Source organism: Solanum verrucosum, unplaced genomic scaffold (assembly GCF_900185275.1).
Source record: "Solanum verrucosum unplaced genomic scaffold, falcon-dt-bn FXZP01000060.1, whole genome shotgun sequence".
In the NCBI taxonomy this organism is placed as follows: Eukaryota; Viridiplantae; Streptophyta; class Magnoliopsida; order Solanales; family Solanaceae; genus Solanum; species Solanum verrucosum.
Genome location: NW_026020129.1, coordinates 2334218 through 2478396, shown reverse-complemented (window position 1 = coordinate 2478396; position 144179 = coordinate 2334218). Strand labels below are relative to the sequence as shown.

At 31.7% G+C, this 144179-nt stretch overlaps 13 protein-coding genes, 1 non-coding gene and 1 pseudogene across 16 annotated transcripts; 8 read left to right on the top strand and 7 right to left on the bottom strand.

Moving 5' to 3' along the window:
- The first annotated feature begins 12034 nt into the window (after positions 1-12034).
- LOC125826339 (uncharacterized) lies at positions 12035-12652 on the top strand. The gene has a single exon (XM_049505648.1). The coding sequence runs from the start codon at positions 12035-12037 to the stop codon at positions 12650-12652; it is 618 nt and encodes a 205-aa protein (XP_049361605.1).
- Positions 12653-25453: 12801 nt separating this feature from the next.
- Positions 25454-27497, top strand: LOC125826338 (cytochrome P450 71D11-like). The gene is made up of 3 exons (XM_049505647.1): positions 25454-25956; positions 26336-26742; positions 26880-27497. Exons 1-3 carry the CDS (start codon positions 25482-25484, stop codon positions 27495-27497), a joined length of 1500 nt encoding a protein of 499 aa, XP_049361604.1. The 5' UTR covers positions 25454-25481.
- A 378-nt stretch (positions 27498-27875) lies between these two features.
- On the bottom strand, positions 27876-35258 carry LOC125826347 (uncharacterized). The gene is made up of 12 exons (XM_049505654.1): positions 35094-35258; positions 34904-35000; positions 33462-33537; positions 32927-33023; positions 31579-31681; positions 31192-31325; positions 30296-30473; positions 29795-29949; positions 29414-29623; positions 28793-29140; positions 28593-28719; positions 27876-28382 (listed from the first exon to the last, which is right to left on the bottom strand). Exons 1-12 carry the CDS (start codon positions 35217-35219, stop codon positions 28231-28233), a joined length of 1803 nt encoding a protein of 600 aa, XP_049361611.1. The 5' UTR covers positions 35220-35258; the 3' UTR covers positions 27876-28230.
- A 5670-nt stretch (positions 35259-40928) lies between these two features.
- LOC125826583 (uncharacterized) lies at positions 40929-44347 on the top strand. The gene is made up of 3 exons (XM_049505935.1): positions 40929-41344; positions 42557-42736; positions 43730-44347. Exons 1-3 carry the CDS (start codon positions 41102-41104, stop codon positions 44345-44347), a joined length of 1041 nt encoding a protein of 346 aa, XP_049361892.1. The 5' UTR covers positions 40929-41101.
- Positions 44348-46918: 2571 nt separating this feature from the next.
- On the bottom strand, positions 46919-47863 carry LOC125826337 (zinc finger BED domain-containing protein RICESLEEPER 1-like; annotated as a pseudogene).
- Positions 47864-69885: 22022 nt separating this feature from the next.
- TRNAK-CUU (transfer RNA lysine (anticodon CUU)) lies at positions 69886-69958 on the bottom strand. The gene has a single exon. It is a non-coding gene; the product is annotated as a tRNA-Lys (tRNA).
- A 6975-nt stretch (positions 69959-76933) lies between these two features.
- Positions 76934-83743, top strand: LOC125827023 (rop guanine nucleotide exchange factor 14-like). The gene is made up of 8 exons (XM_049506381.1): positions 76934-77166; positions 78401-78561; positions 80981-81367; positions 81539-81693; positions 81779-81853; positions 81949-82218; positions 82314-82661; positions 83188-83743. The coding sequence occupies exons 2-8, from the start codon at positions 78486-78488 to the stop codon at positions 83566-83568; spliced, it is 1692 nt and encodes a 563-aa protein (XP_049362338.1). The 5' UTR covers positions 76934-77166; positions 78401-78485; the 3' UTR covers positions 83569-83743.
- Positions 83744-87061: 3318 nt separating this feature from the next.
- LOC125826336 (transcription factor bHLH52-like) lies at positions 87062-88215 on the top strand. Its single transcript, XM_049505646.1, has 2 exons — positions 87062-87841; positions 88042-88215. The coding sequence occupies exons 1-2, from the start codon at positions 87062-87064 to the stop codon at positions 88213-88215; spliced, it is 954 nt and encodes a 317-aa protein (XP_049361603.1).
- Positions 88216-92503: 4288 nt separating this feature from the next.
- LOC125827013 (uncharacterized) lies at positions 92504-98742 on the bottom strand. The gene is made up of 9 exons (XM_049506371.1): positions 98340-98742; positions 98040-98243; positions 97570-97627; positions 97429-97491; positions 95537-95606; positions 93889-94004; positions 93350-93439; positions 93130-93261; positions 92504-92860 (listed from the first exon to the last, which is right to left on the bottom strand). Exons 1-9 carry the CDS (start codon positions 98696-98698, stop codon positions 92726-92728), a joined length of 1227 nt encoding a protein of 408 aa, XP_049362328.1. The 5' UTR covers positions 98699-98742; the 3' UTR covers positions 92504-92725.
- Positions 98743-104614: 5872 nt separating this feature from the next.
- LOC125826335 (transcription factor bHLH53-like) lies at positions 104615-105652 on the top strand. The gene is made up of 2 exons (XM_049505645.1): positions 104615-105388; positions 105470-105652. Exons 1-2 carry the CDS (start codon positions 104615-104617, stop codon positions 105650-105652), a joined length of 957 nt encoding a protein of 318 aa, XP_049361602.1.
- Positions 105653-107011: 1359 nt separating this feature from the next.
- Positions 107012-109615, top strand: LOC125827020 (60S ribosomal protein L7-3-like). The gene is made up of 7 exons (XM_049506377.1): positions 107012-107143; positions 107942-108126; positions 108210-108307; positions 108391-108448; positions 108949-109028; positions 109116-109218; positions 109308-109615. Exons 2-7 carry the CDS (start codon positions 107944-107946, stop codon positions 109521-109523), a joined length of 738 nt encoding a protein of 245 aa, XP_049362334.1. The 5' UTR covers positions 107012-107143; positions 107942-107943; the 3' UTR covers positions 109524-109615.
- Positions 109616-112118: 2503 nt separating this feature from the next.
- LOC125827005 (uncharacterized) lies at positions 112119-120465 on the bottom strand. 2 transcript variants are annotated; one of them, XM_049506362.1, is made up of 6 exons: positions 120162-120465; positions 118720-119778; positions 118202-118396; positions 117966-118120; positions 116274-116384; positions 112119-112393 (listed from the first exon to the last, which is right to left on the bottom strand). In XM_049506362.1, exons 1-6 carry the CDS (start codon positions 120330-120332, stop codon positions 112348-112350), a joined length of 1737 nt encoding a protein of 578 aa, XP_049362319.1. In that variant the 5' UTR covers positions 120333-120465; the 3' UTR covers positions 112119-112347. The 2 variants fall into 2 exon arrangements, with proteins under 2 accessions (XP_049362319.1, XP_049362320.1); XM_049506363.1 differs by having other exon boundaries at positions 117966-118099.
- A 3055-nt stretch (positions 120466-123520) lies between these two features.
- Positions 123521-127443, top strand: LOC125827021 (uncharacterized). Of its 2 annotated transcripts, XM_049506379.1 has the most exons (6): positions 123521-123582; positions 123799-123872; positions 123966-124035; positions 125015-125124; positions 125656-125770; positions 127191-127443. In XM_049506379.1, exons 2-6 carry the CDS (start codon positions 123812-123814, stop codon positions 127273-127275), a joined length of 441 nt encoding a protein of 146 aa, XP_049362336.1. In that variant the 5' UTR covers positions 123521-123582; positions 123799-123811; the 3' UTR covers positions 127276-127443. The 2 variants fall into 2 exon arrangements, with proteins under 2 accessions (XP_049362336.1, XP_049362337.1); XM_049506380.1 differs by lacking the exon at positions 123966-124035 and having other exon boundaries at positions 125020-125124.
- Positions 127444-127570: 127 nt separating this feature from the next.
- LOC125826334 (pectin acetylesterase 8-like) lies at positions 127571-132468 on the bottom strand. Its single transcript, XM_049505643.1, has 12 exons — positions 132340-132468; positions 131894-131976; positions 131101-131230; positions 130519-130598; positions 130324-130410; positions 129295-129419; positions 129096-129156; positions 128952-129005; positions 128446-128523; positions 128229-128334; positions 127835-127980; positions 127571-127663 (listed from the first exon to the last, which is right to left on the bottom strand). The coding sequence occupies exons 1-12, from the start codon at positions 132446-132448 to the stop codon at positions 127571-127573; spliced, it is 1152 nt and encodes a 383-aa protein (XP_049361600.1). The 5' UTR covers positions 132449-132468.
- A 3061-nt stretch (positions 132469-135529) lies between these two features.
- LOC125826333 (pectin acetylesterase 8-like) lies at positions 135530-137787 on the bottom strand. Its single transcript, XM_049505642.1, has 12 exons — positions 137658-137787; positions 137491-137573; positions 137276-137405; positions 137113-137192; positions 136945-137031; positions 136705-136829; positions 136568-136628; positions 136420-136473; positions 136223-136300; positions 136013-136118; positions 135755-135900; positions 135530-135622 (listed from the first exon to the last, which is right to left on the bottom strand). The coding sequence occupies exons 1-12, from the start codon at positions 137785-137787 to the stop codon at positions 135530-135532; spliced, it is 1173 nt and encodes a 390-aa protein (XP_049361599.1).
- Between the last annotated feature and the right edge of the window lie 6392 nt (positions 137788-144179).

Genomic DNA, 144179 nt, shown 5'->3' with positions numbered 1-144179 from the left:
ATATGCACTAACAGTTGCACAAGAGATTTCTGAAAGAGTTGAACCTTATTCATATTCAGAGGCAATCACTAGTTCTAATTCATCTCAGTGGTTGATAGCAATGCAAGAAGAAATTGAAAGTCTGCATAAGAATAGGACATGGGATTTATGTGAGCTTCCTAAAGGTCGTCATGCACAAAGCTGCAAATGAATCTACAAACAAAAAGATGAAATTCACAGGGTTGAAGATTCAAGATGGAAAGCTCGTTTAGTTGTCCAAGGCTTTGCTCAAAAGGAAGGTATTGATTTTAATGAAATTTTCTCTCCAGTAGTCGTCATTCTTCCATCAAAGTACTTCTTGCCTTTGTTGCACTATTTGATTTGAAATCGAAGCAATTAGATGTTAAAACAACTTTTCTACATGAAGAATTAGAGGAAGAAATTTATATGATGCAACCCAAGGGTTTTGTTGTTTTTGGGAATGAACAATGTGTTTGTTATTTGAAAAGGTCCTTGTATGGACGTAAACAAGCACCTAGGCAGTGGTATAAGTGATTTGATGCTTTTATGGTTAGTTAAGGCTACACCAGAAGTCAATATGATAATTGTGTGTACTTTCAACGATCTTCAAATGGTTTATTTATTTGCTTGTTATTATATGTGGATGACATGTTGATTGCTTCAAAAGACATGTCTTTGATCAACAAGTTAAAGTCTCAACTTAGTAATGAGTTTGAGATGAAAAACCTTGGTGCAGCAAAGAAGATTCTGGGAATGGAGATTCATAGAGAACGACAAGCTGGAAAGTTTTACTTGTCTCAGAAAAAATACACTGAGAAGATCCTTGACAAGTTCAACATGAGTAAGAACAAGCATGTCTCAACTCCTCTAACAGCTCACTTCAAGATATCTTTTGAATTTTGTCTGAAAACAGATGAAGAACTTGAAATGATGTCTAACATTCCCTACTCTGGTGCAGTTGGTAGTCTTATGGATGCCATGGTTTGCACTAGACCCGATCTTACATATGCAGTGAGTATGGTGAGTCGGTATATGCACAATCCTGGCAAGTATCATTGGGATGTGGTGAAATGGATTTTTTGATATTTTAAAGGTACAATTAATCATGGCTTAGTTTTTGACAGGAACAATGAGATATCTAATGATGTTGTTGGGTTTGTTGATTCTAATTACGGTGGTGATCTTGATAGGCGCAGATCTCTGTCCGGATATATCTTCACTATATGTTCGGGTTCTATCAGTTGGAAAACATTTTTGCAATCCATTGTTTCTCTATCCACCACAGAAGCGGAATATGTTGCAGCTACTGAAGTCTGAAGGTGTGAAGGAGGCTACATGGTTGCGTGGTCTTATTCTTGAGCTTGGTGCCACAAGATACTACTGTTGTGTTTTTAGATAGTCAGAGTGCAATACATCTAACAAAAAATGATGCATATCATTCCAAGACTAAGCATATTAGTGTGAAATATCATTATATCAAAGACACAATGACTAAGAGAGAGATTGTAGTCAAGAAAGTTCACACTACAGAGAATCCTGCATATATGCTTACTAAGCCACTTCCCATTGCTAAGTTCAAACATTTTTTGAACTTAGCTGGTGTTTACAACACTTGATTGCCCTTCAGGGATTTTATGGTAATGACGAGCATCTACTAAATTTGAGCCAAGGTGGAGATTGTTAGAGCTGCCTCAATTTCTTTTTCCCGCTGATTTTGCCTACTCATGTCAACATGTTTCAGCTTGTCTTAAGACTTCCGCAATTTCAGGAAAGCTGAACAGATCATGGGATTATGGTGCAATAAATGGGCACCAGTTTTCACTGAAAGTGGAATCTATTTTTCTAGACATTTTCTATTTCTTTGTGCCAGATAGTGGGGCCTATGTTTTCTGAGCATTTTCTATTTTTGTGGCTGAAAAACAAAAAGAATTGAGTTGTCTTTTTTCTTTTCCTCATTTTGAGTTCTGGAGAACTTGGAATTGTACTCTACCTTCAACATAGTGAATTTGCTTGTCATTACCCGTGGTTTTTTCCCGACTTGGATTTTCCACGTTACATTGTGTGTCATTAATTGTGTTTTCAAATTCCTTTCTCGATTATTCACATTTGTCTTGTTTTTTATACATTTAATTCCTAACACATGTAAATATGGACCTCATGACAAATATACAAAATTTTAAAAGATCCCCTTCTTAATTTATCATTGAGATACATCTGACATGATAAATAATTTTTTTTTTACCATATAAATTTGAATCCCACAAATTAAATTTTGTATTTTTTAATCGGCTCGCCCAGTATAAATTCGACTTATAGCCACATTGCTTCAATTTTCAATTTCTACACTTTGAGCCACTGTTCGTAGAAGATTATTTATTCATTTTTGAATTAAAGTGATCATTATATATTGGTTACTTTAGTTAGATACTCCAGTACATATATGTTGATTCAAATAAACGAGTAATAATGTATACGCCAAAATACAAGTAATAATGTGCAACCCTCATGCGATTTATACAATTTCATTGCATATATTCGCTAGCTAGTTGTAATGTGTATACTGATATTGGATCTCTTATGAATTTGAATTTCATATCCAAAATTTGATAATAAAAAAAGAACGGGAGTACTAATAAGCGGGACAAAATGTTTTTTTTTATATTTATTTATTGGGTCCATGTAATTTATATGGCATAAAAAGTTATTTATTTTGCTATGTCAAATTTATTTTAATGATAAACATAGTTGGATGATTTTTTTGTAGATAAATATCGGGCCGATTTTTTTAGTAAACAAATTAAGAACCGTATTTACACCAAAATAGCCATACTTTTTTTTCATTCATATAGCAATAATTTTTTTTTCAAAAGTAGAATTTAAATAAATAAAAAAAAGATTTCCAAATCAGCCACGCTTATCACTATTACCATAAATTTCTCCAATTATTTTACCTTCCTTATTTATTCAAATTTGTTATATATTATCTTCCAATAGAGGTTTCCTATCAAAACAAAACTCCCCTTCTCTGATAAGAACAACTATCGAAAAATGAATACCAATAATTTTTCAATTCTAATTCAACGCAACGGACGATGGGACTCATCAGGTAATTGTATAAAATAGTTCGTATGGTGTTTTATTACATGGTTATATATGATTTATCACAAATATCTATTTTGTACTTTTTCAAAGTTATTCGTTTGGTTTAGTTTGTCTATTTTGGTGAAACTGAATTCATCTATTTTGGTTTATGTTCTGGATCCTTGAAATTTTGGTTTAATTACAATAACTACATATGATTTGGTTGTAAACTGAAGTGTCAATTTTTTTTTATATTAAAGTTTAGGTTTCATATGATTTGGTTCGAAAGTATGTTACATTATTGTTCGTATTATAGTTATTAAGTTGGTGTATATAATATAATAATTAGAAAAAAGGTTCATATGTTGATTGGTGATATCCTAATAAAATATAAAATTGAAAATTTTGGATTGGTATGTGATCTGGTACATATGATGGTATATTTGTTGCTACGAACTGACACCAAACTAATAGCCTAATGTATGTATCAATTTGAAAAATTGGATTGGTATGTGATCTGGTACATATGATGGTATATATGTTGCTACGAACTGACACCAAGCTAATAGCATGATGTATGTGTTGGTGTATTTATTGGTCCAATTTATATTGGTGTATTAGACATATGTTGTTAATGAGTATTTTTGTTATTTGCCACCAATTTTTTTTGAATTTTGACTAACAAATATTTGTAATGTCGCAGGAAAGTATCTGAATTTCAAGATTGAAAGAGTGATATGATGTAGACACCAATTACCAAGACTTGATTAATACTACTGCTTCTCAATTAGGTGTGAACACAATCGTTTTTGAGTTGGAACTCAAATATGTTGTGACTGATCCCGTTCCCACCATTGAAGATTCATAGTTTTGAAAAAATCACCAAAGAATCAACTTTAGATACACCAAAGTGTTTTATGTATATTTGAGTATATATTGGTGAATAAGACTTTGCAATGGTTAAATTGAACTTTGTATATGAATTTTTGTGGTAATTATATTAATAATATCTTCAATTATTTACAAATCGTACTAAAACACTTATGACATACAACATGATGAAACTCTTTATAGTCATGCAATTGTTGCTATCGGATACAATAACAAACATGGTGAAAACTATTGTTCAACCTATTACAGTAATAAAGATTTTCAAAATATTTATGCAATATCTATTGATATATAGATTTCAACATGATGAAATTCCTTATAGTCATGCAATTGTTGCTATCGGATACAATAACAAACATGGTGAAAACTATTTTCCAGCCTATTACAGTAATAAAGATTTTCAAAATATTTATGCAATATCTATTGGTATATAGTAGTATATTTAAAAGGTATAAAATAGTAATAATTATTGGTATAAAATAGTATATTTATATATAGTAGTAAAATAATTATTGGTAAAATGATGGTTATATAATTGATATATTTAAAAGGTATAAAATAGTAATAATTATTGGTAAATGATGATTATATAATTGGTATGTATGTATGTTTATATATTACATGGTTGCATATTTGGTGAAACTATGATGCAGTTATAATTGTGAAAACACTATGCATACTTGATGAAACCTACATGTTTTTTACCTAGATGAAAAAATGCTAAAAATGTGAGAGAAGGCTTCCATTAATAATATCATTTGATTGAATAAAAAATTAAGAGAGAGAAAATCAATATATAGAAAAACAAAGTAACATAAAAGAGTAAAATTGTGGTTGAAAAAGTCAAAAAAATAAACAATAATTATCAATCCCATAAAATTAGCACTTAACCTCCCCTAAAAAAGGTAATAGATACGGATACCAAATATATTTTTAACAAATAAAAATTTAAATATTTTGTTATGTTTGTAATTAAAAACTTAGTTTTGAAAATAAAAAAGTGTATATGTATATATTGTTAACTAAAGTTTTAAATAGTATATTCTTGTAATTTTCCCTAAATATCTTAAGTTGAGTGATTTTATTGATATAAAACAAAGTTCAATGACGTTGCTAGATAATTTCTCATAGTTTAATCACCTTTTAAGATATTAACTTCATACTTTATGCATGTCTTATAAGTCGTATATGACTTTTTTATTTCATTAATAATATATATTTATTCAAAATGTTATATGATCTCTTTATGTAATAGCTATGAAGTAAACGTTTGGATTTTTATTAAGATTGCTCTCGATGTATGAAATTATGATTAGTCAAATAACTTTTAAGGATAGACTTTCCGTTTTATTCCAGCCACAAAACATAATGATAATTAAAGTGTCACTAATCAACATTGAAATCTTTTCTGTAGTTTATTTAACAGATTTTGTCTTATACATAAAACAAAAAAAAAAACTCTAGCATGGAGATAGGAATTTTTTAATTTTATTTTCACTTGTAACAAGTTATCTTAAATGTTTTAAATAGTATACTCATTTTTATTTAATCTTCAGATCTAGGTATTAACGAGCTATTTTACTTTCAGCCCTTTGTCTGATTTAGTTAGTTCTTAGTCCAAAAAGAAAAGAAAATAAATCAAACCTAGCTAATTCACTTGTCTTTACTCGTATTTTATAAATTTTAATTTAATTTTTACCTACAATATATATGAGCTTTTGACAAACACTTAACTCAATTATTGATGTTTTTCTGGATTAAAATCCTAGAAACAAATTCATGTCACCCATAAATCAAGCGATTAATATCTTAATAGTTGGACCGTGTTACAATTTTTGTGGCAGATAAATTTGGCTTTTGGTATTGGTGGTGGAAATTGAAGTTATTACTTTTATTCGTTTTATTTTGCTTTTGTCTTGGTGTAAGTTTGGATGGAGAACTAGTTGATGTACGTATGTAACGTTCGAAGCAATGGAAACAAATTTAAGTTCTTGTAAATAATATTCTAGCTGAATAAATGCATTCACACGAATTTTCTACATAAACTTTTGATCACATTAATTTTTAATTTTTCCACATTGGAGAAAATGATATTATCCTAATTACTAAGAATAGGTACTCGGATAAGCAGACAAAATTAATTATAATTTTTAATTACGTTTAAAGGAATTGGATCGAGTCACCCATGTGGGTCAATTCAGATCCATGTGAGAAGAAAATAGACATATATTATATATTAATAAATGTCATGAAAAATCACAACTATTTAAATAGTTGTGTCCCTTAGCTATAGAATTATAAAAGAGTTCTCACATGAGAAACCAACGTATCTTTTCATTCTCTACAACTTCAAAAGAACAGACACATCTTTTGCTTCTTCTCTTTCTCCCTTAGTCAATTCCAATAATGCTCGTGTAAAGATTCTTTGAAGGATTCTTCTCCAAAAAGTGTTGGAACGAACAACTATAACATGTACAATTTTAGACTATAACTTTATATGTTGTAAGTCATATTTATATACATGTAATTGCACTTTCTTACTAATAAAACAATATTGAATGATAGTACAATCAAGTGGAATATAGTATAGGCTACTAATAGAATTTAGACTAGTTTTTTTTTTAAGGTTTAATTAACCGAGAGATTTTGCCTTATAATAGAAAAACATCTCATTTTTTTCTCACTTATAACAAGCTATCTTAAAATTTCCCCCCTCTAATGAAAATTACTTGGATTGCTACCTTTTAATAAATAATTACTGATTTTAGTGATATTTTTTACTTATTATCATTTATAGTAATACATTGCAAAATCTGCAATATGTATTAAAAGTGAATTACGTATGCAATATATATGTATTATAACTGTCTTTTAAAAATATATTATGTTTGTTTGGTAAGAAATTGACACATTGTATTATAAGTGTATTAAAATGTGTGATAAATGTATTATCCATCAATAAAACTTGAATTATATGTGAATAATAAAAATATTTTTTGTAATATGTATTAAAACTGTATTATAAATGTATTAAAAATGATTAAGCGGAAAAAAAATGTTATTGCTATAAATGGTACATATTTTTTAAATATAGTATATTTATGTAAGTTTCCCCTCTTTTTAAATAGTATACTGATCATCTTTAATCTTCAGATCTTGGCATCAACGAGCTATTTAACTTTTTGTCTGCTTTTATTAGCTAGTTTGTTCTTAGTCCAAAAAGAAAAGGAAAATCAAACCTAATTCACTTGTCTTTAATCATCTTTTATAAAATTTAAATTAAATTTTATCCCATACGAGCTCTTCGACAAACACTCAAATTAATTATTGAGGCATTTTTTGGGTTAAATCCTACAAACGAATTTATCACGAATCAAGTGAATAATATCTTAGTAGTTGATCTGCATAACAATTTTTGTGGCAGTAAATTTGGCTTTTGGTGGTGGAAATTGAAGTACTCCCTCTGTCCCAATTTATGTGACACATATTATTTTTCGAGAGTTAAACGGTGTACGTTTGATTGAAAATTTGCGTATGAAATTATGATTTTTAAAAAATGAAATGTATATATTTGTAAACTACGTAAAAAGTACTATACGTCATAATAATTGACAATCTAAAATATTTAAAAGATATATGAAACATTTATGATCAAATATAGACTTATTTAAATCTCGAAATTCGAAATTAATCACATAAATTGAAACTGAGAGAGTATTACTTTTATTTGTTTTATTTTCTTTGTCTTGGTGTAAGTATGGATGGAGAACTAGTTGATGGTACGTATGTAACTTTCGAAGTAATAGAAACAAATTTGATTTGTAAATGATATTCTAGCTGAGTCAATGCATGCACAAGAATTTTCTACCTAAACTTTGTCAAATTTTTAATTTTTTCCACTGTGAAGAAAATGATGTTATCCTAATAATATTCTCTTCTACCTAAACTTTGTCAAATTTTTATTTTTTTCCACCGTGGAGAAAATGATGTTATCCTAATAATATTCTCTTTGAGAAATGTTGTATCTTGACTCCCTCCATTCAATAATAGTTGTTCATTATATTATTTTGAAATGTCTAATAATACTTGTTCATTTTATAAAATTAATGGATAACTTTATATTTAGTTACTTATTTATCATTATCATTAATTATAGTCATCTCTTTATTATAGTTTTCAAGACAATGTATTTATTATATTCAAAGGGTGATATAGTAAATTTACCTTCTATCTATAGATTCTTAGGAAGGGTGCAAAGTCAATAGAATAGTAGACGCGTATTGTTAAACAGAAGGAATAGAAGAAAACTGAAAATTATCTGTGTGTCTCGATACTAATTTCTCCGGTCCAAAATAATTGATGGATATGCTTGGACACAAGAAAATAAATGTTACCCTCTATCCCATATTACATGGATACTTTTTATTTTACAAGATAATTAAAAGATCACCACTAGTTGATTAAATTTACTATTTAGCTCTTTATTTATATTAATTAGCTTCTTCAAAAAAGAAATTTTTAAATTTTCAAAATTTGTTTAAACGTCTTAAGGCTTAAGGGTAAAATGGGAAAATTTTGACTAATTCTATCTTGATTTAGTAAGTGATCAAGTCGTATGGAACAAATATTTTTGATAAAACGCCAATCTAATATGGGACGGAGAAAAATAACTAAAATATCCTTGATTATGATATTTTTTTCTTTTTAGGTTGATATGCATACATCATTAAATTTGTTGATTTCGGAAAATATCAAGGACAACTTTAACAGAGAATAATACGCTACTTTCTTAATTTTGTAAAACACTAATCAACTTTTAGAGACTAAAATATCAATATTCAAATTTTGAAAATTGAACTCCATTAAATTATTCAATTAACTCAATATGTAACGATCGGGTTCCGTCGTTATAGAAAAGCCAACGGGAAAAAATTTTGGGTCGGAAAACTTTTTCGTAGTAACTTGAAATTTCCCAACCTAGTTCAGATTTGGACGAAATTGGAGTATGTGAGGTCTAGGGAAATCTGGTAGCAATTGGGTGATCTAATTATGAATTTGATCACATGAGTAGATACATAAGACGTTAAGGAATCCGTACGACTTTACGGAATTGAATTCGGGCGAGTAGAACTCCCAGAATTGATCTTGGCGTGAACGATAGTTTCTAAATGTCGTTGGTCGAGGGTGTGTTGTGAAATGGGGTCTTGGAATTATTAAAATAGCTCACTGGTTTCGAGCAAGCCGCTGGGACGGAATTTCTGCCACCAAGGCGGGGATGCTGTAGCGGGGTGGGTGCCGCCGTGGCGGGCCAGACGCGACTTAAAGTAGTAAATAAACCCCAAAAATGTTTTATTCTGTAATTTTCAAATTTGAGAGCTAAGGAACTAACCCAGGTCTTTTCTTGACAGTTTTCCACCATATTTGAGGCTAAAGGTAAGATTTTAACTCCCTGAATCCGTTTTTCGATCCATAGAACGTAATCTAATGTGTAATTATCGATGGGGGAGGATTTTGATCTGGAATTTATGATGGAAACAGCCCTAATTGGGAGATTGGGATCATGGGTATGATATAGGATTGTTAGTAATCCGGATAATTAGTGATTGTTTATTGATTCCCGTATTATATTGATTGTTTATAGACCAATAGCAAGCGGCACGAATTCGGAAAGGGAAGGATCAAGTTTCCTAGGGTTTCAAAGCTTGTTTCGAGGTAGGTGATAGTTGTGATTCTATGATTGTGTGATGTATGTTTATTTTTGCTTCATTATGATACATGTATGTATGTGAATGTTGCATTATTGATCACATTAATTGTAAACGAGATATATGAATGATGAATGTCATGAATCATTACTTGATTGTATGATTATGAGAATGTACTTTGTGATTGTGATGGTGGCTTGTTGAATTGATCGGGTGTTGCGTTTCGACACACTAACTTGGATCGGTTGCCACGTTCTGGCATAATTATGAGATTGGTTGTCAAGTTTCGGCATAATCATTGAATCGGGTACCACGTTCCGGTATGCTAACTGTTTGGATTTGGGTTCCATGAGAGGACCAATTATTTGATATAATTGTGTATCTTGAGAAATGTAAAATTGTATCTTGTTCGTAAGTGTTGATAATCTTGTATATGTTCGATATATGCATGTGATTATATTGTTGTATTGACATATGTATGTTGCACTTAGTGGGATAGCTGCATGATCCTACCAGTACATTGTGGTTGTGTACTGATATTGCACTTGCTCTTTCTTTGTTAAGTACAGTGCATCTTCAGGCAGCTATTGATAGACCTCTCTTAGAAGATCAGTGATCGTTCTATTAGTTCGAAGCTGATATGAGATGTTAGTTCGAAGTTGATATGAAGTTTTGATGATTTAATAAACTTATCGATCTAACAAGGAACCAGATCCTTGTTATTGGGCCTGCTGACAGGAAAATAAATGAATAACTCAGTGTGAAGAATATTTGTGTGTAATTATCCAAAAGGGGGAAAATGTTATATTCTAGGTGTTTTGATGATCCTCACAAATGCATGGACCTAGTCCCTGGCAGAGTGCTCTCGTCCAGATACAAATGGAGTACAGATGTAAAGCTGTCATGTCAGGTGGTAGGTGAAAGTGCGGTGTCTTACACTAATAGGAAGAGTGAACGAGATTGTATGCTTCAGTGTCTCACAAATGCAGGGACCTGATCCCAGGCAGAGTTCTCTCGTCCAGATCTATAATGAGGTACAACTGTAAAGATGTCGTGTTAGAGGTTGGTGAGGCGTCAGCATACTACACCAATCAGAATGGACGAGGGTGTTTGTCCAATGGGTAATAACTATTTATGGTTGATATTTTCTACATGACAAACACCATATTAAATTCATTCATCCTAAGAAGAAAGTCAGCCAGCAAGCCTTTTCAAGAACCCACAAAAATGTTTGCAAGCGACCTGGTCCCTGCAAGACTGCGATATGAAAAGGTGACAAGACAGCCGTTAGAAAAGTTGTCACCTCTGATGTGGTAGGTGAGCAACTTTTCTAAACAGTAGGTTATCAGCCAATAGGAGTGTTCCAACGAGTTTGTGTTGATTTATATCATCTCTTTCCAAAATACACAAACTCAAGACTTGGCAAAACAAAAACTTGGATTTTCTCTGAAAATTCATAAGCTTTAAAAGAAGGCCATCTTCAAGGAAGAACAATACTCATGCTCAACAAAGGGACCTGATAGAGTGCTGAAGTGTCTTTGTTGAGTTTGAGTTTGAGTTTTGTTAGTTTTTGCAACTTGAAAATTCTCAAGAACACTTGCAAAGACTCACTTTTAAGAAGTATTCTCCGGCAAGCACAACAAGGACCTGATCAAGCTGCAAGTATCAGAGTGTGTCTTAGGAGCTATACTTCCATGCATATATTGTAAATATGTTCCTAGTTTATAAAGGATTCAGATATTTGTTTCGGTTTTTAAAAGCCTAGATCAATTGAGTTTAACTGGTTTAGTGGGCAGCATTGTTTTGCTGCTTAGTCAAATTCTAAATCATCTAGGAGCTAATTGATTTAGTAGGCGGTATCCGCTTAGCAAAGTCTAAGTTATCTAGGGGTGATAGCTTAGTGGGCAGTGTTGTATCTGTTTTGGCTCGTCTAAGTGATAGGAGGTATTGCTTAGTGTGGAGATTAGCAAGCTAATCTCATTTTGTAAACTGACTTTTACTTTTGCTTGGAGAAGATTAGTGGAAGCAGTTTGAAAAGTCATGTGTGACAGGTCGTGGTTTTACCCCCTTGAGCAAGGAGGTTTTCACGTAAAATCATTGTGCCTGATTTACTTTGTGTTATTCATTTTCTGCACTTTATTCTATTGGGGATCTGGTCCCAAGAACACTGGTGAACACATACATTCCAACAATTGGTATTAGAGCTTGGGCTCTCTATTTGGTTTACACCATGAGAGAGATTCCTGAAGGAAATGACGATACCATTGAGCATGCAAAAAAGTCAGTCTCCCACAAGACCTCCTTTTCTTGATGGTCAATTCTATAAACATTGAAAGATTCGGATGAGAGACTATCTCATGGCTGAGGACATTGAAGTATGGGACGTCATATGTAAAGGTCCTTATGTGCCAACTATGGAGGTTAAAGATGGAGAGGTCACAAGAGTCATTCCCAAAACTCGACAACAGTATAATGACTCTGACACACCATTAGTCCAGAAAAATCATAAAGCAAGGAAGCTACTGATGTGTGGCCTTAGTGTAAATGAATACGATCTGATCTCATCTTGTGAATCAACCAAGGAAATCTGGGATCTATTGAGAAAAACTTATGAGGGCACTAAGGAAATAAGGAAATCTAAGCTAGATCTATTTATCACTCATTTTAAAGGTTTCACAATGAAAGAAGGTGAACTCATTCATGAAATGCGCACTAGATTCTCCACAATTACAGATGAGCTCATGTTCCTTGAAGAACCAATCTCTGTTGTCAAGCAAGTCTCTAAGATACTAGAAATTCTTCCTAGATCTTGGACAAATGATTTTGTGATTGAAAATGAGACAAGAGAACCTGATGTAATGACGATGTATCCACTATTTGAGCATCTTCAAGTTCATGAGATGCACAGAAAATGGAGGGGTCTCTTTCTCAAGGGAAAAGACAAGAGGACAGATCTGATTGATGAGGCCGATTAGAAGAAAGAAAATCATGACAAGGCTACCAGCTCAAGTGAAGTGTGTGGCAAGTGCAATCTACCAGGTCACTCCATTGGAAGCTGTCCTGTAATGACCCGGACCCAAAATGTCTTTCTTTTTATTATTTTGAATAGTCATTTAACTATAGTTAATTAATTTGCGGGTAATTTATTTATTATTAATAATAATGGGCCAAGTCTGAAATATTTAAATAGATTAGTAGGAATCATTACTTTTAATACATAATTAATTTTAAAAAGAAAAGAAAGAGGTGGAAGAAAACTGACATAAACATGCGACTAAAAATAAGAAGCTGGAAAAAAAATGGGGGAATACTCTGCCGCCGTCGCATAGCAATACCTTGAGGTAATCATTTTCAAATTGTTATATGTTGTAGATGATTAGCTAATTCCTAATTAACGGAGGATCATAGTAGCATTTTTTTTATTATTATTATTGGAGGGATAAAGTGTAGCCTCAATATTGAATTCAAATCATATATGTTGTTCGTGATTTAAGAAAAATAATTTGCAGGGTTATAAGTGATTGAATAATGATTAGTTAATAATTATATGGTGATTACGTGATATGTTATTAGTTAGCTTTGGAGAAGTTAATGTTAATGCATCCTTTGGCAGTATGTCAATTTCAGTGGAATATCAATATGGCATCAATGATCAATAGTTTTTGAGTAATTGTTGGACGGTGAGTGCAACTAATCATTGGTAATCCTTGGTCAAACTAAAGTGATTACAGGAAAGGTGTATGGGTGTAAATTCTACGTAGTTGTTACTATTTGATGGGTTAAGTTCATCGTAGAAATACTTTTTATAGGTATGATCTAGTTCTCGATTTTTATAAATGGGGTGAATGTAATTGAATTATGGGTGCACTATTGTATAATATAAATACCATTAGATTTATGATATTTGGAGGATATTAGACTTAACCCTAGGCTTGAAACTTAAGAACTTGATTTGAGGTTTGGGGTGAGTTTTTGGGTCTAGGCTAAACCTATGGTAATATGGGTGTTGTTAGTTTTGAAATCTTATTGTTATTATGTACTTGAATATATTGCATTGATTTGGAAGCTCAATGAAAAGGGAAGGCTCAAGTCTCGGAGTGATTGTTCGGTTATTTGAGGGAAGTGAATTTCTAAACCTTTGTTAAGTGTGTGGAATTCGTGTATTTCCTTGCAATATGTGTTTAGGGTAATGAGACTTGGTGATGGGTTGACTTGTCCACATTGATTAATTCTAATAATGAAAAAGGGGTAATAAAAGGCAATGTGATTAATTATTTGTGTGTGATGTATTGAGAATTGTTGGTGATGGGCATTGGTACGAGTACCGATGTTATAAAGAGAAAAGTTTATTACTATAGAATGCGGATTGTAATCCGAGAATGCCAAAGCATATGGGCATTAGCTGATATATTATTGACTTGATTTATTATGTGTGATTGTGTTCTTTATTAAACCCGTATACTGGTGATAACTGAGGTGATTACATATCATATTGATATTTGATTGAGATGCATCATCCCTTTTATTGAAACCATATTCTGCATATGCATTGACATGAGATTGAGTATAAGTTGAGCACGTGGAGATCGTCCGTGCTGGGGATGGTGAGATGTTAAGATAATAATTTGGGCACGTGGAGATCGTCCGTGCGAAATTTGTTTGATTTATGATAGTGCGTTGAGATCGTCCGCACAGACACGTGAAGATCGTATGTGTCGGTATATGGACCTCGGGAGTCCCCCATGGGTCATGAACTCTCGATGTATTTCCGAGGAGTATCATGTATATACAGTTGAGAGAGTACTTGGTATTTTGAGGCATATCATTTCATGGTGTCACATTGCATTGCATCCCATGACATCATTCATTCTTGATGATTATGTATTTTATTTGTGATTGAAAAGTACTTGATATTTGATTACCTCTATTTGATGAACTTGATCTTGTGTGTTGCTGATATTTGTGAGTGCCTTTTTGTGGAAGTTGTGATTGATGAATATTGAGTTTGTTGTTGAGGATATGTAATTTGTTAAAGTGATTGTTGTTGAGTTGGGTGCTATGTAACTGTGAACTATTAGGTTGGGCTGGTTTTATGCAGGTTGTAGTTGTGAAGGTTCCATTGGTGTGTAAGGAGTACCCGTATTCTATCCCCTTAGCTTGTGTCTAGAAGTTTACTTGTTGAGTACCGTGTGGTTTGGTACTCACCCCTTGCTACTACATTTTTTTGTAGGTTACTACCCTGGAATTTTGTGATATTTTCTTTTCTCCTTGTCTGAGGCTTCTTGTGGAGGTTTGTGAGGTAGTTGCTTTTCATTTCAGCGGACCTTCTTTCTCATTAACTATGATCTTGTTCTATTCTAGAAACAATGTCATTGAACTTGTATTTTCCTTCAATTTTTTTATAACACATTAGAGGCTTGTACACGTGACAACCAAATTTTTGGGGTATTGTTAAGTTGATTATAAAAATTTCCACATTTTATTGTAAGGGTTGAGTTTTAGGCTAACTTGTCTTGGTGGGATAAGACGAGTGCCATCACGTCCATTTTTGGGTCGTGACATGTCCAATGCACAAAGCTGACCACATAGAATTTGTCAAGATTGAAGAAGGTAAAAACAAAGAAAGGGACCAGGTCCGTGACAAGCTAAGCAGAAGAGAAGCCTTTTTTCAGGCAGTGAAGAAGGATGTGGTTGCATGGGAAAATTCCTCAAGTGATTCAGATGATTCTGAGCACTCTAATAATGCTTTCATTGGAAAGTCAAATGAGGAGGATGCTGATGAAAAGGTAACTATATCATATTTCAAGCAAAACTTGAATACCTTTTCTACCAGTAAATTGAGAACGCTAGCGGTTGTATTACTTGATGTGATAAGTAAGCTAACCATTGAGGATGATCTCGTGAACAATAGCCTAGACATCTCTAAAAATGGAAAAATTGTTTTAGTTGCCCAAATGTCTGATATTGAAAATCAAATGGTAGTTATACAAGCTGAAAATCTAGAACTGAAGGAAAAGATAAAGGGGGTAACTACTACAGTTTTTAAAGGAAAAAACGAGGCAAGCAGCTTGCAGTTAGAGCTTGAAAATAAGTTGAATACTGCTGAAATGAAAATGATGAAATTGGCTTTGGAAAGAAATCTTGAGTTGGAAAGGGACATGATCCGTGTAAAAGAGGAACTTGAAAAATCCCTCAAATAGACCAATTCCTCTAAGATCCTTACAAATCTAATTGGTCAAGGAAACAACAATAGAAGAGGGTTGAGCTATAAGAAGATAGATCCCCCATACAATCCTCACATCAAATCTGTTTCTAATGATGATAATCTATTGTGCGTGCATTGTGGTCGAGATGGACATCTTAAAAAGGATTGTCCTGTTCTGGAAAAATATGGAGAAAGTTCGTCAAACTATTCCCAACAGAGAAATAGAATGAAGAAGGGACTTGGTCCTGCTTCAGGGATCAAGTTGAAGAAAATCAATTTGCCTTACTGGACAAAAGATTTTCTTATCACTCTGTTATCTACTTACTGGAAACTCTGTCTCAAATGGGTTCCCAAGGCTAACAAGTGATTTGTTATGCAAGTGAGAAGAAGTAGTAACAGTCAGTGGTGGTTCATGAATTGCAGATGCTCAAAGCACGTGACTGGGTAAATTGAAAACTTCCTCTCTCTCAAGGCACTTCAATGTGGAGGTGTCTCTTCTGGCAATGGCAAGAAATGGTACATTCTTAGTGTAGACGGGGGTTGAAAATCTGTGGAATACTCCATTGAAGTTGTGTACTATCTTAATGGTTGGAGTACAATCTTTCAAGTGTTTTACAGATTTGTGATGAACAAAAATGAAGTCAAGTTCTTATCATACAAATGTGTGGTCACAAACTTGCTCTCTCCGGGTGATGATCTTCAAAAAAAAAAGATGCAAGCACATGTATATTGCTGATCTGAATATTGCTTATAGTGACAATTTCACTTGCCTTAGTGCTCAAGGTGAGAATGTTGAGGGATGACACAGAGACGTGTTCATGTGAGTGCCTCTTTGCTACACAAACTTGTGTCAGGGGACCTGGTCCTCAGTCTGCACAAAATGATATTTGCAGATGACAAAGGTTGTGACAATGGTGTTAAAGAGAAGTATATCAGACCATTCTTCAGATGGAATATGCAGGTTTTCAATCTTTCAAAGAACTTTCGGCTGAAGTGGTGAATAATAAATGTTTTATGACCGAAATGATGATATTGAGAAGTATAATCTCAATGATGTTGAAAGAGTATTTGTGGGATACTCTTCCTCCAGCAAAGCTTATCGGGTGTATAAAAAATGTGTGCATTGAAAAAGATGTTCATGTGATTTTTGATGAATCTTGAAGAATTGAAACGTAAGTTTCAAAACAAAGAAGATTCTGATATAGAAGAGCTGTTTTAGATTCAGAGAGATAATCTAAACAATGAGCTTGTTGAAGAACATCCTCTTCATGAATCCAGCAATCTAAAAGAAGTTGATGCAGATTATGAACCTGATGAGGGACCCGGTCCTGTAGACAGTGTTGTATAAAGATGGTGCAGTTAAAACTCATAATGTGAATTCTGAAGGTGAGAATGAAGAAGTTGATCAAGCTCAGTTTGAAAGAAGCAAAGTATGACACTCGATTCCCAACAAGCTAATAAATTGTCCAAATTCCTCTTCAACAATGGCTTTAAGAGAGGTAAAATTGACAAAACCCTCTCTTTTAAGTCACAACGAAGGGAGCTGCTGATTATTCAAGTATATCAATGATGTCATTTTTGGATAAACCTTTTGAATTGTTGTGTGAAGAGTTCACCACATTCATGGGTAGTGAATTCTAAATGAGCACGATGGGAGATTTTTTCTTAGAGCTACAGATTCAGCACACCTCGAAAGGTACCCTCGGTTATCCAGAAAAGCACATCAATGAGCTCTGCTCAAATGGCTTAACATACTTGAAGTCAAGACGATGATTTTGAGGGGTAATGTCATCATGAAGCTTTGTAAGATAGAAGATCAAGTGGCTGACATCTTCACTGAAGCTCTAAGCAAGGACCAGTTGTATACTCTCATAAGAGCTTAGCTACAGAGAAGAAGATAGCACAGCGTTTAGGGTAATTGATGTCTGATCAAAGACAGGGACCTGGTACCAGTTCAGAGAAGCTACTGAAAAAGTTTCAATGTTATGGATGCCTAGACAATTCATACTCTCATGGGCACTAACTTGAAGCTGGATGTTCTACATAAAAAACACCATATTAAATTCATTCATCTTAAGAAGGAAGTCAACCAGCAAGCTTTTTCAAGAACCCACAAAGAAGTTTGCAAGCAACATGGTCCCTGCAAGACTGCAATATGAAAAGGTGACAAGACAACCGTTAGAAAAGTTGCCACCTCTGATGTGGTAGGTGAGCAACTTTTCTAAACAGTAGGCTTTCAGCCAATAGGAGTGTTTCAACGAGTTTGTGTTGATTTATATCATCTTTTTCCAAAATACACAAACTCAAGACTTGGCAAAACAAAAACTTGGATTTTCTCTGAAAATTCATAAGCTTTAAAAGAAGGTCATCTTCAAGGAAAAACAATACTCATGCTCAACAAAAGGACCTAATAGAGTGCTGAAGCGTCTTTATTGAGTTTGAATTTTGTTAGTGTTTGCAACTTGAAAATTCTCAAGAACACTTGTAAAGACTCATTTTCAAGAAGTATTCTCCGGCAAGCACAACGAGGACCTGATCAAGCTGCAAGCATCAGAGTGTGTCTTAGGAGTTATACTTTTGTGCATATATTGTAAATTTGTTCCTAGTTTATAAATGATTCAGTTATTTGTTTCGGTTTCTAAAAGCCTAGACCAATTGAGTTTAACTGGTTTAGTGGGCAGCATTGTTTTGCTGCTTAGTCAAATCTAAGTCATCTAGGAGCTAGTTGATTTAGTGGGCGGTGTGGTATCCGCTTAGCAAAGTCTAAGTTATCTAGGGGTGATAGCTTAGTGGGCAGTATTGTATCTGCTTTGGGTCGTCTAAGTGATAGGAGGTATTGCTTAGTGTGGAGATTAGCAGGCTAATCTCATTTTGTAAACTGGCTTTTAATTTTGCTTGGAGAAGATTAGTGGAAGCAGTTTGAAAATTCATGTGTGACAGGTCGTGGTTTTACTCCCTTGAGCAAGGAGGTTTCCACGTAAACTCATTGTGCCTGATTTACTTTTTGTTATTCATTTTCTGCACTTTATTCTGTCGGGGACCTGGTCCCAAGAACACTGGTGGACGCGTACATTCCAACACGTTCGAATGCAAGGGTGAGCCAGTTCTTCCGGGCTGCTATGAGTTCTCTTTCATCTGTGTCCACCATTTCAGACTTAGACTATTGCATTAGGATTTCTTATGTTTAGTATGGGGTTGTACCCCTTCTTGTTTAGACTTATGGTTGAACTTTAGATGTTTTGGTACATTGTCTTTCAGGTTCTAGGTGTATTTTCCGCATTGTTTAGTCGTTAGATCTTTTGGAAGTTTATGGGAACTTCAGTCTTTAGCTATTTAACATGCTTCCGTAACTTAAATGCTTTAATTTTTGGTATAATTGCTTGGTTTGGGTTGTAGTAGTGGTTCTCCCACCGGGAAGTTAGTGTGGGTGCCAATCACGACAATCTAGGTCATGACCAATATTAGGCGGCTAAACTCTAAAGCATTATGTTTTATTATACTTGGGGAGAAATCAAAATAAAAAATAAAACAACTAAATTGAAACAGATGATATACTCAGTACTCATGTTAACTAAAGAGGTTATAACCAGCAAAAATTAAAGAGGCTAATTAAGCAAATGAGATTAATCTATAATGCATGATTTTTGAGTTATCTACTTTTAATTTAATTATAATAAAAAAAGGACTTTAACTTTGACATCAGTCAATTCATATATGGCGCATAAATTCATGCACAATATATACAGTTATTAAGTATATTTTTCTTTTATATGTTATTTAATATTTTTTTCCGTCACTTAGATTTAAACTCATAGAAATTATTGTGCCACTATATAGTCAAGCAGCTACATTTGACAGTAGTTGTAATGCGACTCATGAAGCAATATTTCTGACGAGAAAATTCTCAAAAAATGGAGCATGACAACAAAATAGTATAACTTTCAAAGTAATGCAAGTATAGGTCCTTCATCGATGGCTACTCTTCTACGGAGGTGACAAGTACTACTAGCTCGAAATATGGACTATTAGTAATATTTTAGAAAATAAATTTCTAATGATTTTATTTCACAACAAAATAGTGACAACTGAAAGAAGGACGTTAATGAATATCCTCCTAAGTTATAATATGTGGTTAAAAAAGATGTTTGATTAGTAGCCAAATGGAATTGACTTATGATCCCATAATTCCTAGGCATTTATTTTATTTTAGTATACAAAATTAAAAGATATATAAAATTGACACGTAAGGGCAAAAATGGAAAATTATATTTTATATTTGTTATTTTCAAAATAATACCATGATTTATATATTCAAGTGTTGAGAAAAACAATATATATATATATATATATATATATATATATATATATATATATATATATATATATATATATATATATGCAAATTCTCTTAATTTTAATACATAATACAAGATGAATTGAAAATTGGAAGAGATGGTATATTTATGTACACAAGAATAAAATATCTACCTATATCACATACTTCTAACACAAGATGAAAGCAAATAGATAGATGGACCCTTTCATACTTTAATCATAGTTTTCGAGTTCAATTTTCTTTTAAAAAAATAGGAAGTATTTTCTTTTTCCTTTTAATTGGTTTTTCTCTAAGCAAATTTAAATTAATTGAGGCTTGAAAGTGAATAGTCAATATCATGACATTAACGTGCGGTTCATAAGCATCTATTAAATAAGTAATTCACTTAAAATATATTTTTTTCATTTATTTTAATTATAAATATCAGCATTAATTAATTATATATAAGTATTAGTTACTTATTTCCCAAATTATTTTACAAGATCTAATACTAAACATCAATCCATATGAATATCATGGTAAAATATTCACATCAATTATTACTTTTAATAGATATGCAAAGTCATTAGTGGACAAGTAAAAATGAATGAAATGAATATATTTTGAATGAACATCAATTACAGTATATCATCCGCAAATTAAACAATTTATATGACTGACTTTCCTTTTTAATCAATCTAAAAAAGAAAGACACATTTCCATATTTAGTAACAATTTAACTTTTAAATGTTCATTTTACCCTTAAAGAAATGATTAATCGTACAAACATCTATGACTTATTTTAGACCACAAATTTCAAAAGTCTTCTTTTCCTTTCTTAAACTCTATATCAAGTCAAACTACCTCACATAAATTAGGAAGGATATAGTACTTCTAAATTGGTCCCGAAACAGAGACTGGTGCAAATTTCAAAACCAAAAATGTTCTCATTTTATTTGAAATTTTTGAAGTTGAAGTTGAGTTTAAAGGCAGAATACATAAATGTGCCCTTTAATTTGGCTCTACTTGTCATGTATGTCCTCCAACTTTAGGTGTGCACAAGTAGGCACTTAAACTATTCAAAAATCGAACAAATAGACACACACGTCAAATGTGGCATTCTACGTGGCAATTCGCTTCCTACATGGCATCATATGTGTATATCCCACATCGGATACATGTGCCTACTTGTTCAACTTTATACAAGTTTAAGTGTCTACTTGTGCATACCCAAAGTTGAAGGGCATAGATGACATGTAGAGCCAAATTAAAGGGCACATTTATATATTATGTCGAGTTTTTGAAAATTTCTATTCATTTAACATTTTTTAAGTTTAGCTTATCACACAGGTAAGTGAAAATATATTTGATCACTTTTTCAAATACCGTATAGTTGTAAAAAATCGAAAAACTGAAAAAAAACTGAAAGAACATGTCACGCCCCGAGCCTACACACTAGGCGGGACTGGCACTCGAAGACCATTGCTAGCCCCAAGCAAACCCTTGGCCTGGCTTACTTAACTCAGCGAAAGACAATATTCATATCTATAACGATCAATGAACTTAACTGAACTGCATAATGAAATAACTGAGAATGTTTAAAGGTTAAACATTCAACTTGGCCAAAAGTGGCAACCCAAGTCTTGACAATAAATGATAATGAAAAGACTCAAAGGACTAACATTTGACTGTCTATGAAGCCTTTAATAACAACTGAGATGGATGTTGGGACAGACCCCACAACATCCTAATAAACTAAACTAGATAGCAATGAAATGGATCCTCTAGAAAGCAAGGAGGCTCACCAAAGGACTCTGAACTACTCACTGGATCAACGATGCGTCGGAATGTCGATCCTAGTTACATGTGTCTGCATCATAAGACGATGCAAGCCAACTGGCATCAGTACATTGAATGTACGAGTATGCGAGTTGAAATGCTAAAACAACATAGGCTTGAAAGGGAACCTGAAAGAAACATTTACCTTGGCTCTTCTCAACTCACGAATACTTAACTAAACTCATTTAATTATAAAGAAGTTTAAAACAAGTGGAATATAAATAAAAACTGTTGAAAACATGTTGTCAATTCATAATCATAATATCATAAAAAGACAAACCATGCTCCCTCTTAAAGTCCACTTGTGCAACGCATGAATAAAGTCTCATACCCTCATTCACACTACGCAGAACCCCTTGAAGAACCATGCAACTACTGCTGTGGGAGTTTCTCTAACCGACAACCATCACTTAAGAACTATAGTGATAATACAACACTTTACCTCACGCTGCCGAGGCCCATCCTATACATTGTCGTTATATAGGAAGCTAACTCACTAAGTGGATCCACTAGTCTATGTGAAAAGGATTCATCTAAAAAGTATGACCCTTTTCTACCCATGATGGCTACATGGTTTATGGAGACTTGAGTTAATATGAACTCACATCCCCATATCGGTGCTCAATACTACTCCCAAAAATATACTTAGTTCTTTATGTTAAAAAAAACATACTTCTTCTGTGATTTGAGATTAGTGCTCAAAAACTTAACTCAAAGGCTATCTTGGAAATCTCAATTTCCCTGTTTGCTTCATTTAGAAAGCTATTTCTCTTTTCTGAAAACTAGCCCGAAGGCTCTTTGAAAATCTCAGTTTCCGTTCTTATTTAAATGTGAAAACATTTCAAATCTCTTTGGGAATACTTAGTCCTCATATACTTTTGAAGAAATGAACTTCGATTCTTTACTCTTTGCTTAACTTGAACTTTAAGTCTTAAAACAAAGTTAAAACATTTATAAAAGACTTTTGAAAACTTTGAAGGACTTCCCTTAACTTGACTCTTGACTTCTCTTGACTTTGATCCTAACTTTTCTTAAGTTGGATTATGGATTCAAGGTTCATGATCTCATGTTTATGGATGATTTCATGATGTTTAGATGTACCTTATAGTGTTGAAATCAACTAGAAAACGTAGGTACATCATGACTAAGGAACACATACAAAAAGGTGGGGAACGAATGGGGAAAACTAGCGTCCCTTGCGCTCTGAGGGGCGTGGGGTGCCAGCCCTCAAAGTTCAGAGAACTTTCTGTAGCGCTCTAGCTGGCGCGACGCACCAGAGGCCAAAGTTTAGAGGAACTTTTGTGGCTCTCTGGCAGGCGCGGCACCCCAAGCCCTTGCCCAGAAAACTCTGATTTTTCTCCTTCGTTTTTCATCTCTAAACCCTCTAAAATTCAATGGTTCTTTCCCTAAACACTTAGAATCATTTATACCCTCAATATGCAATGGATTCAACATGAAATTTCACCCAGAAACACGAATCAAATCAACAAGAGACTTCAACAACACAACCATCAAGAACTCAACGAATTTTCAACAATGTTCTTCAAAAACTCACTTTCTTTGCATTCAAATAACCTAAATTCGTTGTATTGAAACAAGATTGGCGTGTGGGTGAACTAACCCAACACTATGTGATCTCACATACCTTGTAGGGATCCCCCCCCACCCCGACGAAATCCACAAGCGAAGCTCCAAGAAATCGACGAATCTTGAACGTTCTTCTTCTTTCTCCTCTTCTTTTCTCTTCTCTCAAAACCCTAACCCTTTTTCCAAAAGCGTAAACTAATCTAATTCAGTTTAGGCCCCTAATTAATTACAAAAAAAAAAATGAACTAAAATAAAAGGGTAAGGAAAAGACCAAACTACCCTTTAAAAATCAGGATTGGACTTTTCTTATTCCAACAGCCCTACTTTCAAAGGGCCTAATTCACTCATACGAACTTGGATTTGTGCAAACTCGACGGCGTTGGAAAGATCATTCCAAGAGATTTTCTACCATATCTAGAAGTACCTCTAAATCATCTTGAGCTAGAAGTTATGGCCGTTTGAAGTTGATCAAAAACTCATTTTTTCCTAACTTAACCAAAATTCCAGATTTTCGTTCTTTCCAAAAATGACTATTTCCAATTATAAGCTTCTTCCTAGTTATTTCAAATTGCGAGATGTTACAGGACCGACTAAAACCGAAACCGAAAAAACTGACTTTATGTGGTTTGATTTGGTTTTTAGATTTAATAAACCGACATAATTGGTTCAGGGTTTTTTTAATGAAAAACCAAACCAAACCGACCTATGTACACCCCTAGTTGGGAAGTTCAGGCCAGCCTCCAAAAAGTGAGTAATAAATTAAAATCAAATACTACTAAATAAAAATGATTTAATCGAACTATTCTTTCTATTAATATTTTCTTAAGAGATGTGTAAAGAAAAACATGACAAATAGAATAGATCGAAAAAAGTATTATGCAATCAAGTACCTAGGCTTTTGTTGTTCTAAACTCATTCTCGTAAGATCTCTATCCTCTAATATTATGCAATGCAAGTACCTATGGCTTATGTTGTTCTAAACTCATTCTTATAAGATCTCTATCCTCTAATAATGACTAACCTTATTCAATTTTGATATGATCAAAGTTAGACTTTCCAAAATCATTTCATTATCTAGATATTTCTTCAATATTGATATGATTTAGTTTTTTTTTATTAAGAAAATTAATATATGTCATGTATAAAAGTTACAAATAGAAGTTAGAACATGATATCATGCATATTTTTATGAGACTTGATGAAAAAATTCTAGATATTTTTACTGTTAAACAAGAGGTGATTTTTTAAAAAAATATATGAAATACGGTAATAATAGAGATCTATCATATTAAAGTGTAAAATAATGTGAAGCAAAGACAAAATACTTAAATCACTCTAGTAGAAAAAATAATTAAACTGCATAAGCAGAAAGATATCAATCGAAATGACACTCAAAAACCGAAATTATTAAGATTAAATATTCAATAAGAGAAATTCAAATCATATAATAGGAAAAGTATCAAATATCTTATAGTGTTTTAGTTAGTATTTGGGATATTAAAATTAATTTAACTTCAATAAAAATAACATAATAAATTTCAAAGTTTGGACTAAGTTGCATTGCAAGTACTGTCACAAGTGGCTGCTTGACTATTTATATTAGGGTAATGTTAAATGGCTAAAAAAAATTGGTCAGAAATTTAAAAAGTATATAATATTCTTTTTATTTTAAAATAAATTGATCTATATTAGATAGTGCATTAGATAACAACTTATCTTTATTATTACAACTTTTTTATTATTCCGCCAATTACCCTAAGATAATACATATACATATATATACATCTACTACTTATATATATGACCATAGTTTTGAAGAAACCACTCCACATAAAAAGAAGTTGTCTACTATGCAAAAATGGAGTCTATTACAATTTATTTCTTTGCTTCTCTACTTTTCATAATTGTTATTCTCAAAATAAGAAGTAGCCATGCTGCTTCTTCTTCTTCTTCAAAGCTTCCTCCAGGACCATGGAAACTACCTATTATTGGAAACTTACATCAATTAGCAGCTGGTGGCCCTTTAGTCCACAAAGTCCTTAGAGACTTTTCTAAAAAACATGGACCAATAATGCACTTGCAACTTGGACATGTCTCTACTATACTTGTTTCCACACCTGAAACTGCAAAACAAGTGATGCAAACTCATGACATAGTCTTTGCATCAAGGTTTCAGCCTCTTGCTGCTAAGATTATTTCTTATGATTCCGCCAACATAGGATTCGCTCCATATGGTGATTACTGGAGACAGATGCGTAAAATATGTGTACTTGATCTTCTAAGCACCAAGCGCGTTCAGTCCTTCCGGTCTCTTAGAGAAGAAGAATTCTCAGGTTATAAGTTGATTCAAAATTTTAAATTAATGATTTCAAATTATGCTTATATAACTATAGAAAACAAGCAAACTTTTGACGAAATTGTAAAATTCACTTGTTTTTTTGTATTTCCTCTTCTTTTTTTTTAAATGAAATAGAGAAAGGAGATTACAAGGTGAGGAATCGAACCTTAAGGTAAAAGTTCAAGTAGTTAACCAACTGAGCTACTAAGATCCCTCCATTCGCTCTGTTTTAACTGAAGTGTCTAACATTCTTTTTTAGTCTGTTTCAAAAATAATATGGAGTATCTCTTTCTATGTTTGGTAATTCTCTAATCCAACACTCTACGGGTTCACTTGAACTTACTCTTGACATTCTAGATCCGCCTCCGTCTCAGGTCTTGCTAGATTCTTGGCTAGCCATGCTGGATCCCCTGTTAATTTGACTCAATTGCTACATTCTACTATGTTGGCTTTCACTTCTAGGGCCGCAGTTGGGAAAAAGTTCAAAAACCAAGAGAGGTTTATATCTATATTATGTGAACTTCTTAAAGTTGGGACTGGCTTTAATATTGCTGATTTTTACCCTTCAATCAAGTGGCTTCAACATATAACTGGTCTTAGGTCAAAATTGGAGAAGCTTCATCATGAAGTAGATAGGCTACTTGATGAGATTATAGATGATCATATTGTTGTTAACAACAACACCACAAGTATGCATGAGGACCTGGTGGATGTCCTTTTAAGAGTACAAAATGACGGAAATTATGAAATAACTCGAAAAAATATTAAAGCAGTGATCTTGGTTAGTTCACTCTACTCTGATACTCTTCTCATTTTAGTCAGTTCCAAAAAGAATGACATACTTTTATATCTAGAAGCTATATGAACTTCTCAATTTATGACATGTTCATATATTCATACGATGTACACATGTAACAGGACATGTTTGCAGCGGGAACAGATTCTTCAGCAACAACTGTTGATTGGACAATGGCAGAAATGCTCAAGAACCCAAGTGTCTTAGAGAAAGCACAAGAAGAAGTCAGGAGAGTTTTTGGTGAAAAAGGTTATGTGGATGAATCAAACTTTGATCAATTGAAATACTTAAAAGCAGTCATCAAAGAGACACTCAGGTTGCATCCACCTGGCCCTTTGTTACTCCCAAGGATGAGTAGAGAAAAATGTAAGATTGATGGTTATGAGATACAAGAAAAAACTCAAGTGTTGGTGAATGCTTGGGCAATTGGAAGAGACTCGAGATATTGGGAGGATGCAGAGTGCTTTAAAGCAGAGAGATTTCTTGATAGTTCAATTGATTTCAATGGAAATAATTTTGAGTACATACCATTTGGTGCAGGAAGAAGGAGGTGTCCTGGCATGTCATTTGGTCTAGCAAATGTAGAGCATCCATTGGCTCTTTTTCTATACCATTTTGATTGGAAGCTACCCAATGGGATGAAACATGAAGAATTGGATATGAGTGAGGTGAATCTTGGTGTGTCAGTGAAAAGAGAATTTGATATGCATGTAATTCCTATTGTCACCAATCCAGTGTAACAATAATAAAAGCATCTATATAACTTCGCACTTTCTAATAAGCTTAATCATTGGTGATATTGTACCATTAGTTGGCCAATAATGAAACTGTTGATTCTTCGTACCATCGTAACTCAAGTTGGATAACTTTCAGATAGTTCAAGGAAAATCTTTCCGTAATTTCATATTTTGTGTCTACAATGGCGATTAGATCGACCATCAGGTCTTCTAATTGCGCCCGACCAAAACATCTTACCATTGGACACAGTACGCTCCGGTGTGTACAGAGGCTCAAACTGAGATGAATCAACACAGGGAACAATTGCTGGGATAGTTCTTACCACTGCGTACACCTCAACTACAAACTCAATTTCTACTCTGTGAAGATTCAGCTCATGACACTAGGTACAATGTATTCATAAATTTCACAAACGATGATGATTTCAATCTAGTATGGTACAAGAGAGTTGTTGAAATTGAAGGGATGAAAATGTGGCTTCAGAAACGTTCACCAGACTATAAGCCTGAAGAAGACATTTCTATTGCTCTAGTTTGGATAACTTAGCCCATCAAGTAGTTCGAAAACTTACTAGACAAGCAAGTACGATTCCCATACAAGGAACAATTTACCTATGATACACTCATACTCCTAAATCTGAGAGAATTCCTCAAAACTATCAGAGATGAATGTTAGCTATCAACAAAACTTGGTAAAGATAATAGATGATGCGCCTAATGATGCCCTACCAAACATCTAATGCCTGAAGTGTCTCACGTTGGTGAAAACAAGTGAGACTCCATACTTGTTACAGCACTCCACTGCATCCTTGTCCCTTATACTCCCTCCTGGTTCTGCAATAACGCTCACTCCGCTTTGACACGCCTCTTCAACAGCATCATTCCATGCTGATTTAATTCAAAAAAAAAAATTGTTATGAGAAAAAAAAAATTAATCAGAAACATGCGTTTAAGGCACATTAGAAGAAAACAATTTTTTTCTTTATGGTATATTTTCTTAAAATTTGCATTTGCACTTTCGACTAGTCATAGTTTGTCGAAACCTATTGTCCCACTTTGTTTTAAAGTTAGACTTGCTCTACCAGTACATGTACGTACCAAATGGGAAGAAAGCATCACTTGCCAAAGCAGCTCCTTTTACTTCATCTCCAGCTTTCCTCATAGCAATCCTCAAACTCTCTAGACGATTTGGTTGTCCACTCCCCATTCCTAACATACAATTGTTCTGCAATAAAAAAATTATATTTAGAAAACAATGAAAGAATTATCATTTATTGGATATATCAGCCAAAAAGTACCTTTGCAATTACTATGGCATTGCTCTTGACATGCTTGACACATAACCAAGCAAACTGTGCATCATTAAGCTCATTTTCTTGTGGAGTTTTGTCAGACATGACATTGAATTGGATATCTTCCGGGGTCAAATCATCTGAGTCCTGAGCTAACCAACCACCACCAATTTGTCTAAGAGAAAGTTTTCCCTTGTTGTTTTTACTTGCCTCAAGGATTCTCAAAGTCTTAGACTTCCCACGGAGAACCTCAAAACCCTTCTCTGTGTACTTTGGTGCGACTACTATTTCATAAAACATCCTAGTCTCACCATCTGTAGGGCTTCTAAATTCTCGAATATCCTTTGCAAGAGCCTGCAAAGAACCAAAACAGATTAGTTAAAAGAGTTGTCAACCTTGATGTGACACCTAAACTTAAAGTTCGATTTTGTATTTCTCCAACACTAGAAGGTGTGGTATAGCACATAAAAAAAAATTCAACATAACTCCTATAAAAAGTAGTACCAAATACAACGCATCATCACCCATTTAGGTTTCTAGAAAGAAACAAAAAGAGCACAATTGTAAGATCATAATCAACAAAATTATCAAAATATGCATCTGAATAGGTCCATTGAGTAATTTTACCTCATCAACTTCGACATTGAAGGCTACTATACCACCAAATGCACTAACTGGATCTGCTTTCACAGCTAGCCTATATGCTTCAATGATATCATTCCGTGATGCAACTCCACAAGGATTTGTATGCTTCACAACAACACATGTTGGTTTATTAAAATCACAGACACAATTCCAAGCTGCATCGGCATCCAGATAGTTGTTATATGACATCTCCTACATCAAGAAGAAGGCAGAGTCATTAGCCTTGAAACTTCAACTAGAAGAATCCATTCATGTGATGTTAAATTTAGAGCAATGAAATATGCAGTGTGCAAATGGACACTAAACAGAATTTGAGAATATGCCAAGTTATGAACATTAAAATGTAAACATTAGAATTCTAACCTTGCCATGGTGTTGGATAACAGTTGCAATTCCACCAGCATTAACCTCAGACAGAGACTTGTCAGCATAAACTGCAGCCTTCTGATGAGGATTTTCACCATATCGAAGTTGGTCTTTTAGAGAGAGTGGCACTGTCAGGCTGGGAGGGAACTTATCTACCAACAGAGACCAAAGTCATCAATCAGCATAATAGCAGATGAAAAGGCCTGCACTCTCTCACACACACTCAGTTTTAACATCATATTCAACAGAATATTTCATCTCAAAGCACAATGAGTCTTTGAAGGCTACTGTTCATCAAAATTAAAATAAATTTGGAACCTTATTTTTCCATGGAAAACCCATCGACATTTATATTTATTTCAAATGAAGAGGCCGAAGATGATCGTTTTAATGTTTCCAAGTTCTTTATTGAACCTCTTTATTTCTTGTTATGGGGAGAGAGGATGGGAGGAAGAGGGATTTGTTTTATTGGGCTGTATTAGTTTTGAAAGGGAATACCTCCAACAGTCTGTTTCCACAGCCACTCTGAAACTGCAGAATCATATGAAGCAACATGTTGAAAAGCTTTCCAGGCCAACTTCCTTCGAAATTGTTGGTCATCACTATCTCCACGTAGGAACTCCAAAAGATCTGGGTAATCTTCAGAATCAACTACGACCAAAACATCCCTATGATTCTGTTAAATAAGCACTGCCCACAGTTACATAAAGTTGTACACAACACAATGTAACAGTCAGCATTTACTAGAGAAGGTAGTTTTATAAATGTGGGAGAATTCACACAGAGAAGTACACCAAAAGATAGAAAGCCTACCCAAAAGATTCAGCAAGCATTATAAATGGTGTAAGACACTAACCATGATTTTACCAGATACAGTTTTGTTATTGATGTATGCCACAAATTGAAGCATACAACATATTATCCAGAAAAGCAATTCATAGAATTTTAGCATAGATGGAATACAAGTTAGCTCCTTGTTCAACTCAGATACTTTATAATGGATAAGAGCTTCCTACATAGCACAGAATGGCATTATGAAGCTAAGAGGAAAGTTTCAAATTTCAGATGTACCTACTTTATCCCACAACCTTTCTGATATATAAAGCATCCTATACAAGCCAGATTGCCACAAACTCCGAGTAGGAAAAAACATTTTTTATCTTAGGAGTCATGATTGCTCCCGCAGCATTTATCCAATTAAGATCAAGAAGCCAAAGCATATACCTAAGAAAACCTAAAGCTGTAGCAGAGAAGATTCGAAGATGAAAAAATGTTGGTTCACAAGTGAAATATATGTGCCAAAGCTTTAGATGCAGAGGTACAGAATGCATTAAGATAAAAGTAACTCGTCTTATACAAGTTGCAGGTAAGGGAAAAGTGATAAGCTAAGCAACCTTTGCAGCAGCTCTAATCATGGCAGGTCCACCAATATCGATGTTTTCAATTCCATCCTCAAATGAAATTCCACTTGAAGAAGAAACCTTGGCATAAAAGGGATACAAGTTGACCACTACAACATCAAATGTACCTGCACATTGAAAACATCATTCATTTGTTTCCTTATTCCTAACATAGCATCATGCTCCTCTAAGAAGACTAGATGTATGCCAAACCCCAGGCTTTTTTGGTAACCAAGCAAATAAGTGTTTCCATAATGCAAAATACTTTTGCAACAGAAACCTTGATTCCTTTTTTTAATTAATAAAGACCTTGATTCCTTTGGGTTCCAAGGTCAGGGTGTAAACTATGTATTCTACCATAATAAAAATCAATTAGCTCACCAATTTCATGCTTTTCAAGAGCTTCCATGTGATGCTCCTGATCCCTTCTAGCAAGAATACCTCCATGAATGCCTGGATGCAAAGTTTTTACACGGCCATCAAGCTGTGACAAGAAGAAAAGTTCTCAGTTATGTTTTTGAAGTTAAACGTCATGAGTCACTGCTCTCAAGTTATAAAATCAACTACAAGGATGTGTAAGCACAACACTTATTGGACCAAGCATTAAGAGAAAAGTTTGAATACAATATCCTACGAACCATACAAAGTAGGGGTGGGCATTCGGTTCTTGGTTAAGTTCTTTCAAACTTCGGTTTTCGGTTATTTATTAGTGTATACCGAAAATCACACCGAATTAATTCAATTTGGTTCGAGTTTTTTCTAATTCTGTTCTTTGGTGTGGGCCTAATTAATGGCCTATTTTTTTCTGCTTGTAAAATGGTTTTTTCAAAATGGCTATTTTGTGTTTTATGAGGCAAATACCTGCCTCAATCTTAGCTTATGAACTTGCGCATCAAAAAAATGGCTCGACACATAATAATTATTGGTGAATTTCACCAAAACAAACATGATATAATCTGAGCTAAAATTTTGAAACAGATAATTTCCAATGTATTCCCTTATTAGATTACATTACTGTAGAAACAGACATAATACTTAAAATTTGATACCGTTTTATAGTTAGATTATATCCTCATTAGACTATGGTAACAACAACTGAATGAAAGGCAAAACTTTTAACCGTAAAGAAATGGCAAAAGAAATAAACGTACGCCAGAAAAACATACCCTGCAGAGCTATTAAACCATTCTCAGAATTTCAGTTAACTGAAGACCGGGATCCTATAACCAAGAACCAAACAGAATACTGAAGTTTTGAAAAAATTAAAACTGAAACCAAAGAACCTAATTAATTCGGTCCGATCCGATTTTTGGTTCTTTGGTATTTATGCCCACCCCTAATACAAAAGATGTGCAAGAAACATGAAATTGCAAAAGGAAATAAAGGTACAATTACATGTAAAAACAAAGTTGTGCAGCTAAAAAGAAGTCAACCATCATAGCGAAGATGCAAGGATTGGCATTTCGATGAAGGTGTTCCATAAAATTTTTATTTTATTGAGAACAGAATTATTTTTAATAACCATGGTGTTTGGAGCAGCCTGTGCACACCTCAACTAATTCCACAGGGTACCTGCTACCTCCCACCGGCACAGATACCAGGTAGCTCCATCCACCAAAGCTTGGACAGATGGGAAAAAACCTCATGGTCGCCTTGGGGTGTTTAGGGATTGCCTCACCCCCGGGCAAGTTCCAGTTATACCTTTCAAACATTAGTCAGGAGTTCCTACCATTTCAGGGAAACGTGTCAGCTCTTCCACTTTGGTGACAGACACACCAGCACCTTCCAAAGCGGATGCAGTGCCTCCCGTTGAAACAATTGTGTACCTGCAAAATAGATTAAATAAGAGGTCTTTGCAATTTGAGAACTATCCAGTGGGATGTAAATAAGTTGTATGATTTTGGCCAGTAAATATAGGTAGCAACTAGACACTTCGATTTGCAAGATAATGGGTACAGTTTCATCAAAAGGAGCACAAAGCAAGACATAGGGGACACCAGCACCAATCAGATTAAACCTAGATGATATCATAACCGAGTGACTCTCAATGCAGATTAGGATTATGCCCTTTCATGTGATGCTCGACAGTCTTTTTTTTCTTTAGGAAAGTAACAGCAAGTGAAGTTCGGCAGTCATGTACATATAATTAAGATTCACTTCAGTAACACACTAACAGCTCTAGGCCAAGCAATTTGACTTGTAGATGCTGCAACCATCCTTCATTATTTTTGCAAAATATGAAAAAATGTTTCTGCAATCTTTACCCCAACTCCTGCAGCCCATTGCCAAGCTTAGCCAAGTCTGTCTTATCTGAAAGTGATATCAATGCTTGCTTCCTCCCTAACATAACCATATACATGAATAGTAAGTTCACATGAAAGTATAGTGATTGAATACATTCCAAATTTTAAATTGATAAGAGTTATTAAACACTGGCCTGACTTCTAAAACACAAGGTTGCTATCATGAAATGTCAATTTTGTAAGTAGCATTACTTTAGTATTACATGAAATTTTTTGACTTATCCAAAACAGCATTTACCGAATCAGAACACAAACTGATCAGCAAATTGCATGTTGAGCTTTATTTGGGTTGATTTTATAAAGTCCATACTATGTTTGATTCCTTGATGCAAGCAGGAGAGGTAAACAAGAGAGCCACTTGTTGTTACTTTCTTGATATGTTCGTTTACTTCTGATTGTTTTCTGTATGGAATAGACTCCTAGTAAAAGAGATATTTCCACCTTTTCAATCAATTCAAAGCAATTGAAGAAATGTCCAATCTATCCTCTTTTACTTTCCCCCTCTTTCTATGCATCCTCACCAGATGAATGAAATATAGCATAACTTCCCTTTCATACCCACCAAGTTTCCTACTTTTAATCCAAGTGAACACAATCACATAAAAATGGATTAAAATGTACCAAGGAATATCAAAATAATAGTCAAGTATGACCTTGCAGCTACTCCCTCAACTCCATAACTTCTTTCCACATTTACTTTCTTCTTTCTTATTGGAGTGCCGTGTGCATAGACTCTTTGACATTGACCTCTCAAAGGGAAAAATGGAACTTCAGAATAAGATGACAGTCAAAATAGTTAAAAGGTCAAAAGATGACTCTGAGAGGTCATATTGTATTGCAACTGATACATTCTTTGTAATTTCAGTTCTCGTGTTCTTTTGCATCTCCTTGGTGCCATCAATGAATACTCTTACTTCATCAAAAAAAGATCCATCAATGAAGACTCTTACTTCATCAAAAAAAGATGACTCTTAAGAGGTTGGTTGGTTTCATAAGAAGATATAATCTCCTTATCACATATTACGTATATAGCATTTGTATTTTCAGCATAAATACCGTTGTTTGGTTCACAGACAAAGTTATCACGGGATTACAATCCTGGGAACTAATTTATCCCACATGAGAGGTGGGATAAAGTAATACTACCAAGTTAGACGGAATAAGGTGGGATATCCAGAATTAAAGTTGGGATTAAATTTATAGTTCCAAGGCGTTTAAGACCACCTTTACCAAAACCGAGAGCAATGATAACTGCTAAACTAGTTTACAGACTATACAAACATATTCCAAAATTGTTCAAAATTTTCAAGCAACTATTTATTACATTCAAAAAATTAAAAGGGATTAACTAAAATTTACTCCAAAAATAATTAAAGTAAGTAAAAAAAAAAAAAAAAAAAGACCTGAAGTTGACAACTTGGGAGCAGACTGAGGAGTAGCTACAGTTTCAGCCATGGCCTTCACCGGATGAACAAACAACCTATACGATGTCTTCGAGAACTGGACCACGCAGACCATAAAACTTATTTTATTATCACATAGAAGAAGAACTATTAGGAGTATTTTGTTTTATTTTTCTCAAATTTTCATTACCTGTTGTGGGCCGAAACAATGATCAGTTCTTGTTCGGATGGTGTGGAGCTGCGGAATTTGGGTGCGGAAAGCTTTGGCGGCAATGGCGGTGGCCGGCGTGGTGGCGGCGGAAGAGGCCGATAGCATTGTTTTTGTTCACTTTTTTGGGGTTTTAAAAAAAAAAAAATTATGTCTGGGTTTTAATTTGGAATTTTGGATGGAGAGGAGAAGAGGCAGCACTTACCTATTGCCTTTGTATTTGCCCATTAGCCCTAGAAAATTAATCTTTTTTTTATTGGGCAATGAGTTAAAAATATATTTTGATAGTAATATTTTTTTCGTAAGTTTTACATTTGAACTATTAAAATATATATACTTTTTTTATTAGAGTTATTACTATTAATTATTTATCTCGTATTTAATTAGGTTAAGTGTCTGAAATAATCTTAAAAAATTTGTTTGTATATTTTCGTTCATATGATAATTGATTTATTAATTTTGGACCTAACCCATCGGTGGCCCCCTAAACTTGGCACGAAGTTTCACTTAGACACCTCAAGTGGGCGATGTTCATTTTAAACACCTCATGTAGGGTCTCACTGTGTCATTTTGACACTTTTTGCTGACTAAGCACAGTACGTGTGCTACACGAATTTTGAGCGCGTCAGAGACTTTTTTTGTAAATATTCTGAATTTTTTTATAAATATTTTCTTCTCCTTCTTCTTCCTTGCTTTCTCCCTTCCATCTTCCCCACCTTCTACCATCCTCCATCACCACACAACTTTTTTTAAAAATTCTACAATATTTTACTAGATTACACTCTTTGATTCTTCCATCTTCTTTGAAAATCGAATTTGTATCTTGATTCATATTCAAAAACAAAATCGATTTCAAGGGAACAAAAAAAGAAATCAACTTCTTTCAAATGGAAAAACTGATTTACATTTTTACCTTCTCCATTGAAAATTAAATTGATTTCAAGGAATAAAAAAGAAATAAAGAACAACCTCCAATGAAAAAAAAAATAAATTATTTTACATATCCTTCATTGTAAATCTCAATCGTAGTAGCACAAGAAATCATCTTCTTTTAAATGTCATATAAAAACTTTTCGATTTGGTATGATTTCCCTTATTCTCCAAAACGTATTTTACTTTGTAAACTAACCTATGTTCTTGCCTTTTTGATAGAGAAGAACAGATGAAGGGGAAGGAGGCGCAAGAAGAAGAAGAAAAGAGGTGGGGGCATGGGGTTTGAGATCTGGAAGAAAGAAAAAAAGAAAGTAAAATTGAGATTTTTAAAAATAAAATAAAATTTCCACGTGTCACATACCAATTCGTTTATTTTTCCACATAAGAGCGTCTGGATGTACGCACTTAAAATGCGGTTTTGAAAATATAAAAAGTGTCAAAATGACACAATGAGGTTTGACATGAGGTGTTTAAAATGAACAAAGTCTAGTTAAAGTGTCCAAGTGAAAGTTGGTGCCAAGTTTAGGGGGCCACCGATGAGTTAGCCCTTAATTTTGACACATGTTTTAATAAATAGTTATTGATACTTCATATGACAACTCATAAAAGAAAAATTAGATGTGTTTTTGAATTTTAATGATTTAAAAAAATCATTTTATCCCTTTAATTATACGGCATATCCATAAAAATGTATGTTAGCCCCTTTATATTTGTCTTAATAATGGATCAATTAACACAATATATTTTAAGAGCAGGTATCATAGTGAATGTTATCTGAAGATAACATGTATTCATTGATGAGGTGAAGTTAACTATATGTTAGAGTTTTGAAAATAGACCGTACAGTCATTAAAACACCATGTATGCACGGCAAGTTCAATAATATATCACACGAGACAAATGTAAAAATAAAGATTGATACAAATTATCTTAGAGAGGATGTTTCAAATATCTTGTACTTTTAAGAAAATAAGGAAAGTGATGATAATATCATATATCGTATTTAAGTGTGATGATGAAATAGAGGCTCTTTCAATTTTATTTATAAGTTTATGACTGTTATTTCTTTCTTTTTTCGATATCTTATCATACATCGTTACTCTTATATTTCGTAAATTTACTTTTTTTTTAATGTGTTTTTTCTAATCAAGAGTTTATCAAAAATAACTTTTATTCCCTAAAAAATAGAAAGTCGTGGATGGCCAAGAGGGCTCCCACTTGAAAACTTGGGATCTCAGCAGGAAATACGAAGGTTGCAACAAAATAAAATATATTTATAGTCCATTCTATTTATTTATGAAAAAACTACACAATTTTTTTTAATTTTTATTTGAAATTCATAATCTACTTCACTTCAAATTTATTTAGGCCTTCAAAGTGATTAACAAAAATATGGGGAAATAATGAAAGGAAAAAAAAACAATTCGACTCGTTTGACCATAAGTGTTTAGTCTTTTGTATTTTTCAACTTATTTTCATTTTTAAAGTTATATTTTAAAAATATCCAAACATAGATATAATTTTAAATATTCTTAAAGAAAATACAATTAAACACAATTTTATTTTTAATTCAAATTTTATCGTGTCATCTCACTTGACTTCAATTAGAATTTATATGTTTTTAATTTAAAATATGTATAAATAATCATTTAAATTTATATAAAATTAAATAAATAGATGCATGCCAACTTACGTGTAATGCGTTCAAATTTTATATTACACTATATAAGAGGTATATTATGTCAAGTAGAATATGCATATAGGTATATTATGTCAAGTAGAATATGCATATCTATTAGTATAATACTTTACATATATCTCATAGTGTAAATCCTAAATTACATCATATCCCTACTCTTTTTTATTTTACAAAAATTCCTTAAAATATCAGCTATCCGGATACATAATTGGTTGTCCGAATACATTAATTGTGATACACTATTCGGATCCTAATCAGAGAATTAAATTCTAAAATAACAAATCAATTCAAAATTCATGTTCATCTTTGTCCTTGTTTTAGCAAAGAAACTTTCGAGTAGGATTCAAAACTTTTGTTGAAAAATTAATATATGTATTAATGTGCTCCATATTTATTGTATCAGATACATAGCTGCAAGATCTTCACATTTTGCCTCAAACTAAACAAACTTTTGATAATAGCTTTTACGTATCACCATTTATGAATCTGATACATACTTGTGTGCCACTTTAATGTATCATGTACTGTGTACGGATACATATCCTTCTAAATTTGAATAAGATAGAAGATACATAGCAACACCTAGATACATTTGGACACGATACACTGTGTATGATAAAATTGTATCAAAACTAATATTTGAACACGATACATTGTGTATGATAAAATTGTAATGTATCGTAGTGTTGAAACGAAGACTTTATACATTAATTTAAGAAACAAAATTAACTAGATACATTTAAAATCTAGTTAATGTATCCCAAACTATAACCGTGAGATAATTTAGTAATTCGAACATGATACATTGTACATAATGAAATTGTAATGTATCATAATGTCGAAACGAAGGCATTGTACATTAATTTAAGAAACAAAAACAACTGGATACATTAAAAATTTGAACCCATATATATCGAAAAAAGATAAACAAGAAAAATCGGAAAAAAAATCAACAATCTGATCTATTTCGACTTCTCCTTCTCAACATTCACTTTAGAAGACAGATGTACATCCACTTTTTTCTACATTTACTTTAGAAAACGAAGGTACATCCTTCTTCTCAATCTTTACTGTTGTATCTTTTGTTTCTTTTACTATTAACATAGACATCACCCATAGATCAAAAGTCCTTTCCAAAGCCACCAGTAGATTGGCTTTTTCCGTGTTTTTGAGCATTTTTTCCACAGTTTATTTAGAAGTCGAAGATGAATGCTTCTTCAACTAGTTGAGTAATTTCAATACTAAAATAAGGATCATGATCCATATGTATCATGAAATAAAGAAGAAAAATAATAAAATTGAAGAAAACGACTATGGAGGAGACACACTATATCAGGAAATAAAGAAGAATTTTCTTTTGAAGAAGATGAGTATGGAGTAGATGCACTATACCTATTGAGTAATTTGAATTTGATTGAATGGAAAGATAATTCTTTTGAAAATCAAATTGATATGAAAATTATAACTGATAAGATTGTGGAGTGAATTAGGGAGAGATTAAAGAAGTGAAAAAAGAAAGAAAATTGTGTGTTAAGGCTGGGATACTTATGTATCCGGCTGATTTGAAAATTGGAGAAAAATAAGGAATTTTGAAAATATTTTAAACTGGCAGCGAATAAAGAAAATTATGAAAAATAAAGATGTGTATATAAGTAATTTATCCATCTATGTATTTATGAGCAGTATGGCAGGATTTGACTGATGTCAGTTTGTAAAGATGGCGGTACTCTTCTCTATCCATTCAAAGCTCTTTGTTTAACATAACGTGTCACTCTCTATGGAATGGAGGTGGCAAAATCCCCACTTTTTTAGCGACCCCACTCTGAAAAAGATGTTTCCTCAGAGACTCCGTCTTCCAGCTTCCGCATTTCAGTTTTTCAATTCTCCATCACTCACAGTAAACTCTCTTCTCTTCATCTTCCCCACTCCTTTTCTTTTTTCAAATGGAAAAAAAAAAATAAACCTCTTTTAGTAAACTAAAGCTCTTGTTTGGCTGTAGATTTTAAAGTTTTGATTTTTAAAACTTGAAATTGTGTTTGGGCATGTAGTTTTCTTGAAAAAAAATTTAAACTTTGTTAGTGAAAGTGAAATTTTGAAGATAAATTTGATTTTTAAAAAAGACTTATGGCTAGACAGATATTTGAAGGTATAATTTTGAAGTTCTGATCCAAAACTATTAATGTATATGTATATATTTGTGTTATTTTGGAAGTGCAAATTATGTGCTTCTTTCTTTGTTGCATTCAGATATTGATGTTTGTTGTATTTGTTTATCAATTTTTGGCTTGATAAATTGTCTGTATTCAGTCTCTGTCTTTGTTTTCAGTTTATGTTGATTGTTGGAACAATTCATAGATTTGAACGTGGTTCTGAGTCTTTTATAGGACAATTAGTTATTTATAGCAATTTGCTTGCTCTGTGTTTGACTGATACTATCATTATAAGGCTGAAATTTAAGATGATGAAAAAAAAGTGTTGTGATTTGAGCCTTTTGGGATGTCCCAAAATGTCAAAAACGATGAAAGTTTTTTTTAAAAAGGAGTCAAGTCTCCATGCCATGACGGGGGCAGGATTTTCACCCAGGGGTTCATAGTCTCTAGCTTCGCGTTTGAAAACAGATATTAGTCTAGGCTCTTTGATAAGGTGTAGTTCTTCCAGCTGATTTTGGATCAGCCTGAGAAGAAATACTATGAGTTTTGATTAAAAGATGAAATGACAAATTTTGATCAAGCCCACGATTGCGGTTAGGGTGAGTGGTGAGGGCTTCCCTTTGATGCAAAAGTAGTAGGGAGTATTAGATTTAGATTCATCATATTTGTGGTGATGCTGTTAATCAGTGAATTGTTACTATTCATGTTACACATCTTGCAGCACCTGTTTTTGTTACTAATTCAATCTGCCATCATATCAATAATTGAATCCACATATAGAAGATATTACTAAGAAGAAATGAACTTTGGTTTCCTTGGTTTTACTACACAACTTTTTCAAAGATATCTGAACTGATTGGCTAGTGGTGAGCTTGGAACTGTCTGATTTCCTCTTACATTCTATGAGGATAAATTTTTAATGCCATTTAACTTATAAGAGGGGAGTTTGTTGATTTTCAGAGTGCTTCCAGCATTTGAGGGAACCGTTTTCCTAATAATTTTTGTACACATTTCTGTGTTGTGGTTCATTATGTAACCTTAAACTGGTTGGACTTATACCGAGAATGTTCTAAATTTGTCTTATTTATCTGGTACTCTTATTGAAAACTGTAATTTGATCATTCTGTGAATTAACTTCTATACCGAGATTTTGAGGACTTGAACATTTTATGCAGATGGCGTACATATAACCACTTTTGGAAGTATAGATGGCAGAGTTACTTCAATTGGTCAACAGTGTTATGATCTTGCTGATCAAGCCTTTGTCACTTGTCAAATTCACTTGCTTCTTCGGTGTGAGAACAATATGCATTGTTATCCAAACATGGACAGAACTGCTGAGAGCTGCTATGGGTTTTCATGCCAGATTACTCTGGAGACTGATAATTTGGGCTATTGCTATTCTATCCCTGCCTATACGAAGTTTAACTGCTCTACAAAGGGAAAGGGCGGTGAGTTTTATTTTTGAAAAGTTTATTGTGTGTGTCCACTTTTATGTTTTAGTTTTTTGGATGTTTCTTCCACATGTCTTGTATGTACTGTTAATTTTTTTTTTATTCTAGTGCTTCATGAACCAGAACCACAGAAACTAATAATTGAATCATCTGAATGGGTAGTACACTCAATTTTGTTAGACCAGTACATAAGGTGTTCAAATTCCCCATCTGACATTTTGTGCAGCACTCTTGTTTGGATACCTATGTGAACTTAGCAAAATATAGTTGGTCTCAAGCTCGGAGTAAGAAGGAGGATTGTGGTAGTTGGCAATCAACTTAAAACTAGCCTAACTAGTGTGAAGTTTTCCGATATCTAATACTTGGCATACAATAGAACCTGGATAGAGCAGAATGAAAAAAATAGAATTCATATAGACTCATAGTAGATTGATATCATTGCTTGTAAAATTTGTGAGATCTGGAGTAATCTAGAATTGTGTTTTGATATTTCTCCTGAAGGGGAAAACAAAGTTGAAGGAAGAGGAGTGGAGATGGATAAGGTAATTTAATGAGTTTCTATCTTCTCTTTTCTTGTACACCTTGTGTGAGAGTGTGGCGGGGGTTTGGGGGACCAGAACATTTTCTATTGTATGAGGGTTTACTTGTCCTTTGTACAACTTTCACCTGTATAACTTGAATATAATCTTGTTAGACTTCACAGGTAGCTCTATTTCCAAATGCTGTTCAGTTTCGTGGAATAATTTCTTCAGTGAGAAAAATGATTAGTAACTTCATTATCATTAAGGTACTACCTGATCTATTCCCATAAACACAAAATTTCAATGCCACATTAACTTTGAAATCTTCCACCGTGTCAGTAGTCAGGAGTTATTAATCTGTTCCTCGTTAACGATCTCCTGCAATTCATATTGGATGCAAGGACTGGGTATATATATATAGTGTGTGTGTGTGTTTCGTTTAGTGTCACAGATGTCTATTTAGTTATCTCTTAAATTGATATAGCCTCTACTCTTCATTTTGAGTTAGTATTATTTGGCTGACTAAAAGCAACTGACTTGATATAGCCTCTACTTTTCATTTTGAGGAGTTAGTATTATTTGGCTGACTTAAAGCAACTGACTTGATATAGCCTCTACTCTTCATTTTGAGGAGTTGGTATTATTTTGCTGACTTAAAGCAACTGACTCGAGAACAATACATGTGCAGCTGGAGATGCATCTGCAGGAAATGCAGATCGAGTTTGAGAATCTTGTTTGGGAAAGGAAGCAACTTGAGAAGAAAATACTAGTAGCCATCAAGGATAAAAAGATAATGCAGGCCATGTTAGCAGAACTCGAGGATGAACATGACGATGCCATCGTCAAAATTGAGCAATTGGAGGACCAGGTGAAATATTTTCTTTCTCTACTGATAAAATCTCTGTTTGTATACTACTATACTAGTACATGTCACTTGAGATTTATAGAAATTTCCATTCTACCACTCGCTTGCTCCATTGTATCAGCTGGTGTCTCAGTTTTGTTGTATCATTGTTCTGCTAACTTCTTCTGTGCAACAAAGAAGCACAGCATAGTAAGGAGAATATAAATCTTAGTGTTGAAGGAATACATACATTTAGAACTGCGTGACTTGAAGAAAAAGTAACCCTGTTAGGATGGGTCGGAAAGTTGATCATTTACTTGATTTCCTGGATTTTGGGACTGTAATATCAAAATTCTCCATTATTTTTTCATCAGTGTCACATATTGATTTACCTTAGTAAGGAGAGGAGCTGATTAATAGACAAAGGGTTTATATGATCAGTTGTTTAGGACAAGATGCCATGGTTCAAAAGGCCATTTTTTGCAAAGATGACTTTCCTGCCTTTTCTTATACAGGAGAGCTGCTATATCCGGATCTGTGTGTTTCAGGGCATTGGATGGTTAATGTATATATATATAGATATATAAGAATTAAGAATGAGAATAAGAGCATTGTGATTATGGTGACCGTTCAGGGTTTTCCAAATGGTGATACAGCTTATAGACTATATAAACTTTTTTATGTAGTCGAAAGTAACTTCTTACTGTTAATTGTCGAGTCAATGCAACTTAGCTTAGAGTTACTGCTTGAATATCTGTCCCATTTATTATGTGGATGAGTTGAGATTTGGTTTCTTAAGTTTTCAGCTGGATAACCTTTTTCCGTTCAGATACGTATTTCTTGCTACTTCAAAAAAAAAGGATCTTATTAAGAGAGATATTGAGTTAAACTGATCACAGAAAAGCGGTAGCTTCGACATTTGTTATAATGGTCCTGTAAGTTCCAATTTTTCATTTGCTCATGATACTGCATATTTTGAGACGGGAAAGCCTGAACTTTCTATTTGGTGTGATATAGCTTCAGAATCTGAAGGTGGAAAATCAACGATTGAACGAAGTTCATAGTAAAGCACTTTCGGACCTAAAAGACCATTTTGATGGCCAAGTAATGCAAGGCTGTAGCGATGCTGTTCCATTTTGGAGATCAAGTGGCATTGAGAGCGTGGCCATACACAAGGAAGGAATGCAAGAAGATAAAAGCAAAAGCGGAAGTACGAGCCCTGAATTTATGGAAGCCAAATTCTGTCGAGATGTCAACCGGCCACGTACTCGGACCACGTCTGAGAATTTCGACACAAATGATGAGCTACACCAACGAAGGGATCTAGCTGTTTCCCAGACCCTTTTTAGTGCAATATTATCGCTCTTAGTTGGAACGATCGTATGGAAAGCTGAAGATGCATGCATGCCTCTAGTCCTCGCACTATTTGCTGTCGTTGGCATGTCGTTGTGGAGTGTGGTCCAGTTCTTCTCAACCATTAAGAACAGACCCGCATCTGATGCAGTTGCTCTCTTGAGCTTCAATTGGTTTTTGCTCGGAACACTGACATATCCTACGTTGCCAATGGTCACTCCTGTATTTGCACCAGTGTTATGGACTCTCTCAGACAGGGCTGTGGAGCTGCTAGGTTTCTAAATCTTGAGTTTTTTGCTTTTCGCAGTCGACACATACTACACTGTTTTTGGTCCTCTTGATGCTTGTAAAGTAAAAGTTTATCAAAATGTTTGTTCTTTTTGGGGTCTTGTCTTGTAAATTTCTTCTGAAAGAATTTGGTTTTGCTTAAACAGTTGTGTTATTGATGTCATGGATGATAAGTAAATGTATAATATCCGTCTTTTATTAGTTCTCCAGCTATGAGTTAATGCAGGTCAAAAACATGTCTGAATTATCTTTTTTGCGAGTCTCATATCTTAAGTATCCGTTGTTTCTTTTATCTACCTAAACATCACTCCTTTTGTATTTAAATGCATCTCAACATAAGTAAAGGAAAGATATCTTTAGCTCAATTATTGGTCAATAAGTGTCATGTGGATTGATTTTTATGGGGTTTTTTTAAAACCTCCAGGCGGCTGTTGCCTATTAGTTTCAGCTAGATTTTCAATGGAGTATTGAAGTGTGTTTTAATATTAAAGTGATGATTTTACTTTATGCATATGAAAATTCAGGACAACATTTAAAGGAAACCTTGTTTCTGCAACTTTCGACAAAGATAAATCTGAAATACTTTTGGAAAATGACATACAAACTTGTCATGATTCACCACAAAATTCTTTTAAACTACTCACTTGACCAATCAAGTTTAATATCCATTCACAATTTGTAAAGTGGGTTGATTTTTTATTAGGAGCCAATGGGTAGTACACAGAAACATGAAAGGCATGGTTAAAAAAAAAATTGATCCTCTTGCTGAATATTTTCAAAGATTTTCTTCATATTGATACTTCTCACTCAGAATTTGAAGAAACAATAGATTCCATCCACCTTATTTAATATACAGGTGAAGAAGTAGACAGACAAAAGAAGTAGTTGCAATAATATACTATGAGTAGCTAACATCCCACATAACACAATAGACTAGGTAGATTTCTACTATATATATATATATATATATTCCAATAGCCATGTAACTATTTCAGATAGGAAGTGATCCTGATGATGGCTTCTTGGAATCTCAAACTTCCAGCAAAAAGAAAGTTACTCTCAAATCAACTATTCTGCACCACAGATCCCTCAGCTTGCATTTACATGAAAGCATAAGTTCAGTCAGTACAGCATACAAGAGAAAAATTATAGAGAACAGAAAATAGATGTTACCAAAGACGTCAATGAAATTACAGAGAATGAGGCAAACATGGAAAGACTTTGAGTTGCATACTATACTCTATCAAATGCCTGACTTTGAGTTATATAATTTAGAGAACCATCAACCAGCAGATAAAGCAGCAACTAGAAGACTGATGCTATGGTAATTGAACAGAAATTTAACTTTACTGTATCATGCTGGTGATGTCGCAACAAAGTTTTGAGCAACATGACTCCTTTCCCATCGCAAAAAGAAGAGAACTGTATAGTTCTGCTTTAATTTTGGATGTCCAACATTAAAAGTTTTGAGTTGTGTTCAATTCGGATACTAAACACTGACATTGGAGAGAGAACAAAAAGTACCAAATATCATTGACATTTGAAGAACAAAAGGAACTGAACATGATAAGCAGAAAAGTGAACCTTTCATTCCTTCAGCATAGAGAATTTACTTACAAGAAATTTAACAGTCAAGAGTGGTCTTAATGAAACTCCATAAAAGCATTCAGAAAAACTACACAAGTCTCTGCTCAAACTATAGGGATCTTTGTAGATAGAGTTAGTCGTCGCAGAATTAATTAATTTGAATCCTCATTATCTTTCTGAGCTCTACCATCTACGGTTGTATGTTGTGTAGACTAAACAAGAAATGGTTAAGGTTTGGTACCAGTTAAGTTCCTTATTCAGCAACAACCCTGTTCTATTTAGATCTCTCTGTCTTTAACCAAGACTAAGTTCAATCACTTGTCCTTGCCAATGCAAAACCTACGCTAGAACTCAATGTTATCCACCTCACAATCCTATCTAGCACAAGGAACAGGAGCACAAGCAGCATCTTAAACCGCCACTTCAAAGACCCATGTATGCACACCACATGACAGAGGTACCAATACTGGTCTCATGCCATCACAAATGTCATCAACATCAATCAGTCTATCACGAATTGGAAGGAACGAGACGTATATGCCCGCTGACTCTGTTCCGTTAAGGGTCAATTGTAAGCTAGAAAAAATGTTAGAAGTGACCTACCAAAAGCAACAAATCTATAGCTATAAAACCATATAGAGGACCCAGACTCATGATTGATTTGAACATTGGGGTCTAATCCTCCGGCTCATCGAGTCCCTCAATCATATTTCTTGTGTTTTGCTCAGCTATTTTGTTTTGGAGTTTATTTTCCCCACAAGCATTTAGGACCACTGGACTGCAAGCAGGTCAGAAGCTCACTGGGCATGGTTACCAAAATAAAGAAGATATCCCACATTTTAAAATGATCTAGAAGACTGTGTATAGCAGAATAGGTTAGATATATATGTTTGACAAGTAAGTCATCTGTATCCACTTCTAGCATTCAATTATCAAGAATTAAATAATGGAAGAAATGAATGTCACAGAACAGAAGAATCAGTGATTACCGGCATTGCAACGCTGTTTGTCAAACCAGCTTTTTGTAGACATCAAGGCATTCACAAAATCTGACTCCACGGATCTAATATTTCTATCAGGTTCACGCACATCGGTGAGATAAGCATCATAGCCTGTAACAAGAGACAATTGTATTGACAAAAGATCACGAGCTAAATTTGATAGGGCAGGATATCTGGGGCTAGCAGCTTTCCACCATCTCAATACATCAAAGTTCTTGGTCCAAGGCACAATAGGTTCTTCCAGATAGCAGTCAAGTTCTGATTTTGGTGGCTGACTAGTTGTTTGGATGAATTTGCTGAACTAATCTAAACAGTCAAATCCAAAACTATGATCATCAAGAATTTCCATCTGTTCAAAGAGATCTTCAACCGTATCAGAATCGTCAGAACCTGAATCGCTGATAGGATACTCCATTGAGGACTTGTGCACCACATAGTCATGGAGAAGGCTTCGGATGGACTCCAAGATAGACGGTAGCGGTGAATGATCATTATCTTTATACTTCAAGAAACAGAACTCTAAGTACTTCACTTTGTAGCGTGGATCCATAATAGTAGCTAGAGCGAACACCAAATACATATTCCTCCAATACTTGTCAAACTTTTCCAACATACTATTGGCTAAATTTCTAGTAAATTTATCTGAACTCACAGAATCTTTCATCAGATTAAATCGAAGATTATTAAAATTGTGGAAGTAGAGGCCTGCAGTGGGACATTTTGCCATAAATAACACTTCTGCTGCAGTATAGACATGTCCTACAAGTTTACATACTCCCCTAACTTTCTCCCACTCTCGGGGAGAAGGTATATGATAACCCTTATAATCATCTGTTTTCAAGTATTCTCCTTTAGCCTCCAACTCCAATGCTTCCTGTAGTTTATGAAATGTCACATTCCACACTGGTAGTGATCTGCCCCAACATACGAATGTCACTGATCAAACCCTCTATCATCCCAAATGCTCTTTTCACCATTGAACTGAAAATGTCTGAACAACAAGGTACACGAAACAATTGTCCGTCTGGCTGGAGTCTTTTCTTTTCAAGAAGTTTACTTTTAATGGCATCAATAACCTCATCAAAGTCCAGTTAGCTATGCACAGTGACAGCACATATCTTATCTTCAATACCAAAATCTGAAAGACATTGCATTGCCTCACCAACATAATCGTCATATGCATCAAAAGACTTAAAGCTAACAACCCAACTTCTTAGCTTCCAGTCTTCGCTAATGAAATGAACTCTTAAGCAAATGAAATCAAAACATGTTTCCTCACAATCTGAGGTAGGCCAGTAGCCAGGTTCATTGAATTTGTTATAAGTTAGCCTCTCAACTGAGAGGCTAACTCGTCCATTCAAGCTTCTCAAAATTTCTTTAACATTTGCTTTCTCTTCCTCGTACAATTCCAAGCAATACCGTGAAAGAATGGCAGATGAAGAATAAAATTTTGGATTAAGATAGGCAGTTAATTTTTTGAAGTGCACGGCTTCTACTGACTTTGGAGATGTACCGGATTGACAGAAAAACTTTGCCATAGTACGATAAGCTGTTTCTTCACTGACAACATGCTCCTTCCCTAAATTACCTCTGCTCACGTTCCTCGGATTTGCATTTCTTGGTTCACAGTCATGTCTTTTCTCTTTTGTTGGTATATCTGGAAAACAAAATAAAGAACCACTTGAGCCAATTTGGTTGGAGGGATTATGAAAAATAATGCCAACACAAAGTTCTATATAAAATAATAGTGTTTGATTGGACGATTAGGAAAATAGTCTCTGAATAACTAATGCAGCTTTTGGTAGGGTGTATAAGAAGAAAAGCAATCCCTATATTATTATTCACTATATCATTTCTATTCTTATTCACACCAAAACCACATCTTGGATTACTTTTTATTGCATAACTAGTATGTGAACCAATTGACCTGCTAATGTGTAGTAACAGTGGAAGACAAATAAAACAAGTAAAAGAGAAGAAGAATGGAACCAGATCTAGGAAAGAAGTCACAGAGTGTTTTCCTCTTTACGTCGCTCATTTCCGGTTTATAAACTGCACCTGAGATGAATCAGATAAGAAGGTTGAAGCATATAATATGATGTCAAATTTTCAGATGTAGAAACAGCATTAAAATTTGTTCTTTTCTTCAATTTTCTTCTTTCAGACAGTTCTGCTGTGGGATTTTATCCAAAGATCAAATATGTTGCATGATGTAGCATGAGCGGGTAAGGTCTAGTGGGATCACACTAGCTAGGCATGTTGTTGATTGTTTGTTTGACTGTGGCATGAGCATCTTCTAGTATAAGTATCGGATTGTGATATGGATTTGACATGGATATATTCAATTTTGAGTGTATTTTCGAAAATATATATTCGAAGCTAGTTGGGCTTGGCTATATAAATCCTTTGTATCCATCAATTTAGAGGATTCATCATTGTTTAATTATTCAACCTAACCACAACAACTCTTATTTATTCATCTTGAGACCAGCTACACTTTGCAAAGTTAACATCAGCTAGCAGAGTTATATGCTACTACCAGTTAAAGCTTCAAAATTTAGGAAAATAGACACACAAAAATTACAATCAGATGGGTTTAACTCAAGAAAAGGAACAAGTAGGCTTTGTTTAGTATTTTTTTTCTTGATTTCTTCACTCCAGTTATTTTCTTGATCCGAGGTCTATCTTAAACAACCTCTTTATCTCCCAACGCCCAGGTAAAGTGTCAAGCTACACAATCCTCCCCAGACCCCCTAATAGAATTACACCGAACATGTTGTTGTTGTACCAAACACACCCCAAGTATTATTTTATTTTATGTGTGTGAAGGAAAACACACCCTAAGCAAAAACTAGTCTGGTGCACTAAAGCTCCCGTGCTATATGTGGGGTTCAGGAAATGGCCGAACGATAAGGATATATTATAAGAAACTGTTTTCACGACTTGAATCTGTATCCCTGTCGCATTCATATGATGCCCCAGGAAAAAATATTACTAAAACCCTAAACTTACCCCTTTTAAGCGTAGACGGTAGAACCCTAGGACAACAGTATAAAAAGAGAGCAATAATTTATAGAAGATCATATACAAACGATTAGATGATTTGAATACAATGAACAAGAGAGATGAGTGAAAGATTGAAACCTTTTTATATATGGAGAAAGAGAGCTTTGTAGCAAGAAGTTGTGCAACTTCATATGAATGACTTTGAAATTTATATTACAAAAAAAATGTGTGTGACAGGTCCACTTTTGCCCGGGAAAATATGACATAGCCGGGGTCCAATTAAAAAAGAGAAAAATACATTTTATGCACATTGGTATAAAATTAGGGAAAAATACATAAAATAGACCTTAAATAAATTAGGAAAAATTATCTAAATACACAACTTATTTTATTATATTCTGTGAATTTTCCTACCATTAATTTTTTTTAATAAAAATTCTTATTTTCCTCACACACTCTCTCCTATTCACGGTACATCACTCTCACACAATGTATCAGAATGCGATTTATTGGGGTGCGATATCGGGACAAATGTGTCTTGTATCAACAAAGGTAATGTATCGGGACATTGAGAAATATATCGGGACAAGTGTGTCTTGTATCAATAAAGATAATGTATCGGGACGTTGAGTAATTTATCTAAAATCCTTAAATTTTAAGAATTTTTTATAATTTGGAAAAGGATAGAGATATGATGTAATTAGCTCTTAACATTGTGAAATTTATGTAATTTTCACTAAAAATAAACTAACTACTGATTTTTTTTATTTTACATTAAAGACCCATTTAGCCATTTTATTGAAAAAATAAATTGTGTACACAAATAGGATCAGCACATAAAGTCAAACCCAAATTTGTCGCCACCTGAGCTTACACTCGCGCCAGAAATGCGCTAGGATGGGGCGGCGTGCCACTGAGGCGCCAAGAGGGTTGGCGCCCCGCGCCTTCACTACGCCAAGGTCGCCTGCCTCCATTTCTCTTCTGTTTGAGTTCTTTTAAATTAATTGTGTCTTCACTCTCTTCTTAGGTATCACTATCAAAAACTTCTTTAATCATTGAGAAATCCTATATATCCTGATCATAACTCTTTAATTCACATTTCAAATTCAAGGTAGAGTTAAGAGTAAAGTTCGAGGGAGTCCTCTGAGTCATTTGAGAAGTCTTCTACAATTATTTATAACTTGAGTAAATGAGTATGATAATTAGGAGAGTTTGAGTTCATATTTCCAAATGAGTATGACGGGACTAAGTATTCCCAAGTATACAACACATTTACATTTAAAACGAGAAGAAACCTTGATTTCTAAATAAGTTCATGAAGAGTTTTTGAGCATTATCTCTTTTAAGAGAACTTTTTGAGCAATTATCTCAAATCGAGTAGGAGTTCCGTTTTTAAACATATGAGCATGAGTTATATATTATTGGGAGTAGTATTGAGCACTGATATGGGGATGAGTTCAAACAACTCAAAAAATCCTCATAAACCATGTATGCCAACATGGGTAAAGGGTCATACTTTTTAGATGATTTCTTATTGCTTTTAAGCATAGCTTAGTAGATCCACTTAGTTAAGGGTACCCTATACTCCGGTAAGATATAGGACAGTTCTGGCAACATGGGCGAGACGTTGTATCATCACGTAGCTCCTAGTGATGGTTATCGGTTAGAGAAATCTCTCAAATAAGAGTAAAGAGTTTATTATTGTATTTTTATATACATTGAGTTATTATTTACTGTTTTAAAAGCTTTATATATATATATATATATATATATATATACTTTGATCATTGCTTTCATAATGAGTTGAGTTGAGTATTATTGAGTTGAGTTGAAATTTTTTTTCCACAAAAAATGCATTTTATTCATCTTTGAGCAAAAAGTTACATATGACATGAGGGAGATTACAATCAGTGATTACTACTCCCTATTAAGAGAAGAGTATATCAAGCTATCCTATTTGAGATGAAGAAAATGCAAGAGGTGGCTTTTTCATTTGGCTATAGTAACCAAGTGAGCCAATACGCCAAACTCATGTACTATGTACTGTCAATACACAAAAATGCCTCAAGGAGGTTCCCAAATCAGATCATTCCTCTTCTTCTTCATGGTTCTAAAGTTAGTCATCTCCCACCTATCCATGCTCATTAGTCCTTTTACTCTAGTTGGTAGTTCTCCAAAAGCATCATAGACCATGTTGTTAGGATTGTCGTAACTGAGAGATGCCAGAAGATTCGCAACTTTATTTGCCTCTCTGTAGCAGTGGCTTAAAATGAAGCCATTAGTCTCCATATGAGCTTTCAATTCTTGCACTACATCATAAATTCTCCATGGTGTGGAGTTGATGTCATTCACACAATTGTCTTCCTTTCTACCAGTTCAAGCTTATATGTTATGTTCCAGTGTTTCGAGGGTGTAAACTCGGAGCGTGACAACCACTTTCCAAGTTTTTCTCAAATTTTCCTCAAGTTTTCCCAAGTTTTTTTTTTTGGGCCAAACGGGTCCTAAATAAGTTAGGGCTAATTATATGAATTTTCACTCATTTTTTAATCATATAGACCCAACTCACATCATTGTGTCAAATAAAATAAAAATATATATTTATAATAATAATAATAATGATATTCTTATATATTACTATTATTATATCATAGTGTTATTACTCATTATTATTATTATTATTAATATTAAAGGTTATCTACATTAATTACGAGTATATCAATTATGTTAGCATTTAATAACTACTTTGCTCATATTTACTCCCTTCTTTATTTTGTTTTCTCCATCTTGTAACGTCTTTCACCATTCTTAACTATTATTCACGTGCTACAATCTCATTCATCAATTATATCTATAAACAACCTCATTTTCCCCTCCCCTAACATAACATTCTTCTTCTATTCTCCTCTTTCTTAACTCTTGAGATTGATTTTTTTTGTTTCTCTATATATACATACATAGAATAGAAAAAGAGGGACATGAAATATGAATAGGCAGATGAGCATCTATCGACTATCAATGTAGACGAGTCTCTTTCGTTTTACGTAGTATCTAATTTGCCTGGTGCAACTCGATCGGGCTGAGTCGGGCACTAATTATTAACTTTACGTGACCTAGCTTGTCGATGACGAGTTTTGTGAAGAAAAATTTATGCCCGACTTACACAGGCTAATTGGAGACTACAGTAAAAAAAAAAATTACGTAATTTTTTTCTTCTGATCCATCTAATAATGCCCACTACTCGTGAGGTTTGGATTTCACTCAATCAAATTATACGTATAATCTGGCATGCATGTTATATCCTTTTTTATGTGTATTTAATACAGAATTATTAACATGATCAGGATAATTAATGTAGTCTTAAATTACTAAATAGCATCACTAGAATTTTTACATATTTGGCAAATATATACTCATTAACATGAGGGATAATTTCATAGATATTCCTTTAGGTTTGACTTCATAAGACTGATATTACACTTTATCTTCGTTACACTAATTTTCCCGTATTCTTGTAGTTGGATTATATCAATCTAATTCTTCAAGATTTTGCTTTGTCTTAATTTGTTTTTAGTTTGCTCATTCTTACGCTTGCACAACGTCTCTGACCTTTGAAGTTTGTAATAGAAAATTTTGTTCAAGGTCTCGTGTGAATGTATCAGTTTCCAGTTTAGAAAGCTTTACTGTGATTTGTCTATGTAGGAACTTGAATAGAAGAGAGAAATAATTTTTCACTAAAATTTTAGGTACTGATTATGAAATATATGGGTTAACACTGAACCATAAAAGTGGATTAATATAATCCCAATACCTAAATTTCAAATGAAATATGTAATGTCTAGAGTGAAACATACAAAGGCTTCATGAGAACCAAACATCTGATATGCCACAAATTCCAAATCACATCTGCAGTATATCAAAAGCTACATTTTAAGATAACATTTCTAGTGCTTTGACATAATCACTTCTGTCATGTAAAGCAAACTCTTTGTAAGTAATCACAAATTTCTTAGATGATCTACAGACGTCTAACAATTTCTTAGCAAGTCCTGATAAATATCGGGAGACACAGTTCTCTGAACAATTCCGGCATTTTCTTCTCTTTGCTATGATAACAATGTATGAAAGGCTAGTTTCTAAAATAATCTATTGCCAATAAGGAAATATCCATCTTCAAAAAGTACAAGGGAAGATCACAAATGGTGAAAGACGATCATTTTGTAAACAGAAAATAATTTCCTTTTAATAATTCAACCAAAAAGGAGTTTCACTGAAATTCTCAGGTATGTAAAAGTTCATAGTTAATAATGGTATGAGATTTTGTAGGCAGAATCTTTCTCAGGGTTACATCCTGCAATTCTTAGCAAAAAGTCGATAGAGAATAAGATCTTTTGACATAAAAACAAACCTCTGTTAACCAATTTCCAAATGTTAGCTCAGTCGCATAACTCAACTTTTGAATATAGTCCAGTACAAAGTTTCTCAAAACTTGATGATAATCACGACGGCCTTCATAGGGAAAAGCAATACTGTTAAATTGACAAGTGAGGCGGGCTGTAACCAAAGAGGATACATTTAGCAGCCTACACTTGAGACACCAAATATCTCCTGAAATCTCCAAATGTTGGGGCAATTATTTTCAAAGAAAGGTCAGTCCCAGGATCAGGCTTCCAATGGCCCGCCAATGTTAGTCTTTTCAAATTTGAAGAAGCAATATCAAGGCGACTCAAACCCCTGAATAGTGACAACTCCAAAGTTTCCAAAGCAGTAAGTTCACGATATCATCATCGTTTAGCGTTATTAAGTGAAGCCTTAACCTCTTTAAAGAGTTCCAAGCTATATCTCGTCCTTTTTCATTCAAATTCAACGAAATCAATGACGAAGAACAGTAAATAGATAGGGGAAATTCGTAAGTGAGATTCTCATCATATCTATACAATACAATATCTTCCACTTTTCTTTCCGCAGCAAAATTAATCCATCGGCTAATTTCCAAGTAATAGTTAGATGGACTTGTATAGTACTCATCTAAATCGAGATGGAATTTTTCAATTTTGGAACAAGTACAGCGAGCTAAAACGTGATCCACAAACGATATGAATTTTGCTGCTGTTTTACAATCAAAATTAGAGAAAATGAAGCTATAAATTGAAGTCCAGAGATAACGCCACCTTTTTGATAGAAGAGACGATGTTTGGTGGGCAAGAGGGAGACAATTTGAATGAGAAGTGAGTCGGGCAACTGACTGATACGTTCTAGGGTTTCTTCAACTCCATTGTTTTGTTTCGTCGACATTGGAATCTCTCAAATTACTAATGCCAATTGTCACTACAAAACCCCCTTTTTTTTCCTTTCAGAAAGGCAAGAAACCGATAGTTTCTCAAAGGAGAAAGGGTTTTGGGCCTCGTTTTCTTTGGGTCACTTGATTTGGGCTTGCCTAACTTTTTCGGGTGACATAAATTTAGCAACTTACTTAAATCACACTAATTTAGGAGTTAATTACTTACATACACTATAGTTTGTAATATTATGTACTTTACTAGATTTGATGCCTCCAGATACATGTATCTCAGATATATGGGGTCAAATTTAGGTATAATGTAATCTAAATACATTGTATCGAAGTAGATTCGCATGTATCTGGGTACATAGCAAATCTCGTTCGCCTCTCTTCCATTTCGCTCGCCACTCTCCTATGTATCTAATATCTCACATACATGTGAATCACTATATATATATATATATATATATTGTATGTATCTAGTGTAATTCACATATATCTAGGATACATACAAATTTCGCCTACGTCTCTCCCTATTTTTGTGTATCCAGTAGCAAAAATACATGTATCTAAGTGTAAGATACGTAAGAAACTTTTAATTAGTGGTAAGATACGTAATATTTCAAAAGTATAAGTAATAATATTATATATGATAGTGAAGTATAACTAATTGTGTAGTTTTTCCTTAATTTTATATTTTCGGATGTCTATACTCGAACATAACTTCAGTTTCTAAAGAGGTATAAGTTTGATTGTTAAAAGCAACAATTAATAATCATTTCATTTGATAACATAAATTAAAGACCAACACGGGAAAATGTGTAATTTTGTGATTTTTCCCGCTTTTTACGTAATTTTTAAAATCTAGATATACCATTATTGATATAAGTGAATTTTTACCTAATCAAAAATCATTTTAAATTGATAAGTATTTAAATGATGTAATTTAATGAAAAGTATATCTCACTTCTTATGACTTATGAGTGAGCAATTTTTTTAAAGGAAAAATCACGCCCTATACACATTTAAGAGTCAATTTTACGGGTTTTAAATATACTTTTAAAAAATTCTTACTTATAACAGTTTATTTACGAGTTATGACATATAATTTAAAGTTAATTTTATTTAAAAATCAATTTCCATTATTTAATAAATGATTAATCTATTTATGGTTTTTTATTATTAATTAATAATATGTAATTAAATTGATTTATGTTCCTTTTTTAAATCTGAAATTATCAGTTACATAGATATAGGGATTCACCTACAACATGTTTCCTTCTTTACCGTTACCACCTCCCGTATGCCAATCCCACCCCCTCCCCCCACGCTCATCCAATTCTACACGCCATTAACACACTAGCCCACTTTTACCTTCATCTATCACATCTTTCTTACCACCAAACTACACCAACTTCATAATCCTCCATTCAATTTAGTTTTTTCAACAAAATCATGTCGAAGAAAACGGTTGTAACTCCTCAAAAGAGCCCTCTATTAGTCGAAGGAACTTATACGGATGAAGTTCATGCTCCATCTTTCAACATTTTGACTCAAACACCGTCGCCAAACATTGTTTGAAACTCCGGCTAGGGGTGGTTCATCTTTAGTGAAAGATCAAAAACAGAAAGAAAAAATAACGACTCAAATAAAAGGGTGAGTCCGATAAATCGAAAGGAAAGAAGAGGAAGGGGAAAAATGTTGAAACCCCTTCTGATTCTGATTCTGATTTTGTTACTGAATAAAAAAAGAAAAAAGGAAAAAAATCATTGAATGTTGAAGTTGTGAAAATCAATGAATGTCTATCTTGTAGATGGTTTGACGACTGAGCAACACCTAAAAAAGATAAAAAAAATTGTTAGGGTAAGTATTATATTCAATTTATTTTCACATTATTAAAACTACTGTTTTTTCTTTTAAAATATCACATTATTCTTATATTATTTTCGAAATAGTTGTTTGGATGAAACGTGTATGAAATCTGATTGATATGTGTATGATTCCGATTAAACAGTTGATTCTTGGATGTTGTATGATTTGTGATATAATAGTGTTATAGTGGTATACAAATGGTATGAATTGTGTTTTAATAGTAGTGTGATTGTCTATTAACTGTATATACAAAGAGTGAGGATGGCGCGATCAGTGAGAGTGAAGTTACTGGTACGGTTGCTAGCAAATTTGGTGGACCTCGCATAGCAAAAGAACATGTTCCGGATACCACCAATTATCCTACACCAAGACCACATACAAGAAATTTGAAATAGTTGATTGCACCTTCTACTTTTTTAGAATTACATGCTTTTATTTTTTATTTTTTTACTTTTGGACAACTTTTTTGTGTTTAAGTATTTCATGATATATAATACCATATGTTTTCTTCCAATCAGATACCATCTACATATGAATTACTGTTTGGCTATTATAATTTCAGGATACTTGTAATATACAGACTTCATACCATTTGGATTCACTATTTTAAATTTTTCAGTGTGTATCCAAATTGTATTAATGGATAAAATGTGTGTGAAATTTGATTAATATGTGTATGACACTGAATTTAATGTTTGATGGTTGGATATTGTATTAATTGTGATATAATATTGGTATACAAATGATATGCATTGTGTGATTGTATGAAATTGATTTATTGTTGGTAAATATGTGTGATATAAGCTGAAGTTCGTGTTGGAATGAAACTTGAATAAGATTGGTATAAAGTTTGTTATATATTTACACTATCTTATATATTAATCTGGAACACATTTTATTTCCAAGTATATTAAATTTGTATGAATAATTAATGAATCACATATATGAAATCTGGAATTCGAAATTTGTACAAATATTTACACTATCTTATATATTAATCTGGAATAAATTTTATTTCCAAGTATATGAAATCTGTATGAATAATTAATGAATCACGTCTATGAAATCTGAAATCGGAAACCGGAAACATGTACAAATATTTACACTATCTTATATATTAATTTGGAATAAAATTTATTTCCAAGTATATGAAATCGTAAAAAAATCTACATTAGCTTTCTTTTGATCTAAAAAAACCCACACACCAATATCATTGTGGAAACTAACAGGGGGACATCTATCACTAACTATATATTTTATCTCTATATTGTGAATATTAGCATCTATCATTAGTTGCGATGTTATCACACTTACTAGACCACTATAAAGACTAGAATACTCATATATAATCCCCTCAATCTGAAAACCAACATATTTCCCTGTTTCATTTTTAAAAAAAATAACAATTAGTCTTACATAATACCAAAAAAAAAAAAAAAAATTATACACACTTATCATTATTTTTTTTCATACAAAAATCATTCAGACAGTAAACTACAAATAGATTTCATTAAAAAATAAAATTTCAGATTTCATACCCACTTAAATACAAATTTCATACATACAATCATCATTTATACCAAATTTATACATTTCTCATACCAAATAGTTCATTCCTTTCACACAAATTTATACATAATTGACAAAACTTATATAATCAATAACATTTCAAATTTCATACCAACTTAAAACATTTTTCATACAATTATTCAAAATTCTAAATAACTTTTTTTACTAACTAGTTAACACACTTTCATACCAACTTAAAACAACTGTCATACAATTCTTCAAAATTCTAAATAAGCTTTTTTTCACATTAGTGAATACACTTTCATACCAAATTCATTTAAAACTATACATTTTAATTTATTTTTTCAAGAAAAAAAACAGTAATCAATATTATAATTTTGATCTAGTACCCAATCTACAACGATAAAAATATTTATATGTTATACATTTATACTCAAATCTTTCATATATTGCGGCAACTTCTCACGAAATCATTGGTTTGCCAGTATAAAAAATAACCAAAAAACAAAAAATATAGTGACATTAAACCCCTACCAAAAAATAGAAACTTACCAAGAAAATCACTAATATTACAGTTTCACAACAACTAATACGTATTATGAACAAAACGTATTGTTTATACAAAAAAACATATCACATTCAATATAGTGACGATGTACAAAAACAAAATCACAAAATGTGATTTACAGTTTCATTATTTTTTTCATTTCACTGAAATCCAAATACAAATAGTAAACAATTAAAAATACTAACCTGAAGGATCCCATCTTCCGCCATGTTTAATTAATATTGATACGTAGTTGTCCATCACAAAAAAATAGGAATTTTCAAACAAAAAAAAAACTTCAATTAGTCGCCAGTGACAAAATTTCTGGAAGAAAATTGAAGAGAGAGAAACGTGGAAGAAAAATGGTAAAATCAAATTTTTGAATTAATTTTAACAAATTAGAGTGAATTAAGGAAACTGAATATTCTTAATTAGTTTGAGATTCCTTAATTCATGCTAATTAATAATTATAATAAATTAATTCAAATTTAATTGACACCCCTATTCCGTTTTTTTCATTTTTTCCTTATTAATTACATATTATTAATTAATAATAAAAAACCATAATTAGATTAATCATTTATTAAATAAATGGAAATTGATTTTTAAAATCAGATTTTTGAATTAATTTTAACAAATTAGAGTGAATTAAGGAAACTGAATATTCTTAATTAGTTTGGATCCCTTATTTCATGCTAATCATTAATTATCTACAATAAATTCAAATTAAATTACAGCCCACAATTTCAGTTTTTTACTTTATTATTTCTAATTCCGTTTTTTTCTTAAATTTTCGTTTATCTTTTTATTTATTTTTTAAGTTTTTTCCAATTAATAAAAATATTTCTTTTTTTTTAACTTGTTATAACCTGAAATTTTTAATGCTATAACTTGAAAGTCTAAATCTACTGTTATAGCTTGAAAATAGTACTATAATATATGTCATATATGAAATTTACATTTTTTAAAAGTACATGACATAGCTAAATATACCATATGACCAGGGATGAATTTACTATTGTGCATGTGAACGAATAATTTTTTTTTGTCAAACTAGATATTTCATATACATATTTCTTAAGATTGATTTAATTTTATCTATTGACACTCAAACTCTTAAATGATTGATTGATGCATTTGACTGGATATATATTGAGTTATTCATCCAAAGAAACTGAGATTAATTCTCACTTAATTTATTTTCCTTTTTTTTATTAAGTGATGCACTCGTGTTTTAGAAATTTCAGATATGATAGGTGGGAGTAATTCTCTATTACTTGATGGGCATAAATAAGCTCAACACAAAAATCCAAAATCAAAGTCCCTAGGGAAAGGGCAAGGATGTATGCCATTCTCGACATTCTATTCCCTCACATGGATCCACGAAATAAAGACACAAAGTAATGAGTTTACACGAATTCATGTGTAAAGTTTCCAATTTTCCTACTTGTAGGGAATTAGGGACATAATGAAGTTGATTTCTTAAACATCCTTTTCTCCATAAAGTGTATATATTTACATAGAGCAGTGTAGTGTTTTGTATTTTAAACATTTCAAAGTTGAAAAAGGTTCTAATTATTTTCAAATGAGCCATTATAGTTTAATCTTTTAACGATTGGTTAGACCTGTTTGTGTTTGCAATAAATTTTAAAGTAATAGATGAAAAAACATAATTGTATTCATAAACATATGTTTCTCCCTTGATTCTTCTCTCTCATAAGATTTATCCATGATTTGAGGATCGTTAGTGAAGTATTTTTCGAAATGATTTGGTTTTGATCGCTTAATGAATAATCTATACATTTGCGGAATATTCGAAATGTCTCTTAAAGGGAATATAATACCCTTTATATAGGCATGAACTATAATTTTGAGTTGGATAGCCTCCAAAAATCCTAATTGAAATTGAATATATTTCAATTCGAATTGAACACATCTAGTAAAGTCGTCCCACAAAATTTCAATATTTACAAGACCTTTCACGATTAATTAGAGTTTTCATATTCAAGTTTAAAAATAAAATTATCTATATAATAAAGATTTGAACATTATGTACGATATTAAAATGTGAATTCAAATTAATCGAGACGCTCAGTTTATTGTGGAAAGTAACCAAAATTCAAATGTGCTACTAGTAGTGAAGTGGCAGTAATATAATGATGGGTCGAGAGCGCCCCGAGATGCGACAATTTGAGAATTTCCTTATATCCTGGCCCCCCTTTTTCTTTTAAGAAAAAAAAAAATGTTTGTGATTTCAAATTTTTGAAAAATTAAATTTGTGATTTCAAATTTCTGAAAAAATAAATTTTCATTGATTAAAAATTTTAAAGTTGAAATTTAAAATTTAAATTTTTTGAATTGTGATTTTTGGAATTTATAGTTATGGTTAAACGTGTATTTTACGTGGAAAAAATTGAGGTTTCGTGAGTTATTAAATTAAAATATCATTTTTAGATAACATATTAAATGAATTATTTAATATATTTATAAGGTATATATTAAAATTAGGGATTGATTCAGCCAAATCCGTTAACGAAATATTAGCTTCCCCCCACACCGTGACGCATGGAGTGCTAAATGCCTACAAAATAGGTGCACAACTTAAGGCTCCACTTGAAGATATTAAATTCCATATTATTAATTAACTAGTAAACACATCCGCGCGACTCATTAGATTTATGAATAATTTTTTTAAAAATATTTTGAGTCAAATATTATTACCATTAAACCCAATAAATTATATTTCAACTTATAATCCACTACCTATGCTTTTAGTACTTTAAATATAGTTGATTTCGTATAATCTATTTGGTATGTTATCTTTAAAAATGTGTAAAGAAAGAAAAATAATTTCAAGAAAATTTGCTGTTTGTGCGTCTTCAATAAATTATAAATTATATTTTTGGGACGGAGTTATATTTCACGGTGTTCATAAAAATTATGAAAAAAGTTACTCTAAATAAATAGATAAACAATAATTTAATAAAATTCAAAATTTACATTCTCTAACTTTTTTAACATGTCATATATATATATATATATTACTAAAATTCCTAGAGTGGAAATATATCACTAATTTCAAGTCATGTTAACCATATTATTTTATCTAAAAAATTTACATCTTTTAGAATCTGTTGCTTGTAAAATAATAAACGGTAGATTTTTATTTTGGTGAAAATCATCTTCAGTATATTGAGATATCATATCAACACTACACAAACAATCCAATAGGAATATCACATTTGCATTATTCAATTAATAATATACTATACTTAATTTTTTTAATCTAGCGTGAGTCTAGTATGAAAATCAAACATTCAAGATAAAAAGAATAGCAACATAATAATAATTATTATACAACGAAAAAAAAAACGATGGCAATATACCAAAACTATTAGTATACTCTTATAAATATATAATATATATAAAAAAAATAATGCTAATAAAATACAAAACTCTATAGTAAATCTCCTTGAGTTTAAAATTGTTACTTGTAGCTACTAAGTAAGATAAGATAAAATACATAACTTGCACATTAATTAATTTAGGGGGTAAAGGTTTTGAAGTCTTGAATATTTTAACTTTAATTACCAATTAAAAATAGAAGTTACAGAGATCTAGAAATGTGAATTATGGAGAATAATACTATTGAGTAATTATTTTAAGAGGAGATTTTGGAATTATTTTTTAAAATATCACACCGGTGAAAAAAAAAAAAAAAATGCTAAAAAGTTTAGAAAAAAGATAAATATAGAAAGGTACCACATCATCTTGTTTATATCTAATATTTTAACTTTATATATAGATAGATATATTGGTTGTAATTAAATAATTAAGAGAAAATAACTTAAAATATTCTTTAAAAAAATTGTTAGTTTAAAATTTATAATTAGAAGAAGATTAAAAAAAGAAAATAAAATGGAAAATTAATTTTTTAAGAGTGGAAATTAGAAAGGTGTGAGTTATGGATAGTTACTCCTAATAAATTAGTATGTGAAGAGTTTTTTTGTTGTAAATGTTCTTTCATTAATAATTAATTGTTTGTATTTAATTAAGTAAACTACTTTTACAAAAAATCAATTAATTTAAATAAGAAAAAAGGTTTAAAAAAAAAAAGGAGACAAAAGATAAATGTCACATCACTTTTTTTATGTTTCTCATTTACAATAATTAAGAGAAGTTAAAGAAATAACATTTTTTAGTTTTAATATAATTAATGTGACTAAGGGGAAATTGTTTCTTCATTCTTTTCATTAAATAATTTGTTTATCAATTAAATTTTTTAAAAATATTAAAAAGATAATTTATTAATTTATTTTGTGACTGTTTTTTAATATGACAAACCATATCATATATTTTTAGGGGCAGCAATATGCAATAACTATGAGAACTGTATCATGTGTAATATTATATCTTCCAACTATGACAGAAATTAAAATATTAATTAGAACTTGACAAACAGATATACACAAAAATAAAACCGTATAAAGTTTCATCTTCATTCATTCACATAATAATAATAACAAGAAGAAGAAGAGCAAAGTAAAATGAGTAAAAAATGATAATTGAGATTTCTAATATGATGATTAGTGAAGTTTCATAATTTATTTTTTGTTGAATAACATGAAATTATATATCTAATCAAAATAAAATAAAAAATAATAGAATAATATTAACTGAAATCAAACAATACATGAATGAGTCTTCAAAATATTTGGAAATCATTCAAACTTTTGTGCTAATATGACCATCTTCTTGATGAAATCTTCCTTCTTCATTTTGATGAACTTGTACCAAACTAATGTGAACATCCATGTGATTATTCTTGAAGAATATATCTATGATCTTTATCAAAATGAAGACCATATGGTGACATTATTAAGTACATGATTGATAAAAAAGATGAAGAAAAAAAAAAGAGGAAAAAACTATACTAATAAAAAGAAAGAATGAGAAAATGAAAATGAAAATGAACATTGAACATAAATAATTATTATTTATAGATTGTGTAAACCATAAAAATAATTAGAAATAAGTTGAAGAGACATATTATTTAAGTAGGGAATGTAAATAGATGGAGGTTTTATTGTAACTTATTAGATATAATTAGAAGAGTAAATATGATTGAATTTTTTAATTAATAAACAAATTATTTAATGAAAAGAAATGAAAAAAAAAGCCAAAAAAGAAGAAAAAAGATAAATAGGATGAGTTTTTTTTTTCCCACCCACCCTCTCCTTGAATCTTATTCAATATTGTAATTGATATTTCTCCCAATCTCACTATTTTCCTAAACATTAATTTAAATTTGTTGATACCTTTTTTCTTCTATGTTGTGAGTTTTTTTGAATTTAAATTTTTTAACAATTTTGAAGAAATAATTTCAGATTCGTCAAAAAAATGGAGTTCCGTCAAAATTATTTTTGATACAATTTGATTCTATTTTTGACAACAATAGATTTAGGTATTGATGGTGTCGGTGGTGCGTGGTGAAAGAAGGGGAAGAAAACGATGGCTTGAAAAATAAAAGGGGAAGAAGATGATCGGAGAAAGAATGGCGATGGCGGAAAGTTGGTGGCAATGGTGGTTGAGTTGAGTCAAAGAAGAAGAGGAGATGTTACTTTAATTATTTTTAAAAAAAGTAAATGATGACTTCCACACTCTTCTTGTGTGTGTATTACACACATGCTGCCATGTCATCAAAAAATGTTTAATAGGTACAAATTTATTGTAGTGTAGGTGTTCAATAGGTAAAAGGTTGAATTGGGGTGGCTAAATAAAATATGATGACAACTTTAAGGGGCCGTGTATGACTTAAGCCAAATAAAAATAAATGAGTAGCCCAACCCTACCCCATCCCCCTTTCTTCTTCATCTTCTTCCTAGCAAGATTTTATTTCTCAAAGGACAAAATTCAATTCTTTGTTAATTGCTTACATAATTCTTTTGTATTCCTAATACGTGAGATCGATATATTCAAAGAGACTGGTACAAGAATGATGAAGAAAGACACTGTCAATCGTCTTGAGATCGATAACAAAGAGAAATCAAGAGGACCTAAATTAATTTTATTGAATCAATCTGATATTATATTTGATAATTTTAGTGGGTTTACATTTTAATTTGAATGGTAATATTTGTTCAAAGGTGACCGAGATGGACGTCTGTAATCATTTAAAATTTATTAAATATAAATTTATAAAATGATTGGAATTATATTAAATTCATTAATATATTAGTCCAAATAAATATTATGGATTAATATAATTGAGTTAATTATTTAAATTCAATAAATATGAATTTAATTAAGGCCCGCTCCATAAAGCCCATATGCCATGTCACTTAAATTTAATTGGCCGAAAGGAGTCCTCTTCTAATCACAAATCCTCTATTTTAAAACTATAAATAGGGGTCTTCATAAATCAGAAAAGGGGACCAAGAATTTTAACAAGAAGCTAGAGAAAGCTCGTGGATCAAAAGCTGCAGATTTCTCTACAAGTTCAAGAGTTCAAGAATTCAAGCATTCAAGATTCAAGAACGTTCAAGTCTCAAGAACGATCAAGATCAAGAACGATAAAGATCAAGAACGATCAAGATCAAGACCGTCGGATTCAAGATCAAGCTCGAAGCCCTTGGATTCAACTAGAAGTCAAGATCAAGATAAAGTTCAAGTCCAAGATCAAGATCAAGATCAAGATAGAGATCAAGATCGAGATAAATCTCAGGTTCAAGATCAAGCTCAAGAGCCCTTGAATTATATGTTAAAAGGCGAATTCAGAGGAATAATAGAGATTGTAACACTCGCACTTAAATCAATAAAACAATTGTTGCATAATTTTCCGTTCTTGATTATTGTTTTCTCGACGCGAATTTTATTGTCTACAACGTCGATCGGCTAACTTTTTTCAGTTCGATGTTCTTTCTTCTTTTTTTCCTCCAAATTTAATTAGCTGATTCAATTTTTATTTTTTAATAAATGTTGAAAAGAAATAGAATATAGAAAAAGAAAAGAGAAAAAATGGAGTGCAGTGGTCTTCATGGAGAAGACGACTTATAGGGGTGGGTGGGGGCTCTTTTTTTAAAAAAAAAAAAAGAATTAGTATTACTTTTAAATATAAATTTGTTAAAGTTAAATTATTTAAATGCCAAGTGGCACTCAAAGGAGAAAAAGTATTAAGAAAAAATAAAAATAAAATATTATTTAAGTTTTTTCACGTGCTCAGCGGAAGTGTAAAACACTTTTTTTGCCACATCAATATTTTGTGTTTAATAGGTATACTTTTTGAACAATTCAGGTGTTCAACAGGTAATAGTTATAGTTGAAGTGTTTAAGTGAAATATGCAGACAATTTAAGGGGCTGCAGATGACTTAAGCCATATATACATATGATGATATGATGGGTTCATTTTGAATAATTAACGGTCCATTATAAATAATACGTGTGAGAATGATATTTCGTTATATAAAGGCTAAGGTTGATTGGTTTGTTTGTTGATGTTGATAGGTCTTAAGTGAAAGCATAGGCTAACTCGGGATTTAAATACGATGGATGTACTATAACAGCTAGTGCATGTTAGTTAAAGCAGGTTATTCAATATCGATCCGTATGGTAGTTTTACCAAATACAAAAATGTAAAATTAATATACTAACATATAAGTATGGATTAAATATCTAAACTAAGGTAAAACTTGTTACGTGAAGTGATAATTTTGAACTTCCGTTTGCACTATGAAATTGCAAGTTTGAAACTAGCCAATCATGTGCACACATTTAAACTAGTGCACCCCAATTAGTTGTTGTGTCTTGTAGTGCCTTATAATATATATATATATTTCTATTATATAGAAATGTGATGAGGAGGACGACCAAGGGCACTTTTGTCATTTTATCAAAATTATCAGCTTAGAATAGTTGTACAAACTGCAAAATTATTGAATTTCTCAAATACCCAACCAAGTTGCTATTACTATGATGGCCACGTGTACTTCCTATCATGAAAAACATAAAAAATATCAAAAGTAGTCGTACTAGCTAAAAATTGTGGGACCCATTTTTTAAATCAATTTATATTACATTAACACATTTGCCTATTGCACTAAAATAAATACAAAAAGAAACAAACATGATTTAAAATGTATGAAAAAATAAAAAAAATTTAATTAGGGAGCATAAAAAAAAAAGGATAGATAAATTAAATGAAATTAAAGTAAACTAAGAGTCTCACTAAATTTTTAAATAAATAGTTTTAAAATTTTGTGAAATATATATTGAAGAGAAATAATAAGTATTCTTCGTGTTCAATTTACGTACATTAATGATAAGAATATTTGGATAATAGAATATTTTAAATTTTAACATTAATCAGAATAATATTTAATTAATTATAGTAGACTGTTTACTTTATTTACTTAATATTGCTATTCTTTTGTTTGAAATAAGAAGTTAAGAATCGAAACACATGAAAAATCAATACATTAATTAGAGAAGTAAAATAAATTTAAGTAGATTAATATTTAGAAAGAGATGACAAAAATAGCAAATGCGTAATAGTAATTTTAAAAATTATGAATAAATTTTGGAATAAGATAAAATATCTGAACAAGGAAATCAATATGATATGTAATGATATATGTATCAAAATATCATGTTAATTTAACATTTAATTCTAAATATATATTTTTTAAAATAGAGAAAATGCATTTATGTTTGAGATTGTTTGAAATTTTTTCACTAAATTAATAAAAATAACAAAAATACATATTCCTATAAGTTATTGTGCATGAAAAAAGAGAACCAAAAACACATTTGTATCATGCTAAAAAATTATGTTCATTAAGATAAATTATGCATATATATAACTTCATGTGATAGTGAAACATGTTTCTTAGTTCTAATTTTTATGTATGAGTGATAAATAAAAATCTTAATCTCTCTTTTTCAATGTGTTTGTTCTATATTGACTTGGGATGAAGTTTAAGAAATTAAGGAAGATGTTTGAATCTTGTGATTTTAAATTTAAAATATGTGAAATATAGTAAATGCCTTTTGATCTTGTGATCTTAAATATGTTATGTGGAGTTGAAACTAAGAAAAAAAAAGGGACATTATTTTTTAACAAATTATAAAAAAAATATGACAGATTAATTGAAATGAATAGGATAGATTTCAAGATGATAATACATAATGATTCATGATTTTTATATAAGATATAATTCAATCTAATAGACAAATTAACTCTGAATCCTAATAAATTTGTGTCTTATAGTAATAAATAAATAAATTAAATACTAGACTTGAGAATTTTACAACTAAAAAATGAATCTACCCATCGTTAATATCAATTAAACTTTATAATATTTTTGGGTTAATTTAATTTAATATTTTTTATTTAGTATTCGATATTCATATTGGAGTTCGATTAATTCTAATGTGCTCTGAAATAGGGCCCATTTGGATATAGTGCTCCCTATTAAAAAAAAAATTCATATCAAAAACTCAAAATTAAGATATTTAATTAGGAAAGGAGAAACATCATTCCATGCAATGATGCGCTATATTCTTTGATGGCTATTTTTTGATTTTTTTTATACTAATTTTTTTACCATGATCAATATTAATTAATGTTGATCAGGATGCTTATAGAAATACATTTTAATATTTGTCAAATAACGATTATATTGGGCCCGTATCACGGGCCTTAAGAATCTAGTATATATATATATAGTTGCGCTAACGAAAAACAAAAATAAAAATGATGTGCAATGTAATGTATCAAAGGTTATCAAGTTTTCATAAAAGAAAATAAGTTATTTTGAGCATCTAACAACTAAAAGAATTTATGACAATACTAACCTCATTTAATTAAGTCAATCAAAGGAAATTCAAAGATTACTAGTTATGTCCTTGATGTTGAAGTTGACACTAAATGTGGGGTTATTTTTTAATCAAATAATTTACTTAGGACTACTAAATTACCAGTACATAGAACTAATAATTAAATGGGCGCCTCTATCACTATTAACTACTTTTAGTTGAGAATTTTTCTTGAGGAGCCTCTAATTATATAGAACAGGTGAAAAGAAATTAGTCCAATCATTTTGACTTAATATAGTTAAATAAATAATCAACTTATTTAGCATGAAGGGTTGAAAAAGTCCAACGATTTAAAATCAAGACCTTTTATTTTAAACACTAACAATTCATATAAATTCGAGTTGTGAAAACAGTCACTTATGAAAATACAAAAAAAAAAGAAGCTATATATAATGTGGTCCAATTTCAAAAGTCTCCAAGTAAACATATACCCCCACCCTTTTTAAAGGTAAAAGGTGATTAGTTCAAGTTTATTGTGGAAAGGGAACAATGTTTCTAAGTACGCGTGTATTATAGCTATATATCCTATAGTTGCATTTCAATTAACTCTAGTTATTAGATACCGTCACTACAATTTTTTTTGACGTTACATCAAATTTTAGTTAGTATTTAAGAGCATCTTTTACCTTTAATAAAAAAAAATACAAAATAGGGTTCTAAAAGAGCTATTGCATAGGAGCGGGGGTTTTACCCTGTGCGCACCTAAAGGATAGCGGCTGCGGGTCTTCCTTGTCATAAAAAAAAAAAAGAAACCTTTAAAATATGTAACTTATTAAATTCCTTCTTCATATGAAAAAAACTAAAAATATTGTAATTAAATGATGAAAAAAATAAAAACGCCCACCGTGGGGCTCGAACCCACGACCACAAGGTTAAGAGCCTTGCGCTCTACCAACTGAGCTAGACGGGCTTTGATGTTAAAAATTACTTTTATAGATCATATAGTTATGTTTATGAAGAAAAGCTCATTTATCAAGACGAATATCAAGAGTAATATTTTGAGAAATTACAAGAAACATTAGTGACACAGAATTTTTAATTTGGCTAAGACAAATTTCGTTTGATTTGTCTATGTATACAAGTGACATATTTATTTTATTACTTTACCCATCAAACAATGATTCGTAATTATATAAAAAAAATATATAATATACTCAACATAGTTCTATGAATAGAGTCCGGGGAGGGAGAATGCATACAAATTTTGTTCCTATATGCTTCCGAAATCATTAAAAAATGAGTATAAAATGAATAACGTTTTGTATACAAAGGATGAAACTTTTGATTAAGCTAATGTTTGATCATAGATTTTAAATTAGATTTAGATAATTAGTGTTCAAAATATCTGTTTGGCCATCAAATTAGATCATATTTTGGCTTAGACTAGTTTTTGGACTTGTGCTCACAAAATTCAATTATTATTTTTTTCAAATAAAACATATGTCCAAATATAACTTCAAAAATTGTAAAAGTATTGTCATTTGTAGTGTATTGTATTGTTACCATACATACAATGTTTGTTTTGATTGTTACTTAAAATGTATTGTATTGTATTGTTAAATTTCGTTGTTACGTAACAATGAAATCTCCCATTTTATGGAACAACCGATTTGGTGTGCTCTCTTTATTACTTAATTTCTTTTTATAATTATATCCTTATTTAATATTTCATGATATTATTTTACCATCTACCCTATATTATTTAGGAAAAATTGTATATAATAGCAAACTATTAATTCAAATTAAATGCTATAAATATAGTTTGATTTAATTGTACCCCATAGCAAACTATTGCTATTTAACCTCTCTCCTGGTGAATCTCGCTCGCCACTCTCGTTCTCTCCCTCGCCTCTCTCATTTTTTATACAAATGCAAGTGTATAAAGTGCGTTTGTGTTTGTATAAAGCGAGAGAAAATTATATATATACATATATTTTCGTTCCCCCCTCTCCCCTCTTCCAGATCTCGCTCGCCACTCTCTCAGATCTCGCTCTCTCACTTTATACAAAAACCGCAAATTGTATAAAATGCATTTGTGTTTGTATAAAGCGAGAGAAAATTGTATATATACATATATTTTCGTTCCCATCTCCTAGATCTCACTCGCCACTCTCCCAGATCTCGCTCTCTCACTTCCCTCTCTCACTTTATACAAAAACGCAAATGTATAAAATGCATGAAAATTGTATATATACATATATTTTTGTTCTCCTCTCTCTCCCCTCTCCCAGATCTCACTCGCCACTCTCCCAGATCTCACTCGCCACTCTCCCAGATCTCGCTCGCTCACTCGCCTCTCTCACTTTATACAATTGATGTTTTCGTATATGTATACCAAAGCAGATTATACAACTGCTTTCTTTTGTATATGTATAGAGAAATATACATATTTATATTTGATATGGATCACAATTATGCAAAGTTTGCTATAGCATACAAATATGAATTTTGTGTTTGTTATATGTGAAAGTTGCTCTATTATTTAATCTCAATCAAACCTCCTACCCTAGAATAATTAAGGGCATTTTAGTAAATTTATAAATTACAATACAGTACGATATAATCAAATCAAACAATAAAAATGTTATTAAACAACAACAAACAATACAGTCTAGCCAAACATTGTACCTACTATACAGTACAATACAATACAATACATTAAACAATGGGTAACAATGATTCAAACAGAATGTAAATGATAATAGATGTCCGAACCTTAACCTAAAACAATTTACACTAAAAACAAATATATGATGTAACAATTGCCATACGCAATTATTATAAATAAATGGCTGAAATTAAATGAAGGTATGAAAAAAACAAATTGTGAAAGGGAAAGAAAGAAAGAGGCTCCCATTCAATAATTGTAGTAGTACTATATTTTAGATTTTCGAATTCTTCCACTAAGTTTTGTCACATCACACTTGCATCATCTTATTTACAACTAGTAAAGTTTTTGGTAAATTAACTTTTCAAAATGAACATACATACTTTTTTTAATGGGGCCAATATTATTGCTTATTAAGTAAAAAATGTTATTCTTACTTTTTTCCTTTCAATTTGATTGTGCAATTTTAATTTGGTATAAAATTTAACAGAATAAAGAAGACTTTTTAATCTTATTATCTTAAATTAAAGATACATAAAATATATCAACATCTCTTTTAGTCTTATAGCCTTAAATATTTACAAAAAATACACATATTAGAGGAGTTAGCAGTGACAGGCGAAGCTAGGATTAGAAGTTTCGGGGTTCGAGAAAATTTTGTTAATGGGGTTTGAATCCACAACACTAGTGAAAGACATTTTCATCACACCTTCTTTATCACAGAATTGTCAATCAATTTTGTTAGGGATTCATAAGTTAATATAAATATATATCATTTAATTTTCTAATATACATATAGAGTCTACAAAAAAGTTAATGGGTTTGTCCAAACCTTCACCTAGCTCCGTCTCTAATTAGCACTAAGAGTTTACATCATTTTAGTGAACGAAACAAATAGCTTACTTGTTACGAAGATCCTCACGAACAGCCAACCGGACAAAAGAGGGTGGTTGATCACAATTGTTCACCAAAATGTTGTTACTTCTATTTCCATACTTTGCTAATATGGCATCATCAATTATATATAAAAAGTAGTTTCAGCATTTTATTTTTCATAATTATAAAGTGTTATGTTGGTTATGATAAGTGTTTTATAATGTATTGTATCATATTATTTTGATAAATTTAATATTTGAATAGATTGTATCGTTTTTTTATTATTATATCATGTTGTACACCAAGAGTTTGAAGAATAAAATCATTATCTTATAAAAAATTTTAAAAAATAGGAGACGGATTAGAGTTATTATTGATATAAAATTAGTATGACAAATGATAAAATATGATTATTAAATAATAAATAAAGATAAAATGAAGAAGAAAAAATTGGTAATAATGCAACCAATCAAATCGATTGTTATATAATGAATAATTAACAGATATTCTATGATATGATTTAAGAAACAATTAATACGATATAACAAAATTCAAGTAAAAAACAATGTGATACAAGAGAATTTAGAATTTTTTATTTTTTTTAAAAAAGGCAAACAAACTTTTCAGTAATTAAAAATGATTGAATTACTAACCAAATTATTGGAATTTCATATTCATGTAGACACTAGTTTTTTCCTTAATCTCATACATGTAGATAAATCTTGAAAATGAAGTTACTGTATTGTGGATAGTTTTGAAGAGTCCATGTGATAATAGCTAATGTTGGAGGAATCATTACAAAAAATCCAAAACACAAGTGGTACTAATTAGTAGGAATATTAATATTATTGTTACGATTGTATTTTTAAATTGTATAATATTAATTTGAAATGAAGTTCAACAAAAGAATATGTTCGGTGAGGATTTATAAATTAATAACCTCATATAACATTGTTTTATTTTATTTTATAAAGATCTTTTTTTGAAAAGATGATCCACTTGTTCATTTTGCCCCGGATAATTTTTAGGATAGAAGTCAACTCTAAATTTTTTATCCTATATTAGTCTTTCTTTCAATTCATATATTTAATATAATTTTACTTCTATATTACTTTAATATTTTAAGTAATTAACCCCTTCAACTTTTAAATCTTTGATATTTTATTTTTTCTGAAGGCTACGTGGATCAAGAAGAGAGATGATGATATTAGATAATTTTTTCTTAATCATGCATAAAATTTTCTTGTTAATGTGACACGGCATTTCTAATAATATGAATAATAATATTTTTTTATTGGGTATAAAATATGGATAATTTAAAAGAGTTAAAAAAATATTGTTAGAAAAAAGAATAACGTGACATGCCTACCTATTAGGAGAGAAATATGTTTTTATTGTGTTATGTATATTTTGAAAAAAATAAGAATAATTGAGTGATATTATAATTCTAAAAGAAATAAAATTCATATTCTTAGTCAATTTTTCAAACAGGGTAACTGTTTAAAGATTTTATTATTTTCTTAACTAAAGTAATATTATATGATATTTGTTAAAAGAAAAATAAGTTCAACAATCCTAAAATTATATATATCATATTCTCTTATTATATAAGAGACAGTTAGTGCTGAAGCAGGCACGTCAACAGAGACGTGCCTGCTTCAGCGTCTTTCTGGAAAAAAAAATTAAATATTTATTTCTTTTGTTCTACTTTAATTTAATTACTATATAATCTTTTCAAAATTATGAAATCCTTTTTAGCTAAGACTTTTAAAATCGACGTACCTGCTTTATCGTATTTCGGAAAAAATTAAAAAAATTATTTATTTTGTTCTACTTTAATTTAATTAGTGTATAATTTTTTTGAAATTATAGAATCCTTTTAGCTCTGACTTTTAGTTCTCCGTCGATGTGTCTGCTTCAACATGTTTCTGAAAAATAATTAAAAAATTATTTCTTTTGTTCTACTTTAATTTAATTAGTGTATAATTTTTTTCGAAATTATGGAATCAATTTTAGCTATGACTTTTAAAATCGACGTTCCTCCTTCAGCGTGTTTCAGAATATTTTTTTTTAAAAAAAATATTTATTTTGTTCTACTTTAATTTAATTAGTGTATAATTTTTTCGAAATTATGGAATTCTTTTTAGCTATGACTTTTAGTTTTAAATTCAAGATTTCACGCTGAAACAGGAACGTCTTAGTCGACTTGCCTACTTCAGCGTGTTTCCGAATTTTTTTTTAAAGCAAAATACTTTTTTTCCTACTATAATTTAATTAGTATAATTTTTTCAAAATTATGGAATCCGTTTTGGCTATGAATTTTAGTTTTAAATTCATATTTTTTTGTTATTGTTTTATTATTTTGAATGTCGGCAATATTTGTTTATATCTTGTAACTACTTTGAGTAAAGAATTAACGGTTGATGACGAAAAATACTTTAATTATAGACATCTTAATGGACCTCTTCACAATAAATTTGTGCAACCAAAAATAATTAACCACTTATATATCTAAAAATCATATTAAATTTATTCAACTTTCTAAATTCTACATATATCACATAAATTAAAATAAAAAATATATTAAGATATTGGGCCCGTGCTAGCACGGGCACCTGTATCTAGTATATAGATAATTACTTGAAAGTGAACCTTCAACTTTCATTAATAGAGTTATACTCCCTCCGTCTCATTTTACGTGACACTTTTCAGATTTCGAAAATCAAACAAATCTATTTTTTACCGTAAGTTTTTCATAGATCTTTTAAACATTTTGAATTATCAATTATTGTGACTTATAATACTTTTTACGTAGTTTACAAATATATAAATTTCATTGAAAAAAATTGAAGATTTCATGCGCAAATTCCCGGTCAAACTTAAAATGTCTAACTCTCAAAAAAGAAAAAGTGTCACATAAATTGAGACAGAGGGAGTGGTAATTTGTGATCAGACTGTCTTTTTTTTAATTTTACTCAAAAGTGAGTAGTCAAATTAAATTTCATTGACTAAAACTATTTGTAGATTTCCTTAATCTCGTTTTAAGAAAATTACATTAATTAACTTGCATAAGAACTAATTTAAATCCAACCGATCTACCTCTCTCTACATTATAAAATAATAATAATATAACATCTTCCTCTCATAGTAGCATCATCACCTCATCACAAACACATAGCAAATCCAGTAAGTACACTGTAAAATGCTTTCAGCATGCTGTGTTACAATTCTACAAAGTAGTTTAAGAAGTGAGTGGGTTTTATTTTTTAATAAAATATTTATTGTATTTTAATTTATTTCTTTTAATTCGTTTTTAAAAATATATTCATTTCCTTTTTTGATAATTATTTAATTTTAATTTTTTACGTGATATGTTTATGACTATCAAATTAAATAATATTTTGATACATTCTACACATTTTTAATTAAAACCACAAGATTAAAAAAGCTTCTCAAACTTTTTTAAATTTAATGTCAAGTTTAAATAAGATATATAAATTGAAATGAGAAAGAGTAATATTCGACTTATCATAATAAACCACATGGTATTTAAAATTTGTACAAAGTCATTAAGCTTATGATGATAGTTTGATGGAAGAACTATTGAAAACACCCCTGAATTATTGACAATTTTAAAAATATCTATTAATTTAATTAACTGAATTTTAATACACCTTGATCTTGCAACATGAGTGAAATACACTCCTAAATTCTCGCTAAGTTTAGGAGTGTTTTTTAACACTTCTCTCGACTTTTTATTAAGAGCTCCACACTCCTACAAGAGTTTGAGACCATTAGCTATGTCATGTGGTAGATCGGGTGTGACACCCCTTCTTACGATAAAAAGTCTCACATCGGCAAATGCACATGAGAGGTGTTGGGTATATAAGTAAGCAGATCTTACCAACTAGTGATGCATTTTAAAGTCGTGCGGATCTTGATCCAAAGCGGATAATATTACTAACAGACTGTGCCGTTATAAATGGTATCAGAGTCACTCCTGTGTCAGCCTTGTTGATGTGGGTCAAAGTTTAACGGGTTTAGACAAATCTCAGTAAGGCGGGGTAAATCTCAATACTAACCCAAAGCGAATAATATCATTAACGGGCTAAGCCGTTACATTAGGGGTAATCTAAATTTACATCATAGTATATCTAAATTTAGTTAGTTATGACTTATGAAGACGAAATTAATAATTTATGTCAAATATATATTATATAAGTAAAATATATTTATGGACCATTTCTTGTTGGGGTTACTTTTGGTGTTTTTCCATTTTTTTAATCCATGTACCTCTTTTTGTCTTGACTCAAAAATCTGTTACACTATACAATACTTAGTAAAATATTCTCTCTACCCACTCTCCACCTCACTTGTCACACACTATCTCCTCCTTTCCTCCTCCAATCTTGTCTTCTCTGCATTCTTTTTCTATTTCCACCACTGTTTTCATACCTTCATTTTCCACCTCTTTCACACTTCTCACCAGAAAGAAAAAAAAAACCAATCTTTACTTTTCAGTATCAAGAATCTGTAGATATATAAATGCAGCTCTTTCTCAATGACACCCCATTTTTTTTATCCTTCAGAGAGGATAGATGAATGAAGTTCTATCTTCATTTGATCATATAAAGGTCTGTTCTTGCTTTTGTTCTCACTCTCCATTTCTTGTTTTTTTCTTCATTTTCTTGTCATGGGGATGGGTGGGGGATCAAACCTTATGCTAACCAGACCAAATTCCAAAATCAGCTCAGGAAAAAAAACAATTTTTTTGCCTTTGGGGGTTTAGGGGCTGCAAATTTGTTATTTTTGGCCTTCTGTTAGTTTTTTTTTTTTTTTTTTTTCATGAAGGGGTTTTAGATTCAATGAGATTCAACTTTTCTATAGTAGTTTTTTCTTGATTTAATTTGATTTTCTATTTTTATTTTGAACATATGTGAAAAAGAAAAGAATCCACATAATGATAAATCTGAAGGTTCTGACACTATCCAAATCTTTTTTATGACTTTTTCATCTGAAAAGAGTTACTTTTATTACGCAAAAAGGTTCTCTTTTTACACCCAAATCCTTATTTTTCTTTAAAATAATTAACTATTTTTAAAGTAGTAAAATAAAGTGGTTTTCTTTTTCTTTCTGAGCTTTTGTTGTTTCAAGGCTCGAGCAGTGACTATGATGGACTCACATTTTAAGAAGAGTATTTTTGAGCTCTGAGTCAAATTAGAGCCTTAGAAAACTGGGACCAGTACTATGATTGGTGTCACAAATCTTTAATTTTTTATGGACCATATATGATAAGTATTCTGTTTTGATTGGTTTTTGGAACTGTTACTTTTTTATTTCTGTCTTTTGGGGCACACTGGAATGGGAAGCTTGGACTGTGAAGTTAGCTAAAATTGACTTGTTGAGAGTTACATGTAACTAAACAATAAAAAATAGTAATCAGTTTTAATGAACTTTAAAAGGGTGTTTGGTTTTGAAATTCAGGAACAAATTTTAGTGAAGGGTTTGGTTTAATTGTTGAGCCGAGGATCTATCGTAAACAGCCTCTCTATCTTAAATGTTCGCGTACATGCTACCATTCTTAGACCTCATTTGTGGGATTACACGGGGGTATGTTGTTTTTGTTGGTTTGGTTAAATTGTGGATGAGCTTAAATATTCAAGTGCTTTCATTTTCTTACTCCACTTCTTTCTGGGGATAAGAGGATTAGTGTGGTAGCTTTTACTTCAAAGCACAATAATAATGACAAGTGTGAGAGTTTTAATGTATTTTCCTTGTTTGATGACTTTTTTGCCTTATTTTCAAAATGATAACAGTTGCATTAATTGTATCTTGCCATCTGACATTTTCACTGTTTGGTTATCATAGGTGTTTGTTGAACAGCATCTTTTTGAGATAATTTCCAGTTATCTGAAGTACATTTTGGTCTAAAGGGTAATCAAGATTGCTAAAGATGGTAATCATGAGGAGTAGACTTGCCTGCTGTACAAGAGATAGAGAGATCAGCATTGACTTTGATGAAAATCAGAGTAAGCTTACCCCTCTTACTAGTTACAAATATTCTTTTTTTGTATTTGGCTCGATGTAGACAATGAAGTTTCATATAGACGATCCGAACTTGCTTCGGATTGAGGGATAGTTGTTAGAGTTTAAGAATATGTCGGTTGGGTGGGCAAAAAGTTCCACAAAATGTTGCTCCAACAATCTCTAGTGTTTTCTCTACTGGGGTTGTTTTTAGGTGTGGGTCATACAAAATGGAGTACATTAACATTCCTATGATTGCTATTTGTTGGTAATGTACTTAACAAATAGATTAGTTACTATAATGCTGCATCTCAAAAGCAAAATTAAATAACGCTATAAATTGGGCTTGTATTAAGAGTCATTATCTACAATTTGGTACAAGGACCAGACGTTGTCCACGCCCTTGAAAGAATTGTGGAGACCATTGTAGGGAACTATCATTGATATGAGAGAGCATTTTGTAAAGAAGCTATGAGTGTTGGGTCCTACTATGCATCAATGCTCTTGTGATATGGCTCTCCATTTTAAAGCATATGTATTTTGACCATGACATATTTAATATCGGTCACGTTTATGTCAGTAGGAAGGTAATGACTTCCATTCTTGGACCATAATAGGAGTAGTAGAGCATTCAAAGTAATATTGCCCTACAGATTTAATGCTTCTTTCAGAAAACTGTAGATGACAGAAATATTTTTACCTATTTTTTTTTTTTAAAAAGAAAGCTGTAGAAGGTAGATGACAGAATAAATGCCAAGTAACTGTATCAAGTAGTTGCACTTGCATCTTACAGTGAATAGAAAATTAATGTTTCATGTTGTTGAAGTAACTTAGTTGATCTTAAGCAGGGATTAGCGGAACTCTAGTGTGTATCCGGAGGGGGGTTTGCCACATCTTTAGAGCTCCTAAATGAACAGTCAAATGTGCCATGAACACAACTTTTTCTAAATTTGGGTAGTTTCCTATTTAGTTCTGCGTTGGGAGTTAACAACGTTAATGATATCTTAGTCATCTTTATGGATAGTTTAGCACAATATCAGGGGTAAATGCCAATAAATTTATAAGTGAATGCTAATATTTAGATTGTGTATCCGACATTTACTAACCACCTTGTTTGTCTACATGTTCAGTGTAGTTTCTTTGACTTCTGTGAAGCACATGTTTCTTGAATCTGAACACTGCCATGTTAGTTATTTGGTGAATGCTTTAGTCTCAGTAAATTAACAACTCAAATGCTGGGATCAATGGCTTGAAACTGCCGAAGGTTGAAAAATATACTTTTTTTCAGTTGACAAACAGTCCTAGGGTGGGACCCAGCACTAGTTAGGCATATTTTGAAATTATAAGTCACATGGGAGGAACTATGCTTTGAAATTTTCTACTTTTTATTTTAATAATTTCATAGATGGGAAGGAGAGGAATACTCTTATATTATGAAATTATAAGCATATTTTTTTTTTAGCCAAGGTCTGTCGGAAACAGCCTCTCTACCTCCTAAGGTAGGGGTAAGGTCTGCATATACTATATCTTCCCCAGAACCTCACTTGTGGTAGTGATTTATCATTAAGCTCTCCATGCTGAGATCTGTGGTAGTTTTCCCTGGTTCTTGTCTACAATTAAAATATGCTTGGTAAAATGGTGGACCTAACTCTAGTAGTTCTTTGAAACTAAAAGCTTCACTACAATTTCATGCAACACCTGAAGTAACTACACAGGGGACAAAGCCTGCTTTCCTTTTGTGAAATGATTTAAAGTTTCTGTTTGTATCAACTGCTACTTCGGGAAGTTTCATTTCAGTTTGTGGCATCTGTTTGTATCAACTGCTACTATTTTAAAAAGAAACGTAGAGCTAACTGATATACACATCTAGTCATCTTTATTTCTTGTGAATATAGGCAAATAACATTCAACAGAAAAGTAGGAATTGTGTGCTTCAGTAATTGATCTTCTTTGAAGATCTACATCTGTATTGATATTTTATTGGTTTACCATTTAAGTCATCCTACTTCTTGTCAAGGAGTAATTTGACAAATTTGTTCATTGAGCTGATCATTTTTTTGTTTCTCATATATCTAACAAAGAGAATAGTTTGCAGTGACAAGAATATGAACATACACATACTTGCAAATTAAATATGCTGGTAGTAGTGTCATGCTTGTGCAACATCCATGCTGTATAAGTAACATAGTCGAATTGCACATTTAAGATGCTTAAATTTTTAAATCTTCTGCAAGTCTTTAATTAAAAGACATATAAATTGTGCATGTTCTTGTGATCATTTTATTTATTCTTCCGTCTTGCAGTCAACACTTAAGCATCATGGCCCGTACTCGATTTTCTCGTTATATCTTATTAACAAATATTTTGTCTTGGATTAGCCTTTACCCTTCCCTCCATCACTACTAAAATTAATATAACTTTCAGGAATTACAACATATGATGGCCTTGAAAGTATTTTGAACAGTCGGCCGTATGACAATCAAAGTGTCACTAGCAGAGGTGATGGAGGTGTTACAGATTCCTTGGATGATGATGACTCAAGCAGCAGTTCTAGCAATAATGTTTTTGGATCTTTCTCGTCTCACTGGACAACAATGAAGAGGGATGATCAGGGATCTGAGGAGTGGGATTTCTCAGCAAGCCCAAAACATTACTATGTAAAAGAAAAACCGGCTTATACAACCCAGTTTTCCGATTTGGAAACAATGAAAGAAAAATTTGCAAAGTTGTTGCTGGGGGAGGATGTGACTGGAGGAAGCAAGGGGGTTTCCACTGCATTAGCACTGTCAAATGCCATTACAAATCTTGCAGGTATAAGAGTTGCTAATTTGGTTTTGTTCTCAAGTATTGCCTTGCCTAACTCTTTCTTTGTGTTACAATTAAAAGGTCTAACAGGCCAATAAAATAGCTCTATTAATGGCCTACACCACCATTACTGTTCCTTTTCCCTCCTGATTTGACATACTGTTACTTGATTTCCAGCATCAGTGTTTGGGGAACTTTGGAAATTGGAGCCACTTGCAGAGGATGGGAGGAGGAAATGGAAGAGAGAAATGGAGTGGTTGCTCTCTCCTACGAACCATATGATTGAGTTGGTTCCTGCTAAACAAACTGGTTCTAATGGCCAGAAATTGGAGGTATCTGTGACTTTTAGCCATTCACTAAATAAATGTATTTCATCATAGTAAAGTTTAATGTAAGCTCAACTTGCTGTTGGACCAGATCATGGTTCCAAAAGCTCGTGCAGACATCCATATGAATCTTCCAGCACTTCAGAAGTTGGACTCCATGCTTCTTGTAGGTGGTCTCTTTAATCCTAGAAAAGTAGACCATTTCTTTTTAAGCATCAATTTGGTTCTAATTTTAAATATTATATTTCTTGAAATGTCTAGGAAGCTCTGGATTCAATGGTTAATACTGAGTTTTGGTATACGGAAGTGGGTAGCCGAGCAGAAGGAAGAAGTAGAAGTGCTGGGGAGAGCAAAAGATGGTGGCTTCCGTCACCCCAGGTACCCATAGCTGGGCTCTCTGACCCTGAAAGAAACAAATTGTTGAATCAGGGTAAGTTGGTGAATCAAATATACAAGGCAGCTAAAGCTATCAACGAAAATGTTTTGTCTGAAATGCCTGTTCCAACAATCATTAAAGAAGCACTTCCAAAGGCAAGTGAGCTATGTCACTGAAGCTATTTTGTAGTTGCTACAATGTATTTCTTTGTTCATATGAACCGAGTAACAAAATCCATTCACTCTAACAGTCTGGCAGGACAAGTCTTGGGGAGGACCTTTATAGGATCCTGAATGCGGAATCAACATCTGTGGAGGATATGCTCAATTTCCTTAACGTAAGATCTGAACACAATGCCCTTGAAGCTGTTAACAGGTTGGAGGCTGCAATACTTGCATGGAAAGAGAAAGTAGCTGACCATGTCTGTGGAAAATCTCCAGCTCGAACATCTTGGTCTTTCAAAAAAGATCCAATATCTGAACTGGACAAGATTGAGGTGTTATCGAGCAGAGCAGAAGCTCTTCTGCAGCAACTCATGAATAAATACCCAAACCTTCCTCAGACATTCCTCAATGTCACAAAGATCCAGTATGGCAAGGTAAAATTATGTCCCACTAGCTACATCCATAAGATAGAATTAATATAGAAAGGAGAGCCTTGTGATAAACATTACTTCATTTTTGTTCCAGTTCTCGAGATTCTCAATCTTTTTTATTAGTGGGGAGGAATAGAACGTGAATGGCGGTTTTCAAATGAGGGGAACTGTTCCTCCGTAATTTAAAAGAAAGCTAGAATCTTTCTGTTGATAAAGCTATATCATCTGTGTGCTGCATGTTGAATTGTTTGTACATTCCGTACTTACAGTAGTGGGTCGGATAGTGTGGGTTCGGGAGGTCAGAAACATTGACATATTACCAATTTACAAGACCTAGTTAGAGAGTCTTCAATAAATGGTCCTAGCAAACAATAGTATTGGCAATTATTTGCTTAGCTTATATTGTGTCTCCCTAGTGCTATGAGGCGTGTATACCATGTCCAGAATATCAAGACTCGAAACGAGTCATTGTATTTCATGGCTGCTTAATGTGTTCTTAATTGTTTTTGTTCTTCTCTTATCATTGTAGGATATCGGGTGTTCAATTCTTGAAGCATACTCTCGTGTTCTGTTGAACTTGGCATTCAGCATCCTGACTAGGATAGGAGAGATTCTGCAAGAAGACATTTTGAGCAATCCCAATTCTCCCGCGGCTTCATGCCACCTTCCTGGCATAAGAATTGCAGGATTGACAGATAGTCCCATGGCTAGTCGTGTGAGGCACTCGTTGATTGATCAGATGAATAAAACAGATGGACGTTGTTGTGATTCTCGTCGTACCAATGCATCTGATATAGATATTGAGTTTGCTGAATCAAGGTTAAGTTCAGTAACTGCAACGCCAAGCCGAAGAGTGTGGTGCATAGGCAGAGAAGCTTGTAGCAGCATGTCTGCTGCAAACTCACCTTGATAAGCAAAGTTTTATTTTATTAGTCTTTATTTAGATATCTATATAATATCATTTCCATGTCAAAACAACAGCCTTATAGCTTGAGGCTGAGTTTTCATGGGTTATCATTGGAAACTTTCCCTCATTTACAATATACAAATTGAGTTGAGCATTATCAAACTCCCGTTTGATTATAGATTTTGAAGTTGAAACTTGAAAATGTGAGTTTTTGAAGTTGTGATTCTTTAAACTTGAAGTTATGTTTCGACATGCATTTTACTTGGAAAAAACATTAAGTTTGTAAAATTTCTCCAAATCATTTTTTGAGACCTTACAGATTAGCTTTAAATTTGGCCTGTATGAGTTTATGTTACTTGACATGAAATTTGAATATTGGTCTCACTAAAAGAATGATAGACATAATATTATTTTTTTGGTTGATTCTCATCCAATGTGTAATATCCATTTTGAAGCTTTAATTAAGTTGGAATTACTCGCATAAGATCAATTAAAGGAGAATGTTATTTAATAGAATTTGTTCTATTACACAACAATTTTAAAGGTGCATACACAAATTGGTGATGCTAGCAAGTAGCAACTAGCAAGATCAATAAATATGCATGATGTGTTTGTTCTTAGATTATCTCATTCAATTATAAGTATGCGTGTAAGTACTTGGCCTTTAATTTTGAGGGATCTTGAAGATGTCTTTTATTTTATTTTATAAAAAAGTACTAAGTGTAATCGGACAATATGTTATTAAAGTTATGTTTGGTTATGAATTATATTTGTAAAAAATAATAATTTTGTGAATAGACATAATTAGTGTTTTGCTTGAAATAGACATCAAACAACTTTTTTAAAAAAAAAGGATATTGTAATTATAAAAACCATTTTCAGTTTTTGTTTATTTTGACTTACATCATTTATTTATTTCTTCTTTCGATTCATTGTAACAAAAACTCCGTGACTTTGGCGCGAAGATCTCCGAGTACCCACTTTTGTCACCACGAGCTCTAATTAGCAAAAATTTAGGCATGTGCTAATTAATTAAGAATTTTTGCAATATACCATGAAAACTAAATTTGCATTAAATTAAATTATATAAACTTACAACCAATCAAGAAACAAGTTTTTTTTTTATTCAACAAACGATTTTCTAAGTACACTTAAATTTAAGCACTACATATGAACCGTTCCTCCTTTAACTAGACGTTGATTTTGAGTCCTAAATACAAAATATCCTTGGAAAAAATCGCTTTCCTCGAATGGACCCTATAATGGGTCCTATGCAACACGAGTTCAATTTAATTGAACTTCAACATGAATATCGAACACCAAATAAAAAAAAGACGCTACATATGCTAAATATTGTATTTCTTTGAGACAAAATTAGTTAGACAGACAATTGGGTTTCACTTTAAACGTGCATACACAAATTGGTGTTGCTAGCCAGATGAGATTATATATATATATGTTTATACAGCAATTAGGTTATCTTATTTAATTATAATACCCCTGAACTACATGAAAATGTTTAAAAATATCCTTCATCCATTTTTTGGTATATAAATATTTTTTTACTCATCTTTTTTATCTAAAAATACCCTTCCATTCCTTATAATTCAGGGGTATTTTTGACCCTTCTTCAAAATTTATATAATTTTACGTAAATCAAGTGCAATAATTATTTATTGTAAAAAAATAAAAGGTTTATGTAATTGCTTTTATAGATCCGCGGTAAAACAAAAAAAGAAAGTGGTAAAAACTAATCTAAAGCACAAGTAGCGGTTACTCTTTAGCTAATCACAACTGCACTACTCTTAATTACTTAATTTACTATTTACTATTTGATTATTTTTATTTTTATTCCTTTTTTAGTTCATTGTAACAAAAGCTCCGTAACTTTGGCGCCAAGATCTCCATTTTCTGTTTAATATTATTGCAAGTTTAAGTTGCTCTTATATTTACGCATATGCTAATTGATTTAGTCAACCTTTCATAAATAATCTAACTATTGTTGAAGTTTTTGCACGGATAACTTTATTTGGGGTGATTTTTAATTTTGCCCTAAAATATGATGATATTTAATTTTTGTTCATATGGGTCAAAATATCTTTATATGTGATCTAATTTCACTTGACATAAATTTAGATTTTTTTTTGCTTATATGACGTAAATTCTTATATTAAGTTATCCAACACAAGTGTGTAGTATATAATTCGCTTAATATAAATTTCACAGAAATATTATGATACGAAAATATAAATTTATACTGAACCGAAATGGTTTGTTATTTTAGTGTTGAGGACTAAAACTAAAGACTATCTGAAGGTAAAATTAAAGAATAGTCCGTCCATTTGTGCTAATGACCCATTCTTCGCCACTGTCCTAATTTTAAGCCCACATATGGAGAAATGGGGCCTTATATTTAAAGTTTTATGTTGCTAAAAATGTTGGAAAAACATGAAAATTCGTATGGAGAAATTTTTAAAAAATAATTTCATTAGATTATTGAGTAAACAACTTAAAGAAGAAAAAAAGGAGACCATTTGGCGCGTTGTAGAAAATACATTAAAAAAGTTTCTTTTTGGGAAATACAAACCTAATAAAAATTTATTACGAGATACCAAAAATTATATATTTAACACACTGCAATTTTTGTTGTCCTCAAAAAGCTTGTGATCGTACATTTTCAGAGATTTACTTATTTCTTTTTCAAGCTACAATTTAGAAAATAGTTTTTTTCGTACCTTAACTCTTAAGCGTTAAACAATGAAAATAATAATTTAAAAAAAAAACAAACTTACTCTCGTAATTGCTTTTTTCAACAAACTTATGATTGCAAAACATAGATTATTTTTTTTTGTGTGTGTAGACTTTTATCATTTTCAATTATAGTAATAATTTCGAACTTAAAAACTACATTATTTAATTAGGTATTAATACGAATAAATACTTACTTTGTATCATAAAGCCACTAGTTAAAAGGGATTATAAAAGACAAATTGGATCATTTTTTCCCCTTATAAATGATAAAACAGTATAAGAAAAAAAGAAAGTAAAAACAACAAAAAATTACATTACAGTAAAAAAAAAAAAGAGTAAAGAACGAGTAATAAAGTGAAAACGGTTAATATCCCTATAACTTCTCCATTACTCTTCTAAAAAAGTAACTGCCATTGAGACCCCCCACCCCACCCCACGCCAAACCCACCCACCCCTCCGCCGTCATCATATATTAATCTTACTACTGTTAACACTAATTACTTAGTTTGTCAGCCACAGAGAAAAACAAGACTTGTTTGTTAGGTCTACTTTTGTTGAACAAGTGAGGAAAAACAGCAAGATTCACCAAGACATATAATATCTCAATTAAGGTAATTATCCTTAAATAGTTTATCTTTCTTACATTAACCACTTCATGTTTAAGCTACTATAATACTATTTGTTACTTAAGCTCATTTTGTAATTTGCTTGTAAAGGGTGTGTTAACTATTGGATCCATTCAAGAATGGCTAGTGTTAGCTACTACTCTGCTTCTAAAGTGGAACCAAATGTTGAAGAATTCAACTCAGAAGAAATGCAGACTATGCAGCACCTTCTTTTTGATTTCAACTATGATGTTGAACACACCTTTTCTGATGAAAATCAAGATCAAGATTGTTATTTTGATCCAGACGAGTTTATTTTACCTGTTGAAATGAATAAGAATTCAGAGTACTCTGTTTTTGAGAAACAACAAAAGGTCCTTGATGGTAACTTAATAACCCCGTCCACTCATAATTCTTGTTTCATTCCAGACTACTCTGATTTTGAGAGCACCCCAAAACGTCAGAGGTTTTTTCAAGAAGACTTCCTTCCAAATAGTACTGACAATTTGACATTCACCCCAGAATACTCTGTTTATGAGAATACCCCAAAACGACAAGAGGTCTTTCAAGACAACTGTCAAGGTTTGTTCAATGAGGGGTTTGTGCCAAATCCACAAATGTTTGAGGATTTTGCCTCGTATTTGCTTCCAGAAATTCCTATGCCTGTTTTTAGCAGCAATAATGCTGGAGTTGTCGCGAAGAAAGGTGGTAGTAATAATAATAATGAGAAAAAGATGTCAGCACAGAGTATTGCGGCGAGGCAGAGGAGGAAGAAGATTAGTGATAAGACACAAGAATTGGGTAAATTGATACCTGGTGGACACAGGATGAATACTGCTGAAATGCTTCAAGCTACTTTCAAGTATATTAAATTGTTGCAAGCACAAGCTGGACTTCTTGCATTCATGGGATCATATCAGGTAAATAAATTATACTACAACATTCTAATTTTATCCTATACTTTATTTTTATTGTTTGGGTTGTGACCTTTATTTCCATTCCTAACACTAGTAGTCGCAATCATAATTCATAATTTTTTTTTAATCGAATATTTAGCTGAAAATTTTGTACACTCTAATACTCAGCTATTAACGTATTTGTATTTGAATTTAATTTGCAGGAATCATTTGAAACATCAAATTTGCAGAAACTTGTTGGATCTTCCTTGATTCAAGAAAAGCTGTATTCAAGTGAACATTGCTTGGTTCCAAAAGTGTTCCTTGAAGCACTAGAAAATAATCAAGAATTCCAAAATTCGCAAGTCCTTGAGGAAATCAAAACTTTGATCAAATGATTAATTTTCAGCCAAAGAATTAGTTTAGTTCAGTTCAGTTCAGTTCAATTACCTGTTGTTTGTTGTCTTAGGCTAGCCATGATTTCATTATATATTTTTTTGAAGTTGTAAGTTTTTATTTTTTTCTTAGTTACGATTTTAATTACTGTAATTTTCACAGTAAATTCCTCATTTACAAGGAATTTAATTCCATGTGAAATTGATATTTACTTTTCAATTATTAGCTCAGCTTGCATCTTAATTTATATTGCCAATAAGTTTTATTTCTCTTCTCCTACTCTTCCTCATTTCACTACAATCATAAATCTCAACTGAAAACCATAGTCACAAAATAATTAAAGACATAATGTCTTTGTTTCCATAAATGTGTGAAAACGTGGGTGTAATATATTTATTTCCATTCTTTTCATTTCCTTGGAATTAATTAATGACCTCCATAAGAAAAGAAAGCTTTTTTATTTTATTTTTACTTAATAAAATGCCCCCTCTTTTGTTTCCATTATTTCTTTTTTCTGTAATTAATTACCCCTCCGTAAGTTTTGTAACTGCAACTTATAAAGAAAAAGAAAGGGAAAAGAACACTGGTATACGCGGCTACTCTTTACTTAATACTTGATAGTTAATAGCGTTATATATATATATATATATATTCTAATGGTATTAAGGATAAATACTTTGTCTAGTGAGTTCAATTTGTATAGTTTTTTCATTAAAAATACTTGTTTTTGTCCTATTTTAGTACCTTTTAAATTTTATTTTTTTCGGACAAAAGAGAATACAAAATGACAACTGAACGAACATTGTAAATATATATGTCTATTATTTCTTGACCTATTGTTAAAAAATGAGGTTTGAAATAAAAATTAGCTTTAAATTTGGCATGTATGATTTTATGCTACTTGAAACGAAATTGGAATATTGGTCTAACTCAAAGAATGATAAACATAATATATTTTTGTTGTTTGATTTCTCATCCAACTTTCCATAATCGTTTTGGAGCCTAAATAAATTTGAAAATACTAGAGTAAGGCAAATTAAAGGAAAACCACTTTTTATAAGAATTTGTTCTATTTATTTAACTTACATGGTTGAAACTTTAGATTCTTAACTAAGAGCGAAGAAATCTTATTCATCTCACCACAATCCTTGACGTAATAAACACAATAATATTAAATGTTCAAACACAATGAGATTTTGCTTGCAAGATGAGATTCCATGATGCAATATAAGTTTGCACTTCGATTATTTCACATTCAATTATAATTAATTAATATTTATTTTTTAAAATTAGTTAATTATACTAAATTTATAATTTTATGTAATCAAATGCAATAAACTTTTTTACCCAAAAAAAAACAGAAAATGTTTATGTAATTTTACTCCTATAGAATATAAATCCGCGGTAAAACAATTATGAAGGTGGTAAAAATGAAGCTAAAGCAGTTGACGGAGAGTATCTCTCCTTAATGTTAGGATTTTTATTACTATTCTTCAGCTAATTACAATTTGCAAATGCACCACTCTTAATTACTCGCTTAAGTGTTTATTTTTCTATTTTATTTTCAACTTCCCCAGGTAAATAAAGACTTTTTGGATCTTTACATTAAACTAATAGATACATGACATGTGTTTATACATATTTCTTTAACTCTTAATCACGCTTCATTAAAATTCATCATAACATTACTCCTTCCGTCCCTATTTAGTTGTCCACTTTAGAAATGACACACATATTAAGGCAGCAATAATTAGCATAGTGAAGTTACAATTTTACCCTTATTAATTAGGATTCCAAAATAAATTTATTCAAGATAACTAATCAATGTTGGGGGAAGTTTAAATTTTCAAGAAGTTTAAATGAGGGTATAATAGGAAATTTGTCCTTTCTTGATTTGTCAAAATGGACAAGTAAATAGGGACATCTAAAAGAGGAAATATGGACAAGTAAATAGGGACGGAGAGAGTATTAAATTATTTATAAATACCCAATGTGGGGTAAATATTTTGCTTGAAACAGGCATTAAACAAGTTGTTCTTTTTTTAAAAAAATAATATTTTAATGAAAAAAGTTTAATAAACTGTAACTTCTGCAGTTACTTTTTCATTTGATATTAAATTTTGTTTTGATTAAGATTTTAGTTGTCCTTAAATATGAATTTTATTGGGGGAAAAAAGAAATTAAAAATTAGTGAGTGAAAATCATTTTTAATTTTGAAAAATGTTATTTTCAGTTTTCTGTTTATTTTGACGCAACGTTACATAATTTATTTATTTTCTCTTCTTTTTTGGTTCATTGTTACAATATCTCCTTAACTTTGGTGCCAAGATTTCTAAGTACCCACTTTGCTACAAAGAGTTCTTATTAGCAAAAATTTAGGGATGTGCTAATTAATTAAGAATTTTGACAATTACAATGAAAACTAGTCTTGCTCTAGATTTAATTAAATTATATAAAAATTACAACCTTTCAAAAAATAAACTTTTTTTTTTTTGACAAACTATTTTCTTGACGCACTGAAGTTTAAATGATATGAACAATCAAAGAATGTAGTGCAATGACATATATAAAACGTAATTAATTTTAAGTTTATGCCATATGTAGTGCCTCTTTTTTTTTAGTTTCTATCGTTTACTGTTTTATTGCAAAGCTAATTTTGAAGTCCAAAGAGTTAGATAAGCAATTGTGTTTCAACTAATCACTATTTCAAATGTTCCTACTTCCTACACAAACTGATTTTGCTGCAAGATGAGATTATGTGATGCATTATAAGTGCATGATAGTTATTTGCATTTAGGTTATTTTGTATTGCATTATAACTAATTAGTATTTATCTTTTGAAATTAGTTAATCATACTAAATTTATATAATGTTATGCAATCAAGTACAAATAGTTTTTTATCTAAAAATAAAATTTATGTAAATTTGCTCTTATAGATAAAAAAAACAATGAATTTAAAGCACAAGCAACAAAGACGGAGACAAAAAAATAAAAATTAACTGCAAACACAAATAACAATTTTGAGAATTACTCTTCACGTTATTAAATAAATAAATAAAGTGAAAGAGACCATAATCATATTCCTGTAACTTATTCTCCATCATTCTTCCGCCATTAACTTGTCATTTCTTTGCCCCAATCCCCTACGCTTTCATCATATATGAATTCTATTATTATTAACACTAATTACTGCTTACTTTCTTTTAGCGAGATGGTTTAGTAGAATGGGTGGTCTAAAGTTAAAATTTAGAAAAAAAATATTTAATAAAAAATTGTATATATTTTTTACTTGTAATTTCATTAAATAGATAGTATTTAATTATAATTTGATATTAATTTTTTTTCTCAATGTATCACATTTCTTGTATATTTCGTAAGATAGAATAGCCATATATAAATTATTGTATGTTATATAATATCACAAATGTTTAGATCTGAAATATATTCTTATCGATTATAATTTTGAAAACTTTACACAAAATTATCAGAATTATTTAAAAATAGAATTAAGATTTCGATTATTCATATAATATTTTATATTAATTTTAGTTACAAAAATGTGTCTATATCAAGCTTCCTAAAGAGGTAGTAGGAAACATCTCAAGCCTTCTTAAGATCAGAACATTGATAATGTTAGGAACAATCCAAACCCAAACTGGTTAATGAATATTAAATTCAAAATCGACTCTATCAGTTTTCCCTTTTGTAGCATAGCACGGAACATTTGGATAAATTGCAACAATAACTTCCATAATAAAACAAGAGAGTGATTTCTTTTTCACTTTTTTCAAGCTACATTTTAGAGAGTATTTTTCTTTTTCTTTTACATACTTTTACTCTTGCGTAATAAATAGTAAAAATAATTTATAAAAAAACTTACTCATAATTGTAATTGTATTTTTCAAAACAAATGTTTTTTTTATCACTTTATAATAATTAGTTTGTGACTTAAATGTTCCATCATTTAATCTTGTTAATACCAAAAATTTACAAAAGTGGAAAAAAAAAGTAAATAAACGGCTAAATAAATAAAAGTGAAATTGTCCCTATTAACTCTCCCCACAGTCGCCAGTATTAGATAATATTCCTATAACTTATCCTCCATTTCTCTTCTACCATTAACTGCCATTCATTAATCATATTAATTAACACTAATTACTTAGTTTGTCAGCCACAAAGAAAAACAAAAGAACAAGACTTGTTTGTTAGGTCTACTTTTGTTGAACACGTGAGAAAAAACAGCAAGATTCACCAAGACATATAATATCTCTCTCTACTTGTAATCTTAATTAAGGTAATTATGCTTAAACTAATTGTAAACTTTTGCAATGTTGTATAGGCATCACATTTCTTCTTTCGTTTCCAGAGGGCAAGCAGACATTTAACTGTACTATTGATGATATATATATGTGCAGTTTTCTTCGTCGTTGAGCTATACATTGTGCATGAGAGACTTCCATGTTTATGCAGGTTTCAAAACGATATAGGATTTCAGCTGAAGTGACAAAAGACTACTCCTCCAGACAACTGAACCAGTTGGCAATGGTTGTACATAGGCCCTTTGTGTCATTTATTGAAAGAGTCTTAACCACTTGAGCAATAGCATCTGCTGGAGTGTATACAGTTCCTACTCGCCATTTTGGTTCCTGATCACAAAAACAAATAATGACATTGTGTTTCTGTGAAAATGAACGAATAACGCAAAGTTCAGTATCAAGTGTTTTAAGTTTTGGAAGTTGCCATTATTTATCATTACGTGGTTTGTACTAACATTTCAGCCTGAAACTGAAAGGCAGACTATGCTTTGTCGATGAATTCATCATTCTAACATGTAGAACTGATATCACTCGCTATAAGCCGTTGTAGCTGCTTAAACAAGTGAACAAAGCAAATCTTGCAAGAATGTGCACTATACCTGTACACATGGTGTGATGTGGTTCCCGGTTAATGCAATTTTCTCCACTTTTCCACCAAAAGATTCTACACGAGGCTTTAGTGTCTCTTCAAGCCGATCTGTCTCATCAATTGCGTCATTGTCAAATTTCACCTGAAATAAAAGTTTGAACCCATCAACACTAACATTGACTTACAATCCGAAACTACTTTTCTGGATGATAGGACCATAATATGAATACCAGCAGTGTACGCTTGACATTATAGGCGCTTTTGAAACACTCCAGATTTTCTGAAGGTGTTGGCTTGAACTCTGATATCCCTTGAGCAAGCTTAAAGAAGCAACAATTTCATTAGAGCAGAAAGCTAAGACCAAAACTATGATCTGCTTAAAATTCATAAAGCTTAAAGTTGAATATGCATCCAGAAAATGAGATGTTTTGAGAGCATAGAGAACAATGTGCAGAAAGTTAAACTAAACTGCATTTTACTTTTAGTCTTTTGGTGTAATCAATTATACTCTAATGACACTGTCTCTATTATTGATGTGTTAGACTCAATTTAGACGTAGAGAAGTGAAATCAGGAGTAGACTTGTATATAAGGTTACAGTACGACCCATGTACTGTTTTGTGATATAATACAAAGTTACCAAGTTCAAAAAAAAAGAAAATGAGATTCACCAACTATATAGTATTCGGGAAACAGCAAGAACAAGCAATGGAGACGATGAAATTTTCATCCATATTGCTGGCTCAACAAATAAAACTGACAGCACATACCTCGCCAAATACTGAAGGCAGCTGATCAGCAAATTTAGTCAATGAAACAACTGTTTCTGGATCATAGTCGGGGATGATTGTTCCAGCAGTATCAAGCAACACCCTCAACGCATCTCCTACATATTATTGATGAAAAGAAAGTAATTATAACGATGAAAAATATTAGCAGAAAAGGAGATTTCATTGAAAAGGGAAAACAAAACAAGTATAACAAAATGCAAGTAACAGTGCGAATTTAATCACAGAGAAATTTTAAATGAAGTTTCCTTCTCTATTCTCGTTCAGGTGTATAAGAACATCTAAAAAAGTATACAGATGATAAATTTTGTATTAAGTTTCCTTGTCTATTCTCGTTTTCATTTCAGGTGTTCCACATCACGTATATAGGAACGTCTAAAAGGGTATGGAAAGCTCTTGGGTTCTTCCCAGTGCCCAGTGTCTTATGTCATGGATTGGATGTTCAGATTCTTTCACATGAAATTAGATCCAACTTTTACCAAACTCATTCTCACACTCATAAGAACACATTAAAATCCACCTTCGAACCCAAAATCGGGTCACACGTACTGAGAGGTGTTGAGTATCTAGTACTCCATTCACTGATTAAAAAAAGAGTTATGCAGAGATCCACATCGGGTGTATAAAGACACCTAAATAAGCAGTGATATCAAATCCGGAGGTTAATCGTACTTTGGCAACTTTACATAAGGCAAAGTTTTGTTTATTTTGGGTGATAGCGGAGAAGTGGACGAACAAGTCACCCTTACTGCCACTCTACATAACAGTACATGAGATTTTCACCTCATACGGCTCCTCATTCAATTTTTTCAAATTCATTGGATCCTTTTCCAGATTCAAGAATCCCCCACCTCTTCTTCCGCTCCGCCTCGAAAAGTAACTAGGACCAATCTTCTCATGTTCTTTTATGTTCTGATTGAACACTATCCCTTCTTTATTATTCTCAAAGGATAAGATTATTCTCTTAACCAATAGAAACAAATTAGACTTGGCCTAAAACTTTCCACTCATACCTGACCTTCACTAAGGATATTCTATTTTAGCTTGATCTAAAAGGATTATATCTCAATGTCCCATAGCCATTTTAAATGTAAAACATCAGAAAAGGTAAAAGTGAGATTTAAATGACTAGAGCCATATATAGTTTTCTAAGAATAGCTGGTATACAGCACATATGATTGACGAATTGCAGGAGAAAAATAGAAAGGAGAAGAGAATAGGGATCAAAAGACAATGGTAGGCAAAGTAGGAAAAGAAAATTCAGATAATATTCCCATGTTCTATAATTTGACCTACTTTCCTCTTTTTGTCCCAAAAGCCTTCACCCATTTCTTGAAAATGACAATTTTTCTTCCTCGAACAATTTAAACTCATAAACAAATACTGAATCATGTACATTTTCTACTAAGGATCCACTTCCTCAATAACTCAAACAATTTTTATACACTTTGCATCAATCTCAACATAAGAATCGATTTGAACATTTTATTCTAAAGCTCCATAGATTTAAATTAGGTAGATGGGGTAGCAGTTACATGCAAGATTGCTGCAGATAAGAAATAGCAATTGCCATAGCTATGGTTTCTAGTGAAAATAAGAAATAATAGATGAAGCAGTTAGATAAATCTACCTGAAGCCGATTGAGCCATTGAATACGCTGGAGATATAACAGGCACCATCTGGCCAACAAGAAGACCCAACTGCAAAATGGGATCAAAACTTCAAGAAATGATGCATTTTCTCTGCAGAATGTTCTATGGAGAAAATAAAAGGCAAGACTTGAAGATTCTAGAAGAAGAAATTGTCGCAATGGCCTATTCTATTTGCAGATGGCAGGCTGGCAGCTGACCAAATTCATATTATCAACTTTACCCAAGAAAGGGATCCTCTTCACCTTGACTAGATCATCCTTCAGAAAGCTCCATCACTCAATCAGTCTGACAGCGACAAAGCTTCATCCAGCCCCTTCTACCTTACTTGATATGTGGTTAGAACCAACCATCATTAAAATTCATACATTTGGAATAACCATGTATTTATCTGTCAGCTTACTGCTTGTTCAGTTGCTTTCTTCCTTTAGTTGCATTAATCTCTTATTCTGTTATCCCTTCCCTTGAGTTTTTAAAATGAATCAGTGTCTACGGCTGTGCACACTATTGGAAGAATAGACTGCCTATTCCTTATAAATGTTTGTTTCTATAAAAAAGAAACAACTACCCCTTACCACATTACCTTTATATTCTCCTTTACAGTCTAGGGATCTTCATGTATTTGCGTTTCTTTTTTCTTTCTTGAGCAGCATGGTTTTGGGAATCTTGTTTTTTGGGGGAGGGTGATTCGGCTTTGTGTGTGTATTGAGTGATAGGGTGGTTCAGCTCTCCTTACAGCAGTTCAAGCACTCTTTAAAAATCAGGATTTTAGTTTCATTCATCTTCAGCAAGGTCTTGAGCATACAGGGAGAAGAAGAGAGGCAGACTGCTGGTGGAAAAGGGGAGCCCCAGTGCTGAAAAGAGTAAATCTCAATGTGATAGCCTCTATATCCAAATTTACAGTGTGTTAGAACAGATGTTTATGTATTTGGACAGGTAAACAGCCAGACTACCAATTGATGTTACTAATTATCTAACATCTGAAGCACTAACAAAGCCCTACTCCTTTTAGAATTTTCTTGTGGGCGATTGCTTTCAGGGCAAAAAACATTCATGCGGAATTACTGCAACGAACCATAAAATAGGAAGAGAATGTTCAGAAGCGTCAAACTAAAGCTAGCTTATGCAAATGCCAATTGCCTAAGAGATGGAAAGATCTTTAGTTTATGAGACTGAATACAAGGAGGTGAACAGGGTTAAGGATTTCTTTAGATATATAAAAATAATTACCTTGACCTCGAAAAAAGAACCAGGCAGAACTATACCATTAAAGGGTCGTTTGGTAGAATGTACAAGAGAATTTAATACATGTATTAGTAATGAGATTGTTTAATCCTTTGTTTGGAAGGATTTTCAGCATATGTACAACTAATATATGTATTATATAACTAATTTATAGCAGATTATGGTATTAGAAATACAAGGGATATTAATATATGGATAAATTGTTAAAGAGAGAACTGCCCTTACTACACTAAATCAAACACTAGATAAGAAATAATCCCAGCACAACTAATACATCCTATTAAGTACTATTCTTATATACTCTACGTCTCTACCAAACGACACCTAAGATAATGAGATATCATATGTTCAGAGAGGAATACATAACAGCGGAAATGATAAGATGAATAATTGTACACAAGTCATGACCACACACAGGTAAAATATAATAAGGACTGAAGCAGAATAAAGGGAACAAACTAAAAGAATCAATCAACTTTGGTACAGTGACTCCTCTCAAGCTATAACGGAGTGCAAATTGTTCATAGGTAGAAGATGGATCATGAGAAAAATTAAGTGAAGACAATATAGCTGCATAAATTTAGAATGTCAGAATCACCACAGGTTATGTAAGAAGTGGATGAATTACCTGCTCAAAATATGGCACTGCCTCTGACGCTGGCCTATTGTTGTATGATATTATAACATTAGCCTACATGAGAAGACATAAAAAAGGGACTCAGTAAGACATTCATTTCTTTAACTGTGAGCCAGAGGTGAAACACCAAACCTTAGGTATCTTCTCACAAAAATAACTTCCTACGAGCACTTGAATAAGAGCACCATTACTGCAAGTTGCACATCACCAAAAACGAAAAAGAAAACAGACATCTTAGCAAGGTAATACTTTAATTGAGTTTAAGAAGTTTAACGGAAAAAAAAAGTTAATGCATTTGAAACAAGTATATCAAGAAATCCAATTCAAACTGAGTTCCACTACACATAGCACACAAAAATGATTATGCTAAAGCATTCAAATGAAAATCTATTTTACAAATACCGAGTAACCCATTAAAAATAACAAGCCTAAGGTCCAAAATATTAAACACAATAGAAAAAAGACGATTCGGGGATCTTAGTAGCTAAGTTGGTTGGTTGGCTGGCTACCTAAACTTTCACTTATTCCATTCCACACCTTGTAATACCCTCCCCTATCAGGCAACCCTGGTGCTAAAGAAAGACAGATTCAACACTAATTACCTGTGGCCAACTGAATAGAGTGGCAAATCAACAATGTCAGCAGCAGAAAGACCAGAATCAGGCAACCCTGATGCTAAAATTGAATCAAAACAAGCATGAAATCTATCAAAAACTTGTCTTGTGACTTGGGCATGATCAAATGTCACATTATAAGGCACACAAATTATCAGATACCCTTCTCTCGCCAAATTCTCCAGTAAATAACTGTTAACAAGAACAACCCAGAAAACAAAATCAAGAAAAGATTCAACTTTTAATCCCAATTCCACAAACTTCAAAGGAAACCACAACTTGTCTAACCTGTAAGTAACTTCAGGAACAGCTCCAATAAAAGCACCACCCACAAATTTGATAATAGCTTTGGGTTTTATACCCTTTGGTGGAGGAATAACCAAACAAGAATCCATCCTTTTGTAAAACTTACCAGTAGTGGGAGTATTGTAATTGATTCTTGTGGAGTTGAAACTACCTATTCCCATATAGTCATTTGAGAGTATCATTTTAGGAAACTTGAAGAACTTTGGGTTTTTGAGATTTCTGGGAGAAAAGGGGCGGAATAAATATGGAAAAGTATTTGGGAAAAAGGGGTTTTGTTTGATTTCAAGAATATTAGAAGTGAAAGTAGTGGTAGCCATGTAAGCTGCAGAAGTAGAAGCCATTTCTCTACTGAGAGTGAAGCAGTGAGGGAAAATGGAGAGTTCTTTTAGCAGCTAAATTTGTGGAGCTATGGAGACTTTTATGTAACGTGGCATGATTTTAGCGACAACAAAAGTATTTTATATTCACTCCGTCCACTTTAATTGTTATGTTTCCTTTTTAGAGTAAATTATAAAAGTTTTGACTAACATTTTAAAATGTATTTTTTTATTATATTGCTATATAAAAAGTTATAGTAATTTAATAGAATTTTTGAATATCTAATTTTTTTTGTTTAAAATATCAAATTAATATAATCTAATTTAACTTTGAAAATTAGTCAAATTGATTTTTGAAAAGTGTAACACGACAATTAAAAGTGAACGGAGGGAGTATAACATTGATTTAGTATGATTGTACTGTTACTTTAATATTTTCTTCTCATTTTATTTTTATTTATTATTTAATAAAATATATTTTATTTTTTACCGTATCTTTCATAGTAACTGTACTTTGTACTCTACTTTTTTTGTAGATTTATTATTTGAATTGTTGATATATGACATTACGTAACGACTAAAAATAATATAATTTATCCAAATATTGTGTTCATCAAAACAATATAGTATGATATAATACAATATAATATAATACATTATGAAATAATACGTAATTTATTTGGGGGAAATGAAATAAAGTAGTAGCCTTTTATATCGTTATCGTTATTTTATTGAATTAGAATTGTTATTTTATTTTACATAAAACAATCGATGATATATTTAGATTTACACGCATAATATTAAGATATTTTTACTACAATTTAATTCCTAACTATAATTATGAAATACGGGTAAAGTTGCATTTATGAAGCAAGCTTAATTGAATTGTAATGAGTTTTCTAATTTAAGGCATTATATAAAGCATATGTTTGAGTCATTTTTAAGTAACTTAACAAGACATTTTGATTAAAAAATATATAAATTTTTGGATAAAAATAAATCAATTATGATATCATAACATAAACAATTTCATTACATTAATCTAAACCACATTGTATTTTTATAATCCACCAAATCGTAACAACATTTATATTGCATCAAATTAACACAATCAAAACCACTAGTTGCTTCAAATTGAATTATCTTTATATTCTATCAAATTATCTAACGTCATTAGTTTCTATCAATCATGAATAAGTAATTTTTTTTCTTTTAATTAAGAACTATAGACAAATAATTTGCCTAGCATTTTAATAATTTTTTGTTAGTCGAAAAAAATGTCATTAAATTTTAAGTTTTTGTGCTTTAATTTTATTTTCTGGATAAAGCTATGTAGGTAGAGTTATACCGTTACATCCTTCTATTAATCTCTTCTAATTTTCTCATGTTAAATATTCTTATTATATGAAGGTTTTGTTTTTGTCATTTAATTATTTATATTTGAGTATTACTTATTTCTGTATTTTCATTCTATATATATAAAAAAAAAAATATATATATATACAAATATTTTTAATGAATAATGGAGATCTACAATTTCAGGATTGGACTGCTCATTTACAAGGAATATAATTCCATGTGATAGTGATATTTACTTTTCAAATTATCAGATCAGCTTGCATTAATCTTAATTTATTTTTCTACAATCATAAATGTTAACTGAAAACAAAAGTTACAAAAGATGGATTTCACAAAAGAATTAAAGACCCAATGCAATAGTAAAAGTAGTCAGAAAATGTAGGTGAAATATATATATTTATAAGAAAATAAAGTTTTTTTAAATTTAATAATAGGAAAAAAGGTCTGAAATATATCTGAATTTTGATCGAAATTGTTGTTACGATACCGAACTTTGGAAAGAACCTTTTACCCCTCTGCACTATTTAATAGTGTATTTTAAAGGTATATATGTGCCATATGGACATCATAAATATTGCATCATTATAAATAGTAACGTGTCCACGTGGGCACATATATACCTTTAAAGTACACTATTAAATAATATAGGGGTAAAAGATCCTCCATAAAATTTGGTATTGTAACAACAATTTCGATCAAAGTTATAATATTTTTCAGACCATTTTCCCTTAATAATATGCCCCTCTTCTGTTTCGATTATTTCTTTTTCTGTAGTTAACTACCCCTCCGTAAGTTTTGCAACTCATTAAAAAAAAGTGCTTGTTTTTGTCCTATTTTAATACCTTTTAAATTCTTAATTTTTGTCCTATTTTAATACCTTTTAAATTCTTAATTTTTGTCCTATTTTAATACCTTTTAAATTTTATTTTATCCCGACAAATTAAAGAGGACTCAGAATTAGGGGTGTTCACGGTTTGGATAAAAACCGATCCAAACCGAAAAACCAAACCAAACCGATAAAATAAAACCGATTTTATTTGGGTTTGGTTTGGTTTGGTTTTAGATTTTTGAAAACCGATAGTATTTGGTTTGGTTATGATTTTATTCGAAAAAAACCAAAGAAATAACCGAACCGATGAATTCTATACATATATTTTATTAATATACATACTTAATATATTATTTTTATAAACAATTTTAAAGATCTTATACATATTTTCATTAAAATTTCTTTATAATTTACTTATTGAAAGAAAGATGCCCAAGATGAAACATTTATCTTATTGATTTCATGTATATGAGTGCCTATGTCAATTCTTTGTGGGACTGAAAATGTTATTGTCTCTTACTTCTAGGCCAATATAATGAATTTTAAAGCTTTATTGATAGTAAATTTAGTGATTGAAAGTTTAGTAATTTAAGTCATTCTAACTATTTTTTTTTTGAATGGATTGTTGTCACTTTTTTCACATTTTAAATGAATTGTTTCTTTTATTTTTGTGTATGGTTAATAACCGAATAACTGAACCAAACCAAATCGAAACCGATAATCACCAAACCGATAAATGTATATTATATTTGGTTTGGTTTGGTTTTGATAATTTTAAAACCGATTAAATTGGTTTGGTTTTGGTTTTGACCAATAACCGATCCAAACCAACCTGTGAACACCCCTACTCAGAATGATAACTCAACGAACACAACCTAATGCATGATCCTTCATAAGAATTGTTTCTATTTAATTTTCATGGTTAAAACTTAAGATTTTTTATTAAGAATTAAGAAATCTTATTCATCTCACTACATCTTTGATGTGATAAACACAATAATTTTATATGTTAATACACAAACTAATTTTGCTGGCAAGATGAGATTTTCCGTGATGCATTGATAAATGCAGGATATGTGTTTGCACTTAAGTTATTTTGCATTCAATTATTAGTAATTAATATTTATTTTTACAATTTAATTAATCCTACTAAATTTATATAATTTTAGGTAATCGAGTGCAAATTATTTTTTACCGTAAAAAAAATAAAATATTATGTAATTTTGCTCTTATAGAACTGCAGTTGTGGGAGAGTATCCCTCCTCAATCCTCAATGTCACAATTTTTGTTACTCTTAATTAGTTGCTTTAAGTGTTAATTTTTTCTTTTATTTTTAACTTCCCTGGTAAATGAGAGGGAAACAAATATTTATGTGATTTACTTGTTCAGTTTTTACCTTAAGCTAATAGATATATGACATGTGTTTATATATATTTCTTCAACTCTGAATCACGCTTCATTAATATTCATCATAACCTTATTAAATTATTTATAAATACCTAATCCCCTCAATTGAGTAAGTGTAACTAGACAAATATTTTATTAAATTTATATTTAGATATGACTTTTATTTTTATTTTAAATTAATTTTGTGAGTAAACATCATTAATATTTTGCTTAAAATAGGCATCAAACAATTTTTATTTTATTTCTAAAAATATTGTATTATAAACACCATTTTCAAATTTTTTTTTTTGTTTATTTTGACACAGCATTACATAATTTATTTGTTTTTTCTTCTTATTTGATTCATTGTAAGTTGTAACAAAAGCTCCTTAACTTTGGCGCCAAGACTTCTTAGTACCCACTTTTCCCACAAAGAGTTCTTATTAGCAAAAATTTAGGCATGTGGTTATAACTTATAATTAATTAAGAATTTTGTACTACAACGAGCAAAACAAATAAAAAATACACATATTTATTATATAAATATTCCATAAACCCATTTTCAGTTTTCTGTTGGATAATATTTTGTTATTCTTCTTGATGAAGTTTTTGCATAGATCGCTTTATTTGGGCTGATCTTTAATTTTTACTCTCAAATATGTTGATAAATAATTTTTGTCTATATGGGTCAAATTATCTATATTTATGACCTAATTTTGCACAACATAAGTTTAGAAATCTTTGGGTCTTTTGATATAATATATGTAGGAATTAAGTTATCCGACACATGTTATATAGTATATCATTTGTTCCACATAAATTCTATAAGAATATTATGATACAAAAGGTAAACTTATGCCGTCATTTTAATGTTAGGATATTTTTCGCTACATATTTTTTTACTTAAATATCGAGGGACTAAAACTAAAGACCATCAAATTTGAAGGTAAAAATTAAAAATTGGCCTAGGCGTTTGTGCTAATGACCCATTATTCTTAATTGTTTTATTGCTTTGAGAGCTGATTTTGAAGTCCAGAATGAGTTATAGTTCTTTCAAGCATAACTTATTTTTCAGACTTGAGCAACTTTTTTTCCCCCAAAGTTTAATTATAGATTTTATGGTATAAAAATATTTAGCAAATGCAAGTACAAATTTAATTCTGCATACCAATTAAGCTTGAGAATGTAACTTAACTCATATAGCTAGTCAAGACGTCTATAGAAATTTGTAAGCCCGAAAAAAATTAGAGTTTATTTTTCATAATAAATCATTTGATGTAATAGTTTAATCCGATTTCCCCCCTTGTCATAGTCAGGTTAAATGACAAAAATCATTATTTCTCATAAGAGTATTAAAAATTTACAAAAACATAAATAAATAATAATTATCTATAAAAAGTTATAGTATTTGTGGGAGTATGGAGCCTTATTTCTATAGTTTTGTGTTGCTAAAAAGGTTTTAAAACAACAAGAAATTTCGTATGGAGATATTTTTAAAAGATTATTTAATAAGATCAATGGGTAAATAACTTAAGAAGGAAAAAAGAGAGACCATTTGGCTCTTTTAAAAAAAAAATAAAGTAAAAAGTTTCTCTTTGGAAAATACAAACCTAATTAAAGTTTATTAGGTAATTAATATTCAAAAATAGATTTAGCATCGCAAATCTGCAATTCTTGTTTTATTTTTTTTTGCTCGAGACAACAATTCTTATTGTCCTCGAAAAGCTTGTCATTGTACATCTTTAAAGAGCTACTTATTCCTTTTTTCATGTTGCATTTTAGAGAGTGATTTATTTTTCTTTTTTTGTACTTTTAACTCTTCCGCAGTAAAAATTACATCATTTAATCAGGTATTAATAGGAATAAATACTTACTTGGTATCACAAAACTAGGAGTTAAAACTTAAAAGGGATTATAAAAGATAAATTGGATCATTTTTGTCATAAAACAGTATACGAAAAAAAAGTAAAAAAAAAGAAAAAGAGGAAAGTAAAAAAACGGTTAGATAATAACTCTCCCCATTATCCTCCATAACTCTTCTAAGAGTAACTGCCATTGACACCCCCCCCCCCCAAACCCACCTACCCCTCCGCCGTTAATCCTATTAATTAACACTAATTACTTAGTTTGTCAGCCACAAAGAAAAACAAGACTTGTTTGTTAGGTCTACTTTTGTTGAACAAGTGAGGAAAAACAGCAAGATTCACCAAGACATATAATATCTCAATTAAGGTAATTATCCTTAAATAGTTTATCTTTCTTACATTAACCACTTCATGTTTAAGCTACTATAATACTATTTGTTACTTAAGCTCATTTTGTATTTTGCTTGTAAAGGGTGTGTTAACTATTGGATCCATTCAAGAATGGCTAGTGTTAGCTACTACTCTGCTTCTAAATTGGAACCAAATGTTGAAGAATTCAACTCAGAAGAAATGCAGCATCTTCTTTTTGATTTCAACTATGATGTTGAACACACCTTTTCTGATGAAAATCAAGATCAAGATTGTTATTTCGACCCAGACGAGTTTATTTTACCTGTTGACAATTCTTGTTTCATGCCAGAGTACTCTGTTTTCGAGAAACAACAAAAGGTTTTTCATGATAACTTAATAACCCCGTCCACTCATAATTCTTGTTTCATTGCAGACTACTCTGATTTTGAGAGCACCCCAAAACGTCAGAGGTTTTTTCAAGAAGACTTCCTTCCAAATAGTACTGACAATTTGACATTCACCCCAGAATACTCTGTTTATGAGAATACCCCAAAACGACAAGAGGTCTTTCAAGACAACTGTCAAGGTTTGTTCAATGAGGGGTTTGTGCCAAATCCTCCAATGTTTGAGGATTTTGCCTCGTATTTGCTTCCAGAAATTCCTATGCCTGTTTTTAGCAGCAATAATGCTGGAGTTGTCACGAAGAAAGGCGCTAGTAATAATAATAATGAGAAGAAGATGTCAGCACAGAGTATTGCGGCGAGGCAGAGGAGGAAGAAGATTAGTGATAAGACACAAGAATTGGGTAAATTGATACCTGGTGGACACAGGATGAATACTGCTGAAATGCTTCAAGCTACTTTCAAGTATATTAAGTTGTTGCAAGCACAAGCTGGACTTCTTGCATTCATGGGATCATATCAGGTAAATAAATTATACTACAACATTCGAATTTTTCAGACTTTGTTGGCTATTAACTTATTTGCATTTGTATTTAATTTGCAGGAAAATGAGAAATCATTTGAAACATCATACTTGCACAAACTTGTTGGATCTTCATTGGTTCAAGAAAAGTTGTATTCAACTGAAAATTGCTTAGTTCCAAAAGTGTTCCTTGAAGCACTAGAGAATAATCAAGAATTCCAAAATTCACAAGTCCTTGAGGAAGTCAAAACTTTGATTAAATGATTAATTTCAAAGAATTAGGGAGTTTTGGATTAGTTCAGTTCAATTACCTGTTGTTTGTTGTCTTAGGTCTTAGGTTAGCTAGCCATGATTTCATTTTTTATTTTTTTTTGAAGTTTTAAGTATTTATTTTCCTTAGTTTAGCATTTTAATTATGTAGTTTTCATTTACAAGGAATTTAATTCCATGTGAAATTGATATTTACTTTTCAATTATTAGCTCAGCTTGCATTAATCTTAATTTATATTGCCAATAAGTTTTATTTCTCTTCTCCTACTCTTCCTCATTTCACTACAATCATAAATCTTAACTGAAAACAATAGTCACAAAATAATTAAAGGCATATAATGTCTTTGTTTCCAGTAATTCTTTTTCTGTAATTAATTACCACTCCATAAGTTTTGTAACTGCACCTCATAAAAAATTACATATTTTTGTCCTATTTTAGTTCCTTTTTAATTCTTAAAAGTTTTTATATACTATCTGAATATTTATTAATTCAGTTTTGAAATATATAATATTTAACTGCTTTCGGAGTTTAGCCAAAATATATTTTTATTGAGAAGACAAGAAGTATAATTAAGCTAGAGGAATCTCCAAATAAGAAAAAAACTTAATTTAAATCTTTTCCTTTGTCTTCCCCAAAAAGAATTTCTTATTGATTCAACCTTTTGCTTGGTTGGTTCATGCAAATATTCTATTTTAGGCTATCATTTAATTTTTTGTCCATATTTTAAATAGTTATGCAAATATAGCCATTAAAAGATTACCTTTTCACTAATTTTAGACTCTGACTTAATATTTGCTCATAAATTTATCAATCTTACAAATAAAATTATAATATTTTAATTATTTTTTTTCAAGGTATGTAAATCATAAGAAAAATAATTTATTTTTTGGGTAAATTACAGAAATCACATATTTTTATGGCAAAATTACAATCTATCCCTTAAAAGTTTATAGTTACAAAAATCCCTCAAACGGATACAATAATATAAGCGCTGATACATTAATCTGATGCGCGAGATACATTAATCATTAAGTAAGATACATTACATTTTATACATGATACACTAATCTGATGCGCGAGATACACTAATCTGATGCACGAGATACACTAATCTGATGCGCGAGATACACTAATCTGATGCGCGAGATACACTATTCTGATGTGCGAAAATGAGAGATTTTGGAGATTTGTAAAACTTATAGGGGGATAATGCTAATAAGTAAACTAAAATGTGGGATTTCTGTAATTTTTTCTAGTGAGAATTTCGGCTTTTCAAGTTTGGGCTCAAGCATCATAGGCTATATCCAATTTAGCTGACGGGCCTATATCATATTTTGAACCGACCCGACCGGGCCCATATCCACATCAACCTAGGGCACTAAACTTTACAAAAACCCTAACACAGACAGAGTCGCCATTTCAGCTGCCGTGAGCACAGAAAAGCTCTAACAACCCTATTCTCTTCTCACTTTTACAATTTCAAGGTACACATACATTGCTTTTATGTACTATATTCCTATTTTTTTGCTAATTGTTATTAGATTTCATTCACATTCTTCTGTTATTGCTTTTACCTTTAGTGTTGCTTCTTAATGCGATTTAGGTAGCTTTTATTTGCTGTTGTTTTGGTTTTATGTTGAAGATCTTTGTGTGTGTTCACTTTTGTTCGTGGAAAATTATTGTTTTGTTGTTAAGTATGATTCATTGGATTTCCTGATTACTTTATTAAAATCTATTTAAGTGATGGTAGTAAAAGATTTCTGCTTTCTGAGTTTTTTTCTTTTTGGCTTAGGATTGAAAACTAGTTTCTTAATCTGTTATATGATTTATCATAGAAAATTTTGTTAGAGGAGCTGTAATGCACTCTTAGTAATGACATATGAATTGCGAGATTTAAGGGTGGTAAGGAACAAAGAAATGCTGCACCCAGGGTTGTTAATGAATACCATGAGGTCTCAGTTCAAATACCACAAGAGACAAAATTATTAGATGATTTCTTGCCATCTGTTCAGAGTTACCTTATACATGTTTCTTGGGGGAGTTGACAGGTCTCCTGTGAAATTAAATAAACCTGGACACCAGAGTTATAAAAATAATAAAGAAATGTCTTGTCTTAAGAGATTATGTGTTCATAAGATAGAGCATATTTATGGAGTAGCAATTTAATGGTTCTGGTTATTATTATGTTTGTAAGTGTGGTGTCCAATTTGATGATCCTTTTAACAATGACCTAGTTCCGGGTGAAATGATATATCATGTTATTTGACATTGTTATATGACAGAGATGGGTGAGGTAGTTAAGGGAGCTGTTCCAGTTCCAGAGTCAGTATTGAAGAAGCAAAAAAGGAGTGAGGAATGGGCCCTTGCAAAGACACAAGAGCTTGTAGCTGCAAAGAAGAAAAGTGCTGAGAACCGGAAATTGATCTACAACAGAGCTAAGCAGTATGCTAAGGAGTACGACCAGCAGGTTGGTCAAGCTCAATCACCCTCAGATAATATTCTTGTTTTGAGTGCCAAATGTAGTAATTAGTTTTCAATTGCTGTTTTTAGGAAAAGGAGTTGATCCGTTTGAAGCGTGAGGCTAGATTGAAGGGTGGTTTCTATGTTGACCCTGAAGCAAAGCTGTTGTTTATCACTAGAATCCGTGGGTAAGAGCTCTTATTGTGGCTGGTCTTTTAAGCTTTGAAATCACTGGTATTGTAATGGTACTCATTAAAATTATATTTCTTAGGATCAACGCTATGCCTCCACAGACCAAAAAGATATTGCAGCTTCTACGGTTGAGACAGGTAACTAACTACTTGTTTGATGGTATTGCTAGAGAGAGCTGGTAGGATCTCGTGTTACTACTCAGAACACTCTAGATTGTTTTAAAGTAATCAGTTAATAACCAGATCATATTTGTTTCTCCAATATATGCTTTAATTTTATTAGTTATTTCCCCTTGTTTTGCTTGAAATATACCATAAAAATGTTTTTTTTGGGTATTGTTTCATGGCTCATCTTTTTCAAAAATCTAGAGCAGACTTTACTTGAAACAGTCTTCAGTCTTCATATAGATTTTATTGCTGAACTTGCTAGTGTTTGATCTGCAGCCAAACAATTGTGGGAGTGGTACGGATTCTTCATTATTATATTTCATCACTTCTCTTTTGTATAAAAAATGAATATGCATTTTCTTTATATCTTGATTTTGGTGTGGCGGATCCATTTAGATTTTATTTGATATCTTGAGGTTACTTTCCACTATTCTAATTATGTGATTCTCTTACTCCCATGTTGATGGCAGATCTTTAACGGTGTCTTTTTGAAAGTCAACAAAGCCACTGTCAACATGCTTCACAGGGTTGAACCTTATGTTACCTATGGGTAGGTCATCACTTGAGAGTTTTGCCATTACCTGGATCATTTTTGCTGTTTATCTGTTATTTATATACATTGGTTTTCCTCTTTCAGTTATCCTAACCTAAAAAGTATTAGAGAATTGATCTACAAGAGAGGTTATGGGAAAGTTGACAAGCAGAGAATTGCTTTGACTGATAACTCTGTCATTGAGCAGGTCAGTTTCTGAAACAACGGCACTTTGGTCTTTGAATCGAATGTTTCTCGTGTTTTGTTGACCTGTCTTTGTGATTATACCTGTTTCAGGTATTGGGCAAGTATGGAATTATCTGCATGGAAGACCTAGTCCATGAGATCATGACCGTTGGACCCCATTTCAAGCAGGCCAACAACTTCCTATGGCCGTTCCAACTTAAGGCACCTTTGGGTGGACTGAAGAAGAAAAGGAATCACTATGTTGAAGGAGGTGATGCTGGTAACCGTGAGAACTTTATCAATGAACTTATTAGGAGGATGAACTAAGAGAATTGGAAATTTTGCTGTGTTAGGAGTAACTTTATCTCATCTTTTAAGACCTTTTTGGGGTATTGAAGTGATAAACAGCTTCAGATTTTCTTCCTTCATTTGAGATTGTTTAGAGTTATGACAGTAATACGCAATGATGATGTTTTATTCCGAAGGGAACATATCTATGTCAAATTTTTATCTTTATCTATATTTTGTAGTTCTTGTGCTTTAGTGCCTTGAATGTGATCATAAAATTCCTTTCAATACTTTGGGGCTGGAGAAATGCTAGTAATTCGTTTGAGCTTTCAAATTTTGCGGTTTACTTTTCGAGTTAGTAGAGGTTTCAAATGAGATGAAAAGCTAAAGCATTTTTGAATATGAGCAGTCAAGGCAGGAATGCTAGCATGTATCTTGAAGACGACCATTTACAATTGAAAACTGGAATTGGATGCAACTTCTGAATTTTTGCATTTGGTGTTATCGAATTGGAATCTCATTCTAAGTAAGGATTCTTGTGGTTACTAAAACGTGCTTGCTTTCCTTGGCAAAACCAGGACAAAGTTGAGCCAAAAGATCTCAATTCAAGATAAAATTGCCCTTGAGGTTATTTTATTGTGCTATATATTTTCCTTCAAAAAAGTAATTGAGCAGAGCAGGAGGGTTATTGAGTGGTGAAATGAGTTAAATTCTTGTATTGTAGATGATAGGGGAAATCAATATAACATAAATACTGTTGTTTCTATTTGAATTAACCTTAATAATTTGGTGTTTGTTTGGAATAGACAACTTATTAAGTTAGCCTTCGTCACAAAATACTTTTTTCATCTATATGCCCGTAAAAAAAAAATTAATTATGAGGGGTGTTTTGATTATTTTATCCTTATTTATATTATCATGATTGAGCTGTTTGTTGTCTTCGAGAACAATTACTATTAAGGGTAAAATGCAAAAATATATAGTATTAATTTTGTCAAACTTTAAAATGACAAGTCTACCAGAGGCATTTTTAACTTGGGACTTAAAATGTTGCTTAATAAAACGATGTTAAATCCCTCCTTAGATAAATTTGAATCTCTAATGGTATCCACTAGTAAATTTAAAACAAATTAAAATCTTAGATAACAAAGATTTCAAATAACAAAAAAAAAAGGTTACATATTAGACAACAATCTTAAATCTAAAGAGACCATTCAAAACCTTAAATTATATTTCCAATCAGAGTTTCAAACATCTTCATTAAATTGGGAGTAGGAAAAGGGAAACCGGGGGAGGGATTACAAGGCGGGGAATAAAATCTTCACCAACAACGGAAAAGTTCAGGTAATCAATCAACCAACTGAGCTACTAAAATTCTTGAGTTTCAAACATCTTGACTTGAAGAAACATATGAAAAAAAATCTTCATTCTTCTCCAACAACTTCATGTTTTCTTCTGGCAATCCCATCCATACTTCAATTCCCTTGCCATCAGCACTATCCATAAAATGAAATCCACATGGACATTTTACAGAATTAATCCAAATAGGCTTACCCCATCCAAAATCACCTTCATAAAAACCAATTTTACACCAACTAATAAAACCAGCAATTCCCACTTCATTTCCTCTACTTGTACACAATTCAAGAATTGAGTTTAAGTAATCTATGTACTCATTTTTCTCATGAATTCTTCTTATATATCCATCTTCTACCTTTCCTTAATGATTCTTGGACTTTTTCCACCAACTTTTTGTAATCCATTTTCCCTTCTTCAACTTCCCATTTGGCCATTGTTGGATAAATTAGATCGCCAATGCAATTTGTGGGGAAATTTGGATTCATTCTCTTCCTCAAGTTAACTGATACCATTAGTATGTAACCTTTTTTTTGTCCTTTCATGTTGGTATAATTGATGACCATAGGAAGGCTGATAGAGCCTCAACACGAATGGCACAATGTTCCTCAACAGGGCAACTCTGTGTTAATGACCATATGGAATCATTGTTAACATAGGATTATTTCCAAGATATATTAGTGGAAAAATCCTAGTAACGACAACGATGAATCCATTGATTTCTTGATCATTTTCTTGATTGACTTTGGCCCATGTTTTGACAAAAGTACAAAGTGTGGATGCATCACCAATTAAATGCCAAACACACACAAATGGAAATTCCTTCACAAGGGAACTTACTCAATTTTGAACTCCTAGCAAAACTTGTTCACTTGGTTCTTTAGATCTATCATGACGTTGGTATGGAAGCAATTGACAAAAAAATTCAATTTTTGGGTCGTTGACAATGTTGGACAAGGTAATGTTACTAACATTTGCTTCAAGAAAATCGACCCCTTCATCGTTGCTGCGTTGCATTCGATTGTGTATACATCTTTTATTCTACCAGCTAAAGGGTACATGTAAGTGTTGCTCTTAATGAAGTAAAGTAATTTGATCCTCTCGTAACTTCCATTATCTATATACCAATTTAGGAATATAAAAAGATGCTTCTCAATCGTGAATTGGGTTTCCCGTAGTAACCACCAGCACATTATTTGAAAAATCTGTAGCTCATTTCTTACCCCATATGGAAACGTTGCCCAGATCATTTGGTATGTCACAAGTAGTTGATCCATCTTTACTGGGAAACTATAGGTTTCTATCACAAATGAATATTGTAAAGGAAGACAATTACAACAAAAGAGATGGATAACTGCATTGAAACAGGACCAAACTCTCAAACTGTGCATAATCAAGTGTATCGAAGAAAGTTTCAGGACATGTGAAGTTACTCCTGGCGCCAACTCTTCTTGCAACACTATCAAGGGGATCCATAATACAAAACAGGATATCCAGGAAAGCAACATCAAACATTCCCTTGGCAGATATCACCTCTACATAATGGGCATACCCTACATAAAATGAACAATTTTAACTCCAGTTTCATTTAGCAGAAGATAATTTTTCGCCAAAACCAAAAAGATAATTATCACAAGACAAGATTGTAATCACTCTTATTGCTTTCAGAGATTAATTAAAAAACTAGTGACCACAGATTGCAGGGTACAGATATCATGTTGCAGGCACTTCAGGAACTATACATCCTGTCCAAGTCTAAGTTTTTGGGGGGTAAGCAATCTTCATGGGCTACTCTAATTTCTTTTCCTGGTAAGACGATCAAATTTCCATTTATGATCCTCAACGAAGCCTTCAGCTTTAGATGAATATTTATGAGGCACAAAGTCATTATCATTGAACGCAAGATTTGTCTGAATATTACCATGTTTCTTTGTGAGATCTAGCTTGATAAAACATCCAGAGGCACAACAAGTACATGGTCAATGACCTTCCATACTTGATGACATACATTATCTTTACCCTTTTTAAAAGAATAATTTTGAGAACCCTTATCATTCTCTTGTTTATTTTTATCACTGTGAATTCCGCCTCTTACCACATCTGTAGCCACGACCACTAATTATTTCGTCTATTCTCACAATTATCATGTACAACTACATTCACTTAAGGGAATGAACATCCAGTGGAACAACTTCATGATTTTTCGTTAACGAATTGCTCTGCTCAACCACAAGTAGGCATGTGATTAACTAAGAGTATTTCTTAAAACCTTTTTTGTGATATTGCTATTGTAGCAGCATACGTGAAAGCATGAAAAGTAAAAAAGGTTTTCTCACAATTTCTACTGCATGTCTTAGAGATTCTATCAGTTGAGTGGAAACAGTATGACACATTCAAGATATTTTACCATCATCTTCAAATTGAACTCTGCATAAGTTCTAAGAAACAGGATATGTTTTGGATTTTGTCTTTGACATAGTTTCTTGTAATTGGTAATTTCTTAATTAAGAGATATTAGTAGGTGTATACAATCAACAATATCCACTCCTTTCTTAGGAGTCCGGAGCCAAAAGGGCAAAAATGGTTGGCCCAAAATTCCAGAAGGGCAAACAAATCACGGAAGAAACCAAAGGAGTAAAGGTGTAGGGGGCCCATGCACCTTACCCCTTACGTTGTTAACCAACAAAAGGAACGCGCACAGACACATTGGCCTAGTAAAGTGCACTGACACCTGCACCTTGCAATAGAGGAAAATATTTTATAGTTGATCAACTCATTTTTTTTTGTATTCTTAACATAAAAAGTGAGATCATCCTAACCTCAAAATGAACCCGAAAAAATTCATAACTTTCTACTATTGAAACACCTAGCTTGTCCGAATATTTAACTTCTCTATTTGTTGGAGTCTTAACCGAAGTACTCTTAAAAATATCTTCATCTTTTTCGTTGTTAACATGCTTGTTATCTTCAACAACAACCATTACTTTAGCCTGTCCTAGGAGGACGTAAATTCATTATTAACATGGCATGTGTTAGCCTTGTACATTCTTAACTTCTTCGCCTTGTAACAAAAGACATAACATGATTGTTTCCATCAAAATGATTTTGCTGTAACTTGGATATCTTATTTTCAAAAAGGAACTTTCCATTAATACTCGTGCTAAAACCTTTCGAGTAGCATCTAACATAAGTAATTATTAATGTAGATTTCATAGCAAAAAAATAATAATGAGTTAGTAATAAAGAAAATGTGGTAGGAACATCTAATGTGAATAGAAATCTAATTATATGATGAATTTGCAAGTGAAAGTAGTATATATAGAAAAATCAATAGGTATAAGGTGCATGAGCCTTATTAGGCGCATGAGTTCATGTGCTTTAGGAGTATTTTTATATTTTTTTACTTTGAAAGTGTTGATTTGATTCAATCCATTATTTTTGAACAATGGCTATTGTAAATTTCAAATATGTAATTATCAATATTTAAATATTATAAATTATCTTGTGAAAATAAAATAATATTGAGATCACTTATCGGATACCATAAAAATAATTCAATGTCGTTGAATTATTTTTAAAACTTTGCTATCAATGTTATATTAATGATAATGATGTTATGACAATTTATATTTGAATCAATATTGCAAAGATTCAAAACCAGAGGAAAAGAACAAAATCTTAAAGTAAAGTGTATGAGCCCATGCGCCTTACTTTATGGCTTTGTCCTCGAATCTTTGTTGTGTTGATTTAATTCAACACTGCAAAGTTTTAAAAATAATTCATATTAGAGTCCGAAGTCTAATATAATTCGAAGTCAAATATAATCTTTTTTTAAACCTTGCGGTGTTTAATCAAATCAACACTGCAAAGATTCACCGTACAAAACCCTAAAGTAAGGTGCATAGGCTCAAGCACATGAACCCATGTGCCTTACTTGAAGGTTATGTTCTTTTCCTCCGATCTTGAATCTTTGTAGTGTTGATTCAAATCAACACTGCAAAGTTTTAAAAATAATATAAATTGTCATGTCATATTATCATTATCACTAATATAACATTGATGGCAAAGTACAACAATTTTAATAAATTTCAAATATATAATTATCAAAATCATTATCAAAATAAATAATTAGTTATTTTTCTATTATTAAATAAAATATTATAAATTATCATGTACTATGAAATTCAATTAATATTGAGACCAGTTATCGAATACCATAAAGACAATTTGAAGTCTAATATAAATTATTTTTAAAACTTTGCAACCCTTACTTAGGGTTTTGTTTTTTTCCTCCGGTCTTAAATCTTTATAGTGTTGATTTGATTCAACAGTGCAAAGGCACAGGTGTCAATGCGCCTTACAAGGCCAGTGTGTCAATGCGCATTACAAGGCCGGTGTGTCAGTGCGCCTTACAGGGCCGGTGTGTCAGTGCGCCTTACAATGCCGGTGTGCCAGTGCGCCTTACAAGGCCGGTGTGCTAGTGCGCCTTACAAGGCCGGTGTGTCAGTGCACCTTCCTTTTGTCAATTAACACCTTTAACAACGTAAGGGGTAAGGCGCATGGTCCCCTTGCGCCTTTACCCATTTGGTTTCTTCTGCGATTTGTTTGCCCTTTCGAAATTTTGGGCCAATTTTTTTGCCCTTTTGGCTTTGGACTTTTCTTAGGTGTGTTGTTAGGTTTAACAAACTTCTTATAATAAAAAATATCTTGGTTGGATGTATAACATGATATCAAGTTATCAACCTACAATAATCATAGTGTGTTGTTATTCCATAGGTTGTACACAAAGATCTTTCTCAAAATTTCTCTCCAACTATACTAAGACCATGGAAGAGTAGCTTTCTAAGAAGAAACCTTGAGGAGGGGCTTGTAATAAACTCTAATTTCGTCTTTTTCCAGATAAGAGTGGTCTCTGAGCCAGTTTAAGTGCACCTTGACTAGTCCACTGAGTCCTGATATCTCTCACATGTACAGAGACCGATTATCTCTATCGGTTATGCCTTAGACGATAAGAAAAAATCACCTAGTGCTTTTATCTAGGTTGGAATTTGAACCGGGGTCTCCAAAGTTTTCACCCACTTCATGGACCACTAAGCAACACCCTAGGGTGTTGATGAACTCTGATTTCAAAAGTGATACTTTTGCTTTAGTATGGTAGCAAAGGCGATGGAAAGATTGAGGCAGAAGGGTACTAACCAGGGAAACACCCTAAACTGGTTAAGAAACAAGTCCTAAACAGATTCCATCTAATCAAATCATATTCAAGTACATTTTTGTACATCTCTTTGCCAAGTATCATGATAAGAGGAAAGGCTAGATTGAAGTTTGTAACTTCAGTCTACAGGAAAATTGGATGAAACAAATAGATGAGAAGCCTCTGAATTTTGAAATTGACTGAAAGATATCAGCACAAAGCAAAAGGGGAAAGTATACCTGTGAACTTCTTTGAGCCATTTGTCAACACAAGTCCTGTGAAATTCATGATGGCAAGGCAGTGTTCGTAACATATCTCCTTCCTCGTACTCAACCAGACAAATGTAACATCTGTCAAAATAAAGCCAAATAGTTTACATGAAGGAAATAAGGCCATATCTAGCTAACAAGACCACCTAACGAATCAATTTTTTGACTAAGAATGAAAGAAAGAAAAGGAAAAATTTAAATACTCTGCATATAGAATTAGATAATAAACAAAATATGAAAGAGTTTTAACATAAAGAACCCAACCATGTTATATTTACTCCCAGACAACCAGTAATGATTATTTTAACTTAGTCCAGGATGGCATAACCAAATAGATTATTTCTAGGTTTAAATCCTATGCTAGCAGCAGATTGAGCATGAAAAAAGACCACTACTTTCACCTACAACTCTTTAAAACTTCTATTTCAGAATAAATTAATGAAAGTACAAGTGACAGCAAAATACTAGTAAAGAAGACCCTTAAGATTATTGGTACTTCGTTGCAAATGCTTTGGAGTTGAGAGGTTTCCCAGTATCTTAAATTATTTTCTTTCTTTTTTTAGAATCATTGCATTCTCACGGTGTTTGACTGTTTGTGTTGGTATCATCAAATATACAAGGACACATCTTTCTTCTAGGGTTAGAGATACAATTATATGAATTATATAGTTCGGAACAGTATGCCAAAGCACTATTCTTGCAGGTGTACGTGCTTGCATTTCAGACAAAGCAAACTCTCCATGCTGAAAAGAAACAGAATACAATGGTAGAAATCCTAGCTGAAGCAAAGATCTGCTCATTAAATGGCTCTAAATCTTCTTATTCCAATATAACTAATGCCAAGTGAGCTGGCTAGTTTGGTTTATTTGATATGCCTCGCATAATTCAAATTCCACACTGAGCAAAAAAAATCAGATCCTCTCACATATTGGAAAATCAGAAAATAAAGATACGTCAAGCTTATCTTTCACAACATTCATCAACATTCTTCAATCAGTATTCTATAACAAACCTTTAGATACATCTATATTCACCTTCGTTCAGAGGAAGAAAGATTTTCATTTTGGGATTTGCCGAATGCAGTATAGAAGGAACTAAAGAGGGTTAAGCAAGACTCATCTGGCCATTGAGCCTATTTTCATTGGTCATAATGTTTCCTTTTCCAGAGGACTACTAATTAATCATGCTAGTAAGAAGTGCTACTCTTTTTCAGTGATTTTCCTTCAATCTCTGAGTATCTTCTAGCTATTTTTTTATCAGACAAGTTGAACTTTTAGTTATTTAGCAACCAGAGATGCAATTGCAGGAGCTCCTATACGTTCCTTTTTCTCCGATCCAAAATTCAAGGAGCTTACAAAATCCAAAAACATAGCTGCAATATTTAATTACAATGGTTGCACCAAGCAAAAAGTACCTCTTTTAGCTACTTTCCCCCTAAAATTTTGCATAACGTTTTGGAAATTCATTTACATTTACTTCCAAAAAGTGCTATATCAATATTAACAACTCTCTCAGAAAGAATACAAAACTATAAATGGTGCAAGAAGAAAAGGAACCAATGAAACAAAAACATAGCATTGTTAGATTGCTTGGAACCAAATAACATACATAATAAATCTTAAAGGTGCAATAATCTGGCAAAAAGTAAAATGTTCTACTCACTGTGTAACTTCGTCATTCGAACTCCTACGAAATTTGTTGTATGATTTGACAGGTAGGGATTCAACAACTTCATTGGGTGCTGGAACAGATCCAATTGAGGATACAGAAGGCTGGGATGATAATACAACTGATTGCTGATGAATTTCATCCAGAACCTAAAATGAGTATCCAAGTTCAACTCGTACTGATGATTAAAAGGTAGATGTTGATGAAGTAAAACAGATTGGTAACATTACCTCGAATAAAGCTTCTGCCAGCATAACAATTCTTGAGATGCTTGCCCTGGCACTACTGTCACTATCTAAGTTAGCTCCTTGGCTACTGATACGACATGTACAGTGACCTGTTCGATGCTGACCAGATAAAACACAAGACCTCTCATGTCCAGAATGGTTCTCAAAGCGCCTTCCCAGTCGTTGAAGGGCATAGACCTAAAAAGTTGACCAATATGTCCTTGTCAAGAAAGTCATGTCTTGTCTCAAAACTATACATGATTAGAGGGACTGTACATATATATGCTTTTCAAGCACATTCAGATTACTATTCTGTTTGAAAAAGTAATACCAAATGATATATCTTTTTTAAGAATTATTTTGGAAGTAATGACCAACGAGTTCCACCAAACACGTGACACACAGGATTAGAAGTATTGCATTCATGTTTAAAGCAAAACACACTATTACCCTCTTGCTTATATGGGGTTGTCATATAACCTAAATGTAAGCACAATGAAATTAGGCAGATATTTACAGACCTGAGATCTTATTCTTCTTCGCCGCTCTAGCCAATTTGACCTATGCTCCAGAAGATCATGATATCTTGTTTCTCTTCCTCTTGGGCTCTCAACTGCATAATATTGGCTCCCATACAAGGAGGTAGAGGCACCAGATGATGCAAAGCCAGAAGTATTTGATAGAATTAAGTCATTCCCTTCGGATGCTACCGAACTTAATTCACCACCTAAATTCTGTCTCATACTATTCTCACTAGCATGCCCAGTTTCCGTTTCCCGTTGAAAGGAACAAACATCAGGAAATGATGATCTTCGAACAACCCTATCGCGAAGTCTACCAACACTCAGGGTTCTGCTGATACTGATGTTCCTTTCAGTAGGTTCGCGAGCTGCACTCCTTCTGTCAGAAACTCTTGTCTCGAAACCGTCAGTATAATTATTATTTCTTGGAGAAAATAAATTAACAGTACACTCTACTCTAGTATCATGTCTGTCACCTGACAAACCTCTTCTGGAAGTAGGATGTGGCTCATCCGTGAAATTATCAGAGAAGTTAGCAGTTGAAGGAGTGAATACTAAGTTATTAGAAGTAACATCTTCAGAGCATTGGCTAGGAGACTGATTGCTGAAACAACTAGGAAGGAAGTCACAATTCTGTGGCCTTTCATTTCTGTCAGTGAATCTACCTGACGAACTTGAGCGCCGAAGCTCATCCTCATTAATTGAAGTAGCAAACCTCTGTGAAGATGCAAAAAGGGACCTTGCTGACCCTAAACTGTTTGCTCTGCTCAGCCGGAAGCTCATGTTTCCAGGACGAAAATTGAACCGGGGGAGAAAACGACCAGAAAGATTCGATGATCTAGATGATGAAGCTCGAGAAGAAGCATCACCTTTCCTAGCAATTGTATCAGATAAGCGTGATTCATCCCAATCATCAATCTCAATATTGGAGGCTACACATGTTTCATCATGCTTCTTAATTTTAACCTTTCCAAACCATTCGGCTTTTCTTCCTCCTGATTTAGTCTCACTCAAACAAGCACCACTACCCTCATTTCGTTTCGTTTGAGTTTCCAAAGCCTGAAATACAAGTTTATGAATCAAAAACGTTATCACATATGGCAAAAGTTTAGTAGTTTATGTACAATTTTTTCAAAGCACTAACCATTGTAGAGCCAAAAGTACAACAATGAAAGCACAATGAACAACCTCTACGCATGCCTATAGATGCAGAACTAGAAAAATACCAATCTATTGTCCATTAGCACTAAACTAAACCACTAAAAAACAAATATACATGGAAAACCAGTTAGTACAAAATTGCGTTTCATAATGTGCCTAAAATATATTGTGAAAGAACATTTTTCCAGATCACTAACATATTGTAGGTCATTATAAAGCCAAACAAACACAATGTAGCATGATCAAAGCTGCAGAATGCTAGAAAAACATATAAAACAAACCTGTGCTGCTTCATTTTCAGAATCGCGAGATCCGAGACAGGCGGACTGAAAAACTTTACTTCGAGTGGATCGAGATCTCCGAACGACCACCGATGATGAACATGAAGCCGCCGGAGATGACGGTGGCAGCGGTGAATTAACTGCATTATTCTTGCTACTACTCGAACCCATTTCAAGTAGAAAAAGTGTAGATCCAAATGAGGAGTTTCAGATCCAGTAATTTGAATGTAATAGTTGGATTTTGATTATTTTATACAAATTTATTGCGTATAATTTTCATTTTCATGGATTAGTGCAGTGAGAGAGTAGTGGGGTAGGGTGGTGGGGGTGGGGAAAAGAGAAGTATATGGGCGTTATTTGTGGCAGAATTTGGGGATTCAAATTCAAGCTTGGTCGGGACGCTGCCGTTTAACGGTATATACATGTTTTTGTGTTGCCCTTTTTGGCTGTGTATGTGTTGCTGGCATTGTAGTAATAGCGCGAATTCAAATGCAACTACTCTGTCTTGTGTGTGGCGTGATAACGCTCTTTTTTAGGATTTTAGAATGATTGTTCTCTATCTTTTTGGATTTTGGTAGATTTTCTTACTCTTTCATCTCAATTTAAAGTATTTTAGTTTAATTAAATGTGAAATTTAAGAAAGATTTTTAAATTAGATAGAATGTTAGAATTGAAAAACTTATTAAGTAGATGTTTGAATATACAATTTCATTTCGTGATTTGAAATCATCAGATGAAATTAATATTTGGACACGTGATTTCAAATCTTGAGATAAAATTCTTCAAAAAAAAATTGATTTGGAAATTTTATATCACGATTTCATATTTTTGATATACAAAATATTTGTCAAAAAAATCAATAGTTTTATATCTACATAATTTCTTGCATAAAAACTAAATGAGTGATGAAATATTCTTAGAAAATTAATATGATGATACAGTACTACAATTCAATTTTACCTTTTTATTGAAACTAAAGTTCAATCAATAAATGTTGTATTTTTTAAAAATTACTTTGTGATAATGTATTTGTTATGAACTTTTACTTATTTGGTAAGATTGTATTAAAAAGTTGGGATAATTTTGATAGTTTTCATAACTTATAGGGATTTATATTTCTAAGTAAAAAAATAGAACTTAAAAATCCAAATTGCACGTTTAAACAAAACTTCAAATTCATCTCATATGATTTTCATATCATGATTTCATCTCACATGGTCAAATGATCCTAAATATAAAAAGTGGCATTTCTTTGGGGACAAATCAAAACGAAAAAAGGAACTTAAATTGAGACAAAAAAAAAGTAATTGTTTACTAAAAAGAAAAAATAATTTGAGAAAATGTGATTCTTTTTTCCCAATAATATCTTTCACAATCTCAAAACAAAAGATATAAACTTGAGATATATATTTATTTTTCTCATTTCAAAACAATTACACTAACCAAATTGCAATTTCATTGATCTTATCATCAAAGAGTGAAGTTGTGGTTCCAAATGACACACAAATAACTTTGGTAGTACTTGTTTGTCTAACCAAATCAATGACTTGTGTCATTGTTGGTAGGCCCTGAGATTGTACTATGATTAAATGGGCCAAGTGCCCAATGCTTTTTTTGCATTTATTGATTTGTTCCTTGAAAAGCAAATCAAGAAAAAGACCTCCAAAACTTTTGACGTGTTATAAATCTCGTTGAAATAAAATCTACTATACTTGTGTGTTTGGATTGACAATTTTATCAAACTTGAAACTAAAGCAACTTTCGATCGATGGGAGGTCATTTGTCATATCCACATCGATAGCGAAAGGCCTCCTTAGAGCCTAGTGTAGACTTATATATATGTATAAAAATAATATTTGGTTATATGAAAAATTAAACTATTTCACATTAACACTAAACAAAGTGTAGTGGTTTAATTTAGCAATTGCACTATTCAAAATAATTTTGCAATCAACTGGGTGGAGGGCTCTACTTAATTCATCTAGAAGTGAATATAAAATTTAAACTTATAAAATTTCTTAAATACTAAATTAATTGTACTATAAAAATTACAAGTTTAATTATAAGATTTGTTAAAAGTTTAATAAATATTTACACATAAATTTACTCTTCGCCTGAAAAATACTGAATTCAAATGAACACATTGAAAAGTGTCTGGCCAACAACCTAATAAATATCCATTCATTCACTGGACAAGGAAAGCTGTGATCAAGTTGGCTTTTAATGAACAAAAAAATTGCAAATATTATTCATATATGTGTTTATTATAGCTTTAGGAAAGTTGTCAATTTATTAACACTCATCTAATTATATTATGAATAAAATTTATGAGTAGTATATACAACACTTACAATTCCTAATGTATAATGACAATAAGATAAATTTATGGGTGAAATTTCCAACGGTAATACTTGCAATAAATAATTCAATCCCAAAAGTATAAAGAAATCTATAATGGGATAATTTCATGGGTGATCCTTGAGAAAATAATGATGTAATTTCATAGGTGATATAAGAAAATAATACGATAATTTTATGAGTGAATTATATTTTTTAAAATTTTTAAATACGTAGATGACTCTTCAAGAATTTTTTATAGAATTATTTTGGAATTTGAACCAAAGCTACGTGAAAATGACTCTTAGTTGCTTTCAAATAAGCGGACCAAAAAGTGGGGCATTCTATTTTGACGCTCCCATTTAACCTATAGTCAATTTGCAAAAAAATAATTATTTGATGGTTATTCTAGACAAAGTTCAGGTAAAACAACACAATTGAAGTATGATACTTGAAGCAAAGTCTATCAAAATGGTAAAAGAAATAATGTCAACAACCGATTCAATTTTAACAGAGTAAATTAAAGCATCATCTAAAATCATCATTGTTACAAGCATAAACAAGTGAATTTTGAATATAAAAGGCAAATTTAAATTACGTGAATATTATTGAAAATTCTTTGAAACATGAGTAAGAATAAACATTACTAGTTCAATTTTTTTTTAAATATTAATATTGAACATCTATGTCCAAAACTTCAAACAAATATACAAAGTTTAGCTTTATCAAATTAAATTTGTGAAGCATAGGTCGAAAGTTTACATGTACACGCATTACCAAACTCATTTGCAAATATTTTGAAGATATTAACCACTTACAAAATGAAAAAAGAAACAAAGTTTTCCAGATTATTTTACTTTAAAAAATATATATTTCATATAAGAAAATCATAACATTTTTTTTTTTCAAATATTGGTAAATTGTAACCTTGGTCTACTATGGTTAAATGTACGAAAACGTTGTGAGCAAACCGATTATTTGTGCACTTGAGCCATTTTCATCCCAATTACAACTCTGCTGGAATTTCGCCATTTTTGCTATTTTTGGTGCTCTACTGAAATTGCTATATCCAAGTTTCGAGCAGGTATATTTGTTTTTGAATCAGAAATTAGTTCGTCTGTTTTATACTGAGGAAAGTTGTTTGTGCCCATCTCCTGTTTGATGAAATTCCTCTGAGAACCTCTTCTATCTGTCTATGCATGTATCTTTTTGGTGGTGAATTGCTTTCATTTATGTCTTTTATCTGCATAAAGTTTCTCTAGTGTAAATGATTTGGAGGTGAGTGTGTTGTTTCTTGCAGGCAGAGCAATATAATGGAGTGGGCATTTGTGCATAAAATCTGGGAAAAATCGATTTCGAGCAATGTTGGTTCAGGTCTGTGAATGTAACATTGCTGAAGAAGAATCATGTGTTCTTTTTTTACTTTAACATGTATAATTCAGCTGAGATGGGTTCTGCCATTTTCAGGTCAACCATTGAAGGCTGCTTTACTTTTAAATTACGACCCTAATGCCCCTTCTCGTCTGATGTCTACCATGTAAGGGAAAATGTGGAAATACCATTTATAGCTCTTATCTTTTCTGTCAATGTATGTCTTGAGGTAGCTAAACTGGTTATTTAGAACAATGCAATTGCTTTTTTCTAGTAATAATTTTTTTTCATAAGCATAATAAGTTCCAAAAGGAATTCCTTGGCCAAAGAGGGCTCTTATCTTGCCCTAACTTACGTGACTGTTGATCAAACCCTTTTGCCTCAGTTCAAATACCACCAGTACTTTGATAAAAGTGATCTTTTTTTCTTCTTTTACTATAACAAATGGTCTTGTCCACTTCAGTATAAGCAACTTGACTTGTCATTCTTGGGGTTTCTTTTTGATCATCTTTCCTTGAGACTTGAGATTTTACTGTAGTTTTAGAAGAGAAGCTGTACAATCATTCTCCTTGTTCTGATCCTGGAAGCCTACACATGGTTAAAGATCTTGCTTTAGGGGTATCCACAACAAAATGCTGAATAATCAAAGTTCAAGTGTCATTTTCTTGTCCTATACTTCAGAGTTGACAATCTTTGGGTGCAGTAAGTACTGGCTTTCTACGGGTCCTTTTCGATTAGTAAAAGATGTACTTATTGACAGTAAGAAGACCCAGTACCCAAGCTTTGTACATTAACACTGATTGCTTTTTCAAAGTTCGATAAATCTGGACATATATGAACATCACAAGTGCTCCAAAAATAAACCAAGTATGGTGCTCTGTATTTGTAGGAAGGTTCTTCAGCTTTCAACTTTTATAGCTGCACTCCGAAAACAACCAATGATTTAGTTGTGAAGTAACATAAGAAACTTTACATACTTTCCTCTAATATGGGACGAGAAGATTAGATAAGAAGCAAAGAAAGAAAAAGTTCTTTCTAGAGACTTTATAGTAGTGTCACTATGTGCAAAACTGTTTTTTTTTTCCGCTTTCTTCTGTGCTTCTGGAAAATGGTGTAGGTTTAAAGGCTTGTGTTTATGCATGTAGTGCAGAGCAAGAAGGTATAATGGCAGATCCAACCGAAATGTGTGAACTCATCAGCTTTGTTAAGAGAAACAAACTGCAGAAGGAGAGCTTTGTCATTGGACAAAATCAATGTGAGTTTATTGCTGTTTACAAATAAAAATTAATCATGCTTGAACTTTGGGTTGTGGGAAGGATTTTATCTTTACTTGTCATCTGAACTGTATGCCCATTTGTGGTTTTCCAAAATTCTGAAGCTTGGAGCTGGCACTTTGGTTTAAATGTGTAGAGATAGTGATGGGGTACCTACATTCATGTTCGTACTTTGCCTCTTGCACGTGTGATATTGAGGAGTAAATGCAATATACCTATCTTTTCTTAATAATAGTTTTTGTGGTGGCTGCGTGCTGGGCTGCTTATAGGATTTGACAGCATTGTTTGTGCACTCAGTCATAATGCCAAGCAAAACACCAACTGTCACGCCTGGTTACTTTTTTATTCTTATTGTTATTGCAGTTCTTTAGAAAGGATTACTAAAATCAGAACTATCACAGTTTTTTTTTCATATAAAAAATCTATCTCAATTTTTTTTTTTAAGAACAGCTGGTTTGCTTTCTTGAAAATAAACACCGCTTAAAAGCTAGCTTTGTCATTTTTGTCGACAGATCTTGTAACATCAATTCATGAGAGTTGGTTCTGTGCAAGAAGTATGAGTACTTCAAAACCTGCTGGTGAAGGTGCTATTCTGATGCAGACAGGGGCATTCTTCTTGATTGGATTGTAAGTATTTCCATACTTAGGTTACAGTAGTCCAATCTGCTCCCACCATTCCATTAGACCCAAAGTAATGATAATGCATGTATAATCCTGGCCAAATTCTAGTCTGTATTCTAGAAGTCACATTGTCATGGAAACAAAGTGGGAAGGGCTAGTATACTGGGTAGTATTTCCAATATTCATCGGGTAATTCAGCACAACTATCTATGGTGTAGTGACTAATCGAAATGCTTTGGAACATATCATGATTCTTTCGATTTTGATTCATGAAAGAAGATACTTGTTCATTATTGACAAAGTTTCTATGTAGGACTTGGTATAGTTTAAAGAAATACATTTATAAATAACAATAAGATTCATTCAAATTCTTCTTTTGATTGTTAAGATTCCATAAAATTCCCTCATAGCCCTTTGTTGATCGTTTCTTAAATTCATTCAAGATGTTCCTAAGTTTAAGGTCTTTGGAGAATCAATTTGTTTGGTCTTCTCTTACATGTATATATATTCGGATGGCTGTCCCTCTTTAATCCATCTCAGTACTTCAAATATTCATTTATTGGAGCTCTTTTAGTCACATTTTAAAAGAAGCATAAAGTTAACTAAATGCGACGGTGTTAATTCTCACAAAGATACAAGTTTGGTTCCATTGGCTTCTCCATCCTCTCTTGGTTCGCAACTCTCCATCGAGCTAAGTAATTGTTCACTGTTTTGATCTCGAAAGGCCTACAAAATATGCTCAAAGTTTCTATTATTTCGTTCCCTCGTTGTTGGGTTATATCCCTCTTTCTACTTATCAAAAAATAAATAAAAAGCCCCTCTTTCGTCATTCATCAATGGAACTCTGAGGCATTGATGTTCATTAGTTGGATGGTAGTTGAAGTTTATTCTATGGTTATGTTTGAGTTTAACCGGGCCTGTCTGGTTTAGGATTGAGTTTGGATGTGTAAGTCTCTCGGAAAACTATCCAATCCTAAGGATGTGGGTTGGAGTCACCAAGGGAGCAAAAAAGGTGGGAGCTCATAGGGAGGGTTAATAAAAATTGTTGCACTTCTTCTCAGCTAGCTAGACGATGACATTTCTCTATTATCCTTTGCTACTCATTGATGATGCTTTTTGGTATACGAGGGATTTTACGTTGTTTGGATTCTTTAAAACTAAATTAGATTGTGGGGCACATGAACCTCTTGTCTTAACTACATTAGCTTTGAGTCTTTTCTCTATTGAATTTAAAGCACTTATTAGGTCTAGTAAATGAGGGTCTTATGTGCTCAGGTCCAAAATCAAAGTTTGCTCTTGAAGTCTGTCATTCCCCATTTTAACAGAAAACTTGCAGCCTGCACAGTTTTGTAGTGACTAGTCTAAACATGCTTACTTGAAATTGGGATTCGACTCACTGGAACCATGAATTTACTTGATTATACAGGTATGATGGCTCGATTGGTTCAGCATCTCGTGCAATGGTAGTTCTTGATCAGTTTTCATGGCAACTTAATCGAAGAAATCATTGATTGCTTCTTATATATGTCATTCAAAATATGTTACATAGATCCATGATCTCTGCATCTGAATGGATAGGACTTTTTTTTTGTTGAATCAGTATTTCTTGAGCTGCAAAGTTGTATCACCTCAACTAGTTCATGTCTTCATGGCATTTGTGATTTAACAGACATAAAAATTCTATGATGATGATACAATCCCATTGATTCAAAGAAGTTTTCTTTCTTCCTATATCACAATCCCCTCTATAAAATCTCATAGAAAAAGACATAATTATATATGTTGTAAACTAATTATGTGACTGGCTTAACCACATGTTTTGTCACAAGGATAAGGGCAATCAATCTGTCGAAACTGATTTCTCTCCAAAACCCAATCTCCTACTGCTTCAGCTATTGTCTGTAACAAAGAAAAACGAGTAGTTTACGCTTTAGTACAAATTAAACAAAATTATATAGGAAAATAAACAAAATATATTTTCTCAAAAGTTTTTTTTTATTTAAAAAAAAGCATTTTTGGGCCTTCTAAAAGCTTGTCCAAATAGACCATAAATCTACTAAATAGCTTTACCTTGTTGAATAATCTAGGTGAATTGGGACCAAACCAACTAGCTTGTTTTTGAGTTTGGCAATGTGCAAAGCAAGAGTTGATGTAATATCCTCTTGTTGAAGATGGCCCTAGACCTTCCAATGCCTTTAAAAAGTTCAATCTGAAACCTAAAATAATTGTCCAAAAATTACTACTTAAAACAAATTCAGTCAAATATTGTTTGGAGAAACAATTAAGTCATTTCCGTGTGTCTTATAGAAATACCATTAGAATAGACGGTTTACATCACTCTTTGGGGTGCAACCTTCTCCAAATCCTGCTTTCGCAGGATGCTTTTTGCACAAGGCTATCTAGGAAAATAAAAAATAAATTGATGAATATATAACGAATCGAAAAATTTGAAAATATTATTGACCTTGAAGAACTTTGAGTTGATCTGGTGTACAAGTTTTTATATTAGCTCCACAGCTATTCCATGCACCCTTAGGATCGGTACCACGTGGCACCAAAATGTTCCTTACCTTAATTTAAAGTAAATATATATAAAATTCAGGAAAAAATCTAATAATATGTAAAGGAAAAAAAGGAAAAAAAATAATGTGAAACATATTTGAAAAATATAATAAACTGACCTGCCAACCATCATATGCTGAATTTATAATGAAAAGTGGTTTTTGAATTTGTTGAGCCACATTTTGAGGGAAAAAGCACTGCACCATTTAAATTAAAAAATAATAATCTTAGATTTGGAATTTCATTAATTTGTTTGTTAATTCGTAATATATGTAATTACCTTGAGGAATTAATCTCCAAAATTTAAAATAATTATTGGTAAAATTTGTTATTGCCACAGAGGAATTAGTAAACAAGATCCTATAATGTTGTTGAACGAAAAATTAGTTCTTGATATTATTTTTTTCATGACAAGGAACCAACAGTGCTATCCTTATTCTAGTGTAAATTAGTATGCAAATCACATAGGAGAGATAATCATAGTGCACAAGTTTCGTACGAAGAGCTTGATTAAGAAAAGATGCAGGGGTTCGAACTTGAGAATCCTTATTTGAGAGATCCCCTACTCAACTAACTCAATTACCCTGCAAATATTAGTTCTTGATATATATTATATTACACTTACCAAACCTGGTTCCAACTTTGAAGTACATGATGGAGGCAAATTCTTGTCCGAGCCCTAAAATTCAAAATATAAAATAAAATATAAGAGCAAAAAATACATTTTTCAAAATTATAGACAATGAAAAAGTGGGAAAATAAAACATACATGTAAAGTGACAACATCATTGAAGAATTGTTGAATAAATGGTTTCCCTGAAATATCCTCTCTGGAATATATACAGATTAAACTGTTAATAGTATGAAGAATTAAATCGATAAAAGGTAGGAGTAATAACTATGAACATAAATTTTTGAGAATTTAATTACCAAAAATAAAAGAATAATGAGAAAAAAAGAATACTTACATGTTAACAAAATAGCCAGCGTCTGAAAAACATTTAACTTTAACACTATTTGGTAATAAAATTCTGAAATTGTCACAATGCAAAATTGTTGTCAATCCTCCTGCTGAACATCCAGAGAGTATAGCCTACCAATTTATAACTATTGAAGTCAATAACATTAAAAATAAAAGAGCAATTTTCACATATAGCAAACACAAAATTCATATTTATATACTATAGCAAAGTTTGCATAATTACGCTCCATAGCAAACATATATATGTATAATTCGCTATACATATACAAAAAAAATAGTTGTATAATTCGCTATACATATACAAAGAAAGCAGTTGTATAATTCGCTATACATATACAAAAGAAAGCAATTGTATACAAAAGATCAATTGTATAATCTGTGTATGTATAAAACGAGAAAGAGAGAAAGGCAAAAGAAAACTGGGCAGGGAAATATTTGTATTGTATAATTATAAGTGTATAGGACGAAGATATATGTAATTGCATGTGTATATACAATTTTCTCTCGCTTTATACAAACAGAAGCGTAATTTATACATTTCGTTTCTGTTTGTATAAGCGAGAGAGGCGAGGGTGGCGAGCGAGATTTGGGAGAGTGGCGAGCGAGATCTGGGAGAGGGGAACGAAAATATATGTATCTATACAATTTCCTCTTGCTTTATACAAACACAAACACATTTTATACATTTGTGTTTATATAAAAGCAAGAGAGGCGAGCGAGACTGCCACCAAACGAGAGTGGCGAGCGAGACTGCCACCAAACGAGAGTGGCGAGCGAGATTCCACCAAGGAGAGTGGCGAAAATAGCAACAGTTTACTATAGGGTACAATTAAATCAAAGTATATTTATAACATTTAATTTGAATTAATAATTTGCTATTATATATAATTTTTCCAAAATAAAATATATTTATTTATTATGACGTGTTAAAAATAACTTTAATATAAACATCGAATATTTTTCTGCAGAGAGCCTATATATATATAAGTAAAAAGTTGAATGTGATCATACGTACATTTTCAGATTTATTCATTCCTTGGGCCAATAATTCCTCCATAATAGCTTTGAATATCCTTGCCCCTCTATAATGAAGTCCAGTACCCTGTCAAATTTTGGAGTTATAATTAGAAAAACAAAATTTTAATTATTATAATTACTGGTACTAATTAACAAATTAAGAGCTCTGAAGAATATACTTAATGTAACTTACAGGATCAACTGCTTCAACATCTCCTGTAAAGGATCCTCCATCACAATATCTAACAAAAACTCTATTCCAATTGTAAATTTCTACAAATTGCAAAAACACCAAAGTTGTATTAATGAAAGAGATTTTTATATTGTATATCCGTTCATCAAAATAATAATTTTTTTTTTGTATATTAATGTATAATACAACAACAATCACCCAATATAATTCCACGAGTGGGATCTAGAAAGGGTAAAAAGTACACAAATCATTTTACCTGTGAAGAAAAAAGGACTATTTTCGAAAGGTTATCGTTAATGTATAATTGTGTATTTTTCTAATATTCGGCTAGTAAATGTAATTATTTTTATATATCAATGGATCAACCAAATGTGTAACTTGCCCTTAATCAAACTAAGCTTCATATATACATAAAAGAAGGAAATCTTAGTAGTTCAGTTATTTGGCTACCTGAACTTTCACCATGTCGGTGAGGTTCGATGCCCATCTTGTATTCCCCTCACTAGCCCTTTTCCTATACCCAATTAAAATAAAAAATATTAATAAATGTGAAATGAATCAAAAATTAAATTAGAAGATTACCTGGATTAAATTTCTGTTCATTACTCAACATCCCAGAGAAATAAACTTGGTTTTCCATTTTTGCACTAGAGCCATACTTGCTATTCTTCCTCAGAAGACATTGTGCAACATTTTGGCACCATCCACCTCCCTTAAATATCCAAAATTTAACATTTAATTAATAATTAAGTTGCTATTCTAAGATAGAAGAAATGCACAAGAATATGAGTGTGTTTAATCCGAAGAAATATATATATATATATATATATATATATATATATATATATTTTTTTTTTTAAATGTCTGAAAAACATATTCTCTTGAAAAACAAACTTATTGAAAATAAGGAAAATGACTTTCTAATGGAAATAGAAAAAACAAGTTGCATAAATGACGACATCCTAAAGTTTATTGTTTTGACCCACCCCTGGACCGTCCCACTCGCTTCACCCCCAAACCTCCACTCAAGTACTTAAGATATTACTCTAAATAATTCTAGAAAGTTCTACTAAATATCTAAATTTAGACATTTAGTTATACCTTCAAAAATCATCTTTATTTTTTCACACACTCCCCATCCCTATCTGCCTCCATAACATTTTGCTAATAATATATAAATACTCTTGTAATAATAGTTGTTTGCTTATGAAATCCACTTTCTAATAAATCATCTTCCTTGATTTTAAGTACACTTTTATTTAATAAATCTATCTCAAGGATGGAGATTTGGTTTTGGAAAATATAAAGTTTTTTCATTATTATTGAAATAAATTCCATAAAGATAAACTGAGTTTTAGAAAATACCAAAACTAACCTCAACTGATATTACCCAATTATTCACTCCTGTACCTGATCCTCTATCAAGATGATATGCTGGTGGACTTCCATCCAAACAAACTAGCATAATAAACACAACATTCATAATAAATAAACAAATAAATAAATACATATGTGCGTGTGCACGTTTTTATATGTATACACACAATAGAGAAGTGTCAACAAATAATTCGAACAGATAGATTGAAAAATAGATATAAATAAATAGATAGAACGAATAGTTGTTTGTGTTTTTGTTCACCCCCATGTGTGTACACATACATACACAAATCGAGAAACGTCCTAAAGTGTAAAAAACATTCGATTTTTTTTATATTTATTTTTAACCCAAAGTACAAACACATGAATCGAGAAACATTCTTCAGCCAAGCCGAAAAAATAAGAAGAAAAAATAAATGGAATTAAAAGAGAGTAGAAAATCACCAGCTCCTTTTGCAACAGCAGTTTGAAGTATAGTGAGATTAACAAGGGAACTTTCTGTTGTAACAAAATTCAGCAAATAAACAAAAAAGAACAAAAAATTGGTCACCATTCTTCTATTTTTAATTTCTCTTAATAAATAATATTGCTAATTATGGGCAGAAGAAATACACACATATATAGAGAGAGTGTGTGCTTTTTCTACAAAGAAACTGATTTTATATCAAGTAATAAATCTTTATTTGACCAAAAAATATCAAGTAATAAAGTGTAATAAACTAAAGCCATAAATGGAATATTTGTGAATTGCGATTCTTGACAGTGAATTAAAGGGGAATTAAATTCATGATTATACCAAAATAATTTCTCTTTTTACTTGTCTAATTTTGACTTTTTATTAGTTATTTTTTTACAAATCAATAAAAGAAAATATTTGTTACCTATTATACCCTCAATTTATTTAGAGAGTTAATGTTTTTGAAAAAGGTAAAACCTCTTTAATGAGTAAAATGATTTTGGAATTCTGTCAATTAATAGGGATTAAGTGGTAAACTTAAAAAAAAGGTGATAAACTTATTATGTCAATTATTATTTTCTTAATAAGTGTGCTAAGTAAAAAAAAGAACAAGTAAATAGGAACAGAGGGAGTATCAATTTAGATAATTTTGGAAAACCTTTAAAATATAGTGTTAAACTTGTTTCAATCTTATTATTAGGCAGATAAATCTATGATACAAGTACCTAACAACAAAAAATTAGCTGGAACAATGAAAATTGACCACTTGTTAATTAAGTACATTTTATATTAGATTTCTATTAACTAAATTTTGAGGCCAAAAAAACGTTAAGGACAGTTTAAAATTAAGTGTAAGAAGGATATTTTTGAACCATTTCTAATAGGTTAAAGATATTTTTGAGCTTTTTCCGCATCTAAATAAAGATAAAATTTAAGTAGAAGCTACTTTTGGTGATTTCGAATATTAATGTATATTATATAATCACTAAACAAAATTACACTGAAATACTAAAACAACAATTGACTGGGGATTGTAGGAACAAGAAAAGGACAATTATCTGACTATCCATCAAGATTTTTATTCATTAATCTGATTATTTTTGAATCTTTAACATAATCACATAGTTTAATGTTGGGTTTATTTGCTACTCCCTCAGTCCCTAATTACTTGTCTACTTTTAAATTGACACACCTATTAAGAAAACAATAATTGAGAGTCCGGAGCCTAAAGGGCAAAAAAAATTGTCAAAAATTCCAAAAGGGCACATCACTTTTTATTCTAGCCAAAAGGGCAAAATCGCTGCGCCAGCAGCGATTTTCCTCTGACAAAAAGACGAAATAGCAGCGATTTCGTCTAATTTTTTTTTTTTTCTTTAATTAAAAAAAAAAAAAAATTTAATTAAAAATCGCTGCCACAGCAGCGATTTTGTAAAAAAAAAAAATTAATTAATTAAAAATCGCATTTTGTAATTTTTTTTAATTAAAGATCGCTGCTTTTTCTTTAAAAAAACTAAAACGGCACATCAAAAAAAAAAATTAACCAAAAGGGCTTCTGACAAAACAAAAATAAAAATCGCTGCATATTTTCTAAAAAAAAAATAACTTTTTTTCTTCAAAATCGCTGCTATAGCAGCGAAATTGGTTAAGAATTTTAAAAAAAAGTTTTTTTTTCTAATTTAATATTCTTTTATTATTATTTATGATATATAATTCAATTTTCCTCATGCTTCAACAATTTTATTGAGTATACTGTCGTCTTGTTTATCATTTTTATATTATTAATAAGTAATAATAGGCATGAAAATAATAGTACTCGGCATGAAAAACGCTGCCCCTGCAGCGATGTGTAAGGAAAAAAAAAATTCTAACTTAAAATCGCTGCCACAACAATTTTTTTTTTCTTTTTTTAACAATGGCAGCGATTTTTAATAATAATAATAAAAACAAAATTTAATTAAAAAAAATAAAATTTTTTTTTTAGACGAAATCGCTGCTATTTAGTCATTTTGTCATAGGAAAATCGCTGCTGACGCAGCGATTTTGCCCTTTTGGCTAGAATAAAAAGTGATGTGCTCTTTTGGAATTTTTGACAATTTTTTTTGCCCTTTAGGCTCCGGACTCCAATAATTGATATAGTGAGTTTACCAATTTACCCTTATTAATTATGAACTAGATGAATTAAAAACTTAAGATTTTCAAAAAGTTCTATATTTTTCAAAGTAATAAATTGAGGGTATAATATAGAATTTTTTTTTGTCCTTTCTTGATTTGTCAAAATGGACAAGTAATTAGGGACAACTAAAATGAAAAAAATGAACAAGTAATTAGGGGAGTAATACTGATTCAGACTCATTCATAACATAAGCCTTTGTCTCCCGCACAATTTCGTTACATAAAATTCCACAAATTTTAAAGTTGAATTTAGAATTATTAAAAAGGATAAAAGAGAAAGAATTAAATAAAATTGATTTATATTCTACGGGATAAATAACTCAATATTCAATAATGTATACCATTACGTCTTTTGAGGGCACGGAGCCAATAAATAATATTAAATTAATTAAAAAATATAATTATATAGAAATACCACGATTTCACGTTCGTTAAATCTGTGCCCACAATTTCGTCTAATGCAACTTTATGCATTGACAATTATTTAGATAGGGGATGCTAATTGATTTAAGCATCGTGCCGTAATTAACGAAAATACTTAGATTAAAATTATCGTAGAGCAAAAGATAAAATCAATTAAGGTCTACATCTTTTGAAAGAGAAAGAAAATATTATCACTAATTGGCTTGATGCTTATCTAATTGTTTTTTTAATGAAGATGCATACATTAGTATTTGAATCTTATGAATTTCTCTCTTTATAACTAGGACAAAGATAACTTACTTTAAAGGTGTCATATTTACTAAACCAATCATGAGAAAGACATAAGATCGAGGAAAAGATTAGTATGGACTAATATTGGACAAAATTGAAATACATTAAACTTAAGTGATGTTAAACAAAACAATTAGAAGCTTTTGTACTAAAATCTAATATGACTCAAAAGTGTAACACAAAAACTTTCTTCAAACTCCAACTTAGCTACTCCTCAACAACTACGTACCACCAAATAAGCAGGAGGTACAACATCGGCAAGCCTATTCGTTATAAAATTTCATAAACTTATTATAATTTGCAATCTCTAGCACAAGGGTAAGGGTCTTTGTATTGAAACCCTGCTCTCTCAAAGTACCAATCCGCAACAGCTTCTGCAATTGTCTACACACGTAACATTTTACGATAAATTAAAATTTGTTACGAAACTCATCAAAAATAAGAATAATAGACACATGATAAAATTTGAAAAAACAAAAAGAATGTGTTATATGTCTAAAACAAATGAAACATTACCTTATTAAGTAACCTTGGAGAGCTAGCACTGAACCAGTATGTTGGAAAACGAAGATCACCATGAGAATAGCAAGACGTGAGGAAATAACCCCTTGTACAACAAGAGGGTAGTTTATTGAATGTCTTCAAGAACTTCACTCCAAAAGCTAAATTAAAACAAAACATACTAAAAAAAATTAAGGGAGAAGAAGAGTCATTATACATGTGTAATGTGATGTCGTATCGTATACATTAGTTAATCACTAGAGAAATGTTAACCTTGAATAATTATAAGTTGGCTAGATGTGCATCTACTTATGTTATTGATGCAATCCGTCCAGGCATGTTGAGGATCAAGGAATAGAGGAACCAAAGTGTTATTAATCTGGATCAGTGTACAAAATAATTAATTTGGTTTAAATTTATACTTATAGAAGCTAAAGAATGAATTAAAACCGAGAAAATTTAATTAGCATTTGTCTACTTGACCTGCCAGGAATCATAAATTGAATTGATTATGAAAAGTGGAGTCTGAATGTACGGAATAACATTTTGAGAGAAAAGGCACTGCACCATATATCATCAATTAGGAAATACATATAATGTTATAATGAGAGTGAAATATTTATACTACTATACTATATAATTAAAGAAATTGTTTTTGTTATGAAAGCTTAAGCTTTTACCAGACTTGGCTCCATTACATACGTGCAAGCTGACGGCAAATTCTTAGCTGATCCCTGATAACGAAAGAGGAAAAGATTCATCCTGGTATATACTTCTTAAGCATATCAAAATTACTAAAACAAAAAAATAAAATAAAATGTGACTCACATGTAGGTTAACAATTTTTCGATACATTTCTTGAATATATGAAGTACCATAGATTGTCTTGCTGCATTATAATTAATTATGAATGTGTCAAGAGAATCGAATTTTCCTGAGATCATATATAAGAAGAGTGTGCTGACCTATTGATAAAGAAGGCAGCATCCGCGACACATTTTACTTTAGCACTCTCTGAAAGGAGGCATTTAAATTTGTCGCAGTTCAAGATTGTTGCCAACCCACCTGCTGATGTTCCCGATAGAATTGCCTAACAACATTTTTATATTCAACATTTAGCCAAGGATTTATGTATTTATTTATTTTTTGAAAAAATAAGAAGAAGATATCATAGTATAAGGGGAGTAGTAAGTACATATTCTTACATTTTCAGCGCTTTTCATTCCTTTCCTCCATAAATCTTCCATAATAGCCTTAAATATTCTTGCCCCTCTAAAATACAACTTGTTCTCCTAATATACATTATTTGGATAATTTAATAAAAAAAAATGTTACGAAAGTAATAATATATACATATGTAGTATATTTCTTACAGAGTGAACTTGTTCAACATCACCAGTGAAAGATGAACCATCACAATACTTCACCCTCACCCTATTCCAATTATGAAACTCTACCAATTCCAACAATGTTTTGGAGTTAGAAGAGGTGGGTTAAAAATTCACAGATATAATTAGTAATAGTCATGTGTATCACCTGGATTTTGTTTAGAAGTATTATGAAGTACACCAGCGAAAAAACCTCGTTGTTTCATATGGTTGGAAGAACCTAAGGACGTAGTTGAACGATCAAGGCAATCCGGGATACTTTCGCACCAACTACCTCCCTGAATTTTTTTCTCCGGACTAGCTAATTAGTTATGTTAAATCTATGATAATTGATTGAAAATTAAGAAGAATTAAGTAACTAACATCCAAGTAGATAATCCAGCTGCGAAGTCCAGTACCATATCCCCTATCCAGATGATATGCTGGTGGACTTCCATCGAGACATACTGTTGACATATTAAAACAAATGAATATTATTTGATTAGTTTTCTTTGAGGAATTAATTAAGATTATATATTTATGTATACTACCTGCACCTTGGGCAGTTGCACTTTGGAGTATTGTGATATTAACGTACAAAGAATCATGTTTATTGCTGAGAACATGAGTTGTACAAAATACTGCTAGAAATGCTAGCAAAGCCAACACAAATGTTGTCATCCTACGGCAAACAAAAACAAGTGTAAATTATACTTAAAAGGGCTAAGGCATGAGGCATCGTTACCAAATTTTAGAATTAAAATCAAGAAAAGCTCAAATTATTAAAAGCGATGAACAGTCATCTTATTTAACTAGCTCAATAAATTAAAAACCATGTCCTCAAACCACTTGAGCCTTAGATTTATTGTAAGATGCTTGCCTAAATGTCTTGCACAAGTTAAATTAAAGTACATCATATTAATATTTTTATTCCATATAATTGTAAAGCAGTAACATATGATGAGATATGACATATATCATCATTAATCATTTAGGCAATTAAATGATATTCAACAATGTTACAACTTATAGTTGTAACTTGTAATCACAAAAACTGCAATATCTCTCATTTGCAATGAGTAAACCAAAAATAGAAATATGCGCTCAAGCACCCAACTCATACAAGGAGCTTGGGCTCGAAAGACAATCTTACTCAACAAACAACTTTTTTTGTAATAAGGTTACTTGATTTCATTCATTGAAGATTTTTTCTACAAAAGAAGTTCAATGGGGATACTCACATATCCACTATATAATTGGACTCTGTGCATATAATCACACTAATTTTTTTTATACATCTATTTTTCTTATAATAATTAATAGATATATATAAAGGAGAATCTCTTTTTGCTTGGAAACCTAATTAAAGGTATAACATGAAGGGTGAAGACAAAAATAAGTATGCCAAAATTTGAATTATGGTAACAAAGAGAACAAAGTAACCTTGACGAAGTTAATAAAACATAGAGAAAGAGAAAATATATACCTTATGACAAGCCCAATGACGATTTTCATTTGAGAAATAAAGAACTCCATAAAATGCTTATAATACTCATCAAAACACTCCTTTATAAAACTAATGATCACCCCAATTGCCTCTTTAGTCTTCTGCATAATATAAGTTTCAAGAAGAAAAATGGATAGAACAATTAGAAGTTGTTGCTAGTAAAAGAATTGGATAAAGAATCATTTATATTTTTGACCTTTTATCAAAATATGAAAGCAAATACAATGATGTGATGAATGATCAATAAAAGAGATAAAAAAGAGCAAAATATCTTTAGAGTTAAGTTACTATGAAGAGAAAGTTTCTTATGAGTTATAGAGGTACATAACATTTGGGTAATATGAAGAAACATGAACGATATTAATTATTAGAATATTTTCCTCATATTAATGATAACTTTATTAATGTCCCATTTGAAACCATTGAGTGAATAGGGACCAAACAAATGATTCATCTATACAAGAGATTTTTCGGTCCTTAATTAAAATTTAATAAATACATAAATAAATAATTTATGTATACTTAATGCAAGTATTATTAATACATGTATTGTTAATAAAAACATTATTAATACACTTTATTTAACATCTTTCTTATACATTTTACCAAACCGACCTGATATTAAATATCAAAATATTAGTAGAAAAGGTGGGCAACATTCTTTTAAGACTTCTCTGTCGTGTGTGTTTGCTTGCTTTTGTGCATTAAATTCTTTGTTTCTTAATATTAATGTTTCTATATATTTTGAATACAATTTTTTTCTTTACATTTGAAATTTATTGGTCACACATGTCTCTTGTCGATAATGGAGGAACTTAGTTAAGTACATATACACAAAGTGTACCATACAGATGCAATTTAAATATTCAAAAAATTACGAATTGTAGTGATAATATATATATAGGCAAGTGGACTTTCTGTTAATAGTATACAATATTTTTAGTTTATACAAGTTTTTTTTTTTTTTAATTTTGCTTATGAGACTCTTTAATGTTATTGGATATTTGTCTATGACATTATATTGGTGAATTGTACATGCAAAACATACCCTCCTTCGATAAGACTGGCTTGTGCATTGAAAAATGAGTTTATCAAAATGATGATATGCCTACGTTGGAAATCGGACGAATGTGTAAAGAGGAATTATTTACAGACTTTCATTGAAAGGATGTGTATGCTGATGTCATTGATAAAACACCCTTTTAAAAATCTCTAGAGTGCCCTTTCAATAATTTGTAGACTATAGTCACATTTTGTAATTTTATTATTTTATCACGAAAATAAGTTTACATTTGTAATATCGCATCACGGTGATAGTATATCTCACGATAAGAAATATGCAATGGGTCTTTATTATTTTCTCATGAAAAAAAAAATACTATTCAGATGGAACAAAAAAAAAAAACATTACCAAAAAGGATAATTCATTTGTCCTCCTCTTAGAATTCTAGAATCTTTCCATAGTGATTTTCTGTCTTCTTTTATATATTATATATATATATATAAGAGAAAATGGTCTAATATAAAAAACAATAGACTAAATTCAACGAACTTTTTCGCCTCAATAAAATGTATCCTCGCTTGTTCATATTATACTTAAATTAAAGGTGCGTGGGATACAAAAAGAAGTGTGACAAATTTGAGGTGGCTGAACAAATAAAATTCTTTAATTTGCGCAAAATGAATAAGTAAAAGGAAAAAATGAAACGGAGAGAGTAACGATTGAGTGAAGAGGAATCAAATGATCGTTTCATCTGAACATAATTAAGTGTTTTTTCACCTCTTAATTAAAATTAATGAATGATTCATCTACGTGTGTTACATATCTAAATTCGTTTAATTGCACTCTCTCTATATATTTGAAACACCTGTTAATGGTGACCACAGTCTGAAAATACTAAATAGGGTGTTTATCAATGACATACGTTAAAAGCAATGCATATATAGTAAAAAAAGATTCATTCAACGCTCTAATTGATTCTCTAATTTTATAATTTTTTTCAACGTTCTAATTGATTCTCTAATTAAGTGTCAGAAGTATATCAGATGTGAATTAGCGTCCTAAGGAAACTCCAGATCGAAACTCTATCACAAAGTTTTACGTATGAGTTTGTCATCCTACAAAAACAAGTTTAAATTTTACCCAAGCCATTATATTCTTTTCTTTTATGTATATGCCCCATCAAAATAATATAAAAACCTATGTAACGCTACTATAAAGTATTGTTGTTCATGAAAACTATTTATTCTAGAAGTAATTATTTTCGTTTCAATCAAAAAGTAATTTCAAAAGTCATCATCATAATTACCGGCAAAATGCAGAGCAACTGAAAAGATTTACATGTTGGTATGTACCTATACTAGCGTAGCCGCATATGGTCCAGAGTGGTCAATCAAACACCATTTATCAAAAAATTATACTATGTATATAAAAAATTATACGAAATATAATGTTATTCATATTATGCTTAAAAGGCACGCGTGATACATAAGAACAATGGTAATTTTGAGGTGCTTGAACAATTGTACATTGTAGGGAATAAGAAATTGAAGAACCATAATTAATTTTAATTTATCAATGAATTGCATACACAGTAACAAAGTAAATAAGAATAATAAGAGTTGACAGGTGTTGAAATGAGTTTGATTTTGATGATTAACGAACAAATGTTCACTACAACATAAACAGTGGTTAGCAATCGGAATTTGGTTCCTAAATAGGCTGCTTAGTCACTTTTTTGGTCCATTAGTGTCATGTGTTTTTTTTTTGCCTCTGTAGCATTGCCAAGTTAAATTTGACTACAGTATTTTATGTAGTAACTTAGTATTAAGGGTAGAATGAGAAAAATAAAAAACTCTCTTGTAAAATGAAATATGTATTTTTGATTAACGGTCAACTAAAAATTAAATGGAGGGAGTAACTGTCAGCAGTTCTCTTTTGGAACATTGAATGAAGAGGAACCAAAGGTTTGATTCATCTGAACATAATTAAGAGTTTTTTTCATCTCTTAATTAAATTTAATAAAACCTTATATTCATCTATAACGTGTAATATATCTTAATTCTATTAATTGCTTTCATCATTATATATATATATGTGGCATCATTGTCTTTGAAAAAGGTAAGTCTAAACCATACATTATTGTGCTATAAAAAAAAGGTAAGCAAGTTTTTTTGTTTTTTTTTTTAAGAAAAGAAAATTTCTCCTTTTTTTATATTTGAAATTTACACTAGAAATTTGTTGGATGACAACACTTAATTAGTTCATAACAATAGCAAAATTGACCTGTGTGACTAATTAATGTGATTCCACTATGGGTAGCTGACGCATGTAGAGATGGAACATTTTCCGAATTTACCAATTGTTACCTTAAGGATGAGTATGATAAACGCGACCTATATAAAAGGTCCGATAATTTGTTACCATAATTTTGATAAAAATAAATGATATGCATACTAACAATAAAAGTTAGTTTTATTCAACGATTTGATTTGATTTGATTTGATTGATTCTCTATTTTTATAGATCTTAATCAACTACCAATAGAGACAATAGTTATTCCTAATGAAATATATATGAGAGATTTCACACGACTTCAATTATTTCTATTTCTCAATTTTTGAACATTTCGGTAAATGTGTTGTTCCCTCTTTTATAACCTCAATAAGAGCATGTTTCATATGCATATGCAGACAAACACAAAATAACTTATATCGACTAGAATAGAGTAGGTACTAGAAATGGTCGAGTTTAAATGCAGATACAAAATAACAAATGGATTAAAAAAAAGAGTAGGTACTAGATGACATATGGATTAGCCGATATGTACATATGGATTATCAACACACTTAACAACAAGAGTCTTTTATTTGTACAAGTAGCATAATATTTTGAGTTAAATGACTTTTTAATTGTTGTACATGTAACATAAATTTTGGAGTGTCATGATTAAATGTCATGATCTAAACCGTTGTGAAAGGTACATTGAGATTGATTGTCACTTCATAAGAGAGAAATTGCAACAAGGGTTGATCAAGGTGGATTATATTCATACTAAGGAACAACCTGTTGATGTCTTGACCAAGGGACTGTCCAAGTTACAACACAATCATCTTCTATCCAAGCTTGGAGTATTGAACATTTTTGCCCCTCCCAGCTTGAAGGGGAGTGTTGAAGTATGAAGATGAGGTGTCTCAAATTAGAAGTTAGTTAAAGTTGTTAAAAGTCTGTTAGAGAATAAAAAGGGCATTGCAGTCATTTAGAGATTAGTTAGTTATAAATAATCATCAGATAGTTAATAAAAGATTCTAGATGAGAGCTATATCTATCTATATAGCTCCATCATACATGTAATTGATTAACACAATAATGAGAATGAATGTAGACACATTTATGTTCTTCTTCTTCTTTGCTTCTAATTGAGTACATTCAGTGTACGAACATGGTATCAGAGTTCCATCTTCGCAGTGATTACTGTTGAAGTCGATTGGAGAATAGGATCAAAAAGTCATGTATTGATTCATCATATCGATTCATTTGTTTTGTGTAGATTGCAAGTTCTGAAGTGAAAATTGCAGGTCAAAAGCTCCATTGAAGCTGGAATCTGCATCTTCTGAGGATTTGTATCATTTTGTGCTTCCGAAACAAAGGTTTTATCAAAGTGTTCATGGCGATTGAACAAGTAACTGAAGATCTATCTCAATCTCAGTACAATGGTCAAGGTACCTCTGTTCCTCTCAATGGTGGTTCTCTGTCACGGAACTCACTGGCAGGACAAGGCTTTGACTATAATCATCATTTATTCCTCAGCCCTACTAATGTAAGTGGTATCAACATTATCTCTTTGCAATTGTTAGGTGTTGAGAATTATACACAGTGGAATCGATCAATTAAGCTAGCTCTGCTAGGAAGAAATAAGATATGATTAGTTGATGATTCATCTAGTAAGGAGGTATATGGGGAAGAACTATGGGGACATTGGGAAAGAGTAAATGCCATAGTCTTGTCAAGGCTTATGAATTCTGTATCTAAAAGTCTGCTTAGTGGAATAACATTTGCTAATACTGCATTTGATGTTTGGAATGATCTGAAGGAGAGATTTGATAGAGTTGATGATTCTAGAACCTTCAATCTTCACAAAGATATCGTGTCAGTACAACAGGGAACAACCTCTGTGTCTGTTTACTATACCAAGCTCAAAAATCTGTGGGATGAGCTTGAAGCTTTAGTTCCCTCTCCATGTTTTAACTGTGACAAATTCAAAGGTTTTGTAATCCATTTGAATAGACAGAAGTTATATCAGTTTTTATTGAGGCTAAATGACTCATATCATCAGGCTAGAAGTCAAATACTTCTGATGGATCCACTCCCAGTTATTAATCAAGCTTATGCCATGATAGTAGGAGATGAAAGCCGAAAGGCTGTAAGTACAAACATTTCTAGTATAGGGATGAACTCTCTTGGACTTGAGTCACTTGCTATGTACTCCAGAATGGGTAGTAGTTCAGGAATGAATCAAAAGTTCAAGAGAAACACTCTTTTGGTATGTGACTTTTTGTAAGTGTA

Coding starts and splice junctions, on each gene's coding strand:
- LOC125826338 (XM_049505647.1), top strand. CDS start 25,482: ATGGAGTCTATTACAATTTATTTCTTTGCTTCTCTACTTTTCATAATT. Junction 25,957..26,335: donor TAGAGAAGAAGAATTCTCAG/GTTATAAGTTGA, acceptor CCTCCGTCTCAG/GTCTTGCTAGATTCTTGGCT. Junction 26,743..26,879: donor ATATTAAAGCAGTGATCTTG/GTTAGTTCACTC, acceptor CACATGTAACAG/GACATGTTTGCAGCGGGAAC.
- LOC125826339 (XM_049505648.1), top strand. CDS start 12,035: ATGGCTGAGGACATTGAAGTATGGGACGTCATATGTAAAGGTCCTTAT.
- LOC125827020 (XM_049506377.1), top strand. CDS start 107,944: ATGGGTGAGGTAGTTAAGGGAGCTGTTCCAGTTCCAGAGTCAGTATTG. Junction 108,127..108,209: donor CTAAGGAGTACGACCAGCAG/GTTGGTCAAGCT, acceptor TGCTGTTTTTAG/GAAAAGGAGTTGATCCGTTT. Junction 109,219..109,307: donor ATAACTCTGTCATTGAGCAG/GTCAGTTTCTGA, acceptor TACCTGTTTCAG/GTATTGGGCAAGTATGGAAT.
- LOC125826336 (XM_049505646.1), top strand. CDS start 87,062: ATGGCTAGTGTTAGCTACTACTCTGCTTCTAAAGTGGAACCAAATGTT. Junction 87,842..88,041: donor CATTCATGGGATCATATCAG/GTAAATAAATTA, acceptor TTTAATTTGCAG/GAATCATTTGAAACATCAAA.
- LOC125826333 (XM_049505642.1), bottom strand. CDS start 137,787: ATGACAACATTTGTGTTGGCTTTGCTAGCATTTCTAGCAGTATTTTGT. Junction 136,830..136,944: donor GAATGAAAAGCGCTGAAAAT/GTAAGAATATGT, acceptor AAATGTTGTTAG/GCAATTCTATCGGGAACATC. Junction 135,623..135,754: donor CTCCAAGGTTACTTAATAAG/GTAATGTTTCAT, acceptor TTACGTGTGTAG/ACAATTGCAGAAGCTGTTGC.
- LOC125826347 (XM_049505654.1), bottom strand. CDS start 35,219: ATGCTATCGGCCTCTTCCGCCGCCACCACGCCGGCCACCGCCATTGCC. Junction 35,001..35,093: donor ATTGTTTCGGCCCACAACAG/GTAATGAAAATT, acceptor TGCGTGGTCCAG/TTCTCGAAGACATCGTATAG. Junction 29,624..29,794: donor TTATCCAACACCATGGCAAG/GTTAGAATTCTA, acceptor TTCTTGATGTAG/GAGATGTCATATAACAACTA.
- LOC125827023 (XM_049506381.1), top strand. CDS start 78,486: ATGGTAATCATGAGGAGTAGACTTGCCTGCTGTACAAGAGATAGAGAG. Junction 81,694..81,778: donor CTAATGGCCAGAAATTGGAG/GTATCTGTGACT, acceptor CTGTTGGACCAG/ATCATGGTTCCAAAAGCTCG. Junction 82,662..83,187: donor CAAAGATCCAGTATGGCAAG/GTAAAATTATGT, acceptor TTATCATTGTAG/GATATCGGGTGTTCAATTCT.
- LOC125827013 (XM_049506371.1), bottom strand. CDS start 98,698: ATGGCTTCTACTTCTGCAGCTTACATGGCTACCACTACTTTCACTTCT. Junction 93,440..93,888: donor TGCCTTCAGTATTTGGCGAG/GTATGTGCTGTC, acceptor TGCTTCTTTAAG/CTTGCTCAAGGGATATCAGA. Junction 93,262..93,349: donor ATGTCAAGCGTACACTGCTG/GTATTCATATTA, acceptor CTTTTATTTCAG/GTGAAATTTGACAATGACGC.
- LOC125827005 (XM_049506362.1), bottom strand. CDS start 120,332: ATGGGTTCGAGTAGTAGCAAGAATAATGCAGTTAATTCACCGCTGCCA. Junction 118,397..118,719: donor GAAGAAGAATAAGATCTCAG/GTCTGTAAATAT, acceptor TCAACTTTTTAG/GTCTATGCCCTTCAACGACT. Junction 112,394..116,273: donor TGGCTCAAAGAAGTTCACAG/GTATACTTTCCC, acceptor CATTTTATGTAG/GGTATGCCCATTATGTAGAG.
- LOC125827021 (XM_049506379.1), top strand. CDS start 123,812: ATGGAGTGGGCATTTGTGCATAAAATCTGGGAAAAATCGATTTCGAGC. Junction 123,873..123,965: donor TTCGAGCAATGTTGGTTCAG/GTCTGTGAATGT, acceptor TGCCATTTTCAG/GTCAACCATTGAAGGCTGCT. Junction 124,036..125,014: donor TCTCGTCTGATGTCTACCAT/GTAAGGGAAAAT, acceptor TTATGCATGTAG/TGCAGAGCAAGAAGGTATAA.
- LOC125826334 (XM_049505643.1), bottom strand. CDS start 132,448: ATGGTGACCAATTTTTTGTTCTTTTTTGTTTATTTGCTGAATTTTGTT. Junction 130,411..130,518: donor ATGTTGAAGCAGTTGATCCT/GTAAGTTACATT, acceptor AAAATTTGACAG/GGTACTGGACTTCATTATAG. Junction 128,524..128,951: donor CAAAGTTGGAACCAGGTTTG/GTAAGTGTAATA, acceptor TAAATGGTGCAG/TGCTTTTTCCCTCAAAATGT.
- LOC125826583 (XM_049505935.1), top strand. CDS start 41,102: ATGGCAGAGTTACTTCAATTGGTCAACAGTGTTATGATCTTGCTGATC. Junction 41,345..42,556: donor CTCTACAAAGGGAAAGGGCG/GTGAGTTTTATT, acceptor ATACATGTGCAG/CTGGAGATGCATCTGCAGGA. Junction 42,737..43,729: donor TTGAGCAATTGGAGGACCAG/GTGAAATATTTT, acceptor GGTGTGATATAG/CTTCAGAATCTGAAGGTGGA.
- LOC125826335 (XM_049505645.1), top strand. CDS start 104,615: ATGGCTAGTGTTAGCTACTACTCTGCTTCTAAATTGGAACCAAATGTT. Junction 105,389..105,469: donor CATTCATGGGATCATATCAG/GTAAATAAATTA, acceptor TTTAATTTGCAG/GAAAATGAGAAATCATTTGA.